Source organism: Amia ocellicauda, chromosome 5, assembly GCF_036373705.1.
Source record: "Amia ocellicauda isolate fAmiCal2 chromosome 5, fAmiCal2.hap1, whole genome shotgun sequence".
Lineage (NCBI taxonomy): Eukaryota > Metazoa > Chordata > Actinopteri > Amiiformes > Amiidae > Amia > Amia ocellicauda.
The window spans coordinates 39,916,163-40,046,947 of record NC_089854.1 but is presented as its reverse complement, the minus strand read 5'-3'; the positions used below and the strand labels follow the sequence as shown (position 1 = coordinate 40,046,947).

Here is a 130,785-nt window from a genome sequence, read left to right as displayed (position 1 = left end):
ACAAAGGTACGACAGACTTGACAGAATGTAATATTGACAAGGAAGAAAGGAAAACATACTTTGTGGGAATGACTTAACTGTTAAGAATGGTTTATTACCAAAGAATACTTCTCAGGGGAAAGATACAATGACAGGAATGAATTGAGAACTGTACATATGAGTATCTTGTATAATATGCTTTTATTTAGTGGCTTGTAATATTTCAGCACTGAATATGTGTTAATATTGACTAAGATTGGACTGTTTAAATTGTTATGATTTTATACTCAATAGAATTTTAGCGCAAAATACAATGTCACTGTGGATACAGGCAGCCATAGACTTTAGTAACTGTGCAGTTGAAGCCCTGAGTAAGGGTGTCTACAGATACATACATACACTACTCCTACTCCTGTACCTCCCCAACACCACCATTACCACCAATCTGCCACATAATCAAAGTTGCTGGAGAGGTCCTACTCCTCCTTAGTCGGGGCTCTGTGCTCGAGTGGAGGCATGAGGACGGGATCTGTGGAGGGGCCCAGGACCTCAGGGTCTTTGGCGGGAGACACAAAGGGAGATGTCACCCTCTTCATCTGCAATCTACACCCTGAAACAATAGAGAAGAGAGGGAGAATAAGGTGGTGCCGCTTTCATGGGATAGAGCGACCGTGAAATGGTTGACTGTGCCACATACCTCGAAGAAGGAATGCCGCTTGAGCTCGCCTCGCTCCCAGGCCCCCAGGCGCCTCTCTGGATTTTTCTCCAGAAGCTGCAGATGATTCAAAACAAGAAGGAGAGGCACGTTATTCTCCATCGATGGACCTACAGTGACACGCAATCATCATGGCTGGTCAGCAGGATAGCCCTGGCACACACACCCCTGTGATGACAGACACAGCGTCTGTGGACAGGAACCGGGGGCATTTCACATCATCACGGACAATCTTATGAGCGATGTCATTGAAATCAACTCCATTGAATGGAACCTACAGGCACAAGGAGAAAGAGAGGACAGGACATTAAAAGGGTCACTCCAGACTGAACCTTTGAATATTCACAATATACTGCGCACAAAAATGCCTGGTGAACACTGTCCTGAAGGAGCTGCGATGGCAACCTGCCTATACAGGCGTGTGCTTTCAGCTCTGTGAGTATGAGAGAGCCGTGTGAGATTAAATAATAATTTGTGTGTCAGTTTTTGGAGCTATAAAACTAGATTTGCATTTGCAAAATCAAGAGGCTGTGTGAAGAACACCCACCTTGCCAACCAGCCAACCTGGTAAAGGAGGACTCCCACGGCCCACCAGTCTACGGGCCTGGTGTAGGACGTTTCGGTCAGCAGCTCTGGAGCCACAAACTGGGTCGTGCCACACATGGTATTAGTCCGTTCGTTGACTCCCATCCCTAGCAAAAAACAATGAAGAGGAGTAGGGTGAAAAAAAACATTGCATTAAAAATTTAAATTATACAGTGAGGGGAAAAAGTATTTGATCCCCTGCTGATTTTGTACGTTTGCCCACTGACAAAGAAATGATCAGTCTATAATTGTAATGGTAGGTGTATTTTAACAGTGAGAGACAGAATAACAACAAAAAAATCCAGAAAAACCCATTTCAAAAAAGTTATAAATTGATTTGCATGTTAATGAGGGAAATAAGTATTAGCAAGATTTCTGGCTCCCAGGTGTCTTTTATACAGGTAACGAGCTGAGATTAGGAGCACTCTCTTAAAGGGAGTGCTCCTAATCTCAGCTCGTTACTTGTATAAAAGACACCTGTCCACAGAAGCAATCAATCAATCAGATTCCAAACTCTCCACCATGGCCAAGACCAAAGAGCTGTCCAAGGATGTCAGGGACAAGATTGTAGACCTACACAAGGCTGGAATGGGCTACAAGACCATCGCCAAGCAGCTTGGTGAGAAGGTGACAACAGTTGGTGCGAATATTCGCAAATGGAAGAAACACAAAATAACTGTCAGTCTCCCTCGGTCTGGGGCTCCATGCAAGATCTCACCTCGTGGAGATTCAATGATCATGAGAACGGTGAGGAATCAGCCCAGAACTACACGGGAGGATCTTGTTAATGATCTCAAGGCAGCTGGGACCATAGTCACCAAGAAAACAATTGGTAACACACTACGCCGTGAAGGACTGAAATCCTGCAGTGCCCGCAAGGTCCCCCTGCTCAAGAAAGCACATGTACAGGCCCGTCTGAAGTTTGCCAATGAACATCTGAATGATTCAGAGGAGAACTGGGTGAAAGTGTTGTGGTCAGATGAGACCAAAATCGAGCTCTTTGGCATCAACTCAACTCGCCGTGTTTGGAGGAGGAGGAATGACCCCAAGAACACCATCCCCACCGTCAAACATGGAGGTGGAAACATTATGCGTTGGGTGTGTTTTTCTGCTAAGGGGACAGGAGAACTGCACCGCATCAAAGGGACGATAGACGGGGCCATGTACCGTCAACTCTTGGGTGAGAACCTCCTTCCCTCAGCCAGGGCATTGAAAATGGGTCATGGATGGGTATTCCAGCATGACAATGACCCAAAACACACAGCCAAGGCAACAAAGGAGTGGCTCAAGAAGAAGCACATTAAGGTCCTGGAGTGGCCTAGCCAGTCTCCAGACCTTAATCCCATAGGAAATCTGTGGAGGGAGCTGAAGGTTCGAGTTGCCAAACGTCAGCCTCGAAACCTTAATGACTTGGAGAGGATCTGCAAAGAGGACTGGGACAAAATCCCTCCTGAGATGTGTGCAAACCTGGTGGCCAACTACAAGAAACGTCTGACCTCTGTGATTGCCAACAAGGTTTTTGCCACCAAGTACTAAGTCGAAGGGGTCAAATACTTATTTCCCTCATTAACATGCAAATCAATTTATAACTTTTTTGAAATGCATTTTTCTGGATGGTTTTGTTGTTATTCTGTCTCTCACTGTTAAAATACACCTACCATTAAAATTATAGACTGATCATTTCTTTGTCAGTGGGCAAACGTACAAAATCAGCAGGGGATCAAATACTTTTTTCCCTCACTGTACATAAAGTGCTCAACTATGAAATCAACACTATTTTTTCATGTACCTTCTTTGCAAAGGCCAAAGTCACCAAGTGTCCATCCAGCAGAAAGTTCTGCAGCTTTAAACCCCTGAAATAAGAATACAGTCTAATCACTTGCTTGCAGAATAGAGAGAGGGCTTGCCAGGAACACAAGAACTATTCCTGTCATACATTAAAGGACACACACACACACACACACACACACTGTGTGCATTCAGGCACACGTCTACACTAATTTTAGGACACGACTTCTCTTACCAGGATTTGTGAGTGTAAAAAAAAACATTTAAATAATCTAAGATGATTAAAAGAAAAGGGTGACTAGTTTAGGTGGAGTTTGACCTCAGTGATACGGTGGATTTGTTTTCCTTTGTATTTTGTAAACATGGCTGATGAGTGATGACTTACCTGCGTGTGTTGTGGTTGTGTAGAGCCTCCAGCCTGAGCACCACACAAGCAGCATACAATCTGTTCAAGAAAAGAGACCAAAATTAACAACAAAATAACAAAAGCACAGTTAACATATCTGTCCTGTTTTTTAAGATCACATCAAGCAACTCGGAGTGTCACTCACACAGCCCGGGGCTCGGAGTACATGTCCGTGTAGTGCCCATCATCAGGTCTCCCCCTGGAGCAAACCCCATGACAAAACACACGTGATAGGCCGTCTGGAAGGAGCCGTAGCACTTAACCAGGAAGGGCTCGTTTCCCACCGTCTCCAGGACCCTCTTCTAACACATGATGCTGAGGCGAGACGACAGACAGACAGCATGTGAATGTATGTTTAGAGACAGCTGGGGTAAAAAAGATGCAGATGTGACAAACAGGCAGCGTCAACCTCAACTGCAGGATCTACATTCACAATCTCTCTTCTCCACATCCTCGATTCAATCACTGATCGATTGGAGCCCTACATTAAGGGTTATTGAGATCTACGCTGGAACAAAAATCAGCAGGGTTGGGGACCCTAGTGTTTCAGGACTTTTATTGCAATTTAACTTTAATTATTCAACTGCATTGCATTGCGTTGAGTTGCTTAAGAGTCAGCCTGGCAGTATTAGACGCATGTTGTAAAATGTTAAAAGTTTGTTTTCTGCAACTCCTTGTCGTTAAGGAGTTATAAGTAACATGCATTTCAGAAAACGGGATTTGGGTGCACGTAGATCACTGATCCTCACCTCTGGTACTAAAGAGCCACAGGTTATATATTCAAATCTGTAAATCATTTATCTAGAACTGTTCCTAAGACTGGTGTTTTTGTTCCAAATCAGTTTGTACTAAATCTGACATGTTTAACTATCTCCAATGTGTTTTGTTCCACTGAAATTCACTATTGTAAAACATTTTATTCCAATCTTTTCAAAGTCAAAGATTTCAAAAAGCAAGTATGGACGAATTTAATGTATAACATGCTCTCCTTACTAAATGTGTCATCCGATTATAAGCAGAAGGATTTCAAAACATTTTACATGATTCCATATTAACATTTTTAAGCATCTTGTCTGTAGTCTTTGAATACCTACAAAGATTGTGTTCAGTAAGCTTTTAATTGTTTTATTCAGACAATGACATGAATCCCAGTAATATGACTCTTGGGTGTCTGATCCCTGCCAAAATAAATGATCACACTTCAATCTCGTTGTGTACACTTCATTTGAAACTTGATGAAAATACTGTGATATTAAATCTGTGTCAGACACTGAGCAGGCTGGGTCACAGCGTGATGGACTTCCTTCTTGTTGAGGTTGTTGAGTTACAGGTTTGAACAGAATCTGTTCAACACAAAACACAATCCATAGTATCTGAAACAAAAGGTCAGAAATAGGCCGACTTCTGCATGGCTCTGTATACAAAGATTATACTGTTCATTTTCTGTACACTTTGATAAACATATAGATTAAAACTGCAGTTATACAAATCAAAACCGCACATAGAAACGTTATATTAACAATACTTATCGAATTATTAAAGTTTAATATGTAATATTTGATCATGTTAATTTAAAAACACTATCAATAGTATAGTAGGAGCTAGATACTAAGAGGGTAATAAGATAACTGTTGCAATGTCTGCTTCTGGTGTGCAATACTAGTTTATCAAGCAAGAGCTGCTATCCTTATTAGTTTTGTAACTGCAAACTGCATACCAGCAATACTCACTTCTCCTCCATTGTCGTTCAGTCGATGTACAAGTAGGGTGTGACGGTTGGTCGGTGTGGTATTTGTCCCGCCTCTCCTCCACTGTGATTGGACGGCTGGGTAGACGTCACGCTGCTGGCTTTTTAAATGCGCGGCGCTTCCATTGCAAACAATTGTGAAAATACGCTGGCCTCAGGAAAAACGCGTATGAGTACAAATAAAATAAAGATCTACTCATCTGAGTGAATTAACAGCTGTCAAAAACATGTCATCGTCGGCGTTTATTTTTGACTAGTTTATTCAAACTAGCTTATTTACCAATTTATTTTGCATCTTGTGTGAAAATTCACCGTAATTACATGTAGCCTTGGCAAAATGCTGCTAAAAAGCTAATCATCTACGTGTTAATGTATTTCATTATCTGTATTAGTGAATATAATTTGACAAAATAAAAAACATCACACATTACTCACATCTTCAAAGAACAGAAATATTACTCACCAATCACTCAGTACTTAAAGACACGTCCACTAGCCAATCAGCAGTGAAAGAGGACACTAGCCAATCGGCAGTGACATATACTTTCTCTAGCCAATCAGCAGTGAAAGAGGACACTAGCCAATCGGCAGTGACATATACTTTCTCTAGCCAATCAGCAGTGAGAGGACACTAGCTAATCGGCAGTGACATATACTTTCTCTAGCCAATAAGCAGTGAAAGAGGACACTAGCCAATCGGCAGTGACATATACTTTCTCTAGCCAATCAGCAGTGAAAGACGTCAGCTAGTCAATCAACAGTAAAATAGGCCGCTAGCCAATCAGCAATACGGATTTGCAACCGTTACACAGATGTCTTTCATGTAGAACAACGACCAAATATTTACAAAATAAAATAAAAAGTTAATTAACGACCAAGCAATCCTGTTCTATGTTATAGTTGCTACACCAAAAGTGACACGGTATTAACGGTTATTAATTGATATTAACATGAACCTAAGCGTCATTGCTGATACAGCAATCGTGTGCACAGTTGGCCTTTTTTACCTTTTCGTTTTTGCCATGTTGGCAGTTTTATTTGTATCATTTCTGGACTGTTTGAAGGATTTGATCAATCTCGTTCGGGAGGTTGTACACAGACCCTGAACGCAAAAACCCAAACACATCTCATCTCACTAAAGCTGGTAGGCATGGTAAGTATATTCAATCTACAATACATAAAAGCAAGCGGTCAAAATAGTACTTTCTTATTTAATAATAATGAATAGGCCTATCACACCGAACAACGATGACTTGACTATAGCAAGGCCCAAAACCTACAGAAAAAGTAGGCAATATATGAAATTGTTGAATTATTTGTGTTCTTGGTCGGTATACGTTGACACCTCTGCACCTGTTTGACGTCATCAAAAAATGTCGTCGCAGAGGAACTAAACATAACTAAATAAAAAAAAACCTATATCCGTTTTAATTACTTGGTTTTATTTTGTAACCAATCACTTTAGGTTTGTCCCATAACTTGCAGTTCGTCATTATTTGTCCTTTTCTTATTCCTATATGATTCACATGGATTGCAGCACGATTGAGTAAAGGATTTATTACTTCACAATTTGCGGTGTAATGATGCAATTCAGTTAAGCAAACACAATCGCCTTTGTTCTGCATCATGTGTTTCATGCTACACTCTAGTGCTATTTATCAGAAATGTCGTCAACATTTTCATATTATTATCATTTCAATACATTACAATTATTGCAGTTGAGCCAGTTCATATCAAAATACAGAAATTGTAGGTGATTTTCTTTTGTTTTTAATCTTTAATCAAGACGTGTTCTTAGCTATTTGATTGTTCTCTGAATATTGATAGAAAACTAAAAGGTATTTATTTAATGTTGAATTAGTCTTGATAATAAATGTGTTTGTCACAGGACATTGTTTGTGAACTAAACTCATGGGATTCTATTGATGAAGACCAAAAATACACCTATAAATCAGACCAGGTAATTTCATATTTATTCCTCATTCTTTGTGATTCCAGGTGGTTTATTTATGTATTTATAGTTGCTGTAATTAAAATACTTGGTTATGTTGTTTGCAAAATGTGTTGAACAATTAAAGCTTAAATTACTTAGCTTTAACCTAGCTTTGTGTTTAAGACGACACAGTTTTCTTTTTGTTTGTTTTTTGTTCTGTTGATATATTCCCCAAAGTCGTATGTCATTCACCTTTTCCTAACTATCCATTTGTGGTTACTGGCCAGATCTCGTTGTGGGATACACATCAGCATCTCTTCAAGGGATGTACCACAAGTCACCGGTCACTGCTATATTCCTACAATCCCCAAAGAGTACAGGTACTCTACCCACCCCTGGAAGTAAACATAGTTTTCTAACAAAATGCCATGTTAGTGCTCTGTTATTTTCAAGAAAGTGCTATTTTATGCTCAAAGTGTTGTTATTTTCCCTCCTCACTTTATTTATTTGTATTACCTAATATTAACTCCTTGTTCAGTTCTACGAAATCCCATTCATGTTTCATACATCAACAGTATATTCACCTCTTATCTGTCAGTGTCTTAGTATCTTAGTACTCATTGTATTAGTATATTTTAGTCTATATCTGACTCCTAATGTGTCCACCTACTCTTACATTAGTTTTTTTTCCATAGGCAAGCATCCTGGAAAACTAAAACAGACTTGATGCATCCTTGCACACTAACACCAGACCTACAAGAAAAGAAACATTTACACCACTTGAACAAGAACAAGGTAAGGAATTGCCTTTCTGTGTCAAATTAATAATCTTACTACAACTACTACTACCACTTGTAATTGTACTAATTATTTAGAATAGTGAACTGGTTATTATTCATAACAAGACTTCATTTTTTTAAGCAAAAAATAATATTTGGAGATGTGAATCAGTTAGTAGGTAATAGGCCATATTACAAATGTTAAATGTGAAATAGTAAAATGCCTTGACATATACACCGCACTACTGCAGAAAAAGCCAAGCATAAACAAAATTCAGCAGATATATACCGCAAGGGGAAGTGGGGAAAATCTTTGTTTCTGAAGGGTGGGGGGAGAGTAAATTACACCCTGTGTAATATATATATATATATATATATATATATTATATATATAATCATCTGACAGCTTTAATATAAAGATCAATATTAAAATCAATGATTGATGATTTGTTCCTGGGTAGTAACTAAGTGTAAGAAAACAGGCGAATTTGTGTCTTTTTGTTCTCAAAAAAGTCAGAAAAAAACAACATATGAATCCAAATTAACATGTATTTATACTAAAGTAATACAAAAAATTACTACAATAGATTTAGAGGTGAGTAGTTCTTCGAGACTTATGATTATACTGTATTTACTGTATGTTGTTTTTTTCTACTTATTACAGCTGTGATCTTAGAAGGCCGAAAGAAAGAAAAATAAACTAGTAAATTATGTAATATATTTTTATAGGCATAAGCCACTCAACAGCTCACAATCGTGTCCCCTCCACTTCAGAAATGGACGTTACACTACTGTATATTATTATATTCTGTTATAAATAATCTATATCCAGAATGCTGTATTATAAGGCTATAACAGTTATGTTTTGGTACAGAATATGCTGGTGCAAACATATATAGTGACAATAAATATTTGAATGAAACAAGTACTTTGGGGGAAGTGTAAAATACAGGAAGTGTGTCTATATAGAGATTTTATTTGTAGTTGAAGTCAGAAACAAACTGAGTTTTGAGAGTTATCCTTGAACACTCAGAGGATTAGGCTTCTCTTTTTTTCCCTCTTTCTTCCTCTGCCACGTTTGTACAGCTCTCTGTTCCGCTGTGTTGATTGTGGTCTGTCATCCATGCAGTTAGTTGCTTTCCCTTACAGTTTCCTTTACAGAGCACCTTCACTTATGAATGGTAACTGTGGATAAGTATAGGCTCTTACATCCTACTCTTTAGTTTTCAGTGAGTTCGACACCTCGGGCCATATTTTAAGTTATATAAGTTATTTATATTTAAGTTATAGAAGGTAACAGCTGGTTTTCTTAATGAGGGAAAAGCATAATGAAGGGGGGAATGTCATCTTTCTGAAGATTTAACAAAAGCAAATTAGGTGTTTCTCTTTTATTTTTGATCATTGAGTTTTCATTTTTACTCTTTAATAACAAAGGAATGGTAATCCTAACATGGCGTTGTTCTTTTTTAGGTTTGACTTAGTTTAAAGGGAAAACCACTGAATTTGTACTGAACTTGATTTTGTCTGATTTGAATTTATAGGGGCAAGTATGATCAGGCACAACATTCGAAGAAGCTTGGAAGTGACAAACCGCAATAGTCACATAGTCACAGCTCTGAGAAGAGCCACATGAGTAGTGACAGGAAATATGTTTCTTGTACACAGTCTGGTGGAGAAGAGGAAATGAAAGCAGTAACATTATTTTTGTCTATATTTTTAATTAGTAACATTCTGCATTTGTTTTCAAACCACAATATAGAACATTTCTAGTGGTGTGCAGATTTTTTAGACTCTGAAGTAAAACATTCTACTACCAAATGATTAGAAGTCTAATTTAAATAAAATGCTGGGGCATGCAAAATCTTCATACAATTAAATCAAATGAGATACAAAACTACTTTTTTTAGAAACAAATTGCAAATATACTGTGATTTTTATCAACCCAAAACCACAAATAAATTAAACAAAGAACAATGCTTTTCTTATATTCAAAATATTAATTTGAATATAAGCCTGTATTTTTAACAACCAATTATTTATCTTTACTCAAAAAAAAAGATCAAACTTGATGACAGTGGCTTCACACTTGGACAGAATAACAGAAAACCAGAGAATACGTGTAAAAGCACAGTTGAAGGTGGATTAATCACAAATGTTCTTAATGAACAGGATGATAGGTAAGCAACTGTAGTTTCAAAGCCCAAACATAACAACATTGACATTAGACTAGGTTTTTACAGTATGAACAAGCTTTGCAATTCACTTTGAACCCTTCTTATCTTCCCCTGTTCAACAATCATACTGTTAATGTCCACCAAGGTACTTAGACCAAACATGCTAGCACTGACTGGACAACGACATTTTAATATGTAAAGCTGCAATACAAACAAAAAATAAATTATTTTATCATTAAGAATTCTGTAGATGTGAAGGAAAAACAGAAATTCTTAACATTTGGCCTTAAATCTGGACAGGATTTGTAAATTGTTTAATATATTAAATGCTTCAGTAGTGTATTTCCTAATACAAAAAGTGAAATACAGATATGAACTATGAAAATGTATTTTCCTCATATTACAATGCACCTTGTTTAATCAATATCGAAGACTTCCAGGGCACAGAGACCACATTACACATACACTATACTCTATTTGTTTTCCTGAATATTTTTCCATTTACATAAACAAGTATGGTGAGTAGATGATGGAGTATTTTGTTTGTTGTGGTATTTGTTTTTCAAGTGTTAGTTGTAGGATTAATGACAGCCCATGGGGAACGTATTATGAAGCCCCTCCTGGTTGCTTTATTGCTCCATGCATTTCATCCATTGGTGATATTTCTACTCAATGAATCTTCAAGCCTCATGGACCTGTTCAGACCCTTTACAGATATGACGAGAGAGACTGCAATTGCCATAGCTTTAATTATTAAAGCCTTTAGAATAATCTAAATAAATAAGACACCCCCTCCACATCCCACACAGAAGTATGAAGTATAAAGTGAATAATTATAAATTATTATAATTAATTATTAAAAGTGCTTGAAACCTTCTATTGCTTTTTTGTGTGTTCCAAATGTTTGGGTAGGTTTTATTCAGTTCTTGAAATTGAAGTGTTTGGTATTTTTCAATAACATTCACAGTTTTATAATATAGCTTGTTTCACGTTATGAAACCCCAAAGCACCATAAGGAATAAAAAACAATTTAACAATTTAGAACTCTACACCCCTTCTTTTTCAACAAACGTTCAATCTTTAAATTGAACAAAGTCTGGAGAATTTATTATTTTTAATATCATATATACATTTCATGTAAGGAAATAAACTAGCAATTTTGCTAGGTGTGTGTAGTCTAATATCTGATCTTGTCCAGTGAAGGATAAACCAGCTCATAGTAGAATGATAACAGAACAGAAGTATTTATATTTATAATTTTAATTTGGTTTTCCATGTAAAATCAGTACTCTTGTATAAAGTGCATATCTGTGAGAAACACCAAATGCCTATGTGAAGAAACTATAAAAATGGTATTGAAATGATTGCTAATGGAAAGGTTAGGGTGGAAGAACAAAAGTGTCCAGGAATTGAAAGTGTGGGAAAATCGAGGTGGATGGAATACAGTTTTTTTGATAAACAGACTGAGAAACACATGGAGGAGGAGCTATCAGGGCTGGGTTGACCTTTCAGTTGCCCTACTCCCTTTGGGAAAACAGAGGAGTATGTAAATAATCTGGAAGCTGTATCTCAAACAAGCAGGAATCTAGTTTAAAGTTTAATTTCAGGCATATCAACATCCTTCCTAAATTGTAATGTGGGAATACATCTCCAGATCACAAATAACAGAATGAAGGTGCACATCAAAACAAGGCTCTCACAATCTACAATAAGAATCACGTTTCCCATGCTTGAAGGGGTAAGAGTGGAATTGTCACTATTTTGAGGTAGTTAAAAGAAGACACGGTTTGAGTAAATGCGGCCCCTCTTTCCTTCATACATTGAAACTTGCCAACGCCAAATGTGTTAGACGCCACCTGACTTGTTCACTGTACTATAACTGTACACTGTCATGACCACTAATCCAAAATATAACAGGTAGCAGTTGTAAAAAGAAAAAGCCTCATTAATGTCACAAAAACTATTTTAGTTACATAACACAATCACAGGATTTTAATTAAATAATTTATTGGAGGCAATCCTAGTGACATGACACAATTAACCATGAGTAGAAAACATTAGAAAGTGTGGTTGACTAAATGATAAATGATGACCCAGACTGCCAAAATAAACAACATGGGGGGATAAGAAACTTGTAACATAGGCTCTATCGTAGCACTGTGTATACTTCTGTTATCATTTCATTAAATGTCATTCTTCCAACATTGCAATAACAGTAGAAAATCTGCTGAGTTAAAATACATATTAAGGCTGTTAACATCTCAACATTTTTTTTAGAGAAGACACACGTTTCATTGTCCATAGTCAAATTTGGTTTTGTTTTAACTCGTTTCCTTAAAATGGCTGGTACACAATAATTAAACCATAATAGAAAGAGGTAATCATGTTCAAGCCAAATATTTCCTTTGGAGAATTAATGTTTACTGGAAAAAAAATAATGACAGTGTATTTTTGAAATGATTTTCCATAAACACAGTACTTTTGGCTTCATCTTAACAATCTCAGTTTCACAAAAACTAAAAAATTAAAATTCTATAGAATCCTCTACGAAAAACATAAGCCCCGTCTGTGCGGTGCTGTCACAGTCCTGATTCTGTGAGTTGTCGTCTTTCACCTTATCGTCGTCTGTTGATGATACCAGTTCGTTTTGAGCAGAAAGGTTCTCATATTGGAAAAGGTTTGCTGCCTCAGTTTCTGTTCTACTTGAATGCGGGCCTTCCAAGGGCAGGTCATCATTGGGATTGGTTCCAGCATTGTATTCATCTTTAATGTCAGCTTCCTTGTCACCTGTAACAGAAATCACAGAGCAGATGCTTTTGTAAGGGTTTTCCAGCACTTCCTCAGCACAAACTTGATTTCCCCCTACATCTTTGAGAAGACTGTCTCCCTCTTGTGGCTCAGAGGAGTCATGCCTTTCTGCTGAGATGCTCTCATCCATAGTTTTCTCCTTTTCGTGCAGCTCACCATATTGATCTTGTGATGAAGGGGTGACAACATCTATCTGGACATTTGTCTGCACCTCTTTTGGCTGAACTACTTCAGCTTGGACTTCTGCATTTTGGTTGGTGCTGGAATCATTTTCGTTTGGTATAGCTTCATCCTGAAACCAAACAGATTTATTGCTGGATCTTTCCACCGTTTTTCCATTGGACATAATCAATTGTGACACAGCTTCTGATTCTTGTTCAGGCCTTATCTGTGGCTGCACTGTATCACTGGAAATGTTCAGAATGGCGTTTTCTTTGGTATAGGCATTCACTTCTGTCTTTTCATCCTTCTTAATATAAAGCCCATGTTTTCTATGCGCATTGGAGGTGGCTTCATCTTCACCCAAGTCACTGTATCCTTCATTGTGATATGCGATTTCCTCCACCAGAGGCACAGATCTTCCAGGGTTAACCTGTTGATTAAAGCAAAAGGGGTATCATTTAGATTGGGCTGTGTGGTATACTTATAAGTCATCGGTCAGAAAGACAGACTGAGGTTCTCTATATAGATGTAATCGATTTCAAATGGAAATGTGTTAGTAAGGCAACAGCTTAACATGAGTAGGTTATAAAATAAGTTGTTCACAGCACAATAAACTACATTAACTACCAGAACTTCATACTGACCAGCTTTAATTGCATTCTACTCATGTCATTTTCTTGCTGTTTTATTTTCATATTACAAATAATCTTGGCTTCCTGAGTGCACATTTGCAGTGTTTGGTATGGATTTTAGAAATTACATTTTAAAAATAATGTATAAATGCATAAATGCACACCAGAGAGGGCAAGAGAAATGCTGAGTGCTAGACTGTCAGTACATGTGGTACGAAGAATAATATGGCATCACCAAACCACCATTCCAAGACTTCCAACCAGGATTTCCAACATAATATTCCATATTCTCAAGGCTGGAGTGAGTGAAGAGTGCCACACCTTCATTTTGATTCCCTAGCTAAACTCATAACCTAACACATATGGATGCGACACTTTTTAGGACCAAAATCTTCTGAAAATTGAGGATCTTCCGATTGAGAAAGTGCTTTAAGGACTGTATTGCCACTCTACTAACCATGTTTGCTTTTGAGATCTTCCGTCAATGGACTGCGGCTAAACCTTTGTTGAGTAATTCAGTTTCTAATTAAGCTTAAGGGAATTAAACACAATTACAACCATGTCCGAAGCATTAGTACAGTCTTGCCAATGTCTACTTAATGTGGAGAATTATTCAAGCTGGTCAAAACATTACGTATTGGAGATTACCCTTTGTAATGATGGAACTCCATTTTCTAGTGAAGAACAGCAGATCCTATGAGAGAGGTGTTAGCCGAAATAGTATTATTGGAGTTGATTGTCCTTCAATTCAAATGTGTAGTCACTGTGTTCATGTCTCGTATCTGCAATCATAATACGTCCTGTTTCCTATCTATTTCTCACAACCACAGTGTTACTCCACCAACACTGACATCTAACAATCGACACTCACCAGCTGGAACCACCTTAAGCTCTATTTGAGCAGCATTTTTAAAAGAAAAGGGCAGGAATGAAGAACAAATGAATAAGATTATTGGTGATATTGTGTATTTCAGTTACGCAGCATCAATCTACTACATTCAATTAGTAGTTTCAAAAGAGTATCACCTCCTCTGTACCCATGGTAACGTTTTTGCTTTGGTATGTTGTTAACATGGCGATTTCCAGCGCATAAAGTTTAGTTTTCAATGGATAAATGTTTGTAAAGTACTTGAGGTCACTATTGTGCAGAGCCCTGCTATATTGAAATGAGCAGCCTTCAGACAGAGAGTGTATTTGCGATGTAACATCAATCCCTGTATGGAGCAGGTGCCAACATAAGAAAATCATGGTCATTTGGCCTTTTGCATTATACAGGGTCAGCCTCAAGAGGAAGTCCCACAAGAGGCTCAGATTTATTATGTAACTGTGGATATATTTTGGGGAAAACTGAGCAATTACCCTGAATTTTGGAATTGGTTGTATTAACACAGCAGGGCTCCACAATGCAAAACAACAAGCTGTAAAGAACATGTTCTTACCACATTCGGGTGTTTTTCTCCTGCCACAGAGGCCCTGTCTGCAGTGTGTTGATGCTGCCTTCGTTTCTTTGCAATTCGAAGAAACACGAACAACGCGATAATCAGGAGAAGTAGGGCAACTCCCATGCTTCCTCCAAGCACGTTCATGTCCATTATGCCGTACAGCTTGTCTCTTCCACTGAAGGGGCTTGATGGAACTGCAGTGTAGAACAACACAGTATTACACGTGTGGTGCTTAGGATTCCTGTCCTCAAACTGTTATGTTTACCCTAAAATATATTATTGTTTCAGTGTCTGCCTTCTGAAATAGTAACTGTACATAGTGTTCTCGTTATTCTGTTTTCCTCTATCAAACTTCCGGACATATTCAGAATTTGAATAAGCGCCATAGGTAATGAATGATTTAAACCACACTGGTTTTAAAGTGCATCAAAGATTGTGGCCTCGTAATGTTTCATATAATGTACTTCTCTACGACATCTTTGCTAAGAAGGGCTATATGAAAAGCTACTTACAATCTAATGTATCTGATTATTTACTCAGTGCATATTTTAGATATGTCTGGAGTTCAGGGGACCAGCATTTAATGTTGAGAAAAAAAAAAAAAAACATAAATTGGCATAAATAACCCTCTCCCAACTTGTGAACCAGTCTAGTGATTAAGAAATCAATTTAGGCAATCCACTTTCTAAACAAGATTATTCCATATGAATGCAGGTTAAACATAGGATTTGAATCACTTATAATTGTGCATTTACTACAGAAGGCCTGTACCACAGCCTCACTGAGCTGGAATTTTTGAAAACAAAGCATTACAGTCCTAACAGTTATTCTATAAATCAAATCAAGCTTCAATATTTTATGCACAACAAAAGAGTGTTAAATTTTTATTATCAGCAACAGGCAGTGACGTGCCTTGCAGGGGGCAGTGGCTGAATGAAACAAAGGGGCACTTCGGTACGGGGGGGTGCTGACGAAGTGCGGTCCAATTACTCAGTTGTGGGGGAGGGGTGATCGGGACAAATAGGGCATAGGTACTATAATTGGTTTGTAATTGTTGGATTTTACCTTGTTGACCTTTCTGAAGAACTTCTATGTCAATAGAGGCTTTAACCATTTCTCCTGATTCTTGATCTATGGCATGTACCTGCAAGAGATTTTCATGACTACATTTTCTTATGAAGGTCCACAAATAGGCACACACACTTTTTTGCCAGATCAGTCCATCTATCCCTGTCCAGTGTGTAATAATCATTGTACATATTACCTGACATTAAAATACACACATTTATGTAATGGACTGGATACAAATCTAAGCTGTATAGATTCAGTTATCTTTCAAGTTGGAAGCACTGCTCAAGGGGGAGGGGTTTCTGTGCACTTCTGTAGGAACCCGATAAAAAACATACTCTATCAAAGCTGCCATTGGCCCCTGCGCTCATCACTCAGAACAGGTCCCTTCCCACTTCCTGTTCTATTAAACATGATGTCAGCACAGGTTCATCCTCTTTTGCCATTTCGCTGGACCCGAGAATGTGAGCTCTCTGTGTCTGTGTTTGTAATAAACATTCAAACTTCATATTTCGGCTGGCTGGCTTCACTTCTTAGTGTTGTTCACTACCGCTTTCGCTACACATGGTCTCTGTCTTGTGTGTGTTTAGTTATTTTGATAGCTAATAACGATTGTATTCCGTCCGCGCACCGGAGGCTGCGCTTTCGGTTTCAGTTTCTTTCACAAGAAGAGCCCCTTAAAAATATATATAGTGTCATTTATATTCTGACTGCTTGCTGAGCCTGAGCCTTGGTGTGTCATTAGAGATCTCGCCCGCGTGAGGTGCTCCTCCGCCGGATCAAATTGGCAACACTACAAACAAGACTCTTGGGTGCTCCAAATTATATCAGTTGGCTACTCCCTACAATGTCAAACATGTCCAACCCCCTTCTGAGGCGTGGTGTGGACGTGAGTGAGGGACCTGTTGCGGTGTGCGGCGCTTCGTGTCGAAATCGCCGCTCTCCTGGAGAAGCGAGCAATCTGCAAAGTCCCCCCACTGGGGCAACACGAGGGATTCTATTCCCCATACTTCCTTGTGCCCACAAAAGATGGTGGTTTCTGCCCCATCTTGGATCTGAGGTACCTGAACCGTCACCTCAAGGTGTTGTGCTTCAAGATGCTCAACCTGTGCACCATGTCCCAGGCCATCCTGCCCGGCGACTGGTTCACCACAGTGGATCTGAAAGATGCTTACTTTCACATCCCCATTGCGCAGGATCACAGGAAGCTTCTCTGCTTCGCCTTCAAGGGCCGAGTGTTCGAGTTTGCTGTTCTCCTCTTCGGCCTGTCGCTAGCCCCATGCACTTTTTCCAAGTGCATGGACGTCGTGACTAGATGACTGGCTGGTTTGTTTTCACTCGAGGGAGCAGGTTCAGAACCACACAAACCTGATTTTAGGCCACCTCTCCGAATTGGGCCTCCGGGTCAATCGAGAGAAGAGCCGCCTGACGCCAACTCAGCAAGCACAGTTCCTCGGACTGCACCTCAATTCCATTGCCATGCTCGCCACACTGGCGCCAGAGAGAGTTGCCTCCATACGCACGTGTCTGTCCCTCTTCCGACTGAGAGCTTGTGTCATCCTTTGCCAGAGGCTGCTGGGCCTCCTAGCGGCTGCATCACAGACCCTCTCCCTCGGTCTCCTCCAATTGAGGCCGCTGCAGTGGTGGTTCAAGTCTCTCAAGATGCACCCTCACCGCAATCAAGCATGCCAAGTCACAGTCACTCCGGCGTGCTGAAAGGCATTCCATTGGTTGCGGAGCCCTCACAATTTGACCCTCGGTGTGCCCCTGGGGGCAGTCTACCACTGAGCAGTCATGCCATGACAGACGCCTCCAAGAAAGGTTGGGGAGCAGTCTGCGATGGACATGGACGGAGCCCGAATGGGCCCTCCATATCAATGTCCAGGAGTTAAAAGCAGTACTCGTTGGACTGTCTCATTTCCTGCCAGTCCTACAGGACAGACATGTGCTGATTCGGATGGACAACACAGTGGTGGTTGCCTATATCAACAGGCAAGGAGGTCTCCGGTCGCGCAGACTGTTTTGTCTAGCATGCCATCTGCTTCTGTGGGCGCAGCCACGGTTCCGCTCCATCAGAGCAGTTCACCTCCCAGGTCTGTCCAACACGGCGGTGGACCTCCTCTTTCAAGGAGGACCTCCGATTTCAGAATGGTGTCTGCATCTGCTTGTGATACAGCAACTGTGGAGCCGGTTCGGCAGGGCGGACGTGGATCTCTTTGCCTTGGCAGAGTCCACACACTGCCCATTATGGTTCTCCGAGACCGCTCAGGAAGCCTAGGGATCGACGCACTACGCATCTCCTTTACACTTTCCCACCGTTCCCCCTTCTCCCAGTGGTCCTGCAGAAGGTCAGGAGAGAACGAGTGACAGTTCTGCTGATAGCCCCACGGTGGCCTCGCAGATTCTGGTTTGCAGACCTGATCGCCCTCCTCCGTGGAGAGCCTTGGCAGCTCCAAGTGAGAGCGGACTTGTTGTCCCAGGTGCAGGGTACGCAAGCTTTGGTACCCCACTCCGGGCCTCCTCCAGCTCTGGGCCTGGCCCGTGAGCAGGAGCGATTGATTGCCTGGGGTCTGTCAGACACGGTAGTAGCCACTATTCAGTCGGCGAGAGCTCCCTCTACGAAGTTGCAGTATTCCTACCACTGGCGGACATTTAGCACCTGGTGTCAAGACAGCGGTCAAGACCCAATTAATTGCCTCATTGGGGTCATATTACAATTTATACAGGAGCTGCTGGACCAGGGCAAGTCCCCGTCCACGCTCAAAGTGTATCTGGTGGCCGTCTCCGCATGTTATGTCCGGATTGATGGCGAGCCCCCTGGGTCTCATTTCTTGGCTGTGCAGTTTCTAAAGGGAGCTTGACGGCTGCGGCCTCCTCGCACCCCTTCACTGCCTGCATGGCGCCTTGATGTAGTGCTGGACGCCCAAGCCCCATTTGAGCCACTGACCTCAGCTGAGCTGAAGCTGGTGTCACTTAAGACTGCGTTTTTGCTGGCAATCACCTCTGCAAAACGCATGAGCGAGTTACATGCCCTGTCTGTACACCCATCGTGTGTTCGTTTTGCGGGAGATGGCTCCAGGGTCACGCTATGGCCTAACCCTGCGTTCATCCCGAAAGTGCTGTCTCCATTTCATGTCAGGCCTGTTGAGTTGATGGCTTTTCATCCTCATCCCTTCGCTTCAGAGCAAGAGAGTCAGCTTCACCTGCTCTGCCCCTGTGCCTTTTGTGTCTTATGGAGCATGGACACAGGGCCAGGCGCTTTCAAAGCAGCGCCTCTCTCATTGGTTTGTCGACACCATTACCATGGCCTACGAGCCCACAGGGACCCTGGTGCCTGATCACCTGGGCCCTTTTTCAAGGCACCCCCTTGGCAGACATTTGTGCGGCTGCAGCTTGGGCCTCGCCGCTTACATTTGCCCGGTTCTACAGGTTGGACGTGACGGGACCGGACCCTTCCATTGGAAACCCGGTGTTGGCTGCAGTTGAGACCCAGTAGCCTACGGACTCTGGCTCCTGCCTTTCCTCTCCCAGTCTGCTCCTGTTAAGTGCTTCCTGTTGGAGCTATTTGAACCGTTTCTTCCCTTCCACCGGACTATGCCTTCCAGTCGAGCACCCACGCAAGCTGCTCCTGGACTCGCTGACAGCCCTAACGATGTGTTCCCAGGGTCTGTCATGCGGCCTCCAGGTATGTTGCCTTATGAGGCCGCCCTGTATATAGTTAGTTCATTATGCATTGTGTTGCGGTGGTGCATGCGTCTGGCCTGTAGCCTTTTCTGTATATATAATGTGTTAAACAGCAGGACTGTAGCTCCGTTCTGGAAAGGTGTAGAATGGAGCTCACTGCCGCTGTTCTCAGCTGATGGTGCTCGAGTTTTGCTACCTTGCTGTACATAGTTCCTTCGTCAGCGGGTTTGTGGCCTGCTGTGGCTGTGTGCCATAGAGCAAGAGTCCGCTGCTGCTGCCCTCAGTGGTAAGCACGTGAGCAGGCTCTCGTGTTCCGCTGTGTATATTGTTCATTTGTCAACACATTAGAGCTCATGTTGCCCTGTGTTAGCTGGTCTAACTAGCAGGCGTCGACTGCTCCTGTGTTCCATGGGCGGCACATGAGTTCTTCCTGCGCTCCATGGTGTATATAGTTCGTTTGTACGAAATCTAAGTTGTCAGCTCATTCAGTAGGATGCTCCTTTGCTGCACGTCAGCAGCATGAAAGTCTTGCTGTCACGCGATATGTATATTGTATATTGTTCTTCAGCCCGGCTATTCTGTTGACTAGCCAGCTATGTATTATGTTGTGCCTTTCAGTGGGTCTGTGGCCCCATTCCTATTGGATCAGGGGTCCACTGCCATGATTTGTGAGGAGGCCGCACAAGTTGCTTGATTGCCCGCGACAGATACAGCCTCGCTCCTACCTGCACTAGTAGAGCAGCCGGCCTTGCTATTGTAAGCGGGGGGCGTGAGAGTTAACCTCTGTAGCCCCGCTTTATATATGCTGATTCTAGACAGTTCCCAGTAGAGCGTGACTGCAGTCATTGCCCTTTAGGGGGCTCAGGTGCAGCCCTACGGGGCCCCTGAGATTACTGTTTGGAGTTGTGTTGCCGAGGTCCCCTAGCAGTGCACCTCGGGGCAGGCTCCCTTATCAGCTCGCTGCCTCCTCCCTTGCGACAGTTTTGTTATACAGTAACCCCTCCCCCTTGGGCAGTGCTTCCGACTTGAAAGATAACAATAGGTTGCGAATGCAACCCCGGTTAACTGAAAAAGGAAGCACTGCCCAAGGTTTGCAAGGTCGCGCGGTAGTCCTGCTCCCGGCGAAAGAGTACAAACCTGCACTGACTTCAGGTTTTATAGTACAGGAAGTGGGAAGGGACATGTTCTGAGTGATGAGCGCAGGGGCCAATGACAGCTTTGATAGAGTACATTTTCGATCAGGTTCCTATGGAAGTGTGCAGAGACCCCTACCCCTTGGGCAGTGCTTCCTTTTTCAGATAACCAGGGTTGCATATGCAACCTATCGTTCTTTCTATGAAGCATTTTAGCATTAATCAGTATTGTGTCACACCAGCAATTCAGTACATTATCACTTACTATCAACTTCTTGATTCCTTCGTATGTGACTGTTTTGTTCTACCTTTACATTTTAAGCATGCCTCATTGTGCACATAATCCATTTACCTTCTGTTAAAGATACTAAAGAATGATTGTAATATCACTTCTGCCTGAGTCACTGCACTAGTTTTCTACTTTTGGCTTTTTTACTAACTCAACAGAATCTGAGAATTAAGGTAATGCAATGTGTTATCAGTGGTTTATTCTGAAATATTGCACACAGAAAACTGTAGATTTTAGCTGTACCAGAATGGGTTACTGCCCGGAAACCTCTGTTCTCCATACCTCCAAGAAGTGTTTCTCAAATGCCCGCAGTTGATTGGTTTTGGCAATTAGAAATCCCTCCTGTGTGATCTGATAGAGCCTAGTGTTGTTGGACTTTGGCTTCAGTGAGTAATAGATCTTGGGATTCACTCCCTGGAAAATATTAATAAAAAGAAATCCATATTGAAGCTGGAACTAATTCTGTTTGCCTTTGAGAAACCTAGATAAATAAGTACAAATTACTTGAGTGTGTAATTTAGTGTGAGTTGTATAACTTCACACAAACACACACCTGTTCCCTGCATGTACTACTATGTGGCTATTACAGCACCCATTATTGTAAATTTAAGGCTCAGACTGCATCATTTTAATCTTAGCTGGGATCAGGGCTGCTTTAAGATGCTTTTCTGTGTCAGACTTTAAGGGCAAATTAACTGTGGTGCTGCAGTTTTTAGGGGTACTATTTGAAGAGCCATGTCTCATCTTTCCATTTTGAACCATGTGAAGTTAAGATTCAACAAGGGGACATGTTCATTTAGATAGATTTTAAACCTCTTTATATACATTAAAAATACTAAACTAACTACTACAGTGGATAATTTTAAGAGCTTCTTTTCTGCAGTCCAATGAAATGATTCAGGCTACAAAAAGCACCATAGAAACATAGTGTTACTCTTACTGCTATAAATAAACTCACATCTCGAAAGTCCCGATCATAGGCTTGAACCACCAGAATGGCACTTCCGTAGGTGGCAACCAGTGCGACAGGGCTTGTGCCTTCCATTGTGAATCCTTTGTATGTTGTCCTGTTGAATTGTGGGGGGTAGTGATTCACAGACAGCACTCTGATCAGGGCTGTTGCCACTGTATACTTTTTTGGGTCATCCAATTGAAAAGCCTTTAACAAAGGAAAAAGTTTACTGTATGACATTAACTTTAAATCTTGCCTTTAAATCTTGTCTTGATTCGGTGGTAAATGCTTTTAGGAAAAATACGCCAAACCATTACTGTTACCAAGGAAAATAAACAAGCAAACAACTTGTATGAGAGTGTCAGATATTTCCATATCTAAGCATTTTAACTTTCTCAATTTAAGCAGTAATGCCGTAGTTTGTGTCTTGTTGAACACAAGGACTCAAAATGTATGAAGCTTTTGTATATGGTTCTGCTTGTATAATGTCAAGAACTAGGACAGATTTATATGACCCCTTTTCCCATAAAAAATCTGCTCCCCCAAGTGCATTAGAGGTAAATCTCAATCATAGCCTTGCTTTTACTTTACTTAGGGATTTACACATGTTTATGGCATTTTAATCTTATATAAATTTAAACAATTGATACCTTTCCATCTATTAATGATCTTACACTTTTAAATATATGCCTATTTTATAACTGGTATGTCAGCTTTTTCACTTATGGATCGAATTAAATCTCTATCCTTGTCCAGTACTCTTTAGAAACAAAATAATTCCGGTGTTTGCGTTCCAGCAGTAAAAGTGTTCTGTCACTCACCATTATGCGAAGCCTGAGGGTGGGTGTCAAAAACCTGTTCTCCACAGGCCTTGTCATAACAATTTCTCCTGTAACATTGTTGATTCGAAACCTGCCATTGTCAGCCCCTGTTGAAATAGTGATATAACATTTTTTCAAAAACTTGCACTAACAGATAAAAGTAGTCTCTGTAGAATCTGTCTACTATACATACACATTTTATATATTACATATATAATATGTGTGTACAGACAAAACACTACCAACAACGGGATGCCTCTAAAGACTTTAATTTCATAAGGTTATTTTTTTTCCATTCTTTGACTGGGAAAAAAAGTAAACCTTTATAACTAACAGAACAACTGTATTCCGAGTTCTGTACAACCTAGAGCTTTATAGTTTTCTTCTACAGATGTATTAGTCTCATTAAGCCCACAGTAACATTTGGGGATTCTAGGTAACTTTTGGAGAAAACCTACAGCAATGCTTAAATCTACCATTATATACTATTCTGTAACACCTGTTCACTAGGAGATTTACCTATAACATTTACTAGTATTATTTACCACTTCACCTACCATGCTTTTATAGTTCAGATTGTTTTTAACCCAGCACCCAGCGGAAGCATATATTCCATCATATTCTCTTATGAGGCTGCTGACTACATGATGCTACATGAGGCCATTGCAGAAAACAAAACCAAACAAAAAATCCAAAAGCTGTGTTGAATTGATAGAATCTTCCCTAGTGGTAATTTGTTTATACTAATGAGAAAAGAAAAGGTTTTACTCAACCTGATAAAATTGTGTACGATAACTGGGTCCTTATTCCTCTATCCCCATCCTCTGCGTGAATGGGACCCGGAGAAAAATGCAAGGTGATGCCCTGTGAATCAGAATCAGAAGCTTATTCTTATTGTATTTGGATAAAAAGGAATGCAATTAAGTGTATATGAATTCCACATGTTGAAACCTGTTAAACTGACAAGTTTGCGAGCACAAATCTATTTCTATATTGACCTTTAGGTAACACTGAGAGAATTGAACACTGCAGTCCAGTGAAGAAATGGAGCACAGTGAGTTGGGAAAGCCCCCAGGTTGTAACAAAAAGCACCAAGTGTCTTGGAAGACTAGGAACTGTAAGAACTCTTTAATTTAAAAGCCTGAATGGTGTTTATATTCAAGAAAGCTTTTTGGTTGGTTGGTTGGTTGTAATTTTACTTGATAGTGTCATCTACAGTATCTGATCATAGGACATTATATTGAATTCAATTCTGAACTATAGATACCAGAATACCATGAAATACTCAGTTACCTGCTGTTTTTCTGTGATGTTCACCATATAAACAGGGTTAGTGCAGACCGATCGGGTTTGGTCTTGGGATAGGAGGGTACATGGATGAAACTGTGGATACTGATCATCTCCATCCAGAATGTTGATTTTTATGGTGGCTGAAGTGTTAAACCTTTGCTCTGTGTTCATTTCCTGTGTCAAAAGGTCAAAGGTCAATTAATGAACACACTGTGAACAAATGTAAGCTGATAGCAATGAAACCACTGGCCCTTTTGTTATTACTGGGAAAGAAAATAACACACAACACATTGTGAATTACCCTACCACAGCAAAGATGACAAACTGCAGTTGAGTTTTTGTTTCATAGTCCAAAGGTTTGGTCAGCACCACTTTGCCACTGTTCGGTAAGTCTATCCTGAAATAGCTTGCATCAGACTGGGAAAAGAAAGACAAAATAATGAGCTCCATGTTCCGAGCACTGGGAATGACATTTTTATTTATTTATTAGGACACTTGAAAAGCTGAACGTATGATCATGAGGCTGCTTTGATTTTGATTTAGATTTTTTTATTATTATGCTACATTGCTATATTTCATTGCTGCTGAAATGACAAACAAATTATCTTTCCATGTAGAAAGAATTAAGCAATTCAGTTATTGTCATTATTTGCCATATTAGAAATGTATTTTTAAATTGCTCTTATATTTTCAGTTAACATACATCAGACTGTGTTTGATCATGTATTACTTCTGTATTCCTATACATCCCTGTGTGTTCAGACACAAAGTATTAACAGCTTACATACCGTTGTTTGGTCAATAATATATATGATATAATCATCATCTGCATCTCTAGCTTGCACTGTGAATACAACAGTATTCACTGCAGTCAGCTGTAAAGAAAATACACACATTATTATAGCATACTTATTGTTCCATGTGTAGCCATGCAAATGTATTTATCTGAGGAACAATGTGTCTGAATGCTACTTTTGTAACCGCTTACATCTTATGTTTCTTAGTTGTTATGCACCATAAACTGTTAATGCAGAAAATGCCTTTTTAGTTCAAGATATCAAAACATATTAAAAAAAAAAGTTGAAATGTATTATTTGTGAAAATAATTGGGCTGCATTTTTAAACAAATTAAAATGAATGTTTTTTTTTTTTAAGGAAATGAGTCTTACCTCGCTTATGTTAAATGTTGTAATTGAATGTTCAAGGAACCTTGGTCTGTTGTCATTTTCATTTAGGATCTCCACCATGAGTCTGTATACACTCTGAAAAAAAAACATTTTGTTAATAGGTACTTCAGGCTTTTTAAAGAGGTTTTTGTTATTGCTGTTTTGTGTTTTTAGAAGATTACATTGGCAACTACAATTACTGTGCCAACTAAGACATCTTAGAAAACTACACTATGATACACACTTTAAAGAGTGACAAGATGTTTTTTTCAATGTAGGGTCATCAACCAAAATGTAACTTAATATTTAAACAAGATTACATTTCAGTGTGACAAAACCTTACTAAATGTACCTGTATTGTGTCATCTTCATAGCAAGTCATGGATGCTATCAAAATAGATCCTTGAACCTATGATGAAAGGGGGGAAAAGACAAAGCCAGATAGAGCTTGGCAGAACTGACAATGCCTTTCTGTCTTAATTACAGCAAATGGTCTTGTTGCATAACATGAAACCCATTGATTCTTTGCTGAATAATTGTAGCATTCATGTAAGAATATTTGGCTGTAACTGCTGTTTTGTAGATCAATGTTTGCTAATGTGCTATTACATTTCCTTAGGGTAACTTACAATATATCACATTAGACATTGTCCCCCACCTGGGACTGAACCCACAACCCTAAACTAATGTATCCAGAGCCCTAACCACTACTCCACATAGTATCTGACAGATATCAATAAGCTCATGTCAGAACCAAGTCAAAAACAGAACTCAACCTTAATACATTAGTCTTACTAAACCCACTCATAGAAAAACATTCTTCACAACAGATAATGCTGTCACATTCAGACATATAGTACTGGGCAGATAGCACAACTACCTGAAACATTGAATTCACTGGTCAAACCAAATGTTTGTATTGAGTGAATATGAGGACATAAGTAAATATGAGATTAAACAATGGCATTTATAGATCCAAAGGATACAATTAGATTGTTCTCACAAGCACTGGAAGAACAAAGATTCTTCAACAAGAAGTATGAATTAAATAATCAACCAAAGCCACTTTCAATTTCTGGAAGCTATTTCTTTTCACTGGAGCAATCCAGGTAAAGTACCGTGCTCAAGAGTCTAGCAGCAGTGAGATGCCAAGACTTTGAAGTCACACATCCCAAGCCCTGACCAGTACTCGGGACTGTTTCCTATTATAAGGCCCTCTTGGTGTAACAAATCACTACAAGCCTCTGGTAGAAAATCAATGTATTTTCTACTGGAAGTTCCCTTACCTCCCGATCCAGTACTCTTGTTGATGATGTGTTCAACCTGATGGTTTTGCCCTCTAAGAAAAACCAGTCAGCGTATTCCCCCGTTAGGCACAAACGAATGCTATTGGCTCCAGGATCCCCAATAATGCTGAGGTTTGCAATGAATGCTCCATTGGGACTGTTTTCTTTGACTGCAGCATAGACATCTTTACCCCCAAGGCATAGGTTGGCTGTCACAAAAATATGAATATAGATCTTGATTGTTTTTTAATACTAATTCATTGTAACAGTCAATCTGGGATTTATGTTTTCAAAAATACACTACATATATAAATTAGGTAGTTTATTTTCCTTGACATGCGTCTCAGTATCTTGATTCTGAACCCACAAAAATGAAATTATATATAATGCATAAGATGATTTGTCTACATTAAGCAATACATTGAATCACACATTACACAATTGAGACATAGACAGTAAGTTTGTATGACAGAAATATAGTACGTTTCTATGACAGAAATGTAGCAAAACAATTTAGAATACATCCCAGTGTCTGAATAATAAACTAGAATTGCAGAATGTGAGAATGTGAGAAATGCATGTGGATGCATTGGGTGAGAACAGCGGGCAGAATCACAAAGGCACTACTAGTGGTGACCAGTTTAAGTTGACACAAAACAGCATTATATATTGTATGATAAAAAACTGAAACAAAATCTAAATAGACAATACCTTTGACCAAATGATAGGAGATATTAATTGCCACCTGGCATAGAAATATCCTCCAAACTGTCAGCATCCTTTATAGATGAGAGTACTCAACTTGTATTTTGAAGGCAGTTCCAGGATGTCAGCTACCCTTCAAAACAAAAGTGAATTACAAAAGTAGATTAATATATATACATAAATATTTGGACAGCAACACAGTTGTCATAATTTTGGCTCTGTACGCCACCAGAATGGATTTGTAATGAAACAAATGCTTCAAAACTCATTGGACGGCGCTTCACAGTGTAGATGGACAATGACCCAAATCATATTGCAAGAACAACCCAAGACTGTTTTAAGGCAAAGAAGTGAAATATTCTGCACTGGCCAAGTCATTCACCTGACCTGAATCCAATTGAGCAGCATTTCACTTGCTGAAAGCAAAACTGAAGGCAAAACACCCCAAGAACAAGCAGGAACTAAAGACAGCTGCAGTACAGGCCTGGCAGAGCATCAGCAGGGAAGAAACCCAGCATCTGGTGATGTCTATGGGTTCCAGACTTCAGGCAGTCATTGACTGCAAAGGATTTGCAACCAAGTATTGAAACTCACAATTTAATTAATGATTATGTTAGTTTGCCAATTACTTTTGAGCCCCTATAACTTGGGGGGACCACATCAAAAAATTAGTGTAATTCCTACACTGTTCACCCAGTTTGGATGTAACTACCCTCAAATTAAAGATGAAAGTCTACAGTTAAAGCACATCTTGATTGTTTCCATTCAAATCCATTGTGGTGGCATACAGGGCCAAAATGATGACCTAACTGTATAGATGTCTTGTTGAAAAAGTTTAAACTTTCAGTCCTTCCTCAATTATTAACCTGATGTCACTCCTAATACTTTAAGCCAATTAGGATTGGTTAAGGCACTGCTTAGGGCCCTCTCCCCAGGTGCCAATCTTGTAAAACAGCTTTCACTGAAATAGTAAGTATATACAATCCACTCCCCCAAACCCAAGTGCCGTTGATCTTTTTTTGGACACTTATCTCATTTAATTCTCTTGAATCGGCCTAAGGACTTTTTTCGTTCACCACAGATATATCAGCCTGTGAGTGCTGTATACTCAGTTAAAGGCAATGAATGTAATTTTGTTGTAACGGATAAGACATTCCAGCATAGTGCACTGAAATCACTGATATCCACGAGCCACAGAAAAGGTCCCCTGTGATCGATTTTCAAGGCACAGGTGTAGTTTTCATGTACATTGCAGTCAGGTGCCTAGCTAATTTAAAGCACATAAATAAAAACATTCTGATTGTCAGTGACTTTACCTTTTTATGCATTCACTCTGCTTCCATTTTGACAAACTTAAATGTGCACAGTAATTTGTTTTCTCAGGGTTTTACCATGTAAGTACCTTGTATATTGGTTTATTGTATCTTATATCTCCCTATGCTGTGCCTTGATTTCAGGTAGCTTCCCTTCATTTTACAGTGATTTACCATTATATACTACAGTATTTTTATTTAGATGAAAGCTTGGACCCAGGCCATATATCACCGAATACCAATATTCCTTAAAGGAGAGGTTGCCATTTTTACCATTTTGATATTAGAGTTGTATATTCAGTGATGTATTATTACAAGAGAAGGCATACTGAAAACAAAAAGATTTAAACAATAGTATACCAAGCTAAATCTATGATGCAGTCACTTTGAAACTATATCTATGGAAACTTATTGTGATATGACAAATGTAAAGACTTGAAAAACAAGTACCACTATATTATTTCACTATCACAAGCCTTCTATTTTATTCCAATAGTAGCATCAATGTTTTGTGAACAACATCCTGAAACGCTCATGCTAAAATGAAAGGCCTGGTTTAACACAGTATCTCAGAAAGCGAGGTAGCAAGGTGCTGTTGTGTCTGTCCCAAAATGTCTTCACCCTCTCATGTTCTGACGTTTCACTCTCTAGGTCTACCTTATTTTTGTCTCTAGATTGAACTTCTGATGACTCTTGTACTGACTGCAGGAGCTGATGCTGTGCATCCAGGCAATCTCCTGGTCCATTTATTTTCACTGAATCAAAAATGCACGGGCTCTTAGTTACTAAATGACTGAACACTGCTTTTATAAACAATGACCCCTCCAGAATCAAAAGTCAGGTAGCTTAGCTGTGCACTTGGTATTTATTCTTGGCAGTTTAGTCACTTGACACTTGGCCAAAAATCATAAGAGGATCATGGGACAAACAACATGTGGCAGAATGTTAGAAGGATTGTTGTTTACAGAAGGAACAATTTGGTTCCCCACATCCACATTCTCATCATTGTCTCCAAACATTATGTGATAATGTATTGATATATTTTTTTAAATGTTTGATCATTATTTACTTTGTGACTGAAAGTATACTTTTGCATAATCATTTGTTTGGCACTTATTTTATGATTCATGATCATGAATGCAAGGATAGTCCTCTGATTCAAATTTGACATTTATATATGCCAAGCCATCAATCTATATTGATCCACTGCTGGATGAAGGCCTCCCCAATATGTTTCCAGTTGCTTCGATCTTTGATGTACAGCTTTATTTTTCCATGTCACGCCTGCAAAGTATATGATTTCATCTTACCATCTTTGACTTAATCATCTTCTAGGTATTTTTTCAACTCTTGGTATCCATTCAATAGCTTCCTTTGTGCATCTTTGATCTGTTCTTCATGTGTTGTGTCCAGCTCATTTCCATTTTAATATTTTCACTCTTTAACATATTCTGGTTTGTTCTCAGATCCATTCATTTATTTTTCTCTTGTTAATACAAGTATACATCTTTCCCTGCTTCTTTGAGTCGTCCGCAGTTTCTGTATAATTTTTGCATTAAGTGACCAGGTTTCACAGCCGTAAGTGAGCACTTGTAGTGGGCGTTAATTGAATATTTGTTATGTGTTGTTATTATATATTTTTTACTTTTTAAGGATAAATTGAATCAACAAATAATCATGGGAAAATTCATTAACATATTTCCCACTGGTAGGTATCCTCAGAACTGGTTGCTTTTCACCAAAATTACATATTTGTCAAATTTAGAATTAATAACTCCTGCAATTGACTGTTTAAGATGTCAATGGTGAAATTGACAATAGCGCTTTGACAGTAGTGTGTATCTGTCTGACAATGTGAAACGTCTAGTTGTTAGATGGCATAATTTGATTACAGGGAGAACATGACATGTGAAAGCATTTCTGAGCTGTGTAGACTTGTCAACTATCCCAGCAAAAGTCCATGCTGCATAAATACATGACATGATTTTCAGATACATTGGGCTTTTTCATCGTAATCTGTAATACCATGCACAGAAGGACATTAGAGAAGATACAAAAGTGAAGTTATTCAGTCTATCTATAAATAAATATGTACATAAATATATTATTATATTATTTTATAATAATATATGAAAATATATATTAGAGGAAAGACTAGCTAACGATTGATTTAGTCTGTTAGGGTAAAACAGCAACACTCTCAAGCTCTATTTAAAGTTTATATTACCATTATTATTTTAGTCATGCATACATAAGCAGTAAAAATTGATTTTGTTGTTACTACTGAGAACTCAGAAAAAGGGCACATCTTACTATAGAGAAATAAAGATTTTATGTGTACTCTATGAATACATTAAACTGCTAAAAGCTGTTCATTTGTGAAAATGTTGTACAAAGCAGAGTGTAAATTCATTCATAAAGGTTACCACTTCCACTTTAGATTAAAAAGATTAGTGACATAATTAGCGTTTAATATGAAACAAGAATATGAAGTAGGTCCCTGGCCCACAGTGGTAATCAGATGGATTATGGGATTATGACAGAATATTGTTCAATCTCTCCTCTCGTTACTCCTAGGCTTTGTTGTACACATATTACAAACACCAAACAAATCACTACCTATATAGAAAATAACAGCATTTTTGTGGGTCTGTGTATCTGTGAGGGTGGTCTGAGAAGCTACAGTATAAATAGCTGTTCATGTTTCAGACTGACACGTCTTTCAAACTCTTTTTGCAGTATGCGATGTATATATAGTGAATACACATTTGGTCTCAGAATTGAAAATGTAATAAACGTTTTGAATCCTGGATGTCCTATTTAACTAGCCTGACCGCATACAGAAGTTAAGTTCGCTTTGTCTTTTCACCACAAACAATTGGAAATCACAGACACTTGAGCTGAATGAGCATATTGACAGCACACTATGCTGGCCAGACATTTCTTTTTTTTGTAAATATTTTTTGCCAAAACTCACTGCAAAAACAACTCATTAAATCACTTTGGGTGAATAGGAAATGTGTTGCATAAAAACAAACCTAGTGTTGCAATGTGCAATTAGTCTTAATTGGTAATGCATAACTGATTAAACTATGTACCAGTATTATTGATGACCCGATTCATATTTAACACTCTTTACTCCAAGGGTTAGACCGAATCAAAACGTTGACCTACCTATGAATCACAAAGTACAAATCTGTAGCCTATCACAGTTTAATTTATTGTTAGAAGCCACTAGTATTTATAAATCTAAATGCAATATGGTAATTTTATGGGTGGGTTAAGATTTTGATTTGGTTTAGCTCTATGTGTGGCAACACATTGTGAATTGATCAAAATAATCTATTATAAACACTACTTTTATTATTATTTCTACTGCTACTATTAGTAGTAGTAGTAATAGTAGTATACATATTATTATTACTGTAGTTTTTGGTGTATCAACCATTTGGTGTATTACCCTGCATGGAGTATCACCTTCACACAGGTTGCCAACACACACTGCTTCACTTCTGTGTTTTACAAACTTGAAGCTTACATTCACGACAGCTTAGTCCCTAGCAGTCTAATCCTGCTGTACCTGTGACCTTTCCTCCCCAGCCACCCCCACATCACCAAAAATATATACAGATATATAATACAGAATAACACCCCCAGAAGACTGCAGATATCACTGAAATGATTGAAGAAATTAATGTCTACTCAGCATGGAGCCAATGCTCAACTGTTAAATATAAATATGAAATCTGTTTTGTAACGTGCACAGACTCATAAAAGAGCATTTTGGATCATCTTTGCTAATACATTACACTGACCTGCAACTAAAAGTAACAGCCATATAACTGTCACCTCTTTAGTCATATACTTTGAACAGATATTGCGCCAAACATGAGTCCATAATGGTACCCTCTTTAATCCATTCAATTAAACCTGTAAATCTTCATCTTATACGTTTACTTATTTAAACACATTGTAAATGTTGTACCTTTATCTGAGAATTAAGTATGTTTTTATGAAGGGGAAGAAAGTGTTAATTTAACTCCAGAAGTCAAGGGTTCACTGCAGCATATATATTGAAAAGAGTATTCGGTACAGCTTTATGTTGATAATGTGAAAGCATAAAGCCTGGTAGTAAATTGCTTTCTGTTCCCGCCATTTGAGTGCTGCCCCTGTTATCCCGATGCCACAAAGCATTTTGTTTTCTGCAACAAAACACATGACCCAGAAGATGACATAATTACTTTTTTTTTTGCCTGAAGTTTTCATAGTAAGCTTAAAGTAAAGACAGTACATTTGACAGCATGGAAGGAAGGACAAAAAGAAAGAAAGAAAGAATACTCAACTAGCAATAAATAAACAGAAGAGAAGTACAAAGAATTGTAAATGTATAGTCTTACAGTGGTTTTCTGATCAGATGCCCAGAAAAAGATGCTCAGATTCTGTTGAGAATTCCCAGATTGCTCCGTATAGCCTTCCAATGCAAAGTGCTTGTCATGCCTGATGTTTAGAGTAATAAATTGAGAAACGTTTTTTCAGATCCACTGTCAGAGCTGTGTGTATTCAGAGAATTAAGATTCTCCAGAGCAGACAGGGCTTAGAGAGCATTTCCAGGACAGGATAAGTGGCAGCTGAGAGCGAGGTTAAACCGAGAAGCCCAGCTAAGCATTAACTCACTGAAGAACAGTGAAGCCATTAAGAAAACCTGAATGGCCCAGCTGCTGCTCACTGAGAAAGTCCTACCAGTTATCATGTCAAAGCTGAGCAGTTCAGACTTCCCTATTGACAGAATACTGAAAATTAAATAAATACAGTAGATAATTTATCATTTATGTGTATACATTGTACTGCTTTAATAAACCTAATACATTCTGGAGTTCTTCACATTGTTTCATTATAATTATAGCAGTGGATTAGGAAGGACTAAAATATAAATTTTCAAGTCATACAAACATTTTCCTGACAATATCTGAATGCCAGTGCAGAGAAATGACTCCTAAATCACAAGGGCCAGAACATTAAAGACCTATTCTTTGTTTTAGGTTATTGATATTATGTTTCATGGAAGTATAATTATAATACAATAATAATAATAATAATAATAATAATAATAATAATTTGATTAAAAAAAAAATTGGACACGTGTCAAACTGAATGTAAACCACTTTTAAATCCACACAAGAATACCCGTACTCTTCTTGTGTAGGTCGCTTACATGAAAAGGTCTGCCATACACTGCAGTCAAGCATTTTATTGTGTTTTTTGTTCGGCACCTGGGAGGCATTACAACATCACAAAATGGACTTGGTTTCTTGTTTCTTCAAATCCTCTGGTCAGCACATTTCCGCCTACATTTCCAAGGGCATCTTCTTTAAAAGAATTAGAGAAATATGAACGCAGCTGCTCAATAATTACCATTGACAAGGGATTAAGCACCCTGCAGTGTGTTTTCAATGGAAAAAGATTAGAGACCTCTTACAATCAATTAATTTAATATTTATAATCAGCTCTATTCTATAAAAACAGATTTGTATTGGTGTCTATTTAAAGTCTACAGACTTTTCTGTATTTCTGAATCCAACTTGTAAATAAAAACAACACACCTATCATATGTTTAAGACATATCAAATGCTACGTGTGGATTTTTGTTATACTTCTCTTGTGTCAAGTCATTTGGGTTTCTTATGTCATACTGACATTGGGTTGTTTAATTTATTTTACAGCCCCAAACAACAAATCTGTGTATTATAATTATTATTGTTGCTGATGTCTTTGGTCTTAAAATAAGAGAATACTATAAAGGAGTTGTAAATGAAGGAAAAAGACATATACAAATTACTTCAATTAACCGGCTATTGGATTAAATAGTCCTGATTAATGACTAATCTACTTTTCAGTTTCTCCCTTGTGATTTTTTCTTTTTTTGGTTCTTACTATTATGTTGCATTCATGTTATCTCTTTTAAGGCAACTAATATTTATATGGCAAGGCTTACAGTGCATTTATACATGTTTGTGTGTGTGAATATTTGTATATATTCTTATATATGGTATTAGGGATGAGAACAATGAACTGTAAATTTAAAGTATCAGTTGATTTCACTTCACCACTAGAGACCGACGGAGTGCTTTTTTGCGACAAATAAAATACATACAGGCATACTGACATATATAAATAATGTTTCATTGTATCTTGGTATGTCCCTTTACATTAAATCCCTGCATGTACAATATAACTATTTACTAAATAACTACATTTAAAGAAACATGTAGATCATTTATAAAAGGTTAGGAATGTATACGTGATAAGAGGAAATAACTTTAAAATAATGTTTTTCTTGGACGTTTCAGCTTAAATTAGGGTTAAGTGACACTAACCTACTATGCTGTGCCAATATTATTCTATTCAACAAACAATTAAATTAGTTAGTGAAACTCAGCACAGGAGGAGAAAAAAATCACATACCTTGGCACCTCAAATTGTACACACACACCTCCTCCCCCAGTCTTCTCCTTGCACGAAGAGTATCCACTTTCTAAACAACTCTTTTCTCTCCGAAGAATTTTAATTGCACTCTTGGTGAGATGTGGGATTATGTAATCATAACAAATCCAAGGGTAATATTTAATTCCCTGTTATTATATCTACTAAGATGGCTCATTATTCTAATAAATAATCACACCTCCCCCCAACAAAATTGTTACAATGAATGAAAATGTCAGTGGCATACTGTGCAAAAGTATATCAGATTTTAGAGGCTATTTTACTTCCCTCATAATCTTCCATCTGATTACAAACATTGTGATGTTGTACCTACTTTCAGTAAGAGAAAGAAAGTGTGTATGTTGTATGCATTTATTACATAGGTGTTTGTATGTATGTGAATGTGCTTGACTTGCAGTCTGACTTGCCATTTCCAAATATCTTGAACTGACATGCTCACAGGATTTCTCACGGAAGTGTTGCACTTAACAGCAGAAAACAGGACAAAAACATTAAGAACAGCCTTCCATATCAGCGGTTTGATGTTTGGGTCATTGTTTGGTGTTAGATTTAACCAAGGGATATCAGAAAACGCTTTAAAAATGCATTGTCAGTGTAGCTGCTAGGGTGGGAAAACAAACAAACCCTTTTAATTAGCATTAAAACTAAAATGCTAATGGTATGATTTTGTGTGTTTCTTCTTTTTAAATTACACTGATTCAACATTACTCAATGTGCACACACTCAATTCTGACTATGGGAACCATATCACACCTAAGCTCACAGTTCAAATAATAAAATAAAATACATAAGATTGATTTAGAATAAAATGTAGTGTCATTCATCCATTTATTTAGGCAGGATGAAATTGCAGTGCTCTGCTCCTATGGTGATACAGTATGTCCTGTTTTCTCACCTGCTAAGAAATCAGAGAATCCAGGCTGGCCAAAAACAGAAAAAGACTTAACAATGGTACTACTCATTTTCCTTTTAACTAAGGCCTGGACCATATAAAAACTGTAACCCCCCTTTCAAAATACAGTTCTAATACTTGATGGCATGTTTTTGGTGGATTTTTCCTTCTACCTAACCTAAATCCCCCATCAGTAACTGGAGTTTTGATTTGGTTCTGTAAAGAAAATTAAATATTGTAGAAGTTAACTGTGTGTTTAAATCCTTTGCAGCCCATGACATGCCACAATTTGATCACAATCCAAAGACTACAGGAACAGTAATGCAGATATGTTTTATAACTGACACTCAAAGGGAGTAAGAAGAACCATTGACATATTTGGTCTTAATGTGATTTTGATTTAAAAATATTAGCTTTTAAAAGGGGAGTTATATTTTCAGTGTTTTTCTTCAGTACAATTGAACTCCCCACCAAAATGTTATGTTTTAATGAAAAAATAAAACTTAATTTCAAACTTCATAAACATATAGTCATCTCTGAGCAAGCAGAATTGAGCCGTGTAAACTTGAGATCTTATTATTTGAATTAATGTAACATGTATCTGTCCTTTAATCTAGAGGACAGTGGAGATTATTGTGTTGAATACATCATTTTACAAGAATGGGCACAAATTCGCAATGAACTGATGTATGAATAACACAGGAATAACACATTAATACTTTATGCACTTCATCTTAGTGCTGTTAGTCACAAGGGTAACCGAATAATCTGATACAAATCTGTTTTTTAAAGGAGCTGATGATCTTCAGAAATGCAGCTTTATCTTTGACTTGATTACAAGACTATGAATACACGTATTATTACAGTTATTATTATTATTATTATTATTATTATTATTATTATTATTACAGAATTGTCCATGGGGGTGGGGGTAAAATATAAGAACCTAATTACACTTAACATACATTTCCCCCATTTCAATCTGAATCCCCCGAGATGTCCCTCCATACAAATGTTGCCTCCACATTTCCCCCATGGAATCTTACAAATCCCACAATTTGGGGGGGGGGGGGGGGGACGGGACACACAATCTGGCAACACTGATTGATTACCCCTCTCTTGGGCGCATTCCCGTCCATAATTCCCAGCCGGGTTTTATTGCGGATCAGTGAGAGGTGGATCCCGAGGAATCCGTGCTCTGTCCCGAGGGAGGACATTCCCCCCCCCATCCACACAAAACAAAACCTCACAGGGGCTGCGAGAACTGTGTGAGTTTGCACAGAGGACACTTAGCGGAAGACATTTGTATCTTCTAGACAATAAACAGGACTTAAGCCCTTTCATTTCCTCACGTTAACATTGTCCGGGCAGCTGCCAGTTGTTACTGTAGTTAGTGCGGCTCAGCCTCCAGATGTGTAGAGCTCCACTGATGCACCAGCCTCATAACGCATACGTTCAGAAGTGTGTACATAAGTGTGCTTATTTATTTATAAATATGTGTATGATGAATAGTGTCAATAAATACAGTTAAATGTCTCATGCAGGTTTTGTAACGCAGCTACAGCCGCAGGAAAGTGCATTTCAATGTGAATGAAGGTGACTGCAGGGCTGTATCTGAGTTTGTTTCCCGGAGCTGCACCCCGAAGGCTGAGGACGTGAAGAGCATGTCTTCCTTCAGGATGGCTCTCCTTGTCCAGGTGTGCGCCCTGATCGCATTTTGGGACTTTTTGGAGACGCCAAGCGCACAAACCGACAGCCCCCTCCAGTATTACGACGACGAGAACAGTGAGTACCGTTTCATTTCTTGAGTTTTGTGTTTATTTGCATGGCTTTTAATGCTTTCTCGGCTGATGATGCAAACCATACTCCCGTTGAAAGTTGCCGGTGGGAAAAAACCCTTTTTCGAAGTAGCAAGTAGAAAGCGTTTACACAAGATCAGAAAAGGGGAGAAATATATGTTTACAATTCATGGGGTTACACATTGTCTTTTGCTATATACGCATAGGCTACTTGAAGATCATACCTCGGTTTTTCAATACCAAGTTCCAAAGCCTAACTAAGGATATCTTCAAATTGGGAGAAAAATACATGTATTTAGGCTATTTATTCAAAAACGTAACTCTTGCCATAATCCTTTCATATTTTTAGAATGAATTCGTGATTTGATCAAAATCACCCCACAGGGTCTTCACAATTTCCTTTATGGTTTCCTCTTATTAGATAGTTGGTTTGCTGCCAGACCCGCTGTCTTTCAACTTCAAGGAGTTGTGGAAAAAGCTTTGTACTGTAACTTTTCCCATACAGGAGTTATTCCACCTTTAAACCAAGTAAACTACAGTATACCTAAAACAATGCACTTTAAGAAGTATAATCAGACATTTTAGTAAGTTGCAGGAAGCAATCATTTAATAGGCTAGATGAAAATCTAATTATTGTAAAAAAAGAAAAACCGAAAAAAAAAACAATGTTGATGGGTGTTCATGTTCATTATACACTTAAAATATACAAGTTTAGCATAGACTACACTATCTTAATATTTGTTGGTTTAGTTTGCACTGTTATTTGATTCATTTAAATTGATATTGTTAATTAAATTAAAGTAATACATCCATGGTATATTTTCAGATGAGGTTGATAGCTCCCATTTCATTAATATGTGTGATTACTCCACTGTAGAAATCAATAGTGAAATCAAATAGTTTACACACCCTTAACTCAATTCAATCAACTGGATGATATGTGGTTTTCTCTAGTATAATATAGGATATATAACATCATGCATGGCAAGTTTTACTCTGTATTTGAAGCTCAGTCAGAGGTTAGGTGGTATGCTCAGTACAAATGAGCTTTTAGCATACTTCTGTTGTAGTCTGTACATCTCAATACGAACCCTTAAATGAGTGAACAATGACTAAATTACATACAGCAGCTTTAACATAAACAGTATGTGTTGTGACTTGTTCAATTTGATCTTTACTTTGAGTCTGGTCACATGTTGTACATTATACATGCATTGGTCAGTCTGATATTGCAGACTGAGAAGGGTTAAATCATTAGTTCTAGTTTTATGCAGTTTAACGGGAGAGCAGCTGTGTGAATTTGGATTGACTGCCAGGTGTGCTAAGCTAAGCAGTGAAGGAAAACCATCACCTATCAGGAGTCAAATGATGCAAATCTTTTGACCTGTTACCTGACCTCAGACATGCTTTGTGGACATGAATTTCACTTAAGATATTCACCACCCAGTTAAGCTGATTATCATTATCTGTTGGTGTAACTGACCCAAATATTAACATTATTATTCCCTTTTAAAGCACTAACTGTTAGAGGGACAGTAAATTAAACCCAGCGATTCTCTACTGACTGTCAAAACAAGAATGACAGCATTCAAAATGTAATGTCTACCATAATCCTATCAAACTAAGTGTATGGTTCAATTTAGTAAAGATTCTTTTATCCTTACTTTAATAACTGAATGTGTGTAGGATTTGGAGTCCTCAAACAGGAAGTGTTGGTCTTACGGCTCCCCCTTAAACAGAATGGCAAACTAATAAACAGATAGCGTTGTGTGTTTGAGAATGGAAGACGCATAAGGAAGTGGAAAATGGGATTTCAAGATGTTTCAGGCTGTGTGGGGCTCAGACCATCGGTTGTTCTTTTGGGGAATCTGTGTTCCTGTGCACCCTTAATATGTACAGCAGGCCTGTTGCCTTCTAGTCTGAAGTTTCCTATCCTGTTTACGCTCTTCTTCTTGAATGTTACTGAGGATACCTGGTCTCTGGGGTACCCCTAATGAGCTAAGCTTGTGTGTCAGAACAAGGAAAACTATTCTGCCCCTTTGCCATTTATGGGACCAACTCCAACCTAATGCTTCTTACATCTATATTGTACCTTTTTTAAGCAAACCACTTTACAGAAAGAGTTGATTTTTATACAGAGATATACCCATGTAATCTGTGTGCTCTGTATTGAATTTTGTATTAATGTTTAAAAAAATAATATTTAATAATGCATTACTTGGATGAGTTGCCTTTTAATTTAAGGCTATAACCCAGAACTTTAAAGGAGCACATTTCAGATCTGATGCATTGTTCTGTGATGTAGTCATCCCTATTTTGCTGTGGTACACAGCTGCTTCCATGAGATATGAGACTGTAAAAAAACGAATTCTAACAGTAATTATAGTTTACATGCAGAATGAAACTGAGACCTCACTGAGCATTGTGATCTACAAAGAACATCTGGCGGAGAAAGAAAGCAATAAAGTGCATTGGGTAACACTGGCCTACTCCAAAGTTTAGGACTAATTCTCTCATATATTACCACTGGTTTTGCTAACTATTCGATTTCAATCTGTGCCCCTCCCAATATTAGTTTCTTATTCAAAGGTTTTAAAGACGTGTCAGAGATATCTAACACTATACAATACTGAAAACTATTTGAGGCGTTTTGACTTGAAAATAATCCCACTTTATATACATTAACTGTGAACTAGTAGCCTACTTCCTGTTTGTTTGCTGTAATTACATCCCTTATGGCATGGCTCAGTCTGAATATCCAGGGATGCCATTTAAGCATGTTGGGATTTTAAGTCTATTTTTTAGGGAAAAAAAGTCTTTAAACAATTTCATTCATTCTAAGATTATTGGGCGATATGGATTCCACAATTCACCAGCTCAGACATGTTAGAATATAAGAATCTTTCCTCTTTATTGTATGAAATATACTGCATTTAATATAGTTGTTTTCATAACAAATTTGATATCGTTTTAGGGCAGACTGGGTTGAGATCAAGGATAATCCATGCAGTATCATACATCACTGTTTAGACTATATTCTCTATTTATTTTTTCACCACTGGCATAATGCCAGACTGCAGCATTTCCAAATTAAGTTCCTGCGTACTGATATCTTTCAGACATACAGCATCTGGTGATCTGGTGAGCATGAAATCCATGTAAATGTTCCTGCAGACCCTAACAATTGTCCGTTCTACAATAATTATATATATGCGAAGTGTTCATGTCACATAAAACAGTAAATGTTTGCACACTGCATCTGTATCTTTGACTTCATCTGTATCTTTGACTTATGAGCAAATAATTAAACCTGTTCAGTACCTGTCTGACTTTTCACACACTGCCACTACAGGGCTGATCAACTCATTGGTTTGGGATGTCAGGTTGTTCATTGTACCGGTCACAGATGGTCTGCTACAGAACTGCCAGTGCTATGCCTCTTTATTTCATTTTGTCTTGCTGTGTAAACTTGTAATGTTTTATTGTATGTACCACTATGGGAGGTTACATGCAGCTTTGATTGTGTGCTGGCCCCTTGACCGCTCTCCTTTGTGATTCCAGCACAATCAGTAAATGTTTAAATAGTAGCTGGGTTTACTACTGTTAGTGTAGACATTGACAAACATCTGTAAACGTGAAAACCTAAGTTCTCCCAGAGGTCCTAAAAAGTTATTTACCATCTGCTGAGGCATTGGACACAACCTTTAAACACAGAGGCAATCTGCGAAGAATGGAGCCTCATTGATCTGAAGATGAATGGACAGATTAGGAGCACAGCTGAAGATCATGCTATACACAACCTTTTAAGAATTAAAGAACAAAATGTGTAGACCACTAAAAAGAAAACTTTGATTTATAAATGTACCTTACTTGCAAGTAATTGTTGCAAATTACTGTGAAGTCTGGAAAATACTGTATGTTACGAGAGAAAGATTATTACATTTGTTACAGCAGACATTCGTACAATATTTCTTAAATGCAACAAACCTCACTGTGAAACATTATTGCAAACTGTTTTATAAACTATTAGCATAGACACAGCCTACTCATATGGAATAAATAAATGACTTGAAGTATTCAATATACCATAGAATGGAGTTTAGTGTTCTTCGGAGAATCAAAGATATGTCTTTCTAATAACGGTTGGGTTGAAGATTTATGTATTCAAGAAAAGCACATGATAGAATTCAAACAGATTGCGTAATAACTGGTAAAACACTCAAACCCTAGTGCAGCAGACTTCATATTGTCCTAGTGAGAAAAGTAAATTGATATACATTTATTTTTGGTGCAAACGTGTTAGATTTCTGTTATATCAATTACACATGACACAAGTCCTTGTACTATAACTAAAGTTGACAGCTGTCCAGATGCTTTGTGAAGAGAATGGATTTTGTTGTTGTTGTTGTTGTTGTTGTTATTGGTTCCATCTGTAAAGACAAAAACGTGTCTTTCTATACAAAATGAATGTAACTTTTGTGTCAATGTGCAGTTTGCAATTCAAAGCATAGTCAGAAAAACATTTTTATAAATGACAAGTTATTTTACATATAAAATACCACATCCACTTCAGTGTTCACACATATTGAGAAATACATGGACTGAAATCAAAAGAAATCTAATGAGCAGGTATTGCTTTGCTTCATGATGCAGTGTTCTATTATGTAAGACTTAATATGTGTAAAACCCCTTACATAGCTGGTGGCATGTATCACAGAGAGACCTATTACATACAGACCTTAAGTTTTCTGCTTATTCCATTAAAATGTTTTTTTCTGGACAGCGTTCTATGAATCTGCTTCCTTAAACAGTTTTCCGAGCAACAATATGCAGCTCTCAAATCACTTTGCTTTAATCTTCTTTTGGTGTGTTTGAAAGAGTTCAGTAAGCCTGCTTTGTCATGCAGCTGCACCGTTCTCTTGACACAGCTGGGACCCAGTTGGTCTGTTTCTATGGTGTGTCCTTACAGATGTTACTACACAGAGACATTGTTCGTGGGGCACTTAAGCCAAGAACGTGTCACTAAAGCTCACATACACAAACCAAAGTATCAGAATAAAACAAATTCAGAGCTTTTTATGTAGTACATTTCATTTCAAGTTAAATGCGAACGTCCAATTTCAGCCATGTATTTTGAGCTTTGAGGCACGTTGCAGGAAAGTGTAAACAAATTGAATTATTTAGAATTTATAGCACTGGAATATTCAGTGAATGATGGCTGTCTAAATACTGGGGGTATGGGCCCTGTACTAAACTTCATTCTACCCCTGAAAGGATTCCTTATGTGCGTCAGTCAAACTGTCATCACTACTCTCTTTGTAGGGCTACTTTCTTTTTACCTCATTAATCATTTCAGACCCTTCTAAATCTGGGTCATTTACATCTCATCTGTTGCCCTTAGATGTCCAAACACCAGGGAATGTATCTTTATGATTTCCAGATGAAAATGTATCAATTTGATAGTATGATATTTGATTCAGTGTACGTTACATATGCGCTTCAAATGAATAATTTAACATAAACACAAGACATTATGAAAAACATTTTACCTTACTTACTTAGAACTAGCTTGGAGTTAAATTACTTTTTCCATTTACTTTGTTTTTGTAATGGCTTTGTTACAAAGCAAACTAACAACAACAAGAATACCAGACATAAAGTGGGTTGTAATTTGCCAGTTCTTATGTGGGTCAAAGTCATTATTTAATGTAGTTTCCTAAATGGACATGCATATCAGAACAGAAACAAGATTAACATTAATTTATTTAATTGCAGTAATTGATCTGCTGGAAGCCTTGAACATCACCCGGTCAATCAAAGGAGTGACCAAAGCGAAAGGTCTGGAGCCTGGAATTCCGGCCTGGAAGTTCCGTCAGAGAGTTCCACACCTGACCCTTCCACGGGATTTTTCGATCTATTTCCTCAGCACCTTGCAGGGATCCATAGGCTTCCATTTTGTGGCTCAGCAGTCAAAGAACTCCGACGGGACGCTCATCTCCTTTATCTCCCCCACTGCCATGAAAAAGGACGGCCACCCTCTGCTCCAGTTGGTGTCCAGCACCAGATCTAACCAGCTACGGTTGGACTACAGGGCTGTGCACAGTATGGAGCCAGCCAGCATCCTCTTCCCCGGTGGCACACCTTTCTCCAACACCAAATGGGCCCGCGTGGCTCTGAACCTGGAGTCCCACAAGATCTCTCTCTTCATCGACTGCGAGGAGTCTATTGTATTCGAGAAGAACCAAGGGGAAGACGTTCTCAGCCTCATGCTGCCTATAGACCTAGAGATCACGTTCGCAAGCATGCCAGGCAACAAGGCCAGCAAGTTCTTGGTGAGTATTTAAAATGTGTCATTTCCTCTAAAAGATTGTTAGAAAGTTGTTTCTGTATAACCCTCGTAGAGACCAGTGCAGGGTAACCCAGGTCCTGCAGGGTTTGGAATTTCTCCACATTCCTGTCTATGGACAATGTGGAAACAATGCTTACTGAGTTCACTTCAGTTCAGTAAATGAGGTGGAACTAAAACCAGAAGACATTAGCTGCACCCTATGACCAGGCTTTCCCACTGCTGTTGAATTGAGATTCTATGACATGGACATAGAACATAACAATTGAAAAGTCTTGTCGATGCGTTCCAATAGAGCGCTTGGTTTTCCACCTTCATTGTCCTACCTACCTTTAAAAACACTGTCATCCAATACGGTTTCCTATGTCAACTCAGAAAAGGTAGCCTAGTTGCAGTCATGCTCAGTTTCCTTTTATGGATGGTGACACACAGATCAACCACATCCAGATTAAGGGAGGTATTTAAACAAAACTTCCACTCACCCCCTAATGGCTAACTACACACCTGGCCTACTCGGCGCCTGTGTAATTTATTTGATTTAATATGGCCTCGAGTCTTGTGATGCTCCAACGACTCTGAGACGTTTTTTCTTTCTTTCCATTAACTTATCAAAGTTAATCATTGTAAAATGTATCAGACTTGTTTGAGCTCTGAATTGGACGACAGTGTCTTTTATGTGAGTCTGGGGCATCATCCCTTCCACAACAAATCATCAGATGTGCTTGAATAATTCACGTTATGCTGAAACACAATGAAGAAAAGGTTGTTGAAAAGATTAACGACATATGAAACCACTCGTGTTAGTGGTATCAAGCCCAGCCTTTCCCGTTCGCCTGCTTTCATGTGGTGTTTGCTGCTTTCTTTGAACACACTGGGGTCCTTCGGTCCTTGTGCTGCGGAGTGCTGTTAAATTTGTTATTCTAATCTCTTTGTGGAGAGGGGGGCTGGAACAACATCAGGGGAGGGGGTGTAAGAAACGCTAGAAAGCTTCTGAAGTTATGCACGTAGGGCCTGCTCAATCTAAAGAGAAATGGAAACAAATAATGGATGGCAATGCAGAGTATTTGAAATGTGGACATACAGAAAGACATGACTAAGTTTAATTAGATGCTCAGAACTAAGTATTTAATTTTGGAGGTCGAGAGGTATTTAGAAAAGTAATGATTTATATGTGAAGGGAGTGCATGTTGTGTAATCACTATGTGCTTATATCATGAAAGCTTGAATTTTGTTATCATTCCTTACATTTTTCCTTTTTTCTTTAGTGACTTCCCTTCAGGGCAGCTAAATATTTAGGCATATATTCTCTCAATCTCTCTATCTCTTGATATCTATATCTCTCTGTCTATCTATATAGCTATCTATCTACAAATATACATGTAGATATGAGTATTGGAAATAGTTTGGGCTCTAATCTTAGTTGGGTGTTCACTTCTATTGAAACAGCACTGCACATTCGCCTTGCGTTTTCAGCTCCAGAATCCAGTGCAGGGAGCTGCAGAGGTGCACAGACAGATTTTTGCGCTAAAAGGGGATCTGCAAATATGAGTCAGCCTCCTTCTGTGACCTTTGCGACACCGGCCCATGTCAGCACACTTATTTGAAGCATAGCCATACTAATTTATAGAATGCAGCATTTCGGACAACCTCTGACACCTCGGTCCACATGGTGTAACTTATTCCATGTTTCCAGTGCCTTGTTTTGTGTACACCAGTGCCATTGGGCTGCGGCAAACACCCAGATAGATAGTGAAGACTTAGGAATGCATTTGAAAGAATTACAAACATGTCTGTTGCTAAAAACAGCAATCCCTGCTGTGTGTGCGCGCCTGCAGGTCAGATGACGGCAGTAGAGCACAAATGAAAGGACGCATGAGAAACTTCAGTATACTGTTGAGCATGCAGTGCTCCATTTTAAAACTGCCTCTTCAAAGTTCTCATTTGTCTCTTGGACAAGTACTTCATAAATGGTGTATTTTAACTAGATTTTATTAATTTAAATTCTAGGTATGCCACATTCACCTGAAATTCAGATGGCATATGTGCATGACTTAAAAAACCCTATCAAAACCTTTTACAAAAACACATACAAGTAATATCCTTAGCAGCATATTGCATTATACTGAAGTACATATTGATTCCATTTATGTAATGTTATGAATGTTTTAAGTATGTTCTGTGTTTCTTTAATGTACTCCCTGTTGTTCATGGTAAACACAATAGAAAACAAACTTTTATGCAAATGTAACCTTGGCATAGTACCATTGCTAATACCGCTCCCTATCTTGTACAGATTCTCCCTAACCAAACTACAGTACTGTGGTCAACTGTGCACATTCAGAAACTCTTTGAAAATGCCCAAGTTTCCCCACCACATATGTATTTCTGCACATGAAGGAGTTGTCTACTTGCGACAGCTGAAATGGAACATGTTTTCTGTTTCCAGGGTTATTGGCAAACTGCAGAGGTGTCTACCAGTGGATTCCTTAGACGACCATGGCACTGTGAAAACCTATCAGGTACTGAATGTGGCATTCAGCTTCCAATACCAATATCAGCTTGGGAAACAGTGTCACCCAGTTCTGGCTGCTGCTACCATGTAATCCAGGACCTTCCCCACCCCGAATAAACTGTTAAAGAGCTGAATGTTTCATAATCTGTGCATCAGGGAGGGATATATGTTTCACTTTCTGGTCTGTTCTTTCTCTAAACATAAAACATTCTCTAAGTACTGCAAACCAAGTTAGTATAGATCCCATGTATTTCCACAGTCCCGATTGTAGCTAGTTTGTAAATTGTCTTATGACAGTTTGAACTCCTTGACAGATGTGAGCTTTATTTCCACATGGAGAGTTTATGGACTACTGAAAAAACATTACGCAGTACATAAATCATTGTGAGGACAAAATGTTGCATAAAAGCCCAAAATGGAATAAAAGCCCATCTTCAGATGCAGTAAATACTGTGAAATATAGTATGTGTTTTTCTATTGCCCAACATTAACATTTGATCGGTTATACCTCATGTGAGCACAGCTGAGCAATTGAATGGCTTCTTTAAATGCCAGACTCAGCGCCATTTTGCTCTTATTTGTTCACAATATTTGTTCCACAATTCACAAAGTATTCCCTAGCAAAAAGTAATTGTTTTTTATTCACTCGAAACTAGTCTCAACAATCATGACTCTGCCTGCACTTATCAGTGTCTCTAAAGGGCACAAGTACATCCCTCAGCTGGTGCATCTTTAAGGGCAGGGTCAATCACTTTCTCACATTTAAAATAGCTTCAAAATTCCAGGTAAACTGGAGCATGAATTGCACTTGGGTTTCACCAAGTTTTAGCAGCACACATGACCATTTACCTGCTGTAACTTTACTCACTTTACTTCACTTTATTCCCCAGCTCAAAAGGTGTACCAATACCTGAATCTTTGCATATGTATAGAGTCGTTCTTTCTGACATTAAGAGAGGGACACCGACATGTCAAAGTCCCCTCTCGTACATATTACTGTGACAGTCTCTCTTCCTGAATCTGAACTCCGGAGCCACACATATGCTGAAAATGCCTAAATGTTATGAGAATAAATGCTCTTGATGTTTCTTTTGGCTCTATACACTGCCACAGCATCATGCAGAGGGTCTTAACACTTGGCTGATATATTGCAACAGTGTACAGCTACGCTGAGTGGATCTTTTAAGAAATAAGATGGAAGTGGTTTTCAAGTGTGCTTTTGCTGTAAGAATATTTATTGTGACAAATTTGTTTTATATTAGCTTCCTGATTTTGATTGTGTTTGTAGTGGTTCAATTTACATTATGTTTGTGTTGGTATGCATTACAGTATGACTGTGTGGCATGCCTTGTTTCAAATTGATCTGATATTGTTTATGAAATGTAGACGGCCCCCCATACAGTAAACAGGAAGACACTTTACAATGTCTGTCTGTACATTGCCTGTATTCAATCCGAATAAACTCATTTAAATCACAACTGGCGACAAGGATATTTAGACAAGTACTTGGATTTCATGTGGATTCATTTAGTTTTTTTTTTTACAGTGATTATAGCTGCATTTGGCTCTAACTGAAGTTGAATAGTGATATTAAGGACTGGGCTGAGTACACGGAACAACTGCATTGCTCATGACATGTAGGATTAAGCAAAGCAACGTACTGGTTTACCAATCACGTGTGGTCTCGAGGGCTACAGACCCGTGAGAAGTTTGCAGTCTCGAGACAAACCCGCTGGTGAAGTTTTTGAAATAGTTTAGTGATCTTATTCAGCAATACCACCACCCAAAACCATGGTCAATGGTGCAGGGTTTCAGATGTGTTTTTCATTTTGGAACCCCTGGTCACAGCATTTGGAGCTGCTTGGGATTAACAAGTGTACTAACATTACTCCAAGCAAGTGGGTTAAACCTGCTTAATCCACTAATTAGATGCATTAAGTGGACTTACTTTGGTATACTGCAGTGAAGGGAATACATCACACTTGTGAAAAAAAGTACTGCAGATGGCTGGATTCCTATATTTTTCTTTCTTCTGTGGGACTTTAATTTCTAAGCGACTTTCCTTTTGCATAAAATAGCACATTTACCGTGATCATTTTCACTGTGGTTGCATCGTATGCTTGGTTCAGTCGTCAAGATATTGATGTCCCTGCAAACTGCTATTTGAAACATGCATGCCATACTGCCTGTGTCCAGAACTAACTGTGTTACAGAAATAACTTCCTGATAAACCTTGCTTCATATGTACAGTTAGTTGGTGGGTTAAGGATCCAAGAAAAAAAAAAAAAAATGTAATGGCCACAATTAGAACACAATCAGCTGCTATGGTTGCTATCCATTTTTATCTAGTCGCCACCTGCACAACAATGAATAGTGTAGCTTCATCTAATACATGAGCTTACTTTTATATTCATGTTCATGGAGCAACTCGAAAAATAAAGGAGGTAAGGGGAAGTGCAGAGATCTATAAATTAGAGACTCTCCGATGCATGTTTCTTTCAGATGTCACCTTCAAATGTTCTCTCATACAAATGAGGGCATGGCCTTTGTCCCTTTGTCTTTCATCTATGCCGGCTTTCCCTAAGTGTGACAGATTGTTGCTGGTTGCTAAGGGACCACCAGCTCTCTTCTTCCACTCAGCAGCTTTTAAGGTCTGCCTCCTTTGTGGGAGGTCTAACATGCATAACATTGCTGTATTTTTTCATGTCCACTACACGCAGAAATACATGTCTACTATTTGACCTCATAACCTAGGCTGTTTGTCTCCTACTATCTGCACTGTTGATAGCTCTGTATGTACATTTTTATTTCCTTTTGGGAGCTTTGTACCATTCACAGGACCAAGATGCATTGCTTTTTCTTCCTGTTGCTTTGATTGGTTTTCAAAGACAATTAATTATTTAAAAATCCAGAGCGAAACTTTATTATCGGCCAGTGGTCACCACAGCTATTAATGACTTACTTCATGTAATTTCATATGAGGAGCCAACTTAAGTCAAATCTTGTACTATGCAATTCCTTCTCTCATACGTAATTTAATAAATATGTTTTAAGAAACAAACTACATACATAAGAGGTTGCTTTGTGTCTGTAAACAATACCAATTATTATTTGAGTATTAGCACAAGATGTTTTTTGAAACCCAGAATTCTTACTATCATATCAAGTTGCTTTAAACTGTGGAGTACAGTATTTTGGCATTTTACTTTGAGCAAGAAGTTACAAAAGAGCCACACCAAAAACATTCTGGCAGCTCCACATGAAACGAATCTAAAGCTAAACACCAGACTTATCAAAATGTCTATGCCAACCAAGCTCATGGAAATGCAATTTAAGACTTATATTTAACTGCCGGCACATGTGCATCAAATATTATCGGCTTTATTAAATGATGTACATTTATAGGTTCTTTCATTATTACTTCCTTGTTTCATTAGGTGCTTTCCTTCACGCTGAGATTATAATTCAAGCAATATGAGGTAGAGGGAAAGGGAATGTGAAATCTATGTGCGATTGTTAGAGTTAGATTTACACTAGACTTAAACTGTTAAGAACATTGCCAAAATGTAGTTTCCTTCTATTTTTAGGTTTATTTATTTAAGGACCTGATAAGAATATATAGTGTATTTAAGATTCTATAGTGACTAGCAATGCAGTCTCAGAAGAGCATTGTGGTTGTTTCTACATTGGTGACAATAAAACAAGTGAATTGTTGTTATAATTATCTTTCTTTTGGTTCCAAACCTGCTTACAGAATCCCGTAGAAATCCTGTTGGGAAAATAATTGTATGTGATCGTAAAATTTACGACACAGACTGAAAGTGAAGCAGAAAACATTGGTTGTTTTCTGAACAGGCTTTATAAAATAAGAACATTTTGTAGGATAACTTCCTTGTACATGTTGAAGCATTCATGTGCTAGATCAGCAGCTGAAATTCACATTCAATGTGGCTTAAAAATAATTTCCCTTTGGGAAAAAAAATTGGGTCAGACATTGTGTCTGAACAGTAACTGTATCCGTTTGAAGTGGGTGAAATGGAAATTGTGACAAGGTGAGTTTAAGGTTTTGACATCGTACTGCAATCCCTCCTCAACCCTCAAACAGTGGAAAGATGTCTTAGGGCAGATCAGTCCTATCCTCAAATGATTTGCTTATTTTAATTTTCTCAAGACATTCATCTTGATGGTTACAGTGCACACATGCTCTTGGTAGGCCTGTTTGTACATTGCCGAGTTCTTTTTAAATATGTTTTATTTGTTTGTCCATGCAAGTGTTGGTACTACAGGAAATACATATTCACATAGCCGTGGAATGTGAAGAACCTTTGCTGCACTTTTTGCAGGGGCTCAATCGATCCTTTAAAATGTCAGCTTAGTCTCTGAGGGCTGTAAGCTGTGCCAAGAGGTGCAGGAGTCCTACTGCCATCTGAGAGGAACAGCCCTTTATTCCTGGAATGTTTAACCTTCGTGGCATTTCAAGTTTTCCTTTTTTCCTTGAACATTTCTTCCACCCTGATTGTGGATTTGGTGGGGTCTAAAGGGGTTGTGCAAATAAAGTAACATGAGGTAATAGGATTGAACTTGGTTAGGAAAGAGAGGACCAAGTTGGAAAAATGCAAGTGTGATAAGTAAAATTAGGAAACTGAAAAGCATTTAGAAAGAGCGGGAGCTCCACAATTTTGCTGTGTTTTTGGTTGTTATTTAAAATCCTGCTTTGCAAAAGAGACTGATAATTGTGAAGTGGTGCTGTATTGACAGTTCAGAAGATCCACAAAGTCTGATGATATGTAAAGTATGACTGTATAATTAATTCAAGTTGCTAAAACTTCTGCATTCTGAATAACTGTTTATATGGACTTTTTAAGAGAGTTGGGCAACACGTGATAATATGTGATGAATTGATAATGTGGGATTTGTTATATTCATTTTCTGCTACAGAAATGCCATTCTGATAGTAGGACCCACAGTGCATGAATCTATTTATAACGTATACCTTTAAATTAAAAAAAAAAAAAAAAAATATATATATATATATATATATATATATATATATATATACACTCACCTAAAGGATTATTAGGAACACCTGTTCAATTTCTCATTAATGCAATTATCTAACCAACCAATCACATGGCAGTTGCTTCAATGCATTTAGGGGTGTGGTCCTGGTCAAGACAATCTCCTGAACTCCAAACTGAATGTCTGAATGGGAAAGAAAGGTGATTTAAGCAATTTTGAGCGTGGCATGGTTGTTGGTGCCAGACGGGCCGGTCTGAGTATTTCACAATCTGCTCAGTTACTGGGATTTTCACGCACAACCATTTCTAGGGTTTACAAAGAATGGTGTGAAAAGGGAAAAACATCCAGTATGCGGCAGTCCTGTGGGCGAAAATGCCTTGTTGATGCTAGAGGTCAGAGGAGAATGGGCCGACTGATTCAAGCTGATAGAAGAGCAACTTTGACTGAAATAACCACTCGTTACAACCGAGGTATGCAGCAAAGCATTTGTGAAGCCACAACACGTACAACCTTGAGGCGGATGGGCTACAATAGCAGAAGACCCCACCGGGTACCACTCATCTCCACTACAAATAGGAAAAAGAGGCTACAATTTGCACAAGCTCACCAAATTTGGACAGTTGAAGACTGGAAAAATGTTGCCTGGTCTGATGAGTCTCGATTTCTGTTGAGACATTCAGATGGTAGAGTCAGAATTTGGCGTAAACAGAATGAGAACATGGATCCATCATGCCTTGTTACCACTGTGCAGGCTGGTGGTGGTGGTGTAATGGTGTGGGGGATGTTTTCTTGGCACACTTTAGGCCCCTTAGTGCCAGTTGGGCATCGTTTAAATGCCACGGCCTACCTGAGCATTGTTTCTGACCATGTCCATCCCTTTATGACCACCATGTACCCATCCTCTGATGGCTACTTCCAGCAGGATAAAGCACCATGTCACAAAGGTCGAATCATTTCAAATTGGTTTCTTGAACATGACAATGAGTTCACTGTACTAAACTGGCCCCCACAGTCACCAGATCTCAACCCAATAGAGCATCTTTGGGATGTGGTGGAACGGGAGCTTCGTGCCCTGGATGTGCATCCCACAAATCTCCATCAACCGCAAGATGCTATCCTATCAATATGGGCCAACATTTCTAAAGAATGCTTTCAGCACCTTGTTGAATCAATGCCACGTAGAATTAAGGCAGTTCTGAAGGCGAAAGGGGGTCAAACACAGTATTAGTATGGTGTTCCTAATAATCCTTTAGGTGAGTGTATATATATATATATATATATATATATATATTTAGATGCTTATTACATTGTATTTTTAATGCAGAGCTGGTGTAGATTGGATTGAAATGTAATTATCCATCATAATACACATAATAAGAAAAACATTGTACTATTTTTTCATAGCTCAGGGTTTGTACAGTCAACCAACAGATACATGATAGCCTAGATAGTACTGAAGTTATGAGATATAAACTCAATACTTCTCAGAAGGTGGGAACATCTGAAATGTTAAAACGATTTCAGGATTAGGTGTTTCTTTTGATAGCCATGGAATCTGTCTTTCTCGTCTTCGCATTCATCTTTGCAGCCGTTTTTTAGATCAACAAAGAACACAAAGAATGTGTCGGACTGTGAAGATCATCAGGGTTGGAAAAAACAGGAAATTAAACTACTCTCTACTTACATGTCTATTAAGGACTCTATTTATTTTGCTGAAAAAGGATACGGCTTTCATTACAAAGACCTCAGTTCATTTCTTCCCCCCTTTTGTCAGGAAACAAACCCCCAGGTTCCCAACTGACTAAGAGTTTAATTTAATGTTTGTTTTAAAGAAACCAACAGGGAGTTAAATCAGTTTTTTTTTTGTGTAGATTTTTAAAAAATATTTTAATTTAATGTACCACTCATGTAAGCTGGTTATAAAGAGAAGGCATTCTCTTGTCTCTAGCACATATAATACTGAAGGAAAAGTACATCCCGGCAAAACAATTAAATAAACTTATTTCAAGGCTTATGTGTTCTTATTTAACCACTGCATAACTGAAATGTTTATGATTTTTGTGTTTCCAGAGAAAAGATGATTTTTGAATTATGTGCAATATTGGGGAAAAAATGATAATTTTAATAGGACTCAATCTAGCAATGTTTATCTGAAGAACAAACCAATATACCTGCATATGGGATGAATGAATGCTTCAGCCTTAGTATAAATCATGTAATTATAGTATTATAGCTTTTGTGCTTCCTATGATATGTAATGACAGCTTTGTACCATCCAATCAATGGTAAAAGCCTTGTGGTTCACACCTTCAAAACCTGTGGTTCTGAACCCTGGACTTGGGTGGGGAACCGATGCCCGAACCCTAAATTGCTTAATTGAAAAAATAATTTGCATAATCAGAGCTTATCAGAGTTTAATATCTTTAAACAGTTTGGAGATTCCCCAGTTTTATAACGTGAGCCAAACAATTTAAGTGTCAAATTAAGCTAAATCATATTTCAATGAAGCTTGGAGTTGAGAGCTCAGTTGGGACAAAAACCAGCAAGACCGTGTGCCTCAAGGACCAGTCCTAAACCAGATTAGATGGCTTCCCTTACTCTTCACTCTCCTGTGTTGCAGATTCATTGCCTTATTCCCTGGCAGAAGAGCGCTCTGTAGACCCCAGGCTAGAGAACCTCTATGTAAAGGATCACGGGGTACCTCCAGAGCCCCAGTCTGATGCCAACTACCAGCAGCAGCAGAGTGAACCCGCCCCTCCGGCCGCCCTGCAGTCCCCCAGGCCAGTCCAAGGCAACCAGGAGGACAGGTTGAGAAGACTGGAGGAGACTGTGGAGAACCTCAACATGATGCTCGATATGGTCAAAGTTCAGGTGTGCATTGGTACACTACCATACACCTCGGGAGACCGAGACCTTGTCAACAGCGAGTGTCAGTGAGGGTCCTTTAAAAAAGCTGCCATTTTTAATGTCCCCTTGTATGTGCATTTGTTTTTGTCACTTGTGTCACAGAACGGTGACCTGCTATCTCGAGTCAAGTACCTGGAGTCCTGTGAGTGTCGGCGTCTGACTTGTTCCTGGGAGGGAAGAGAGATTGAGGAGGGGATCACCTGGCAGATAGATCAGCGCTCCTGTGTTTGTGTGAAGGGGAGGGTGCAGTGTACAGATTTGGATGGTGAGTAGTAAATGGGATTTATACATTTTCTCTCTCATTTGCAGTTATTTGTGAGCAACAATTAATTTAGTGACAGTGTTATGGGGTTAACAAACTTTGAATTGTTTGTTACTAACAATATGGGTAGCGGTAGACAGATAAATAGATCGATAGACTGGCAAACAGACGGACAGATAGAGATAGCTATATAGAGCTGTGTATCTTTAGGTTCAATACAATAACATGGTTTACTTGGTACACATAATGCAATATTACATGTATCACTAAAGAAACAAGAATATGCGTTCATCTTTTTTATTGTTCTCTTCCAACAAAACTTACCAAATCATTTTTTTAATAAAATGAAGACACACCATCAAATATCCACACTAACTAGTGAAATCTTAAAACCATCATGACCACATTTCCTCTATTCATTATACCCTGAGAATCTATGAACCAATTTACAAATCAATTCAAAATAAATTGTGCATGGGAATTAACGTCTGTGTTTTAATCCAGCATGGAGGAATGCTATTTTCAATACATTTAATCTATAATAAACCATAATATAAGCCTGTAATTTGTACTGATATAATTTAAGTTCTAGTTTAATGTACATTATTTTACTATTTTAATTAGCTATTTCAGATATGCTCCTACAAAAATAAATTCCATAAATTGAGTGAATTGTCAAAGTATAATTTTGTGCAGGTACTACTGTTGGTTGAACCCAAAGTATAGAGTTCATACCACTTCATTATGTGTACTGCTGAGTTTCAAACATTCAAATTTGGTGGCTTTATTCATATGTCAGGTTTTTGTTTCTGTATTCGGGTGTGTATATATATATATATATATATATATATATATATATATATATATATATATATATAATTGTTCTTCATAAAAAATACATGTTTTGCAAAATTATATCCTAAGATAAAAAACAAGACAAATATGCATTGTTTAGCATGGCAGTGTCCCAACAATTAAGTGAACTTTTATAACCATGGCCTGATCTGGGTCAGTCTTACAGAGTCTGTCAAACTGCTGCCGAAAGCAATATGATGAAGAACATGTGGGTTCAGACGTTTAATAAAATACCCTAGTTCTAAATAGTGGGAGACTGTTTATCTTTTAAAACTGAACACACGTTTGCGTTCAGTTAGCATTTCATGGTGAATAGCTCAAACAGCAGTACATTTTGTTTGTCTGAAAAGGAGGTTATAAGGTGATAACTGTGAATCCTGTCCCGTAGCTGGGAAAATGGGTCGATTAACAGCCAGCTAATGTGATTTAATGTTGTTGGAATACATGCATTCATCTTGGTAGATGTTTGCAGTCCTTTTGTATGTCTGGTCTGGAACTGATACAGAAAGCTGACGAAAAGAGTGTAGTCACTCTTTATAGACCCAAACTGTCATCGTTTCTGGATCGTGGTTCAACCTGCCTACTCCAGATGCATTATGTTCTGAACAGTCTGGTCTTCTTCTAGATCCCTGTGTTTCCAGTCCTTGCCTTAATGGGGGCGTGTGCCAGACTTTGACCTCTGACACTGGGCAGTTCCCCTCAGGATTTAGATGCAAGTGCCCACCTACTTCATTTGGGCGCTTATGTGAAAAGTCGCTGACTCAGGTACGGCAGTCTGGCCCTGCCTCAATGTTATATATTAGATTTCCTTGTAGTAGCCTGTAGTGCTGTAGATGTCTGTTAGACTTGTCTGTCTAGATCCGCTGGAAACGTACGCTGTATAGACCTTACTCACATATGGTTCGATTCTCCCATTGTAGCAGTGTTCAGTGTTAATATTCTTCAGTAAATTGTATTTGTACATTTTGCATGCCTTCTTAGCTCCTGTCCGCACAGTTCTTGAAATGGGATTGAATGTGGTTACTGAAACTGCATTTTAAATATATATCCAGTTGAATTTGAGGCTGCTCTATAACTATTTATTATACCCACGATCCCATTCTGTTGTGACAGAAGTTAAATGGTTTCTTGTGGTGTACTAAATATAGATCTTTTAGTGGGAACAAAGGAACTGTATTTCTCCTTCTGGCATGTGTTGAATCCTGCTGAGTAAGGTCTATAGACTTCATATTGTTTTCATTACATCATGCTGTTTTGGTGAGAAGCTTGTCTCATTAAAAATAAAAAATCACATTCATAACATTGACGGTTTACATGTTGGGTCATATTTAACAGGGTGTTGGCCTGCATATAAGACATTCGTATCTTGTTTCCAAACACACAAAAGCAAAGTGACTGAATTGTGATATGGCCCAATTTGTATCTGTGACGACTGCGCTTCTTTCTTTGTCTTCGCTTCTGTGTGTCTACTTGTTCTGTGTTCATCAATACTTGCCTTAGTTTAGTTTTTCATGAATCCTCATTATCACCAAACACGCTGATTCATCTTTAACCTGTTTGTGGACTATCTAGGTAACTAATAATGGCGTTCTTGTCCATATGATTTTTACAAAATCAACATAGAAGCTGTTCATCATTGACTTTCTTGCAGTCTGAATCTTTTACCCTCAGCCAAACCCATGTTTTTCTTTAGAGTGTTTGTATACCAACATTCACATATTTTCTTTTATATATAAATTGAATCAAAGGCAACCTGCATATTGTGTGCCTATCCTTTAGGCTTGTTCAATGCCAAAGATGGAAGGCCACTGTAGATGTAAACTGGAGCCGGTGAGGCGCTGGTTTTACAATGGCCTCTCGAGGGCATGTGAGGAGTTCTTTTACAGTGGCTGTGGTGGAAACGGCAACAATTTCGAGAGCCTGGAGGCTTGCATGCAGCGTTGCTTGCTGGGGGCCTGCTGTTTCCGCGAGCCCAAACTTTCAGGCTCGGCGATAGGATTCGACCAGGAGGGCTATGACAGATATGGGTACAACGCATCCAGTCTGGACCGTAATGGAAAAAAGAGAGAGGCTGCAAACCTGGATCGCTTTGGCCCTGCTTTGTTTGGCCTGAATGGACAAATCATTAGCGGGTTGAGTGACGGGAGGTTATTCGATAAATATGGGTTTGATTGCCAGGGGTATAACCGAGAGGGTTTCCATATGGGCGCTGGCTTTAATCTGACTGGATACAACAGCAAAGGGGAATACGACGGGCGTTCTGAGTTCAGCTCTGATGGGTTTGACCAGCAAGGATTCAACAGGGCTTCCTTTGACTGCAAAGGCCTGGACACACATGGGTTTAACTACCTGGGTTTGTTCGTTGGCTTTACCTACCACTGTGAGTACCTGCCTCTCTCTCAGTGCCAGCATCGCAGTCAGGACGGTCTCAGCAGGGAAATGGTCAGCTTCTCCCCTGGTAAGCATTGCGCGGACGTGGCCTGCGGAGACGGATGCGGTTGCTCCTTTGAAGGACGCACCTATCGGTTTGGGGAGTCGTTCGAATCTGGCTGTGAAGTCTGTCTGTGTAGCTACACCGGTGCCGTGGAATGTAGTTGCCGGCATCTGACACAGCGCAAGGAAGTGAGAGACATGACCCTGGCAGAGAGGGAGACTTACCAGCAGGCCGTGAAGATGCTTTACTCCAAACGAGGTATTTCTCAGATGTTGTATAAAATAATCCCTTTTGTGTACTCTTCCGAAGAAGTGGGTGGGTAGCCTAACTCTTAGGGATAAAGATTTTGTGTAAAGGAAATATCACAACATTAATCAGATAATCACTTTTGTGTCTTCCTAACAAATACTCCAACAAATTGCATGCATTTTGTTTGTTTTTTATTTATTAATGTATGTATTTATATTTATTTTTGTGTAATGTATCACACATTATTACCATTTGTTAGATTTTTGATTTTTACATTTAAGTGGGATAAATAACAATCTGTTTTCACAACACACGTTAGAAATAATTTATTGTAGCTATTCTATGACATCAGAATGATGCTGTTGATAATCTATTCCAATACATTATAATTCCCCTATAGTAAGAGTGAGCCTATCTATATGACTGAAAATCTAGTTATTAAATGACTGAAAAATCTAGTTTTTAAATGAGTGTAGCTGCAGATGTTACATAATTATACCTCTGCAATGAGTTATTTGCTGTCATATACAAATGTCAGTATTATTGGGTTATGGCGGTACCTTCTAACACCATGTATATCAACATGTTACATGTCTGACTACCACTAACATTATAGCAACAGCTAGACTAACATATCTTCTGTTCTCTAATTAAACTAGGGTGTTTTGCAGGGGCCCGATTTGCTGTTCCAGGCAACGTAAATCCTATTGGGACACATTTTAGTTTCCAATATTGTACACACAGACAGCAGCCAATATTTAACAGCATGAAAATGAAATGAAATAACTCAACTAAATCTTGGTGAAGGAATGTAAACAATTCTTGACTCGCATGAGACCTGTATTTTCTTACCTCTCAATTAACATTTTTCTTGCACCCCCCTGCTCCCCCACTGACTTTTCTTTTCTAACTTTGCTGTGATATGTTCAGGTGTTTGGGAAGACTTTGCTAGAATACGGGCCGAATACGTACCCCAGGCCAATGGACAGTATACCTTTCTCCCTTGGCACCGCTACTTCCTTAAAACGCTAGAGAGAGAGTTGCAGAGAGTGTCCTCCTGCGAAGTTTCCATCCCATACTTCGAATGGACTGTGGATGCGGGTTCTCTGGCGACCTCTGCCATTTGGCAAGCCAATGTCTTTGGCGGCAACGGGGAGCACAAGACAGACTGCGTTTCGCATCACCCTTTTCAGCACAAAACCGGGTGGTCACCTTGCCTCCGCAGGAAGTTCAACACATCAGTGGCTTTGCCTGACGCCATCAACATACAACTCATTCTGGCTGAGGAGGACTTCCATCAGTTCTCCCTTCGCATACAGGCCATCTCAGGGCTCTTCCACCTTTGGGTAGGCGGAAACATGGCATCTTTGTTCAGTGCCTATGATCCTATATTTTGGTCTCATTATGCCTTCATGGATAATCTCTGGATGCAATGGCAGGAGCTCAGACTAGATGGGCTTTCCAGCTACCCGGTGGAATTGAGGTACGTGAAAATGAAACCTTTCGACATTGCTCCAGATGACATAATGCTCTCCCAGCAGCAGCTCTGTACCATGTATGTGCCAGTTACACTTGGCACCCCTTGCAACCTCACCACGTCCCACAAGCTGTCGGGCTTTAACAAAGAAAGGTACAACGGCTTTCGCCCCCCGGGTTACCAGAGAAATGGCGACAACAGAGACTGCCTTAATTGGAGAGCAAGGAATGACCATCGGGGAATGTATGACAAAAAGGGCTTCAACATGCAGGGGTATGACCGCTCTGGATTCGATCAGATGGGCTGGGACCAGTACGGTTTTGGAAGGGATAACTATGACCGGGACTATTTCGATCACGATGGCTATGACATTTCTGGCTACAACCGCTATGGGTTTAACCGATTGAACATTACGTCATTTGGGGTAAGACCGGATGGGACTTTTACTGCTTCTGTACATGGAGAAGATGTAGAAAAACTCTTTGAGAATGGATATAACAAGTATGGCTATGATATGTTTGGTTTCGATCACAATGGATTCGATGTGTTTGGATTCCGCACTGATGGTTATGATAAGGATGGCTGTAACTTTTATTTCCAGGGTCCTCATTACATGAGATTTTATTTCTTCATACAGCTGCAGATAAAAATGCTTGGACCAGAAATATTATCCAGAATTAAGCGCATTTGTCCTAGTATAACTCCTTTGCCAGAAGACTGGCTGGTGCAGAACTGGATGGCTTTAGATGCTCATGAAAGCCTATCACTGATACGCCTTATTGAGCAGAACTGGGCAATGCAACATCCCTTTGATGGGGATTTCATACCAAACATCTCCTCAGTGAAGGAAGATGGAATTTGGCTTCCAGTCACTCCAGACCTCAGGTAATACAGCTGCTTTTAAGTTAGGACCAGTGATTATAATCAATACGTTTATTAGGAAATGTGTGACATTTCATATAAGATAAAGACTAATCTATATTGCTTTTAAAACAGAAGAAAAAGTTACAACCTTAATTAAAACAGAGCTTTCACAGTAGACTGCTTTTGAAAGATTCTTAATTCTTCAACTCTGAGAAGGATTTCTTGTACTGTATCATTGTGCCCAATATTATGTATATGTATAGACTTGTGGGTAGCCAGCTGTTGAAGTTTAGTTTTTATATCTGTGTTTCATTACCTTCAATGTTCATTTGACTTATTTATTTTAGATGTGTTTTAATATTCAATACATGTTACCAATTCATATATGTTTATATAAATACAACCTGGGATTGCAACTGCAGTTTTCTCAGCCTTCAAAATAGTGACATAGTTCACTGTGACCCAGTTTAAATACCTAGACCTATTTCCTTCAGAGCTTTGACAATCTCTCTTTTGTTACTTTGTTTTTGTTGTTGTGTTTTTTTTTTGTTTTTTGTTTTTTAGATTTTGCTTTGAGTTGCACTGGTTTTCAGGGTGCCCAATAGGTACAGCTCCCCTGGCTTGTCCAGACCTTTGCAAGACTGCCCAGTGTGCAGGCTACCCAGAGGCAGAGTGTCGTGTCCATAACTGCGGATCCTGCTTTACCGAGTGGTATGAGAGAGAGACTGACAGCCATGTCATGTGTCAGGGTTGGTGACCAGGGAGAAATGCTGACTTTGCCTGAGGGTTCATGCTTTAAGGCTAGTGCGTGTGCCATTCTGCGTCCTCTTCCTCAATATGGTATGGCTTCAGACTCCAGCCAGATTAGCACACACAACATCATTGCCTAAGTAGCCAGGTCATTTTGTTTTAATGTGTTTACCATTTTCCATTTCTGACTGAGAGAAGTGATGTTTATGTACATTTACAAGGAAATAACAACTATGCAGTCATATTCTGTTGATGAACTGTTAATGAACTGCATTCATCCCATTCTCTAAGAGAGGGGATTGTAGAATTACAGTGATTATGCTGTTTTTTTTATTGTTTCATTTGTTCCCACACTTTCCCCTTACGAAACTGTTCTTAATTGTTGCATCCCTCGACATTTTTATATTGTAGTTTTTTCTGTCATATTTATTTTATTTCAATTTTTTAGAAAATTGTTTTTATTGGTGTCATTAAGACACTTATCAGTTTGTTGTTTTTAATAGGATATTCAACCTGTTGACTATATATACTTCATGCTGTACTACAAATTGAGATTTCTAAACCATTATCATAACTTGATACGACCACAGTAACTTAGCCTGATTTTAGGGAAACATAGTATTGGCCATTTACAAACATTTCGGGCAATAAATATCTTTAATACGATGATATGCTCTCTGCATTATACAAGTTACAAGAGTCTAGAGACTTTGTGTTTTATTGAACGCCATATGGACACATGGATTCTGTCCAAAACCCAAGGAATGAAAATTACTTTTTTAATGGACTGCTTGCCTAAAAATGCGCAAAAGTAACACCACTTTGCATTTGCTTTCTTAATGTTTTTAAATGCATGGTCAGGGCTCTGCCTCTGTTGCCCCTGCAGCAACCAAGGACATATTTCTTATCCTTTTACATTGCTTTCACTATTGCATGAACAGCTGTTGCAAATTATTGCAAACCTGTTTCCTTTGGTGAACAATAAAGCAAAACGATAATGAGTTAAGTAGTTGTTTATTTTATTTATTATTATTATAATTATTTGTAATATTATTTCTGCATTATCTCCCTGCATGCCTGTTTGTTTATCTGTCTTGCTTCTCTGAGGGTTTTGTGCAAGTGCATGTTTGTCCTGTTTGACACTGACTAGTAAATGCTTAATTAACCCACTCTGTATTCTTTTGCAGATCATGAGCTCTATAACGTTGTCCCTCAATCAGCTAAACGTATTGGTCATAAAATGTCTTGCATCTAGTAACGTCTCTATAATAAGCCAAGACAATTTGACAGTTTTTATATTAACACCACTCTACAATATAGCCTAATATAATTTGAGATACAAAATAAGTGATGTATTAATGACATGCCGATCCTGTTGTGAGTATAGAATTGATGGGCTCACATTATCTGTCTGAACTGACTCTAATAGCTCTGCATCGTGGTAGACTATGGCCTATATCAAAACAAGTTACCACACCCCATTCGCTATGGCTTTTTACTGTGATTTAACTGATTAATCCCAGACCTTTATTTGGACTCAAGTTAATTTACTTGGTAGCCTTTTCAGTCTCTGATGCAAACATATTTTTGTTTGTTTGCAAATATATCTTGGACATTCAAAGATCATTTTGGTAAAATTATATGAATTGCCAAATTCTCTTTGGCACAGGAAATCCAAAAGATTTAAATATCAGTTGTTTGTGGTAGAAGCATTCTTTAAAAAGTGATTTTAAACCAATATCCTGTTGGCAGGGAGGACTTTAACATACTGGGACATCTTCTAGAGGAATAACTAGTGAATCGAGCAAGGGTGGCATATTAAACACTTACTTATAATGTGTCTGTTACTCTACTCATCTTTTGGGCATCTAGTCTGGTCAGAGATTGGTTGGATGTAGTGCTGCAGGGCAGTGCCTCAACAAAATATTTAGGTGAAAGATGCAGGATCCTGAATTACAAAAAAATGTCAAGTATATGTATATAAAAGTAATTCATTTTAGGATTTAGATTCTAGTCTGTTTTCTGTTTATCATTTGACGTTTGTTTTTAATTGACCGCAACATCTCCTGTTCTTCTCTGTATGCTGGTGGGCAGGTGTTTCTGTTTATAGTGTGAGTCTGTAAACAGTTGTGTTAGTACCTGCTATGCGCACACACATTACAGACCGGATTGATTTGAAGTGCATTTACAAAAGCAATAACTGGACTGAAACGTGCTGCCGTTCCTTAACATCCAAATGAAAAGCATGTGCTCGTATTGTTATTGGCAGTTGATTGTGGAGTATGGAGCCAGATGTTTTCCCTGATGACAAAGTGAAATATACATCCAATCCCTTAGGCCTGCAGTGCTGGCTGCAGCCCGTTGTATTATCGTTCAACTTCATCTGTTCTGACTTTGCTTTCAGACCTCTGACTAGTCTCAAGTACAAGGGACATTCTGAGAGGGGAACTGATAATGATGTTTTACTCTTTTGTTCTGAAACTTAAACTACATACAATAAGTTGCATATAACAACAGACAGAATAGAACTAAATGCTTTCCTACTCAAACCCTCTCTAGTTTTGTGTCTCATTATATTTGGCATGACTGAATATGGGGGCACACCCTTAGTGTGTGGCTGCCTAATCTGTAAACCAGCACCACACATACAGTATAGAGTCCAAAAGTAAATTCACAAATAGATATTCAGAGGTGTAGGATAAAGTGTTTGTAACCTGACTTTTGTGTAGTCCTTCATTCATATTCAATATTTTGAATTTCTACAAAACCTAAAAACTATTATTTGCAAAAAGTGCATTACAAAACAGTGCATCGCCCACCCCATGTTTTTTTTTTTTTTTCATTTCAAAACATGTTTTGTCAAGCCTGATACAACAGATACCTCACACAGAAAACCATCGGAATAAATTGATAACATATGAGGAAATAAACTGGCTCGGTTTTTATGCACGTGTTCCACTGAGTAATTGTATGATTGCTAAAATGAGCCCATATCTCTTTCAAGCTAATAACATCTGCACAGCCTTAAACAATGACTGATAAATGTGCTTACGTTTTTCCTGCATATTTATAGAAGTATTCAGAGATGAGAAGAGTTATGCTAAAGGTTTTATGCTGTGTGTTCCTGTTTGATTGTGGTATGTAAACAGTAGTGCATACATAATAGTAGTGTTATATATGTCTGTGAAAGTATCAGATCGTTTTATTTATATTTGAAGCACTGGAAATGTAGTGTTTAATCCATTTTGAAGAGCTCCAAGAACTTTTGAAAGTTTTCCACAGTAAATTTGTATAGTAATCTGGCAGCTTTCCTAAGGTTTTACTGTGGTGATATTGTTTCTTTCTGTGTGCTTTGCCTTATAAAACTATGGTTTTATAAGGGATCATGGACATTTTAGTTTTCTTTTTGCTTTGTTTTTCCAAATGGTTTAATTTTCTTGAAAAATTTCAATGTGAACAATTATTTTATAATTTTGTAAATATTGTTTATTAGCTATTCCTTTGAATTCCTACTGTATTCTACTATGCTCAGTTATAAGTAATGCAGCTCTTAACTCAAAACTAACAATCTTTTCCAATTTATAACGAACATACAACAATCTACTGATTTGTTACTTCTTAGTTTTTGCGGAAAAGTACAAATTATGATACGAGCACTGAAGCGTTTTTGTTATTTTCTTTAAGTTGACATTTGTGTTAGAACTGAACGAAAGTCGCCTGACCTGGGAGTGACAGACTCTAAATCTTATACATTTTATCGGCCTTGATCTGTGGACCTCCAGAGATTTAGTCTTTCATCCTTTAAGAGTTTTTTTTTTTTCTTTCTCTCCTCCATGATTAATGCTTTACTTTATTTTTTGTATTAATAACACAAGTTTTTGTTGATTTCAAAGTGTTCTGTTACAACTCTATGAAGGGCACTATACAAAATACAGATGGATTGATCGATTGATTTATATACAGTGTACAATGCGCTGCTCCGGAGCAGGTTGAAAGCTACCAGAATTTAAGGTGAAATTAATTATGAGAGAGCGATAAGAAGCACACCACTGTTCCTATTTTGTAGGTATCTAGCAGAGGATGAAAGGGGTTGGGGTCGGTGGTTTGAAGAAGTAGGCTGCATTGTGTGAGTCCATGTCACCTATCACCTCATCATTTAAGATCAAAAAGCCAGCTTTCTCATGAGAGACAGTGCATGTTTGTAAAGAAGTATGGCCTGCGCTAAAAACGAGTGCTAAGGATTTGTCTTTCCTCCAAGGTCAGTCTGTTGCTTATTTGATTTTTACCTCTTGGATGCATAGATGCCTCTATACAGACTGAGGTTGCATTACATTAGGGTACGTAAATGAAGACTGAAGTGAAATATTCAATACACAAAAGTAAAGTTTTTCTGCGGTATGTTGGGGGACTTTTGGTGTTTTGCTTATGATGCTGCTTTTCCAGATATTTATTTGTACCCCAATAGAGTAGTCAAGCAGTAACTGAAGTTTGTAACAAAAGGCAGTGCTTCTTCTGTGCCTTTACCCCCTGAAATAATGCAGCTTAATTCTAGTTTCCCACTGTCTCCAAAATCTTTATTTATATTTTGTTGTTTTTCTTTGTTTTATCTTTATTTTGATCTCCATAGGAAAATGTCAAATATTTGTACTAAGTTTTAATTTGTTTATTTGTCCTTTTTGTGGGGCTTATACACTTCGGGAAGTAGTTAAAGCAACAACAACAACAAAAATCTAACTAAACATTTTGTACATAAATAATTTGGCTCATTTTGTTAACTCATAAAATGACAGGGAATTCTGCTTGTTTTTTCTGAAGAACTTTTGTTTGCATCAGTAACCCATAGAACAAATATCTTTGCAAATACCAGTCAATTAAATACTGACATGCTTTCTGTATGTCTAATCAAATCAATTCTGCAAACTAAAAAGAGGGGGTGGTGGGGTGTAAAAATGAATAACAAGAACATCAGTGAAGTGAGGGAATGCTTATGCATATTTTGTTGAACTGCTAACACCCTGCTGAGTACCTATCAGCACTGAGCTCCAGATATCATAGTTTGTTCCACCCTCAGGGTTGCTCTGGTGGAATTAGCTCATTGTTCCCACGTGGCTTATATTAAAAGGTCGAGAGAATTTGGAGATGAGAACCCTGTGAAATAATATCTGTTTAAGAAAAAGACTAGCTGTTTTTGAAGCTGTTTCCAAAGACATACCCAGATATATCAACCCTGTTGTACTATATTCTATGTGTGTTCTGGATCATAATAAACAAACAGAACAACAAGTGCCCTAAACTACCAAAAAGCAAATTAAAGAACCTGTGAACATCTGACAGTGTTTCACACAAGGAGAGTTATGCGAGCCATAGATTTTCAGATAGGAGGGAGGAAGTAGGAGACAATAAAGGGATTCCCAAAATGATAAGGACCTGGTCTGGCAAACAGCTGTGTGATTGAAGTGGGGCTTTTCTGGTATGTATTTCAACAGTGAGTTGAATTTCTCATGACCATTTCTTAAGCAGTATAATCAGTATCCCTTGCTCATGTATTAGTATTTTTTCAGGTTCAAATCCACTGTAGCCTCATTACCACCAAGACAAATGGTATTTCTTTAGCCAATAAATAATTAATTTGTATTACTATTATTTTTAAGCTTAAAAAATGAGCTTAAAATCATGATTGTAACAATGTTGAATTCATAATCTATTTTACTTTCCTAGTCTAGTTAAAATGCAATAAAATCGAATGGCTAATCCCATTACTTTACCATGATATTTGTATATTTCAATGTATGTTTGGGGTTATGGAGATAAGATGCATATATAAATAAAAGGTTGCTGGCCTTATTATTTTAATTAATTTGATGTATGATATATGTCATAAACAACAGAAGAGAGACAACTGTCATAAACCTAGAAGAACATTAGTATTACTGTTTAAATACTCATTTACTGGGTATTTCCTCACGTAACATCCTTGTAAATAAGAAGGTGTATTTGTGTTTTTCACTATAGTAATGAAAGGTACAGTATAAGTGTTTCTAATGCATTACCCAAACACCCAAAACTAAAAATCCTTGTAATCCATACTAAATAACCACATAATGTGCTCCATATAGGGTATATTACAAAGGTTTCAGAAGGCCTATGTAGCCTAACTAATGTTTACTATTGGTAATAAAAGACCCATGAGACAGTTGTTTATCCAAATGATAAATAGGTTCATTCTGACATTTGTTTCTCTAATGCCTCCTGGTTTCAAGTCCGTATAATTCTGTAATTTTAAGGTTGCAGCTACAATGGAAAGAAGTACATCAATGGAGAGTCTTTCACAACTGACCGATGTTTGTGTGTGTGTACGGTAAGCAGATCTTTCTATACTCTTCCATGTTAAAATCTTGTTACACCGCACAGATTTTTTCATTTTTTAACATGTACTCTTCATTTTACCATGGTTTACTATTGTAATCATAAATATCCTGCAAAGGAATATTGCATTTTCTCACATTCAGAATAATACTAAATAATACTAGAAGCATAAAAGTATATTTAGCGGTTATATTCAGGGGTCTCGGGTACACATACTCACCTGTATTCATGAAGTTTTAAAACAAATGTGCATTTTCCTACAACATTAACAAATGTTCAATTAACAATAAACTACTCAATCATGTGCAGCATATTGGCATTAACCTGTGTGTGTATGTGATGTGTATCAAACATCATTCTTATTGGTTTCACACTTTAAAAAGTGTGCAAAATTGTTATTGACCCCTGTATGAATACAGTCCATGACCTAATTCATATCAGGGTTTAAGCTACATATGTGATCTTAGTTTCACCTAAACATAAAAGCGTCACACCATCTATGAAGTGCATTTTTTCCAGTTTTCCAGATTTCTAAAATGCTGGACAAACTAAGGTTTTCTCTGTCTTCTGAAATGTTCATCAGACTATTGTGAGCAGATGTATAAGAAGCAATAATGTATTGCCAACAGGTGAGTTTAATAAGAGCCCAATTTTTTGCACGTGCTAGCAATATAACCTGGAAATGAGATTTATACTCTGACAGAGGGTTTGTTTTGTAATAACGAGCTCTGAGAGTTTGTCCATGAAACACATTCCAGAAGCTATAAAGTGCAATGGGACTGCACAAGTACTATCACATAACCAGAGACATGGATCTCTGAAAGGGACATAGCCGCTCTGCTTAGGAGCAGAAAAGGAATATTAAAGAATAAGCCAGTTCCCCTGAGGAACAAAATTAGTCCTCAAGAAAAAAATCATGTTGTTTTTGGAAAGCAGAAAATTACAGATGACTACAGCTGTAATGACTGCTCTATGTTTTGTTTCTGTTAAAACAGGGAGAAAAAAAGATAATGACTTTCAACATTTTTTTGAGAATGCAATATTTTAACTATAATTAGTGCAACAAATACTTTGTGAAGTAATCATGCATTGTGCATTTAAACACAGCATTTAACTACCCCCCCCCCCCCACACACACACACACACACTGTATTTTGTACATTCATATAATTCTATGGTTTACCAAGCTCTTTGAAGTGTTCATTATATTTATTTCAGCGAAAGGGGATGTGCCATGCCGAATGCATTGTGTATCCAATAACTTAAAATAAGTGAAACTTAACCAACGCACTTAGCTACAATAAAAGAAACTTTACCATGGGGCTTCTGTTCGACTTCATAATGGCTATGACAGCACCTTTGATTTTGGGTAACGTGCGCCCTGCTGCGTTTTTCTTTCCTGACAGCATGTGGTCATGTGGTAATGGGAGAAGAATGCTGTTCCAGGCTTCATGTTTTTCACCCTAAAAAGAAGCTAAAGTGAGCTGTTGATAATTGCTTCAAGTCCCCATTTGAGGAAAATATTTATTGCTTTGGTTTACATGCACTTGAAAATCTGATTAACATGCACACATCACGCACGGTTTTGATAAAGCAAGAGCATGTCCCTCCGATGGCATGTCTGTAAGGGAATGGTCAGTTGCTTTTACCCCTTTAAAACCTATTTTAAACTCCATGGAAAGCAGAACAGCCATAGTGTCTGTGTCACACAGGATTTCAAGTGTTAAGATCCCATTTATCAGGTGACATTTCACCTTACTCAGCTTGAAACACACTCACTCACGCACACACACACTCACTCACTCACGCACGCACGCACACACTCGCGCACACACGCACACACACACACACACTCACTCACTCAGATATTAAGTCATTCTTTCCTAAAGTCGGCAGACAGACATATATATATTACTAAGGAATGGTATGTAATAAATTGCATGTGCATGACCCGTCTCTTTTACATAGAGTGAACTGCATTGTGACGCAGTTCCTGAACCATAAAGCCAAATATATTTTCAAGAAAACCTAAACTGACTTTTCTTTTTTCAGTGACACTGCTGTTTTAGATTTCTTTAAATATTTACTGACTTAGAAAATGCAGGTTGTAAGAGACCTTTAATTCTGCCTCACCTTGCATCCCTCAGAATGGGAATATGGACTGCCACCCTCTCAGATGTCCAACTCTCTCGTGCTCCCATACATATGTCCCTCCTGGGGAATGCTGCTCTGTTTGCCATCCAGGTATGACGATCTTGTTGTTTTGAAGTTCAATAACTGTAAGTTCATTTCTAGGTTTTTGACAAGAACGGGTGAGTTATGATGATCCCTTTGTGATTTTGTATACTAAAGCAATGGTGTAGTGCCTTATTTGTACAGAAGTACATTAGTACTACATTCCCTATGTTTACTTCAGATATTCAATTTTTATATTGTTTCTTATGCTATGATTCATGTTAAATCTTGGCAACACATTATTAAAATAAATACGTTTTACAATCATGAGTTTATGCTTTTCTACAAATAAGTACATGAAACTGAAGGAATGGAGCAAAGAAGGAGAATAAGACTTTTAAACCAGATTGTGAGAGATGACTACATATATTTAGTAATTCTGTCTTCAATTATATCTAGCTGTTTTGCCATGGATGTAATAGGAGTATGGTGACTTAGCTACACAGTACTGTATGAAGGTTCAAAGCCAAAGTATCTCAGTTTCGTGGCCCAGATCTGAAAGGGATACATCCAGAGTTCCAGAAGAACAATCTTGCATTCTAAACGGAAGTTTGTGCTCCAAATAATTCTGCATTATAATATCTTTTAAAGGGCAGCTAAAATGAAGTTGGATGCAGAGATGCTAGCAGGCTTGATTTAGACTGGTTTTGATTCCATTAACCAACTTAATGATGCAGGGGGAGAAATACTGGCATTAAATCTCAAAGTGCCAAATACACAGACACTTTACTTCAGCTGTTAAAGCAATGTGTGATTATAATAACCCTATATTTTATGGAATTCTGTGTTTGTTTCTCCGTCTTTTATGTCAATCCAAATATCAGTAGATTCAGTTTAGTTTGAATTTAAAACCTGTTACCTGGTTATTCCAGACACTGGTTACAATGTAAACTACTACACTGGTTTGTTATTGTAGGTTTGCAGGTTACGATTTCATAACCAATAAAATCAATATGTGGTTTCCTTCATTTCACAATACAGAGAAACTCACAGCTCAGCCTCTACAAATAAAAAGGCAGGTTATTTGAAGGATTCTTAGAAAGGTGAGCGAGTGTGTTTAGAAACATTAGCAATAGTGATCAGATTACATTGTGAAATTGTAGTTGGGCATCAGACATCATGAATTGACATAGCTCTTTCTACTCCACACTGCAAGTAAGTGGGTTTGTGTCTTTTTCAAGGCTGTAAGTACGAAGACCAGGTGTATGAAAATGGAGATGTCTTTATTTCCCGAGCAAACCCGTGTATGAACTGCTCATGCATAGTAAGTCGCTTACCTTTTATTTTACCAAAGGATTTTTACTTATGCATGATAATTAATGATGTGGTTAAAGTTCTTTTATTCACTCACCCTTCCCTGAAATTGGCAGATTTTTTTAAAGCAAAATTAATAAATGTTTTGTTTTTGCAGTTTTGTGGACAAAAAGTCAGCTGTTAGAAACAGTATTTGAACTTTAAGAAGCATTGCCATTTTGCAATTTCCTCTGAAGTTATTGCACAAACGCATTGATGCTTTATGTCAAACGGCACATTAAAAAGGTTTTCTGTCTAAATTTAAGTACTGAACTGTCCTTGACTACATGATGATAAGAAATAGGCAGGAAGTTCCTTTCAACTTTTGCTGTAACAGGCTTCAGTAACATAACAGTTAGAAGACTGGGACTAGGGAAAATGACAGGCCTGATGCAGTTATAGACCTTTCTCAGAGTCATTTTGATCAATTACAGTCGGCAAAAAGTAACAGAATTCAAAAAGTGTTGGATATAAATGATTGCGCTTTGGCCTTTCAGAATAACATGGTGGAATGTAATCCAGTGCAATGCCCGATCATATCCTGCCCAAACAGGATACAGAGACCTGGCCAGTGCTGTGCTTCTTGCTCAGGTAAGCGGACGCTACGTAGTAAACTTAATCGCAAAATCTTTTCCAAAGATCTTACTTACTTAAAAAAAGCAAGGAATACTTAGAGGAAATAACACATTTCAAATGAAATCCTCACCCTTTTATATCACTATCAGGAATATTTGATCTATCTGCCCAAAACTAAATCCTCAGCAGTCGGCGTGGTTGTAAACTGCTTCTCCTCTCTCAGTTTGTGACCTAGATGGGAGACCAAACCCTCCTGACAATTCCTTCACTACTCAAGATGGCTGTCAAAGATGCACTTGCATGGTATGTAGATGTGAAATGTAATCTCTGGTGTCCCTGTGCTTGTGAAATCCCCCCCGAATGTTTCTTTTTTATACGACAGATATTATTGACAGTACGAGATCCCCCCAACAACCTGAACCCCAAGAAGAATTTCCTTGAACATCAAACCTGAGTTATTGAGACTCGCTTGAGACGTTCTTGCTAGCCATTTCAGTTTCCTTGGCAGCTATATTCCCAGGACAGTAATCTGAAGTATCGTTATTATAGTATCTTGTCTTGATAGAAATTCCAGACATTTCCTGGTTCTAAAGCCATTACACAGCATTATATTGATTTAAATGTTTATCTATTTGTAACAGTTCAGCATCAGAATAATGCTGGAAGAATTGGGGGGGAATAATAACCCTTTCACACTTAGCATACCTTCAAAACTGTACCCTGCTTAAAGCAAATTGTCTTTTCTGGAGTCAGATGGTCAACTATGCTATTATAGCTGTATGATCTTTTGTCTGTCTGTGCTCACCAAATGTTATTTCCTCCCAGAATGGTAGGCCATCCTGCATTGATATCCAGCAGTGCCCTCAGACCTGTACCCATGGGATAAAACCTCCCTTTGGCTCCTGCTGCAGAGACTGCTCCAAATGTGAATTAAACGGACAGGTCATCCTGGACGGTGTGTCTTTCGTGCCCAGCGGAGATAGATGTGAGCACTGTATTTGCACGGTCAGTCCTGCTCTCAAGCAGTTTTTAACACAAGGTGCTGATGCCTGCTTTATTAAACATATGGACATAAATTATTTCCCATGAATCAATGGAGTGCTGTTCTTCTATCACATACTTACGTACTCAAATAAGGCAAGCATGTTGTGCTTCAAAATTAAACTCAGAAATTCCAACCACCAGTCCAAACAAATCCAATTCAGTACCTGATGGAGGCCTCAGCGCAGGATTCCTCTTGTATCTAATCCAAAATCTGGTAGGTCTACGTTTTGATTTGGTCTGGGTTTGATTCCCCATACCCCTACAGTTCTTTATCATGTAATCAACCAAAATATGCTGGTCTTATTCTATGCAGGTGTTTTGTTCTTGACTGTGAAAATTCTCACTCGTATATATTCGACTTGAGCTGGATCACTAATTATGGGAAACATGTTGATATCAAATCTTTACCCAAAGTGTTTTTGTCTTTCTCCTCATCCCATCCTTCAGTGTTTTCCCAGTTGTTTGCACATCTGAGAAGACACACTGACTAACTCATTTATTCACCACCAGCCCTCTAAAACAATGAAAATAAATTTAACTTAATTGGCTCTATCACAGTGGTGATTACATTGTCATAATCAGGGCTCGTTTAACAGAAAATATATCAATATTAACGGCACTGACATTTATTTCAAATCTGTGCTTTGAGGATTTGTCTTTATTTCTAATAGATTCCTGAGGTTAAAGTTTATTATTTAAAAAAATGTATATTTAAGCTTCACTGGTCCAGAATTGTTGTTATTAATTTAGATCTAAATTCCTTTATCTGTATATGTAAAATTTAAAAAATATGTAAGAGCATAAAGAAAAGTTGCACCTATATACATTGATGGATCCTTTTCATGTAATGAACCCAGAAATAAAAGTTTATGTGCACAATTACATATATTCCCCTTTGTGCAGCATAGTTTTTGTTTTTTTAACCTGACATCTCTGTCATTCGAGGGGGTGACGTGTGCTGTCTGCTGTCTGAAGGCAGAGATGCAAGCGAACCTTAATGAAGATCATTTGGTGGCACAATTAAAGTTAACAGCCTGTCAGAGGGGTGCACAGTCGGCCCCCTTCTATTCACAAATCTGCTCCAGAGATTTCTGCTTCATCTGTTTTGCATTAAAGCGGAGCTGACAGGGCCTCTTTGCATAGAATGCACAAAAACAAAGGTAGAAGAAAGTGAGAGCAGCAGCTTCCAAAAACCCCTTTGTTTCTGAGAAGAAAGACCGATAATACAAAAAAGGTATAGTGGCAGATTTAGGAAATAGATTCTAGGAGGGAGGGAATTGGCCTTGGCATAATGACTGGTCTTTTCTTCTTTCTTCTTTTTTGCCTTTCCACTTTTTTAACAGAATGGAAATGTGGCCTGCTCCAGGAACCCCTGCCCCCCTCTTGACTGCAGTGTTTTTGATTCTGAGCCTCATGAATGCTGCCCTAAATGCAGAGGTAAGTTATCAATTAGCTAATTGCAGACCGTGCACTGCTTCCAGAGCGTTTGTATTAACTGTGTGGCACACACTGATCTCCTCCCCTAAACATCCCCCGGCATCAGACTTTACACTTCCCCTCAGTGGTTTGCAAGTAAAAGATCCAAGGTCACACAACAGCTCTTTGAAATCAAACACAGCCAAGTAATTACAGCCCAGTCTCTCTCTTTTAATGAAATTCGTTCCACTTTAATGCTACATCTAGAGATTTCGCATTAACAGTCAATGATTTGATTGTTTCTTATCCAGGACTCTTAAAATTTAAGAGTAAATTTAAACTTTACAAACACAATTGCTACTTGCATAAAGGTGACTGAATGTCATTAAATTGCTTTTAAAAATATGTGGTTACAATGTAATCTCAACTGTATTTTGCAGTTTTGTTAAGTGAACGTAATGGTCTTTTTTCAATATAAAATTTTGAATCTAAAAGCTTGTCAGATAACTTTCTAAGGAGTTAAAATCTCTAACTGAAAATCAAGTTATAGTTTGATCATAATTTAAATTATTGTGTTTGGAGACTGGCGAGTTTTACCAAAGTAGTTTGGGGTTCTCTGTGTTTGCTCTGATAATCGCCTTTTTTCTGCATATGTGAATCTCAAACCTTGTAAGATAACCTTCTAGAGAGTTAAAATATCTAATCTAGTTCTCAGTATCTTATATTATAAGTCTTATAATTTTCTAAGTATAAATAACTCATATTGAAAAAGCATTTAATAAATCTGACATTTCTTCTGAGCTATAGCTTAAACATATCATTATCTGAACAAGGTGCTTGGATGTATAGAAATCCTACTGTTTGATGCTCATAATCTCAAATTGTTTAGAATGTAATGATGTAAAGAATATTCCAGTAAAATAATTTTTTCCCTGTATTTTAGGCTGCACATATTTTGGCATCCATTATGAACATATGTCAATGTGGAGACTCCCAGAAGACCCCTGTACTATCTGCACATGTTTGGTATGGCACAGTTTATATTTAGACATTTTGCTAGCTTGAAAAGTCTATCTAAGCAAAGACCAAATCCAGACTTCAACCTACCTCCAACTTGCAAATGTACCCTTTGGGTTTTATAATTTATCATGTGTAAGAAGCGACTTCTGGCGGTAAATATAACCCGTGATAGGGAACAAGTGTGGAACTTTCAAATTGGTCTGGTCAATTTGTAGAAATCAATGTTGTTTTACTGTTTTGGTTAAATGAATAAACGGCTTCAGAAAATACATGAAAAGAGGGACATCTCACTCTGAAATCTGATTTACTTGAAACCACTTACTTGGTGTCTAAACAAAGTGCTAAATAAACACATTTTCTTAGGGATCCATTTAGCTCATTAACATGCAAATCAATTTATAACTTTTTTGAAATGCGTTTTTCTGGATTTTTCTGTTGTTATTCTGTGTCTCACTGTTAAAATACACCTACCATTAAAATTATAGACTGATCATTTCTTTGTCAGTGGGCAAACGTACAAAATCAGCAGGGGATCAAATACTTTTTTCCCTCACGGTATGTGTTGGTTCTTTGAGAGATTATTATATCAAGCAGTTTGTTTGTAATTCGTTGTCATGTTTTCTTCTTCTGTGGGTCAGGAGGGCGAGCCTCGATGTGAAAAGGAGAGGTGTAATGTCCCATGCATGCATCCTCCCAGTCCCAGACCTGGGTCTTGCTGTCCAGTGTGTGATGGTCAGTGTCAACACTTCTCAGGGCCTTATAGATACATGGCCTGTGTTTTGTAAACATGGGGAAATCACCCCAACAGCCTAACTCATAAATCAAGTTATCTTATGTATAGAATAAGATAAACTTTCTTGCACATTGTAATTAATAAGTCATTCTGGTTCTTGCCTTAATGTCTGAATATTCCAGGTTGCAATGTTAACGGACAAGAATACCTTAATGGAGACCGAGTACCAAGTGGAGAGCGCTGTACTGAGTGCATCTGTGCAGTAAGTTACCTGCTTCTGAATCACTATGTAAGGATAATAGTATTCCCATTTCTTCATGCAGATCTATAAATAAAGAGCTTCTCTGTTGATGTAATTCTCCCTTTTTTATTGACGGACACTATTTTAGCACTTATGCACCGACAAAGAGATAGTGTAGTGTATTGACCATCGCACTGAAGGGCAGTGGAAGTGTTCGAAAGGCTATGATCTTGTTTTCTTGATGTATTTTCAGGACACACCTACCTTACCCTTGACATTTCAAATTATTTTTCTCTTAATTTCCCACAGAATGGCAACCAGCATTGTAACCCTATCCCCTGCCCTGTAGCCCCATGCAGGAATCCTGTGAAGAAACCAGGAGAGTGTTGTCCACGGTGAGAGTTCACTGTCGACACAAAGTGCATCTCAAAATGAAGTGCTACACGCAGTCCTCAACTCCAGCCATCTTAGGCCTAGACCAAATCACAACTTTGAACTACCATCTCCATTCGTAACCCAAATAGATGTTAAAGTTCAAAACCTTAATCCTAGCCCTGAATCTGAATGTGAGTGAAAGCAGAGGGCCAATAATCAAAAGATGCTTTTCCTTATTGCAGCTGTGAGGAGTGCGAGTATGAATCTCAGACATTTGTTGATGGACAGACGTTCATCTCACCTCTTAACCCCTGCCTGAGCTGCACGTGTTCAGTAAGTCATGAAGCCTATAATTGAGGCTTTGGAGAGTTAGAAATAATCTTTATTTCACTGCTTAATATCACAGCAACCACAGTACTAGGTGGATATGGAACTGACTTAGATGGGAGTTGCTGTCTGACATTCCAGCCAGCATTTACATTTTCATTTGTATATGTATTTATTTCATTTGATATGATGATGTATGATATGATATGCACACTTTACAGGATGGTCGCGTGTCATGTGAGCGCCTGGACTTAAATTGCCATCCTGTTCGATGCAGTCATCCGGCCACACCAAGTGGGCAATGCTGCCCCATCTGTGACAGTAAGTACTCAGCATGCACAGCACATATTAAGACCTTCTGAATGATGGTAATTAATATTTTTCCAGATTAAATCCAAACTTTGTCCCACCTTCTAATATCAAACTACAAACCTGTCATATCATAATGGTTACATTTTGTTTGTTTTTTACGCGATTTGGTTGTTTTAATACGGACATAATCACAAATTGGACTCTCTTGTGTTTACACAGAAAACAAGGCAAGTCAAATCAGGCTCTGCACCTTAACAGAGCCCATGCAAATACGAATGTGAGGGTAAAGCAGCGTTCAGCCATACAGACTTTCATGTCAGCTCTGTGTTGGGTTTATTGCCCTCCTCAAAATGGATGTGGTCACTTTTGAATGTCTCAGACATAAAGGACCAAGCATATGAGACACAACATGTTAATTCATTATAAACCAAAAACAGAAATAAGAAAAAAAGTCTTAAACAGGCTGAGAAAAGTTTAAAAACTATATTATTGACCTAATTTGAAAAAACAGTTCATGGTTGGTGGTCGTTTGGGTGGCAGACATGATGGTCTCTGACAGGAACAGCAGACCCACATATGGCAGGTAGACCCTTACTGAGGATGAGGGAAGAAACATTTCATAGTATTTCACAAAACAAGAGCTGGACTGAAGAGCATTCAATCTTAAACTTGAAAAAAAAAAAAAAAAAAAGCATTCCTTAACGGTTTAGACTGCATTCCCCTTAAATGTGTATATACAGTATTTACATTTTCTGAAATCTGCACTGCGTGTCTCTGAGCCGAGATACACAACTGTCTGCTTCCTGCTGAATTATTTCCAGATGATTCCAGCACTGCAGACTGATTTTGCTTCTCAGTCCGAATCCTTCTAATTACTGTACTGCAGGATTTGCCACAGCAGCATTTTGGTTATTACCACTACTAGGAAATAAATAAAGACCATGTTAGGTAGTGACTACAACATGTTGAACAATTAGACCGTTGTAAAAAACACAACCAAAATCTCCTGTCAGTGGGTTGGAATATGTATCATTCTGACTTTTTGTATTACCCATACAAGTTTTTAAGAAATCCTTCGCATGTGTCTGTCTCCTTTCAGTGTGCGAGTATGAAAGACGGATCTATACTAATGGGAAAGTATTCACCCCCCCTGGAAGCAGCCCGTGTCTTAAGTGTACCTGCATAGTGAGTAAACACATCTTCTCCCTAAAGCCTTTTGTATTTCTGAACCCAAAGAACACAGCTGGAACCAAATCATTGACCTATTAACTCACCCTTGATGTCCAGAAATATTCATTCCCCTGATGCAGTATAACTGAACATTGTGTTTGGTGCACATCCAGTATTTGTTGCATAAATTATTGAGAAACGTTTACAGTGTTTTACAGGGTATGAATATTAATAGCGGCTGCACTAGCCAATGGGTTTAATCAATTGTAAACAATTACTACGTGGCCTTAAAAGTAATGAGGGACCAAAAGAGTGTTTTTCTTACTAATGGTACAATACAGCCATGTTGTTTAGCCTGACATTTCCCATTTCAGGGAGGGGACGTGCGATGCCAGCAGGAGCGCTGCCCACCCATCGAGTGCTCCAACCCAGTTATAGACCCCCAGCAGTGCTGCCCAGTTTGTAAAGGTATATTATGATCATCTTATGAAAAGCTTTAATTTTTTCTTTGGTTCAACACTTCCCTTTACCCAGAATACCTTACAAGTTGTGACCAAATCTACACATTCCAAGAAACATAACAGAATAAGAGCAAGGAGAAACTGTACAGTAACTACAATTTGAGTCCCGACTGGAGAAAAATGGTTCGTGAGGCTCAATAAAGTTTGTGGTTTAGGGCCAGTTTTGTCTGAGAGCACAAAACAGCCCTTTCGGAGGTGAATCCCCTGTTGTCTGGTGTCTTGTGCTCTAGTTTGTGTGCTGGAGGGAGTGGAGTTCGAAGAGGGGACCGAGTGGGCGCCAGATAACGATCCCTGCAGCAGCTGCGTCTGTCTCAATGGAGAGGCGAGGTGCCGGGCAACACAGTGTCCCCCTGTCTCTTGCTTGCACCCCGCCAAAGTCAACAGTGAGTGAAATTTGATGCTTCTCCCCTCAGATGTATCATCTACATTGGCTGCCCACACTGCATGACTGACTCTTTAATTGTGTCACGTAACTAGGAGACTGCTGCCCCATGTGTGACAAGTGTACATACAACCAGTGCGTGTACAACAACGGGCAAGAGTTTGTCGACCCAGACAACCCCTGTCAGAACTGCAGGTGTCAGGTGAGCGTGTGCAAAAACCATCTCCAACTATCCATATTGTCCCATTTTTTTTTTTTTTCTGCCATTCTTGTCTACAGCCCTCTCAAATGTTTTAAGTGCACTGGCATTAACAGAGTAATGCAAATGTAGATTATTTACAAGTGATGAAGTTATGGTTTTTAAAATAATTAATATTTTAAACAGTTTAGCCAGATTTTTTTTTCCCTATCCGGCACTATCCCCTATTGTTATGTGTTGATGAAGTGCTCCCTCTTCTGGCGTTAGATGGTAAATTATTATTGTTCTGGACAACAAACTTCTTAACTAGCATGTAAATGTGTTGTGTCCTCTTCTCACCGGCTGCAGGATGGAACGGTTACATGTGTGCCCAAAGCCTGCCCGCCTGTGACCTGCTCCGAGCCTCAAGTTCAGCCAGGACAGTGTTGCCCAAAGTGCCCAGGTACCTGACACTTCACTCCCACTCATGCTTTAATACACAAGAGAAGCAAAGCTGCTGTGGTTGCCAGGGTCTGACACTATAGAGCAAAGCAGGGGACTCAATAAATACATCACTTGATACTCTGGGTGGAAACTGGCTCATCAGCCCACTTGAGAAACAAGCTCATCAGTCAAAATGAAGAGCCTGCATATTTTACTGAAATCCTGCTAAGGAAAGAGCAAATATATCGGTGGATATTCTGTTGCTGGCATTTTTGTGTCCGTAACTTCCATGTAATCATTCACAGTCAAGAACTGTCTGGTGAGATAGCATGGCTTAAAGGTAGTAGCTAAAATATTTTGTCTATTCTCCCAGCAGATGTCACTATAAAGCAATTGTGTTACAGAAAGTATTGTGTGGTATTTGCATTCATGGGGTGAATCAAACCAGAGGAACCTGCTGTTTGCACTGTCAAACCTTTAATTAGGGGTTAAGTGTTACTGATGAAGCAATCTGTACTACAGTGTGAGAGGCTCCTATGGATGGCATTGCAGGGGTCTCTCTGCTGCTTCTCCTCATTGCACAGTAGCCTAATTGAGGTTAAATAAAACTGTGCTGTTTTGTGATCATCTTACAAACAAATGCCAATTTGAAAATCTCATCTTGATATTTGTATATGTGCACTCAAATAAAGGAAGCATCTAACAGCATCTGCTTGTATTCCTATAATTGCAGTCTCAATAATGAAGTGTGAAGCTCCACAATAGGAAGTATGGTGTTGAAGCAAATTACCATTGTCTGTAGCATTGTGTGCTTTAACCTTCGCAGTGCAGAAATATGTGCTGAACAGTGAGTCACATTTGTCACATTTATTCTTTAATTTCCCCTTTTAACAGATTTTTGAGTCTTTAAAGAGCGACTTCTATGGTGTTTCTGCCTGCATTTCTGTTTTGATTTGCCAACAGGAGAAACTTCTTAATACTGATCACATTGAATATCATTCGGCCTTGGAAACCCTATAAAGAAATACCTGTCAATATAACTAGTAAGCACAGTGCATGAATTTTGGAAGCAGGATACAAAATAACTGAAAATACACTATGCATAACAAAAGTAAAAAATAAAGAAACATAAGGTAACTTAAGATAATTACTCACTTAAATGTCAGATAATTCCAGGTGAAACCGGGCATAAGATTTACTGTAAATTACCTCTACTGTTATATGTGCTGTTACTGTGCTTTACTATGCTAAAGGTTTCTATGGCATGTTTGCTACAGACGACCATGGTTTAGTCATGGTACAGTCACAGTGTAGTAAAAACATAGTGAATGTATGGTGAACCCAACAGAAATCACTGCAAAATGATGGTAAAACCACATTAAAACTATTTTTAGTGTTCAGCATGTTTAGCATAAAGCAGTTTAGTGTGGAATATGGCTTTCCATCATGCATGCCCTTCAATGGATCCTATAGCTTTTGTGTGTGGGAGGCAGTCCCCGTTAAAGAGCATGTAGGTGAATTAACAGGCGTGTGCAAATGTAAAGGCAGTGTGTGGCAGTCAGCTTGGCTTCCTGCAGGGCCTTGTTGGCCGTGTGTTTCAACGTGAGCTGAATGACTTCAAAGGGTGCACAGTGGTAGCTGTCTGATGGAGCTGCTGAACACCAGATTGAAGTATTAATTGCTCTTAATCATTTTATAGCTGTTCTGAGTTGAATCTGCTAGAGGTCGGTGCCGGAAAGCTCTTAGGTTAAGTGATCAGACCAGAATTGTATATTATAAATGGTATACAATGCATTTGGAGTTTCCTACAGTGGTAAAGGTTTTCAGTGAGGTGGAAGCAAAAGCACAAAACACAATCGCTGGTACTCTGGGGGAGCGCAAAGGGGGACAAATCTAAAGTAATGAAATTAAATCCATTTTAATGGTAAACTCTTACAGTGGCTACATTATTAAGAAAAGCCATTCTCCACCATTAATAAGGGCAATGTGGCTGAATGGAGGAGTACAGTCAAAACACAGCTGTTTAGTGTTTAGAGTATCTAAAAAGAGCTGTCAGAGAGTTGAAGGAATCAAAGACTCCTGTGGGCCTAATATGGAAAGAAGAGAAAGGCAGCACTTTTGAAAAGAGAACTGTGATGAGTCAGTAATAATATTGCCAGTCATTTTATTCATAGTTGTAAAGTGAAAGTTGAATAGAAGTTCAGTAGAAGTGCAATTCAATACAAACAATGACAACTAAGACTGAGTTAGAAGTTCCTACTCCTGTCATATATACTCTAAATGCTGGTGAAGATTGGCACTAGTCTTGGAGTACCCAGTGTTATTTTACATAGATTAGTGCAAGACTAGTGAAAGGTCTGTGAAACATAATGTATTAATTGTATTAAGTTATGTTTATGCAACATATGTAGATTAATTCATCAAAAAACCTACTAAGTGGAAAAGATGTTGTGGGTCCCAACCTTGACTGTCTGAAAACGGCAAGGCGTGCAGCTCTTTCTCTTTAAAAGGGCAATTTCTTCACTTCATTTGATTTCCGTTACTGACGACTTTACCATTGTTCTCAGCCATTGACCTTTATCCCAGCTTGAGTCAGAGAATTAGACACGGCTTTCAAAAATAAGTTCTACATAAGTTTTTTTAATGAAATTGGCCAATTCTAATCTAGAGTCCTGAAAATGTCTGCTGTGTCGAATAATGGTCAGTCGTGGCATGATCGTCTGTAATGTAGCTGTTTATACTGTCTCTCCCAGACGTCATTTTGCTTCATTCACAGACGCACGTTACTAATGTTTATGGCTTTTCTCTCTCTTCCTCTGTGTGTGTGTGTGTGTGTGTATATATATATATATATATATATATATATATATATTTAATATGAGAGAGAGAGAGAGACGGTTTAAATTGCTAAATTAAATGTATTGTATTAAAGTACTCAATTGAAAATGTAAAATGAGTCAAAATAATTTCTCTAAAACAAGAAACTGATTTCTTAAAAGTGTAAATGTGTTTTAAAATTTCTATTTTATTTTTTATTTTTTGTAAGTTCTGCAAATGTGTTTCATAAGGAATATCCTGCTGGAACAAAGCCTTTGATTAAACAACTCATGTCATAGTTTCTTCAGTAATAACCAGTTATCAAATGTGCCGTGATTACCTGAAGGAAGCACATAAGCTTTAGAAAGCTGATGTAGTTGTCTTTGTATCAGTGTTTTTAAATGGCGACACATACCTGAAAACTTTACTGATGATAAAATTCAGGCCACAGAGCTTATTTAATGTTAGGTAGGAATGTGAAATTCTGTGACACAAAGCATAAATGCAATTTGGAGCGCCATTATTATCATACTATACCACAACAAAAAAATAAAAACATGCATATAATAGCACTTAAATACAAATCTTCCGCTGTTCACACATTTTAGGAAATTTAAATCACCGTCTTGCCAATGTAAATAAGCACGCAATTAAAATAATAATAATAATAATAATAATAAAGAGTTACAACAGTGCCAGTTACAGTATGATGTTTGGTTCCTTTTGTCTTATTAGATTTGTCCGGTATACTTTTTAAAAACGTTTATTTTTTTTCCACCTCAGACTGTAGTTTTGAAAACCGGATCTTTGTGAACGGAGAGGCGTTCCCCAGCCCCGTGCACCACTGCCAGGTTTGTGTGTGCTCTGGAGGTCAGGTGACCTGCAAGGACCATGACTGCCCAAGACCGGCCTGTAACTACCCACTGCCTGGCACCTGCTGCCAGAACAACTGCAACGGTAGGAGACGCAATGGGCTTTCGATTCCAAAACTGGAAGACTGTCATCTTTAGTCTATCAGAGCCAAAGAGAACGATTTACTATCTAGAGAACTATTACTATTTGCTGAACATCTTGATTAGAAAGTGATGTTTAAGTAGGAGTCCTTGTTAGTAAATCCATTACTGTACACTGTGCTTCAGGTGTTATTGTTGATTGTGTTTTTGATGGTTTGTTTTTAAGTAGCAAACCAATTTTAAATTAATAATAAATGCATACACGCATGCATACTTACATACACAGTCTTTAAAACAGCACTACACTGTCATAATGTTCAAGTTACAAAAATATTGTCAATAAATATACATAAATGAATAAATAAAGAAATAATACATACTCTGTAATTAAACTGTCTGGGTTACTATGTAGGTGAACCAAAAATACAGAAGATATTTTAATAACAATGCTTGAAGTCAGGCATAAGGCATTCAATACTAAATTTGATTTCTGTTTCCTTTATTTGAGTTGCAGGTTGCAATTATGCTGGGAAGGAATATGTGAATGGGATGGAGTTTCCACATCCCACAGATAAATGCAGAACTTGCCACTGCATTGTGAGTATTGCCAAAAACGGCAAATGTTGAAAGTGGGATACCTCCATATTTCCAGTGCAGAATTCAAAATCAAAATAATGTATTCAGAATGCAGCCTTTTACACCTCTGCCATATTACACTTTGAGGTTTTTTCTAAATTATTATTATATTTCTGATTTAGTGCTTTCAAGAAAATAATTCCCGTGTTCTTCAGTAGGAATACCAAGGATACCAAACAATTCTTCATTCTGTTCACACTTATTATCTGAAGATTAATTGCACTATTAGTTTTTTTCCTTGATTTTCACATTTACTGACACATTCCTAATTTTTATTCTAACACTGTGCCATGCAAAATCAAACATATGTTTTATTTGCTGCTGTGAAGGTTGGGATGTCATTCACAGTGTCTGTTCATCAATATGCTCATGAGATATTTATAGTGTACCTTTTTTTCAAGTATAATTTCTTGTCGTGCATTTTTATATAGAAAGAAGTGAATTGAATTTTAAGTGAATCTAGCTTCTGTAATGTAATGGTTCTGCATATTTTCCATATATTGTTAATCAGGTGTTAAAAAACAAATGCGTTTTACAATATTGTGGCTTGTATAAAAAGTAATGTAACAGTCATATTTATTAAGAAAATACACACACACACACATCAGTCATCTGCTGTTTTATTTTGTTTGACAGCTTTTACATTTTCAGACACGAATAGTTGTTACTCAGAGACGATTAGTCTTTAATCAGACATGAAAAGACATTACTCCAGACAAGGGCTACTCCGGGCCATGCGCAGATATTGGATATTGGTACTAACGCAAATCTTGTGGTTTGTTTTAATGTCATATTGTATTGTTTTTTATTTCTAGATGTTACTTCACACTGGAAGAATATGTATACAAATAACCTGTTTCATTTCTATTATATTTCCTTTGCCATTTCCACATAATCTGTGCACACACTGTCAATCAATCTCAGGGACCCACATTCCATCACCTTATTGGATAAAACATAGAAGAATAATGGTCAAGAAATTAGCCCTTGTAATTCCTGTTCAGTATATATTTCAGTAATTTGTTGATTGCTGGAAATCCATTTTTTCTGCGAGGATTTGTACATTTCTTTTGTGTTTTGTGCAGAATGGCAATGTTCAGTGTCTGTCTAAGAGATGTCCTCCACTGCTATGTAGCAATCCATACCTGGAGCCAGGGGAATGCTGCCCCCAGTGTCCAGGTAAGGAAACATAAAAACAAAAAGTATACCACAGTAAAAATGTACATACCTCTTAAATGATGTCAGTCTGCGTAACCTTTTATTTTTAGTACTCAATAAATCAAATACTCCTCAGTTTGTGATAACGGACATTGTAAACAATTATGATTTTGATCCACATAATTAATTACTTTTACATGTTTTGCTTTATTCTTCCATGAAAGCACATATGCACTATTTAACTGTAATTCATGCCATGGGTAGCTGAAGGCTAGTGATTTGTGTCTGGCTTTTTTCATGGCTTGAGGTTTCAGGACTTAGAAGCAGAAGCCTATCTGTTTAAGTCTGTGGTGTTTTTAGTATATGTCTAAGCTTGCTCTATTGCATCGTCAAAATGGAAAAGAAGGAAAGATGTTCATCCATGGAAAAAAATATATATATACACTTTCCAATCTAAAAGAATTTCCTACAGCACAACATCTGTAGTCTCACGTTGAACAAAACAAATGTTTAAACTCTCTAAATGTGTCAGTTAACCCAAACTGGTAGTGCTGGGGTCATAATTTGTTTGGGGATCGTAAAATTGTATTTGTTTGTTTGTTTGTTTGTTTGTTTATTCTTTATTGGCAATTTCATTAGTGTCCTTCTGCATTACAGTTTGGAAAGTCACCCAATAAATAATATATTCTTAAATCTCATCTGAATGGCTGATTGGGTTTATAGGAAATTAAGAACACATGACTGTGTCACAACATCAGAGACGTGTCTTCTCAGCTCTTTATTGTGATCTCTTTTTATTAACATGCTATAAAAGATAAGAAGGTAACATTATCCTTTTTATATTTCCTTCATGTTTAAGAAATATATATATTTTTTACAATCTAGATGACAGTTTAATGCCCCTTCGGATGAGAAGAGCTGCAGATGTTTTTTCTCTGTTTCACAGTCATTTCAAGAGTTTAAATGCTTTTAATAGAGCAGACCTACAAGACTGCCAGACTGGCACTTCATAAATTATCACTGTACATCTGCTTATGCTCTCATTACCAGCATGAAGTCTCTGATACTGTTTCTGCTTCTGTGAGCAATGCATGTATTAATCCAAGTTCTGCTCTGCTTAGATTGATATAAATAAAAATAAACTTTATAATAGTCTGACTTTTAAAAGCCAACTTTTTGAAAATTGTAAATGTCTTCCTGCAATAAACACTTCAAGAAGAAGGCAATAAAAGGCCAATAAATATCTATAAAATCTTGACCTTTACTGCAAACAATCCTGTTAGTCTATAAATCTACTATACCATATTTGTGTATTGCCTTAATCAGAACTCCAAAGCAGTGCATTCCTTGTTATGTTCAGCAAAAATATTTTTCCATTGAAAGGCTGACAATTTTATTCAGTTTTGAGTGCACTGTGTTCATATCCAACTAAGTTTCTGTTTCTGCTCACTTGCAGCCCCCCCAGCTGATTGCCTGTATGGTGGGCAGCCCTATAGGCACACTGAGCGGTTCTACGATCCTGTGGATAGGTGCCGCTCCTGTATCTGCACGAATGGGACCATCAACTGTCAACACAAGCCATGCGCCCCTGCCCTGTGTGCTAACCCAATACTGCAAGACTGCTGTCGGACCTGTGATGGTAAGTCATAGATGGTAAGGTATAATACAGTGAAGCTTAACTTCTGGTGCTAAAGAGCCACAGGCAGCCCTGCAGGTTTTAGACACCACTTCATATCCATATCCATAACTTACAGATGTAAATCTAACTGAATATATTTTCTACCTAGAGAATAGAAAAAGATCAACATTTTTGCATTTTTCTCCCTTAGGTTGTCTGTATAACAGGAAAGAGTTTGCTAACGGAGAGCAGTTTCCCGATGTGTCAGACCCCTGTGGGATGTGTGTGTGCCGGGAGGGGACCGTCTCCTGTGAGAGAAGGCCATGCTCGGTTGTGGATTGTCCATTTCCTGTACAGACACAGTGCTGTCAGGCGTGCGATGGTGAGGCCCAATCTATAGTTCAGGACTGGGGTGAAGGGGGTGAGAAAATTACGTGAATGTTTCAATCAATCAATCAATCAATCAATCAATCAGTACTGTAATGTGTACCGAAGGAGTCTGTAAGTCTGCAGTCTGCGGGAATGCATTGCATTGTGACTGATTGTTAATGACTTGTCTCAAGACAAATGCAATACCCGTTTGATCCTAATAATCAAAGCTGTCCAAGCTCAGCAAGTTGGCCCCCGTGATTTCAATTAGACAACAGCCTGCAGGGACGCAGAGGTAGACGTTTCCTGAACTACTGTCTGACCCAAGATAGCTATGAGTGTCAGGTGTGTAAAATAAGACAAATGTATGTTGCTAGTGCAGCTTGCTGGCAGGGTGGATTATCTGAGCTTTTACACCAAAGAAAGGGCTTGTGAGTCATGTTATGAAGCCTTTCATTCACATTCTTTCTGATTGAGAGATTCAGGCTTCTCCCAAACTGCACATTTTATCAGAAACATGAAACAGAAAATGGAACCAATCACTGTGGAACACAAAATATATGGCAGTGATGATGTATCCTGTAGAGTATCATGAGATTGGATTTTAAGTGTACCAGTTTTGAGTTTTGTGAAAGGTATTGAAACTATGAGATTTATGGCAAGCCAAATTACCATTTAAAGATATCTTCACATATTTTGAGATATCTGCAAACCATTTAGAAATATCTAAATAAGGTACTTTATAAAGATATCTCTAAATGATTTGAAGATATCTTTTAAATCATTTAGAGAGATCTGCATATCATTTAGAGATATTTTTAAAAAGTACCTTATTTAGATATCTCTAAATGGTTTTGAGATATCTTCAAATAACTTCCTGTTCATTTAGAGATATCTGCAAATCATTTCAAGATATCTTCAAATAACTTCCTGTATTTTGGCTGAGAATATCACTTCCTGTTTCCTCATTCAGTTACATAGAAATTAATTAACAACTTAACAGGAAGTGATAATATTTGGCTGAATACAGGAAGTGATTTGAAGATATCTTGAAATGATTTAGAGATATCTCTAAATAAACAGGACAACATTTGCAGATATCTCATAAATGTAAGTTAAAAATGCAATAAATATAAAATGCAATTTACTACAGTCTGTGGTAAGCTTCCACAAGGGCTGTCGCTACTTAAAATATCATAAGATTTTATTTGAAATATTTGTATCACAGGTTCAGATTTCCTGATTTCTGAGTTTTCCTAAGAGGATTAAGTTGGTTGAATGAAGTCAATAATGTGTTCAAATATGTAATGAAGAACTCAGATGGAATGAATAATAGAAGACAATCAGTCCTTCAGGGCTGGAGTTGTTTCTAACTGCTAGGGACTGTGCAGTAATTAACAATGCATAAATTGTATTCATCCATAATTAAAGAAGCTTAGTCAAAAACTCAGAAGCACCCAATATAATTAGTTTTTAATCAAAGGTGTTAACGAATGTCTTTGTGCCTGGCACTAAAATTCAGTGTACAGCTATAGTCCTGTATTTCAGGTGCAGTTCATGGATGTGAATGACAGGATGTGAATAGGAGTGAAGAGACATGTGAATGAACAATTTAATTAACTGAAACCAGCTAGCTCCCCACAAATTATTTGCCTACCCCTTGAATTCAAATGCTCACCAGTATCTGTCATTTCTGATAAATTCATGTGATTAAGGAGTGTTTGTTGATTGATTCATGTCAATATTTGTAAGTATTGTACATTCTGAATTTGTTGACTGTGCCCCACTCACATTCCTTTGTTACTTCTTTTTTTTAAATGCAGTTAAAAGCAAGAAGTCTAAAGCCCCAGGAGTCAAACACATGCGTGAATAAATCAAATTGGTCTAATTGAATTATATACAAGTATACACTTGCTTAGTATGATCCTGTTAGACATAACAACTGCATCATTTATCCCAGTGACCTTTTGTAAATTATTTAAAAATGGAATTAGAGAGGAAGCATTCAAATATTTAAAATGTATATGCTTGAGCAAATTTAAATAATTTATGGACCACCACAAATGTTTAATACAGTCCATCAGTGACCCATAAGAGTTTTGATCAATCTCAATAAAATCAAAGAAAAATCACTTATTAGAATCAGAATTGTTGACAAGAAAAATGTATCATCGTGCCGTTTTGTATTGCTTCCATTTCAATGGAACATCAAATTAAGCAAGCATAAAACATTCTCTGAAAGAGGAACTAGCTTTAGCAGATTACACAGGTTAGTCATCGACAATGGCACCAATGCTTAATTCAATCCAATACTTGTGCTCTCTTTTCCTTCCTATAGGCTGCAATTACATCGGGGAAGAGTATCTGAATGGCCAAGAGTTCACAGATCCCCGAAATCAGTGTAACCGCTGCACCTGTATGAATGGATTTGTGACTTGTAGCCCCAAGCCCTGCTACAATCCAGGTTGCGCCCACCCTGTAACTCTCCCGGGAAAGTGTTGTCCCGTCTGTGAAGGTAAAACACATGGTACCTAGTGTGTTTAGATCAGTCCAATCAAAAGGGTGTTTTGGTCCATTTCAGCAGTCATAGAAAACCATCCTCCAGATCGCTGCAATGCACTAGTTTCCTTCTTTCGGTGTAAAATCAAAGACTGACTTTTTATTTTAATGCATTCACCTTTTTTTTATTCACTGTGGCTTTACCCTGCTTTGGTTGATTAATTTTAATCCTACTGTGAAGTAAAATGATTAACATAACAAACAAGAAAAACCTCTCCATAACGAAAGGAATGTTACAGCTATTTGCGGTATTAAAGTGTTGCGGAACACCACAATATGAAATATACAGCCAACATACATTTCTGCATTTAACACAGGCACACATGCACTCATGCAAAGGTGGAAAATAAATTATACCTATAAAACTGCAATACCAAAATAGAACACAATTATTTTCTTGACATTTTGAAGGATTTTTAATGTGGTCTTCAGATGCATTGTGATAGCATGCTATGGACCTTTGGGAACCACTGTGCTACAATACCGTTTTGGAAAATTCCCAGGACCTTAGACAGAACAGTTATATATTTGTTTTGTATTATGCTGAACACTTTAAAGTACATTTTACAGAGCAGGTTAGTTGATTGTGACTGGGCATTGATTTAGAAAATCTTATCTTATGGCCCAAAAACACTTCAATTCCCTTTGGCTTAAGCTGATTTTGTAAATATGACTTCCTAACCTTCAAAACTGGACTCGGAACTAATACATTTAATAGCAGTTTTTCTATTTCTGCACATACAGGGTGCTAGTGTCAATACTGCTGTTTAATGCAACTGTTGGAAACAGTGAAGATGTCACGCACACTGTGAGGATGTTCTGATAAAAAGAGAGACACTGTTTTCTGTCAATTGTAATAGCTTAGAAGTTTGAGACACACTGGCCCAGACAAGATTTTAACCTAAGAGTCCAGAAACACCATATTTCCATTTGGCCTGGAGAGATACAAGATATGCAGGTTATTTATTTTTATTTTTTTCATTTGATTTCCCCAACATTTTCATCCTCATAACTTAACATTCAGTACAGATGTCCGCTCAGAGAATTAGCAAAAATGTTTTCCTTTTTCTTTTCACCAGCCTTTTTAAGCAAATATACTAAATACATTAACCTCTGTGTCCCCCTCCCATTCCGTCCAGGGTGCTTTTATAAGAACATTGTCATTACCAATGGGCAGACATTCCAGGACCCGGGCGATTCCTGCTCCCAGTGTACCTGTAGGGTAAGAAACGTATCTGTTACACAGACTTGTGGCAACTGAAAATGATACCATGTCAGCGTTTGAAATGTCTATTTATGAATTATGTCATTTGGCACAACACTGGCCTTACACATGGTGGAGAAAAGTAAATGAATGTAATTCCCTTTCAGGCCGGATCCGTGCAGTGCATAAAGAAATTGTGTCCCCCCGCTTTCTGTGCACACCCAGTCATTGGATCATGTGATTGTCCCACCTGTGAAGGTAGATTCACATGCTGTTTTGAAATGTATTGGTATTAGTCTTGTTGTAGTAGTATTTAACAGACAGTAAGTTTGATGTAAAGATGACTGAGTCTTTTTTCTGTAGGTTGCTTTTTTCAAGGAGGAGAATATATTGATGGGCAAACCTTCCCAGCACTCAGTGGTGGTTGTGAAGAATGTACATGTTTTGTAAGTCTTGCATATTATCTCTGTACAACTTATTGGATCTAAGCTTGTTTAATCTGCCAAAATACAAAACAATACATATGTTGAAATAGAAAAATTATCGGTGTATTGCTTTACAGGATGTTGTGAATTTGTTGTGCCATACAATACTAGCTTATTTTTGTGTTTTATCCCTGCTGAATTGCTTTATAGCAATTGCAATTGCATTTTTCCCCCGCTTTATGGCTGGATTTTGTTCAAATGATAATGTATTTGTGAAAACAGAAACAGAACAGCACCCCTCTGTATTTAAAATACATGCCATAGCTCTGACGCCATTTTCTGGACAAAATGGAAATGAAAATGTAAAATGCTATTGTAAATTCATAGTCAAAGACTGCTATTACAGATGCATGATCAACCCCACTTCAAGATGGACTTTATTAAATTCATAATAAAATTGTGAAATGAGAGAAACAGCACCCCTCTTTGCAAATGCATGTCTTACCTCTTACGCCGCTTTTGTAAATACATGATTGTGCTCTACCGACCTCTGATCTTCAACCTCTGAACCTCTGAACACGCCCACAGGACTGGAAGCGCTGCTATTGGTCAGCCGCCTCTGTTCGCTGTTCTCTGCTCTTTCGTTTCTGTTCATGAGAGAAGCTCTTGATTTCTTTGAATGTTTCTCATTACGTTGCATTTGGAAATGGTTCAGCTTTGCATTCAACCCCGGCAGCTATATGATAACCAAGCGAGCGCATATGTTTTCAAAATAAGAACATAAGAAAGTTTACAAACGAGAGGAGGCCATTCGACCCATCGTGCTCATTTGGTGTCCATTAATAACCGAGTGATCCAAGGATACTATCCAGTATCCAGTTTAAATGTTCACAAATTTTTTGCTTCAACCACATTGCTGGGGAGTTTGTTCCAGATTGTTACAACTCTCTGTGTGAATAGCTCCAAAATTTGTTAAAATTACTTAAATTATTTCCAGGCAACCCATGCTGATATTGAGTGAGGCTTATCTAAAACCCAAAGTACAGATGCCCTGAAAATCTTATTTTGATGGTTTTGTGAGAGTGCTGGAATTACAGGGTCAACCATGCCTATAATCCCACCCCCGTATGTTAATCGCATCCAATCTCCACCCCTATATTGTATTTAATTTTGGCACTCTTCACACAGAGCCATCAGGTAAAACAAAACACTAACGCACTGCAATGCAATGTGTATATTAAATTTACTACCATTGCACAGCTTTAAGCAATTTAAACATTAGTATTACATTTAATTGTGGCATTAAAATAGTACGATGCTATAAAGCAATTCAGCAGGGATAAACACAAAAATAAGCTTGTATTGTTTAACGTGTATTGCATTTCATTATGGCATGATAAATTCGCCACATCCTGTAAAGCGATACGCCAATAATTTTTCTATTTCAACATTGTTTTGTATTTTAGCACTAGCACTTCATAGCTAATAGGACTTTCCAACCCAGTGACACAAAATGTCAAACTCAAGCTATAATCACCTTAGTTCTACTGTATTATTAAACAGAAAACTTAAATAATAACTCAGTATTTGGCAGGTTGTGTGCGTGGGAGGTAGGATGAGGGTGCTGGTTAATAAGGACTTTGTGTTGTGCTAAAAGACAATGTGAATGATCAGGAGAATACATCTGCACTTCCCTTAACGAATGCAGCACCTGTTTTATTGTCTATAGCTATCCTCTGCCTCTGGGTATTCTCTCTTTTTTTATGAGACTTTGGGTAAAAATGTTTTGTTAATGGCTAATAACAGGTGTTTCTACATGAGCTCCACACTTCTAGCCCAGGGAAAGGAATTTTGTGAAACTGAGGCGAATGTTGAGAAGCACCAAATGCTCCTGTTTTGCTGAGAAGCTAGAAAGTTTGGGATAAGTACTAATGTGACTACTTTTTCCCCTGTCGTTTTAACTGTCTTTCTGTTTTTTAATATTCCAGAGAGGTGATGTGACTTGTGGCAGGAAGAAGTGTGAGAAGACCACTTGCCCTCACCCGGGACTAGACGCCTGCTCTTGCCCTGTTTGTGATGGCTGTCGTTTCAACAACAGAGACTGTAAGAATGGAGAGAGGTTCACAGATCCTAAAAACAAGTGTCAGCGTTGTACATGTCTGGTAAGGTGTCCCAGTATAAGTACTATATATCTAAAGCAATTTGAGCCATTTTTCTGAACCACACATTGTACACACACATTATTGTGTTGTTTCTCAATAAGCAGTGTCAACCTTCTTTTTATTTTATTTTACATGTTAAAAGGTGTTCTTATGACTGCTTCATAAACTCAAAGTCATAAGTATGCTGGGCAAATGCAAAATAATTAGCTCCTAGCACTGACTTTTATTAGCATCTATTTGAAAGCTGAGCCTTTGTATGTAAATATACACTGGTTTTGAACATGAAAAATTGGAATTTCACATCTGCTTGGGGATTGATTTTAAAGTAGCCCTTTGTCACTGGGAACTGTTTAATTGCCTCAGTGCTTTCAGTGCTGCATTCTTACATACTAGACCATTTTGTGCACATATTACTCTTCAGTCGATAAACCGTGGAGCTATTGTGACATTGAAGCCTACTCCAATCCTTCCTACATTTAAAGTGAAAGAGGACCGTGTTAACCCTCATAGAGGAAGTATTCCAAAAACATTATGCTAATTAAAGGTCAAATTTGTATTTTGTTAAATTACATTTCAAATATAAATACACAAACATAACAGGTGTGCCCTCCTTACTGAATGCTTTTTTGTAGCTGTCCTTTTTTTATGTCTTTTAGATCCACCAATAGCCTTTCAAACATTCAGGTCAAGTGATTATGCAACCTTTTTTTTATAGAGGTAAAACTATGCCACTCTGAATCACATTGTCCTTGTTTACTATTAATTTTTGCAGAGTATGTTTATTAAATATATATATAGTAAGTGACAGAATTGTATATAACAATGTGATCTTCATTAATTTGTATAGCTGCGGAAAATGTATTTTATATATGATCTACAATAAATGAAGCACCAATTAGACAAGTTATTCCACTTGTGTATATCTATTTCAGGTATCCCAGCATACAGTGAGGGAAAAAAAGTATTTGATCCCCTGCTGATTTTGTACGTTTGCCCACTGACAAAGAAATGATCAGTCTATAATTTTAATGGTAGGTGTATTTTAACAGTGAGAGACAGAATAACAACAAAAAAATCCAGAAAAACGCATTTCAAAAAAGGTATGAATTGATTTGCATGTTAATGAGGGAAATAAGTATTTGATCCCCTGTCAATCAGCAAGATTTCTGGCTCCCAGGTGTCTTTTATACAGGTAACGATCTGAGATTAGGAGCACTCTCTTAAAGGGAGTGCTCCTAATCTCAGCTCGTTACCTGTATAAAAGACACCTGTCCACAGAAGCAATCAATCAATCAGATTCCAAACTCTCCACCATGGCCAAGACCAAAGAGCTGTCCAAGGATGTCAGGGACAAGATTGTAGACCTACACAAGGCTGGAATGGGCTACAAGACCATCGCCAAGCAGCTTGGTGAGAAGGTGACAACAGTTGGTGCGAATATTCGCAAATGGAAGAAACACAAAATAACTGTCAGTCTCCCTCGGTCTGGGGCTCCATGCAAGATCTCACCTCGTGGAGATTCAATGATCATGAGAACGGTGAGGAATCATCCCAGAACTACACGGGAGGATCTTGTTAATGATCTCAAGGCAGCTGAGACCATAGTCACCAAGAAAACAATTGGTAACACACTACTCCGTGAAGGACTGAAATCCTGCAGCGCCCGCAAGGTCCCCCTGCTCAAGAAAGCACATGGCCCGTACAGGCAGGTACAGGCCCGTCTGAAGTTTGCCAACATCTGAATGATTCAGAGGAGAACTGGGTGAAAGTGTTGTGGTCAGATGAGACCAAAATCGAGCTCTTTGGCATCAACTCAACTCGCCGTGTTTGGAGGAGGAGGAATGACCCCAAGAACACCATCCCCACCGTCAAACATGGAGGTGGAAACATTATGCTTTGGGGGTGTTTTTCTGCTAAGGGGACAGGACAACTGCACCGCATCAAAGGGACGATGGACGGGGCCATGTACCGTCAAATCTTGGGTGAGAACCTCCTTCCCTCAGCCAGGGCATTGAAAATGGGTCATGGATGGGTATTCCAGCATGACAATGACCCAAAACACACAGCCAAGGCAACAAAGGAGTGGCACAAGAAGAAGCACATTAAGGTCCTGGAGTGGCCTAGCCAGTCTCCAGACCTTAATCCCATAGAAAATCTGTGGAGGGAGCAGAAGGTTCGAGTTGCCAAACGTCAGCCTCGAAACCTTAATGACTTGGAGAGGATCTGCATAGAGGAGTGGGACAAAATCCCTCCTGAGATGTGTGCAAACCTGGTGGCCAACTACAAGAAACGTCTGACCTCTGTGATTGCCAACACGGGTTTTGCCACCAAGTACTAAGTCGAAGGGGTCAAATACTTATTTCCCTCATTAACATGCAAATCAATTTATAACTTTTTTGAAATGCGTTTTTCTGGATTTTTTTGTTGTTATTCTGTCTCTCACTGTTAAAATACCATTAAAATTATAGACTGATCATTTCTTTGTCAGTGGGCAAACGTACAAAATCAGCAGGGGATCAAATACTTTTTTCCCCCACCTGTATTTAGCACATTACTAATGTACTAACTTTATTGGCAGTAATTAAAATTCTTGGCAGAATGCAATTTTATTGTTACGGCCTTTATGATCTGCTGTTTATTCATGGATGAGAAGAAACATTTCAAATATTCACAGTTTTAGGGCTGAAATGAACTTAAGAGTCATGCCATTCTTGTATTATTTTATCAATATGAACATTTCAAGTGGCACTGAATTCATTATAGTGAGTTTGATCACTATAACTATAACTAGCTTAGTTCACTTAATAACAATCAGCATAATCTGTGTTTTCAGAACGGTGGCGTCAAGTGTGTGCCAGTGGCTTGTCCCCCGGTCTCCTGCCGTAACCCCGTAACCCCCCCAGGAGAATGCTGCCCGGTGTGCACTGGCATCTGCGATTTCGAGGGCCAGATCTACGAGCACAAGACCACTTTTGACTCGCCTGCTGACAGCTGCTCGAAGTGTACCTGCTTGGTGAGTGCATTGCAGACAAGAGGAATCAACAGCCTGGAGATGCAAAGGAATTGTGTGCAAAGAATAGGGCAGATACTAGACTCTGGTATAGGCCTGGGACTGACATCTCTTAAGCAACATTATGACATTTGCATTTGTAATTCTATGAATTGGTTAATAGAAGTTATATTTTCTCACACCCTTGACGCAGGTGGATTTTCTAGAGAACATAATTACCAAGCCATACAAACGATAAGGGAGTCTTCAGTGTAATCCATATTTATTCCCCCCTTTTTTGTTTCTGGAGTCCCCATTTACGTTAGAAAGAATCTCAACATGTACAACATGGCTGCCAAATTGTGGGGCTTCTGTGATTTGGCTTGTGGTATGTATGTCCATCAGAGCAGGACTCGCCTCACTGACTGCTTCCTTCCTTGGTCTTGCAGAATGAGATCGTGACGTGTCACAGAAAACCATGTCCTCAGCAGTGTTCTCACCCACTAACCTCCGCTGCTTGCTGCCCGGTCTGTGATGCATGCTTCTATGAGGGCTTCGAGTTCAACAACAGGCAGACCTTCCCATCTCCATCAAACCCCTGCCAACGCTGCAGCTGCCTCAATGGGAACGTGATCTGTAACATGGTGGTTTGTCCCCAGATCCAATGTGCCAGTCCCATTACCAAACCAGGGCAGTGCTGTCCAGAATGTGCAGGTAAACATATGCAATTGCAAGTACAAATAAATAATGGAATTTCATGAATGTAGGATATTTTTCTCTGTGTGTTTAAACTTTCGGTTTTCACAAACACATTTTCAATTTGAATGAATGTATGCGCATCGAAATCATACTGTAATAGGTGTCGTTAGCCTTGAATGTTCATTTGTGTTTGATATTCTCTTATATCAAGTACCTAATCAAATTTATAACAATACTCTTTTGACATGTTTCCCCTGTTGAAATACAATCACGAAGAGAAATGCATTATAGTGGACCGCGCTGAGTACCATACTGAATGACTCTCATGTCTCTTCCCAGCATTCATTGGGTATTCTTTTTTACAAGAAATCACAATCGCATAATAAATCACAATTGTAGTTAAGTTGAAACTATAATTCTGGAATTTGTTTACTTTAAGAAATCTTGTTCAAGCTGTTTATCAATGACATCTTTGATGGAGTGGCAGTCTGAAGTTCATACACCCCCCTGTCTTAACTTCTTAAATTCTTTACAGGTTTTCTGGAGGCTGAATTAGTGTTCAACAATCTTCTGGAAATATATATAAGTATCTGGGTTTTCTTACGTTTTACATCTGGTCTCTCGCAGTGTGTTCGTATTTCGGACAGGAATTCGCAGAAGGGACCCATTGGCTTTCTACTTCTGATAACTGCCAAGAGTGCAGATGTATTGTGAGTCACTTTGTCTTTCTATTACACACCGACATCCCTAGCAATAAAGTCTGTAAATATCCAGGATTTATTGATAGTCCCCCTCCCTGTTCACTTCACAATTGCTTTAATATGAAATGAAATGCACACTTTCCCAGCTTGCGAGAGGAAATCATCTCTCTATTCACCATGATTAAATCAAATAGTAATGAACAATAAATAACTACAAAGAAGGCTAATGACTGAAATGGCTGTAATGATCAGGCTCCTGGAAGAAAAGCTACTCATTTAAAGCTACTGATCTCAACTCCACAGACAGACAGACTTGAGAGTATGTGCTTGGTGTCTTTCAGAGAGGGGAGGTGCGATGCTCAGAGGTTGTCTGTGATGTGCCGTGCAGTAACCCCTCACCAAGTGTGGGCCAGTGCTGTCCCAGGTGTCAGGACTGCTTCTTTGAAGGCGTGATGTACAATAACGGAGAAGACTTTACTTTGGACAACTGTAGGGAGTGCTCCTGCAATGTAAGAAACACTGTTTAAAGACATGCACCATACATCACTAGAACAAAACAGTTCACTATTTATAGATAGAAGTGATTGTTTCACTGGAAGACTTTGATTTAATATTTTTTTCTTCAAATTTTTTTCCTTTAAGCTGCTAAATTAATAAGGCTACTGAACCTTGCTGGGCCTTACCGGATTTATTATAGTCAGTGGCTGTAGGGAATCTTTTTTTAAAAAGATTCATCAATAGTATGACGTGATTAATTAAATTAATTAAAATGTGGACATGAAAAAAATTAATCTGGCTATTGCAGATTTTCCTGAAATTTTAACAGGATTTGTTTCTTTTGGCCTTTTCAATGAAACTCAATTAAGCATATCCAATGAAACAATAATCCTTGGCTTTCAATACTAGAATGAATTTAAATTAATCAAAAAAATGTTTTAATAAACTATGAAAGACTCATTATTCCCTTTGATTACTGTGTAGATCTTGCCTTCTGATAAAAGCATGCAGGAAACTTAACAATAGTATTTTCTGTAAATCAAAGCTGTAAGTAAGCTCTGTGATCAGTATTTTTATACTTATATCAGTAATTCCAAATTCCCACATTCTGTGGCCCAAAATAAATGCACAAAAACCTCTGTTTCAGGAAGGCGATGTCCACTGTGTCAATACCCTGTGCCCGACTCTGAACTGCATGCACCAGGTTACGGATCCTGGGACATGCTGTCCTCGCTGCAGAGGTAGGGAGATGCTTAGTATAGAAACATTTCTGCCAGACAGTGAATGAAAATCAATGATCTACCTGGCTTTTAAAAGGGTATGATTTGGGAATCTTTATCAAAGTAAACATCTTTGTCTACTTGTTCAAGGGCACTGTCTTGTTATGAAACACTAAATCATACCCGGGAATCATTAAGGGACATACCTGCCACACAGATGAACTTTCAACCAGTAACAAGAGTCTGTGCAGAAAAGAACTCCTGGAAACGACAGACCTGTATTGGGTCGGGATCCTAATTTAGACGGACCCTCTGCATTAATCCATAATTAATTAATATTTCGGCAGAGGGCCTTGTGTGTTTGTACATGTATTGCATTGCTGCAAATGTGCTGGAGAGGTTTTACTTCGAAATGCAGGGAGAACTTTTAAATGTATGCAGTTTTTGAAAGCCTTTGTTTTTCTGCAGGCTGTGTTTACAATGGGAGAGAGTATGATGAAGGAAGAACCTGGTTCGCTGGCACAACCCCCTGTATGTCCTGCATGTGTGTGAATGGGGTCACCACCTGCTCTGAGATCCGCTGTGTCTCTCGCTGTATAAACGAGATCAATGTCCAAGGAGAGTGTTGTCCAGTGTGTGCAGGTCAGTGCAGAAATATGCTATGCATGTAATCCAATTATTTTTCAGTCCAAGGGTTGGATTATATCAAAACTTTGACCCACCCGCTAATAGAAAATTACAGAACTGTACTCAGTTGTGGCTTCATTTTTAGTTTAGATTTAGAAATGTAACCGCTATGATGTACAGTTTTTTAGTTTGCTATTAGCGGGTGGGTCAAAGTTTTGATTTAAGCTGGCCCCAAATTGAGTATTTCCAAAAGAGTATGTGAAAAGTAAGTTTTGATGACTAAATTCAGGTTTCATTCTTTGAGACAGTGCTTGAAGCTGACAGCAATACTATAACAAACTTTGCAGATGTCTCAAACCGTATTTTTGGGTTTCAGTTTAAGTTGCCAGTTTTTAGCACTTTTATAATTAATCTTTTTTCCTCTCAGAATTTCAATTTAAAATAGCACCTCCTAACCAAAGGAAGCAGTATACGATGTTGGCAGTATTAGAATGGATAAATGATTCCCATCTGACATGTGTACAGGGTTTTTCCTCCACTGAATCTATTTTTAAGTTTATGTATACATTCAGAGCCAGAGAAGCTGTAATGCACTGTACAATTGTTGAGATTAGCACTGGATATATGCTAATCTGAAGCTGGAGTCCTAATGCATGTGTTAATGTTGTGTTTCTCATTGCAGACTGTGTGTACAATAACAGAGTGTACGGTCCAGGAGACAGCTTTCAGCCTGCTAATGACCCTTGTGAGATTTGTACTTGTGAGGTAGGAAACAGAATAAAAATAAAAATGTAAACATCTGACTAACTACCATGGTTCCCATTTGCTGCCCTAATTAGCAAGTGTTTGAATGACTGTGTTAGTGCAGAGAAGGGGGCTGTACCATACCGTTGCTTTGTAATTACATAGTTGTTTTCAGTGTCATCGCCGTGTCATTGCTGAGTGCTTTTAATATAAAAGCATGAGCCGTGTGTGATAACATGTGCTGCTGCCTTTTAACTGATGTGTTCTTATACACTGCTAAATCATAGAGTAATATTAATTTAAAGCATTTCTATCTTTTTGTGAGGCACATTCTTAATGCAGAGACAACCATGCTTTATAGAACAGGTAAAGGAATTAGCGCGGATAATGAAATGCACCATTTAGGCTGACATTTAATATAATCTCCTTAACTTATTTACTTACTTAAAAAAACGGAAATGATCTCGTCACAGGTCTGAACAGAGTTAGTGCTGTGCTTGGAAATAGCTGTCACACTGTAATTCAGAATGACACGAGCTGCACAGGAGACATGTAAATGTGGCAGAATAAACCATTTTTGTTAATCATCATCTACATGAAAAAATAGAATGGTTCTTCAAAGTCAATCACTGTGTAAAGCAGCTGTAATGAAGAATGTAGTGTCTGATGAAGGTCTTGATTAAACTGTATCTTGTGGTCAAAGAACAGAATTATGTCACTAGCTACAAAACCAAAACAGATAGATGAAGCCACTGATTGATTTTTTTAAATGTTTATATAACAACTTTCTATTTTACACGATTTGTTGTTTGTTGTAGGTGATGCCGGATGGAGAGCAGCACTTACGCTGTTACCGTAAGCAGTGCCCAAGTCTGGTGGACTGCCCAAAGAACCACATTCAGTTCTCCGGTCCTGACCCTTGCTGTCCTGTTTGTGCCCGTCAGTATTCTTACTCCCTCTGTGTAATTCAATAATGAAAAGACAATTGCATTCTTTGGACGTGTGTAGTTTAATCAAACTGGCTAAATTATTTGACAAATGGGCTTTATTGTAGTCCTTTCTGATAAAGGTTCATTTCTAGGAACATTTACATCCTAGGTTCTCATTATGTACCCAATATTGGCTCATCGGATTCCAGTGTTATCTCTTCTTTTTTACGGTCGTCTCTAATTTATTATTAGGAGCTCAAATACACATGCACGATGCATACGTTCTGAAAAAGACTTGGCTTCAACCCCAAATCTACGTGCTGAAGCTCCCCAACCTGGATAATAGAACATCACAGTGCTAAAATCTACCTTTAAGATGTCATCCCATTTCATCTTTGCACTGACCTTTTTTTTTTTTTTTTTAAAGTAAAACCACAAGCAGAGTTTAGATTTCAGAGATATAATGCCTGTGGTTTCATAGTACTAACCAATAAACAGATGGCCACGATCTTGAGCATCTTTGGAATTAGGCTATATATTGAAATCATGGCCATTAGATAACTGAGAAGTACTGCCATTTGGGTATAAAAGGCAACTCGGCAGAAAGCCTGATAAATTATCCTTACATTGCAGTGCTGAATGGTGTCTTTACTTTCTTTTATTCCGGAGAACAATCAGTGATGGAAATGAGGCCAACATCTGGAGAATGGAGTCCTTTGTTATTGTAATCAGCCTAGAAGGAGACTATCATAGGAGATATGGAGTTCATAACAGTGTATTAAACTGTGCATAAGTTAGGGCCCTTCTTCGGTTTTGTTTAATCCAAGTAAAATATGTGATAATAGCATAGACATATTTGTTTGGTTTTAATAAAGGTTCTGCTTCATTATTCAGCTGTAAAACAAAGAAATACTGCAGTACTCCTCACCCCAGCTGTTAGACAAAGCGGTTGCATTTGAGTCCTGTGATATGAGGCAGTTCTGTAGTTCTTTTCGGTTTTCCTCATATGTATTTCGGTAGTATTATCTCAGACTTTTGAATCTGCATTACAGGCTGAGGGCCAGACCCAATCAAATCTTTGGCCTGCCCACAAATTGCATATTACAAACTTGTATCATATCATGTGTTTATTTAGCACTGTAGAGTAAAATAAATTAAATCGTGATAGGGTACACGATTGTACTTTGCAATTCACGGGGCACTCAAAGTTTTGATTTGGTGTGTCTCTTAATCTTAAAAGTCAGTACAAAACTAATGCAGTAGTTAATGGTGATAATTAATGCATATGATGAAATTCTTTAGGGGTGACAATGCTGCAGCTGATCTGTACAGATTTACTTGATGGCAAAAGACAGTTAACTGATCAAACTTTGTATCTCTTTAAGAGCCCCTGAGCAACTGCACGGCAGACCTTGTGGGCAATGAAGTCCATGCTACTGATGACCCATGCTACACCTGTCAGTGCAAGGTATGAGAAATTAGTGCTCAGTAGGCGTGTCATTTTTTTGACCCCTAGAATTTGTATTTATCAGGTGACATACTAAACAACAACCAAATAGTATTATGCTGATCTATATAGGTCATATGATTATTGGTCATATTTAATTATCCATGAAGAATAATTACTGTAGCTGTCATCTGTCTTCCACAACATTCAATTTCTACAAAAAATAAATAAAAGTGAATCAAAAAACATTCCTGATTTTTTTTTTTTTTCCACCCCAGGATCTGACTTGGGTTTGTGTGCATCAAGGGTGTCTTCCTCTAAGCTGTCCAGTTTCAGAGCAGTTTATGACTGATGACACCTGTTGTCCCATTTGTGATGGTAAATACCTGACTGTTTAAATTTGATTCATTTCAGTATTGTGTGGTATTTTTCAGTATATGTGTTAATTTATAATTTCACTGCAACAAGCTGCATTTCCCATAGTAACATTGCATTAAAACTGCATGTAAACTATCTCTACCATATATCTACCATCACATATTGGGTTTTGGATTTGCAGTTTGTGGTTATGTTGAAGTTTTCATATTAATCAGGGCCTAAGCCATGTCTCACAGTACATGCAAGTTATTTTTATATTAATGAACAATAAGTAAAGTGAATATGTGTATTTATTTCTAGAGTGTGTGATTGAAGCTGAAAATCGGCGTGTTTCTAATGGAGAGAGCTGGACAGACAGTGTGGACGAATGCATCACATGTACCTGCAATGTAAGGACAATTAACTACTAACTTCAATTTTGATATTTTTAAGTCAAACACTTGATTCTAGCAGCCTACTTTAAGTCTGTTGTTCTCTTGAGGTATTTTAACAATGTGTCTTCTGCTGTTAGATGATTTATTTTGGCTGTCTGGAATTTATGTTCCTTGCAAATTCACAGTTGTCAAAAAGAGGTTACAAGAGGGAAATTAGAAAAGCAGTTTTGTTCAGCTGAGATAAGCTATTTGTTCCTTGTTGCCAATTTTATCCCCTAAACATTTACAGTCATCTAATTACAACCTGTTTCTGTAGTTTGAAAAGTCAGTACTCCAGTGTGCATTTTTCCTCAGAACTTTGAATCATATGATATTTAATTGGATTTGTGTTTTTCTTTTCACTATAAAATCTCACAGTGAAGAGCAGCGAGCAGAGTGATAGATATACATTTTGCCTTCATTTAGAATGACTGAATTACATTTGTGATCTTCTTTAAAGAAAATAAAAGTATTTTGAAACATCCAGAATGCTGGAATCAGAACTTCACTTTGTAATTTAATGGGATGTCATTATGATATACACTCACCTAAAGGATTATTAGGAACACCTGTTCAATTTCTCATTAATGCAATTATCTAACCAACCAATCACATGGCAGTTGCTTCAATGCATTTAGGGGTGTGGTCCTGGTCAAGACAATCTCCTGAACTCCAAACTGAATGTCTGAATGGGAAAGAAAGGTGATTTAAGCAATTTTGAGCGTGGCATGGTTGTTGGTGCCAGACGGGCCGGTCTGAGTATTTCACAATCTGCTCAGTTACTGGGATTTTCACGCACAACCATTTTTAGGGTTTACAAAGAATGGTGTGAAAAGGGAAAAACATCCAGTATGCGGCAGTCCTGTGGGCGAAAATGCCTTGTTGATGCTAGAGGTCAGAGGAGAATGGGCCGACTGATTCAAGCTGATAGAAGAGCAACTTTGACTGAAATAAGCACTCGTTACAACCGAGGTATGCAGCAAAGCATTTGTGAAGCCACAACACGTACAACCTTGAGGCGGATGGGCTACAACAGCAGAAGACCCCACCGGGTACCACTCATCTCCACTACAAATAGGAAAAAGAGGCTACAATTTGCACAAGCTCACCAAAATTGGACAGTTGAAGACTGGAAAAATGTTGCCTGGTCTGATGAGTCTCGATTTCTGTTGAGACATTCAGATGGTAGAGTCAGAATTTGGCGTAAACAGAATGAGAACATGGATCCATCATGCCTTGTTACCACTGTGCAGGCTGGTGGTGGTGGTGTAATGGTGTGGGGGATGTTTTCTTGGCACACTTTAGGCCCCTTAGTGCCAATTGGGCATCGTTTAAATGCCATGGCCTACCTGAGCATTGTTTCTGACCATGTCCATCCCTTTATGACCACCATGTACCCATCCTCTGATGGCTATTTCCAGCAGGATAATGCACCATGTCACAAAGGTCGAATCATTTCAAATTGGTTTCTTGAACATGACAATGAGTTCACTGTACTAAACTGGCCCCCACAGTCACCAGATCTCAACCCAATAGAGCATCTTTGGGATGTGGTGGAACGGGAGCTTCGTGCCCTGGATGTGCATCCCACAAATCTCCATCAACTGCAAGATGCTATCCTATCAATATGTGCCAACATTTCTAAAGAATGCTTTCAGCACCTTGTTGAATCAATGCCACGTAGAATTAAGGCAGTTCTGAAGGCGAAAGGGGGTCAAACACAGTATTAGTATGGTGTTCCTAATAATCCTTTAGATGAGTGTATAGATATAGAGTCTTGACCCTTAGGTGTAAAAGTTGTAGTGTATTTCCTGCAGTTGGACCCATCTGTTTGGGGAAAATACTGTTTCATCCATAAAAATGAATATAATAAAGTCCATGCAATATTAGCATTTGCTGCTATTAGCCTTTTTACCTTACTTGTTTGATTTAATGATGAAGATATCTATGACATGTCCCTCTGGAGGAGAAAAGTGTAACTGACGCACATCCTGTGTTAAATCCCTGCTCTCAGCTTGGCTACATTGAGTGTAACATCGAGGAGTGTATGCCTGTGATTTGCCAGGATGGTTTAGTGAAGATGAAGGCACAAGGAAAATGCTGCTATGAATGCCAAGGTAAATCCCAATTATTAAAGCTTCTTAGTCCAATGTCATTCATGTCCGGTGTCATGAATCTCCTCAAGTAGCAAAGAACTGGAATACATGAGTGTGGAGTGAACCTAATCTTTCCTATAGGAAAAGCCTTTTTAATGTTTTAGTGCAGTGTAACCACTGTATATCTCCATGTGCATGAATTCATTTGGTTTGAATATCATTGTGCCTGCTTTAATGTCCAATCACTGCAGGGTGGTCTATTTTTATTTAGACACCAAAACCACCGAAAGGGATGTGGCAATTATATTCAGGCGAGTGGCAAATTATGAATGGAGGAACATAATGAATGCAGATGCCTCCAAAGAGGTGTACTGCGTGATACAATTAAGCAATTAACATCCTATCATGCTCTGTGGCATGTATACAAATGCTGAGCAGGCCCAGTAGACCTTGATTTTGGATCAAGATGGTAGTGCATAAACCCCTACAAAGACAAATGCACATTTGAGAGTTCAGTTGTGCAACAAATAAGTGGGCGAGTGCTTGTGTGGTGTACAAGGGAACGGTACAGGCCTGACTGCTTGACCCCTACAGTGAGGGGGTCCGGAGGCTCTGTTATGCTGTAGGGGCAATTTCCTGGCATGGTTTGGGTCCACTTGTCCCCTTAGAGAGAAGGGTCATTGCAAATCATTACACATTAAAGATCACCTTTATCCTATGGTGACACATTTCTATCCTGATGGTAGTGGTCTCTTCCAGGATGACAATGCCCCCATCCACAGGGCACGAGGGGTCACTGAATGGTTTGATGAGTAAGAAAATGATGTTAATCATATGCTGTGGCCTTCGCAGTCAACAGATTGAACACCTTTTTCCCTCCCGAGATTTTGGACCAACGTGTTAAACAGCGCTCTCCACCACCATCATCATAACACCAAATGAGGGAATATCTTTTGGAAGAATGGTGTTTCATCCCTCCAGTAGAGTTCCTGAGACTGTAGAATCTGTGCCAATGAGCATTGATGCTGTTCTGGTGGCTCATGGTGGCCCAACACCTTATTGAGATACTTATTATTTTCCTTTAATTTGTGACCCGTCTGTATATAATCTACAAAATGCATTGTATAAGCCAACTTCCTACTGCTGTCCTATGGTAGTAGAGATTTGTTTATTGTTACCATAGGATATTTGCACTTTAAACGTACTGTGGTTTTACCATAGTTTTTCAATGCTTTCCTATGAGTCCGACAGTTCTTCACTGTTCTTTATTGTACTGGGCCAGGAATAAAGGTCCAGTGCAGTAGAGTAGAATGACACATGTTGAACCCATAGGAAACCATGGCTGACCTACAGAAAAGTCACATCGAAACAATATAAATAGCTCAGACATCCAGTGGTAAAGTTACCACGGTCGACGTGCCTCAGGGTTTGTCCCATATCACTTTGTTTTTTGATTTTCAGACCCGAACATCTCCTGCACCTACCAGGGCAACGTGTACCAGTCCAACGAGCACTGGGAGGTGGACGAATGTACCACCTGCACGTGTGTCTCAGGGGAGGTGCACTGCCAGACGGAACGCTGCCCTCAGGTCTCCTGTGCGTCGGTATGGAAAGCGGAAAAGCACCATTGCAAATTTGTGGATCATTCCCAAACTCCGATTTCAAGATTGCTTTTACTCCACGTGTACCAGGGGGGCCTATGATTTAGTTCTCGGATGGCCACATGGTTTTCTGATATTTTTACCCAGTGACTATTAATTTAACTAATTTATCCGCTTATTTCATTATTATTATTATTATTTTTTTACAGTTAATAGCTTATAATACATTGTTATACACTGCCCACAGATACCCACCTCTTCATACAGCCTAAAACATCCACAACCCCAACACCAAAATGTGAAGCTACATCAGATCTACTCTCTGACATACTGAGGATTAGACCAAATCTAAACTGTGACCTACCTGCGAATCGCAAAGTACAAACCTGTATCCTAAAGCATTTTAATTTATTTTAAGCCACTTTCTACTACCTGTAAATACAAACGCTGATAGGCTACAGGTTTAGATTTGGGCTACAACTGAGTTTTTAAGATCTCCAGACATTAAAGAGCTTTTTCAAAGGTGTTGCAGAGGAGGTTGAAAAAAATCAGCTGGCACGGTTATCATCACTATGTTGTTATCAATTTTAGATGCTATTTTCAAAGGTTCTAAAGGTAAAAGGTGTTCTATTAACACCCCCCCCACCACCACCTCTCCACCACTTCCCCCTTATTGCAAGCTTAATTAAATCAAATGTATCTCATCTAATGTCCTGATTAGGTGTGTGGTGCTGTGGCGAATAGCTTAGTGTTGATTAAAAGCAGGTCTGTGATTCATTACTGATTGCACTGTGGTTTAAAGGATGAGACCCCAGCGCTGATCCCGGGAATGTGCTGCCCACACTGCATTCCACGACCGGCCACCTGCATCGCCTTCGGAGACCCGCATTACCGCACCTTCGATGGGAAAATGATCCACTTCCAAGGGGCCTGTACCTACGTGCTGGCAGAGGACTGTGAAGAGGGAGATTTCAGGTATGTCACCCTAGACCAACGCTTCCTTGATGGTCGGGAATCTTCTTTAGGATACTTTAGGATGGCGATTACTTTTCTTAGTACGTATACAATTGAAATATTTGCTTACTGAGGTGTAAGAGGGAAAATTACATTTTCATTAAATTTAGTTGAGGTTTAAATAAAGAGATTGCTCTTTCTTTTGAAAGCAGTGCCAAAACAGCTCTACCCTTTACTGCACCTTATTTAATCATCCTGATAAGAGGATTTGCCATAAGCCAGTGGGTTACCTCACTAAGGACAGTCCTCTATTTGACCCACTAAATAAATGCAGCGTATTATTTTCCATTTGAGGTCTCAATTTATCAACCAAAGAAGTGCAAAGCTAGACTGAAAAGCTATGTCTGGGCACGTACAAAATGCTCAGTCCAAATGTACACACTTGAGAAAGCGCTGAGCCTCTTCTGCTGATCTGCAGTATTCATGCTACTAACGATGACCGAGGCCGTAAAGGAGTTTCCTGGACGAAGGAAGTGACCATGTACGTCGGCGACGTTGTGGTTCAGTTGCTGCAGGACTGGGTGGTCTTGGTAGGTTAAATTTCCCTGTGATGAAACATTTAAAAAGACTTGTTTCAAGTTTTCATTGTTTTTGCATCTTGTCCAGATATCTAAAGATTTACAGTTTTAACCCACAAACACCACTATGCTTTTTTATGTGTGAAAGTCACACTTTTGTTTTGTGAAGATCTAACATATGTTTTACTTCCCAGGTTGATTATCAGACCGTGACTTTGCCTTTCCTAAAGGAGCCTTACATTTATGTGGAACGTAAGACAAACACCATATTACTGAACACAAACATTGGAGTAAAGGTAAGTTGTAAATCATTTTTGATTAACCCAATAACATTAAAAAACACCAGAAATGTATTTTGTCTTGGTTGACTGCTATATGAAGTATAGTTAAACACCAATTTTTTTGTTTTAGTATGAATTTCTGAAAAGGCTGTTTTCTACCTCTGTACACACACACTTTCAGACTCTCAGTTGTTTTATGTATTGCACACTTTTTGGATCCTAATTATAAGCAATGAAGCAATGTATGTGTTGGCATTTTGCAGGTACTGTGGAATGGGAAATCCCATCTAGAAGTGAGTGTTCCTGGGACTTATAAAGGTACTATGTGTGGTATCTGTGGAAATTTCAATAATTATCCCCAAGATGATATGAGGATTCGAAGTGGCCAGATTGTGCTGTCAGAAGCTGCATTTGGAAACAGCTGGAAGGTTTGTGGAAACCATATCCATAATTATTTACTCTGGGGTGCAAATGTTACGTTCAAGCTTAACTGAAAAAGTCCACTTGCATTTGTAAGTTAATCAAAGCTTAAATATTCCAAACTGTGCAAAAACAGATTGAATAATTTTCTACTTTCACAATAAGCATACTTAGTTCTGAATGAGGCGAGATACGCTTGTTGGCCTGATGAAGATTTGCAATTACTTTTCTAATTAAACCTGACAATGTTCTAGACACGTGTTCCCTTTACACCTTAATTGGGCTATGCTGACTCATACACCTTGAGAAAGTTTTTCGATCTTAAGAGAAGACTATATAAAAATGAAATTAAAAACTAATAATTTATCCTTGCTCCTACTTTTTTTCACTTATGGTAATGAGTACAGTTTGCCTTACAGGACATTAATGGCCACAATGGATAAAATACCCAATAAGTGTACATAAACAACACTATGGTTATAATTATATAATTTCATATGGGAACATAAATCATCCATTCCTAAAGCAGGTCACCCAAGTCTTACATGTAAGGTTATTTCTCTAGGTGCAGAATGAGAATCACACCAGTGTCCACTGTAACGACGGGGTGGACATTGACTCTTGTAAAGAAGCTGGATACTACGCGCGGAAGACGAGCAACGCCAAGTGTGGCATCCTGAAATCAGAGGTGTTTGAACCCTGCCACAGAGTGGTCCCTCCCGAGATGTTCTTTGCCTCCTGCGTGTATGACCTGTGTGCCTGTGGCTCCAACGTGGACGACTGCCTTTGCGATGCCCTGGAGGCCTACGCGTCCGAGTGTCGCGAGGCTGGGGTCGTCCTGCAGTGGAGGTCTCCGGCGCTCTGTGGTAAGCTTGTACTTCCCCGGAGAGGTCAGCACCAATATTCGGGCAGGGTGGTGGGTGCTTCCCTGCTGGAAAATTAGATGAATTGCTACTGTATTATTTCAGAAGATACTTAACTGTGGAATTGCAGCCTTATTCATTATCAGGTTCAGCCTTGATAGCTGATTTGATTTGTTCAGACTTTGCTGAAATGATCTTCTTTGGCCTCACAATGCACCTAATTGTCCTGCAAGATGTGAAGTTGGCAGAAGATAAGCCCAAGTATACGTTTGTTCATAGAAGTGTGTCCATGAATACTGTTTGTGCACCTGGTCCTCTAAAATGTGACCAGACCAGGTCGATATTGTGTGAATACTATCTGTTTAATCAATGACAAACAAAGTGTGTCCATGAGTTCCCTGAATAGTTTTTTTCCTCCAGGGATATTTGAATTCCAGAAATGAAAAGAAGAGAAAATAGTCAATTTGGGGGAAATTACAATACTTTTTTATTTTATTTTATTTTCCTGTGTAGCTGTGGGCTGTCCTCAAGACCGTGGTTTTATCTTCGATGAGTGTGGCCCCCCCTGCCCCAAGACCTGCTTCAACAAAGATGTGCCTCTGGGTGTGATTGAGGCCCACTGCTTCAAACCCTGCGTTCCCGGATGCCAGTGCCCGGCCGGTCTGGTGGAGCACGAGTCTCACTGCATCGCCCCAGAATCCTGTCCCAGGATCATTTACGGCAACATAAAAGGAACGGGTTAGACAGAGGACTGGGAAGCCTATTGCACTTTTAACCCTTCACAGTGATGGTGCTATACGTTGAGAGATCTTGCACAGGAGAAAAACAAAGGTGCTTTATTTTACTTTGTGTTATTTATTGTATCATGTTCAAGTCAATGCTATACATTTTACAAGGCTTGCTACTTTTCGATGTTCAGCAGCAAAGATTGTTAAAGATTAAAAAAAAAAAATATATATATATATATATATATATATATATATATATATATATGAAATAATTTACCTAGGATACAGTTGGTTAACAACAAAACTCACTATTTTCTTAGTACCAAAAATTAATAATGAAGAAATGTTCTGTAGTTAGTATAACATTTATAAGTACTGTTGTGTCCCTGTTCTGCTCTAAATGACTGGGGTCTCTGTCTGAGTGGTCCTTTTGTACACTGTCATTTTATCCTATTCTGACTGATATGGGAAGCATAACAAGGTTAGAAAAGCGACACAGAGACTTGCAAAATATCAAATTAAAGGTAAATTCTACTAAAACACCATGTCTTCACAGATTATGCCAAGCTGGATGGTAAATAGTTGGACAGAATGCAGTTGGGGGTGAGGTTAAGAGTGAACTGGTGGAATCCAATCCAATACATATTCTCTCTTAAATAGGGCACAGGAAAATTGTTTGAGTAACGGTAACTTCTCCATTAAGCATGGATTAAAAGAGATAAAAATAAATAGTGGCAAGCCTGCTTATAACCTACATACACCACTTTGAGATGTATTGTGCCTATGACTGTCACTGTTAAACAGGCACCAGCTGAATAAATGTGGGGTGATAAATGCAACCCCCTAGGTGCTTTTTCAATTTAGAGAATTTTAAGTAAATGACAGAAATGTATTGGTACCACATAAAGGGGACAAATTGGGTAATTGTATTATTATATTAATATATGAATCCAATAAAACACACACACACACACGTTCTGTCTGGTATTAAAATATTGCGCAAAAACACAAGTGTTTGCTTTAATTCTCAAGAACATCTCATTAAATCACACACCTTTACTCCCATTTTCACTAGATCCTGATTTCATTATCATAAAATAAATTAAGTACGTGTGTATCCTTCTAATGATATACTTGTCTCATACAAACTGAAGTGATTGCTGACAGAAGTGATTGGCATTATCTTTGGGTTATTATATAGTTACAATGATATACTTGCCCATTGTTTTATCTTATTTTCATTTGGTTTATTTTACTTTTTGTGGCACCAATAAGTTTCTAAATTTCAAAGATCTGCTTTTAATGCTGTTGTTGGAGCAGAGTTTATTGAACAGGTACACACTCCAGCTGCAGAGTAATGTGTGTGTATATATATATACTTTATCTCCTGGCAATGTCTTTTTATGTTTTCTGCCTTAAGACAGAATTTACTGTAATTAATGATTCACTGGATGACTTAAACGTTTTGTATTTTATAGCACATAATGTGATCTCTATTTTCAGAAAGTTTTGTTTCTGCATTTTAATAAAAATGCACAAGGAAAGAAACATTGTCCTTTAATTATCTATCTATATATCTATGTAGTGTCTGTTCAAACTGTAAGAAAAGCTTTTTTTGTATTTTAAGCATGTCTACTTACATTTGTCATACTATGCATAAAATAACCATGAGCATTATAAAGTATTATACATTTAGTAGGGTTATTCTGATATTTTTGTTTTGTTTTAGTAAGGGATTTCTTCGTTGGCTCCGTGTTAATTTAGATAATGAATACAATCTGGTTTTAAAACAATTAAGCATATCAGATTTCACAGATTTTTTGTGAATATGTATTTATGGACACATTCATTATAAATAATAAACACTGTACACCGAATAAAAACACTGAAAAAAACAGTATTCCACAGAAATTGGAGTGATTAACTGCAGTTCCCTGTTCCACATAAAGTTCCTGCTTTATGTGATTGACCTCTGCTTTTGACTTTGGTAGCCCAGTTTTTATACATTGGTCATGTTTTGATCAGAATATGTTTAAAAATTCACTAGATGATTATTATTATTATTATTATTATTATTATTATTATTATTATTATTATTATTATTATTATTATTATTGTTGTTGTTGTTGTTGTTGTTTTGTTGTCAGTCTATAATCTAATAATAATAATAATGAATGTGTGCTTGCATTTATTAACAAAGTATTTTGTTCCCTACAATTTAATATTAAAAGCTGAGAAAAAAGAGCCTAGTTTTATTATAAAATTATAAATTGCTTAGTTTAAAATTAAGCACTATTTTAATTATGTAATCTTTGCTTTCAAAATAATCTAAAGAATATACTGTAATGTAAAGACAAAATGAAAAGATCCATATTCCTGCAAACACTTTCATTTCCAAACAATACACATTTTAAATACTAGGCAGAAATTAGGTCAAATAAGGAGAGATATTTGACAGGATGAAACAAATGGTTAGTACAGCAGTTTCAGAAATAGAATAAAAACTATTATTTTTAATTTTCTCATGGTAAATAAAGTTGTTGTTTTTAATTGAGAGAAAAGTGTCAATATGACCATAACTGTCAAATAATGAGACTCTACTTGAATAACAGTTTTTTTTGTTGTTTGTTTTTTCTTTTTACATCACCTAGAGTGATTGTCATTGAGTAGACTTTTAATAGCATTGTCTCAGTGGTACCATAAAATGTAAGTGCAGTGTACAAAATTAAATGTTACGAGTCTGCAATTCAGTGACCTTCTCAATAAGATGCCATTCCAAATTATTTATTGTTTTACATATTTAGGTTATAGCTGTCATCAGCAAAGATAAATGTTTAAAAGGTGTGAAAACATAGCTTCATATCTGAAATAAAACAACAACAACCACTTGATATCTTTAAGTCTATTTCAAATGATGTTGTTGACCTGATTTATACTTGTTACTGGGTGTAACTGTGATTGTTTGTATTATTATTATTATTATTATTATTATTATTGTTCGTAAATATATTACTTTTTTCATTTGTGTATTTATTTTTTTATACTTTGTATATTTTTTGTACCTCACTAGATAAATAAAGTTTAAAATACATAAACAGTCTCAATTCCTTTTCCTACACTTTTTTTCCTCTCCTGAAAATGTAAAGCAACAGATTTTCCAAGTGATTATTTACCATAAAGTACTTGCATTCACTGTATAGTAACTTAAGAGTCTTATGAATTAGAGTCTTAAGACTTAAGAAATAAAAATACTTGCATCTCAGTATCCTTGTTTGGTTTCCATTCCCACAGCATACAATGTATTATATCAACATCATATTTTGGAGCTCAGGGTTTAATGATTTAGAAATATGCAAATAATTGTGTCTGAAGTGTCATCTATCATTTACTCTAGAAGCTGTGTGTATTAATTGAGTTCATGATGTCTCCTCTGTTTTTGTGTGTGGTTGATCTGGTGCAAATGATGCATTTATAAAGAACAAAATATGAACCTTGAATAACACAGTTTTATTGATTCACTGTTCACAACATGGACATTAATATAGTTGTTATTTTCATTTCCAGTGATACAAAACATAAAAAATAAAATGTGTGTGCAGAGAGAAAAATACAACCCAGTTTATTTTAGATTGTTGAATGGTTTGTGCTTCCTTTTACATTTCCTCTAGTGTTTCTAGTTTTTACATCATAATATTGATTTTACACCGCAGCAGAGGAAATCTTGTTAATTACCTAATGGAAATTGGTCCTCAAATCCCATTAACAAAATGCTTAAAGGATACTCAAATTTGTATCTCCTGGTTGTCATTAATACACACTACAGGAAATGCATGATCAAACTAATGTAACTTATCCGGTAAAGACATTTACAAAAGTATATTTCCATCTATAAATTTCCGCAATGCCAAAATATTTTGATTTAAAACCATATTGTATGTTTGACACTTTATGCAAGTCTAGCTGAGGCCTGGACAGTATACAGAATACAGCTGAGACGGCAAAACAAGTACACCGAACGTAAGTGTCCACTGAAATTTATTTTAATAAGCGCTTGGAGAATTAAAATGTGAGATACAGTAATGAAATATCACTTTTGAGAGAATTCAAATGTTGGGATTGGAACATAGTATCCAGATGTATCTACTTTGAAGCTATACATCTCAGTGTACCTCAGACCCAGGTTTTGATATTTTGATCAACCTTTTATGATGTTCGAGTTCTTATTACTAATATGCACCTGTTTTCTATTAATCATAAGTTGTCTTCTACCCATGTAAATTATTTTTTAGTTTTTTTCAATATATGCCAGTCTTCAAAGCTGCCACTGTAGCCAGTTGTTTCTGAATTAGGCATGGTACTTTCAGCAAATTCTCGTTCACATTTTGTTTGGCCGTTGGCAAAAGCAGGACTGGTTGGCAAAAAATAAATCACTTACATGTGTTTTTAAGATGTGTGTGAAATACAACCGAAGAGCTTTCTCTAAAATATTCTTACAAAAACATGCACATTTAGTTTGAAAAGGTAATATCACACAGTAGGATGATAAAAGACATACTTTTATAATTGCACATTTGTCACTTATTTTATGTCTCTGGGCTAGGATTTCAGCATGGTTTATAAACTACTGTATTCAAGCCATATTTTCCCCACAAAGGAGCTTGATATATTTAGAACATCACCATATAACTGAAAGTGGGGTTGGTTGTCATCTTTGATTTCACAAGTATGTTAACTAAGGCATTGAAGGTAATAGATAATTGATTCTAGAACGTTTGAAAAATAATGTCGCTCCCGGAACTATTGAACACACTAACAAAATAAAAATCTTTATGCGTTGTGTACCGCTTTCTGTTCATGGCGCGGAGACTTCATGTTTGACAGCATAACAGTTTCTGAAAGACATTCCTAAATTCTGTGTTGAAGGCTGTGTAGATGATAGGATTTACAGCGCTGTTCACATACCCCAACCATGTCACGATACTGATTAACGTCGGCCCGATGTCACAGGATACACACAGGACCTTGGTAACATGGACTACAAAGAATGGTGTCCAGCAGGCCAGAAACACCCCTGTTAAAGAAGACAAAACAAAAACCAAAAGTTCACTTTCACATGTATTTCCTTGTTTACAAAGTGAAGTTGATTTCACAGTGACTAGGATGTACAAAAATCATGTTTTCCACATTAATACAATCTGCTGAAAGTGTTTATAGAGCTTTCTGTTCCCCATCTGACTTTCTAGATCTACAGTGAGGGGAAAAAAGTATTTGATCCCCTGCTGATTTTGTAAGTTTGCCACTGACAAAGAAATGATCAGTCTATAATTTTAATGGTAGGTGTATTTTAACAGTGAGAGACAGAATAACAACAGAATAATCCAGAAAAACGCATTTCAAAAAAGTTATACATTGATTTGCATGTTAATGAGGGAAATAAGTATTTGATCCCCTGTCAATCAGCAAGATTTCTGGCTCCCAGGTGTCTTTTATACAGGTAACGAGCTGAGATTAGGAGCACTCTCTGTCCACAGAAGCAATCAATCAGATTCCAAACTCTCCACCATGGCAAAGACCAAAGAGCTGTCCAAGGATGTCAGGGACAAGATTGTAGACCTACACAAGGCTGGAATGGGCTACAAGACCATCGCCAAGCAGCTTGGTGAGAAGGTGACAACAGTTGGTGCGATTATTCGCAAATGGAAGAAACGCAAAATAACTGTCAGTCTCCCTCGGTCTGGGGCTCCATGCAAGATCTCACCTCGTGGAGTTTCAATGATCATGAGAACGGTGAGGAATCAGCCCAGAACTACACGAGAGGATCTTGTTAATGATCTCAAGGCAGCTGGGACCATAGTCACCAAGAAAACAATTGGTAACACACTACGCCATGAAGGACTGGAGGAGGAGGAATGACCCCAAGAACACCATCCCCAACATCAAACATGGAGGTGGAAACATTATGCTTTGGGGGTGTTTTTCTGCTAAGGGGACAGGACAACTGCACCGCATCAAAGGGATGATGGACGGGGCCATGTACCGTCAAATCTTGGGTGAGAACCTCCTTCCCTCAGCCAGGGCATTGAAAATGGGTCATGGATGGGTATTCCAGCATGACAATGACCCAAAACACACAGCCAAGGCAACAAAGGAGTGGCTCAAGAAGAAGTACATTAAGGTCCTGGAGTGGCCTAGCCAGTCTCCAGACCTTAATCCCATAGAAAATCTGTGGAGGGAGCTGAAGGTTCGAGTTGCCAAACGTCAGCCTCGAAACCTTAATGACTTGGAGAGGATCTGCAAAGAGGAGTGGGACAAAATCCCTCCTGAGATGTGTGCAAACCTGGTGGCCAACTACAAGAAACGTCTGACCTCTGTGATTGCCAACAAGGGTTTTGCCACCAAGTACTAAGTCGAAGGGGTCAAATACTTATTTCCCTCATTAACATGCAAATCAATTTATAACTTTTTTGAAATGCGTTTTTCTGGATTTTTTTGTTGTTATTCTGTCTCTCACTGTTAAAATACACCTACCATTAAAATTATAGACTGATCATTTCTTTGTCAGTGGGCAAACGTACAAAATCAGCAGGGGATCAAATACTTTTTTCCCCCACTGTATAAGCTTGCTGACATAAGTATCAGCACCTACTGTCTTAAGTGGAGTTGTAGTTGCTGGGATGATTAGATATTTTGATTTCACTGTGAAATAAGAATATAAATTAATAAATAATATGCATTCAACAAATAAATGACATTGGGAACAACTGTTTCCAATGAAGGGTAGCCACAATTTTGTGTCTACGTTTCAAAAAATAGGAAACCATCAGAAGTCTTCAAACTGTGTTCATTCGACAGCCATTCTAAGCCTCTAAATTACAAGGTTTATAGGACTTAATTGAATGCAGCTTTTTAAAATGCAGCTGCTAGGGATCAAAGACAAATGATAATGAGGGTCAAGCAGACTATTTTAAGATGAAGTAAATCCTATTCACCTTGGAAACCACCTGAAATGTAAAGATGAATCATGTATCCAACCTGAATGTGTATTCATGTAACAGTGTAAATAATGTATTATAAAACATCGTTATTTTATGATCACATGTAACCTGTAACAATGGGAACCTCCACATAGAAACCAATGCCGTGGCAGGTAAAACCTCGACTCGGTTCAATGAAGTGGAAATTGGTATTTCATCAATACATCTATTTCAGTCACGACAAGTCTAAGGCATTACCCAATCACTGAGACTGGTTTCAATGTAATGGAAACCCCACTAGAATCTCTTAACATACTAATTTTGCTTAATGCAGGTGATCCGTTGTGTCATGGATGGAGAGTGGGCAGGCTGCAATAAAATCTCTTCCTCAAAGCTGAGCCATTTTTAGAGTAATGTTATTATTATATTTTTTTTCTTCAGACATGCAGCGTACCTACGACGATGGGCAGGACTTTCATGGCTTTCCGTTCCCTGCCGCTGACTCGGTGGCTCTTGCTCTGGAATCCTTTTCCCGAGCCGTTGTTTCGCAGGCCATTCTCCTTGAGACTGCCTTCCTTCGGCCTTTCTTGTGCCTCGGCGTCCGAAGTGCTGTCCAGCTGGGTGGTTATCAGTTCGTTCTCCTGCAGGGTGCTCTGATTGGCAGCGGTGGGGCTGAGGCCGGGCATCAGGTATTTCACCTTCTCTCTCCGCTCCCGCCGAAGGCCCTTCAAGCTGAGCGAAAACCGCCGCTCCCCCCTCATCAAGTTCGACTTCCGGTTGGCGCTCCACTTCTTCAAGCCGCGGAACATCCAGTAGTAAAGCAGCAGCATGACGGGGCAAGGCACAAAGAAAGAGCACACAGAGGAGTACACCACGAAGTTGTCGTCCTCCAGCTTGCAGACGTGCTCATCTCGGTTGGGGACCTGGTTGAGGCCAAATATGACCGGGCTGGCAACCCCAAAGGACAGGACCCAGGTGGCTGTGATTAAGATCAGTTGGCGCATACTGAACTGATTCCTGTTGTACTTCAGAGGGACCACAACCGCAATGTACCTGCGATAGTAATAAATAAAACATTGTAAATGGGAATTCCTCAGATTTGACCCCACTCAGATCTGAGCCAACATTTCAGGTGCATTTTCAACTTTCTGATCCACAGAGCCCCACACAAGCAACAAAGCCTCTACACCAAACAACCATTCCCATGTCTCATTGTTTTTTCTTTCACATTGACCCAGACTTCCATAAAAGTAGTGACACATACTATTATCTAACTGGTGTTCAATGTGTCTCCTAATGTGATTTTTTTTAAAGTAGCTGAACTCATGCATTGTGTTACAAAAAACAGCATTAATTTAGAGAACACTTAAACAGTAAAATGTAAAACTCAAAATAATGTAAGATGTTTAAAATTAGAGGCCAATATGAATATTAATAAATATGCTAATAGATATACTAATAAGCTGCACTAATATCTAATAAGCTAAATGTGTGGCATTAGAAAATATAAACTAATTTCAATATTTTAAAAATTGATGTCAATGATATAGAATCGGACAGGCATACTTTTTTAACCAATCAGAAAAACCCATTGTCATGAGGTTCTGCATTTTTGTGATGTAATGGAGGCTCCACCCAGGCTTGGGTATATAAATCAGTTTCTCTGTTGTTTAAATGATTTTGAAACGTGCAAATACATTCTTTTAGTGCCATTTTTTAAAGCTTGGCAGATTCATTTTAAAAGATGAGTTGGGATTAGTTGTCACACAGTAACAGTGAGACACTGTTAAGTTTCGCTTCATGGACTTCCACACAGAAAACCACAGCTTCTGAAGTAATGCTGGTTTAATACACTTGACTTGTGTAGGAAAGATGAACTGGCTAAAAGTTCCCACACCATTTTCCGGACACTTGCTTTCAAGTAGATTTGTTTACACTAAGTATTACGGTGTGCCAGCTGGGGCAAAGCTGAGGCGTCTCCAGGATGTAATATACAATGTAATATAATTACAGTGAAAAATAATTAAAATCCTTTTTTAAATCATTATCTTCGTTATATATGACTGACTTGACATTTGGCTTCAGCAAAGAGAAGTCTTCACTTTAAAATAGATTCACAATGTATGTAGTATTATTATTACTGTGCATGATTTATCTTTAAAATACCTATAAATGGATGCAAATAATGTACCTTTTTATGTAAAAAAAGCATGCACAGTTGGCCAAAAAGTCATAATGTGTCAGTCAGATTCAGATTTTCATGACTTTTCTGATTTTCTCCATTGACTTCCAGCAAAGCAGCTCCAGAATTAGCACCCCCGTCACAACATGGCATATTTATCGATCTCTGATTTCTGGTACATAGAAGGAGCTGCACATGCCAAACTCACTCCACAGAATCCCAGCTAACACACAATGTCGTGACAATGTAAATTATGTTGCTACAACATTGTGGCAACATTGTGTGTTAGCAGTCATGTTTCTACTTATAGAATCATCTGAGAAAATATGTATTTGTGTTCCTCTTTAAAATGCACAGCTGGACAAAAAAAAAGAAAGTGGAGCACAGATAAGAGACAATTTCAAGAAAAATAGGGTTAAAGGTATTTTTGTACTGAAGTTAAAGAAAAAGCTGTATGCTTAATATGAGAAGAAGCCTTCGCTGTAATGAAGGAGTACAATATGAGAAAACATGAAATGAAACACACTTCCACACGCTCCCAAATATACAGGCCTTTGGTTACCCCATGTTAGTGAGCTGGAAATGAGTTTGGCCCTTCTGCTTGAGTCTAACCTGATAATTAGACCTCCAGGTATAAACGTTTGTGCAGCCCTCCTTAGAGTGGAGCCCCTTTGATGTTTCCTACTAACAACATGGCATGCATCCTTTGCTACCTCATTAAATGTGATTTTTAAAGACCACCCAGCACATCCCCAGAATGCTAATGCTTTATTATATTATGATACTTTGAACAGCATTTAAGATTCCTTTAAAGTGAATATTAAACAAGTACACCGATCAGCCATAACATTATGACCACTGACAGGTGAAGTGAATAACACTGATAATCTCGTTATCATGGCACCTGTCAGTGGGTGGGATATATAAGGCAGCAAGTGAACATTTTGTCCTCAAAGTTGATGTGTTAGAAGCAGGAAAAATGGGCAAGTGTAAGGATCTGAGCGACTTTGACAAGGGCCAAATTGTGATGGCTAGACATCTGAGTCAGAGCAGTGGTCAATACCTATTCAGAGGTCTAGTGGAGTCCATGCCTCGACGGGTCAGGGCTGTTTTGATGGCAAAAGGGGGACCTACACAATATTAGGCAGGTAGTCATAATGTTATGGCTGACCTGTGTATAAACCAATATAAATAAAACTAGTCGCAATGTTGATTTTTTTTGCATCATCTATCTCGGAAATGCTGCCAGAGTGCTTAGGGGGATTTACAATCATTCAGTTGTTCTTATTCCTGACCTGCAAAAAGGGTAAGCTTTCCACATGTATATTACAAAAGACAAAAAAATATTACAAAAGACTTCACAGAGGTCTGGCACAAAACCGCACTCCTCCACATAGGTTAGAATAAAATACAAATCCTGTTAGCGTTGTTATTTAGTCATTGAGGTACAATAATAGGTAGTAGGACTCTACCCAAGTTCATATCTTCTGTCATATTTTTCCATTATTCTCTTTTTCTTCTGTCTGAAACATCATGGAACCTCATCTGTTCCCAATAACTTTCCACTTGGAGCAATGCTGAAAAGTGCATGTCCAAATGAAAAGTACTGTATTTAACTCCACGAGACATCAGTGTCAGAGGATGTGAGGGGAAAGGAGTGCATGACCCTCGGGAATAAGAATACAGATTTAAGAAGCACAGCAGTGGATGAAACCTAACAGGACTCTTGCACGCTGCCCTTTCTTACCTGTTTCATTACAGATTGTACTTAGAGACAGAGGTTGCTGCGGTTTAATGGATCATTTGGAGGATAAATTGAATCGGCACAACGTCGACACCTACTACTCTGTAAAGCATTGTCTCACAGGTTTGAGACATTCACAGGATATCAGAATGGCATTATAGGCTGTGCTCTTTCTTTATCGCAAGGGTTTCTGTCTTTTTATTTTTAAACCCATTATTTTGATTTCCTAGCAACTAGCTGGTAGATTGGTACATTTTGTTTGTACACTAAGAAGCACAGCATGTTTAAATGGATGTGTGTGGGTATCGCACTGAATGTAGATGCGTCAGAAGAGTAAACGGTTCCTTTGCTTGAAAACTTCAAAGTATTTAAATGCTGTGAGTTTATGTCCCAGAAGCTCTTTACATCCTGGTTAAATAGTAAGTAGTAATCTGGTGCACTGCAGAAATCCAAATTCCCCGAGTCCTAATATCAGCTGTCTCATGATGCTGAATTAATCTAAGCCTTTCTTTTGTTCTTACTTACAGCTTTGAAATGCAAGTGTACAAGTATAAATACTGTGTCCTAAATGCTCAGGAATGTGAGAACTGATCAACATTTAATGCATTAAACGTATTTCTGTAACAGAAAATGTATTAAATCGAAACAAATGATACAAACTAATGATACAACTTTGTTCGTTAACTATAGAAAAGGCATTACTTCCCTTAAAGGTGAAAGAGAATAAAATATAGATTGAAACAAGTCTGGATTCAGTTTCAAATCTAAATGACCTCTCATTAGTTTCATTCTGATCTATAAAATCTGAAGATCGATACACTATTTCTAGAGGTTTCTCTAATTCTGTAGTACACGTTTCCAGTTTCCACAGACTTCCAGTTAATAATAATAATAATAATAATAATAATATTTATTTATTGCCCTATAAGCATCTGAGCTCATTGTTGTGTTATGCGTACCCCATTTAAACCGTTCTTTAGGTGAAATATATCAAAATAAGTGAAAGGCTTCAGTTGTGTAGCTCATTTATGTAGCAGAGTGTCCAACATGAAAGCTTATCACATGTATTAACATTATTATGTTTTGGTTGATTTGAAAAGTAAAATAAAGCCCTAATTGAAACTTCACTGTGCAAAATTAACATATTGTCCTGGCTTACCATAAGCACCATATTTTCTGGATTTGGTATCTTACTAACATCATGCTAAATGTTTTTAGGTTTGGAACCATGGGTGCAGCACAGCATACCAGGGAGGATGAGAGCGCCTGGCAGATCGGTCAGTTCAGCTACTGTCCCTGAAACAACATCGTTCACGATTCCCTACACATTTCTGGGTTCAAACTCTCAATAAGTTTATTATATCACAGCAGAAAATCCTACAGGATCATCATAATAATAAAAAATAGCAATAACAGAAATACTCACCTATCAACACTGATTGCACATAGGTTCAGAATGGAGGCAGTACATAGCATTACATCCATGGTCATCAGTGCGTCACAGATATAGGTGTTTAGAGTCCATACACCCCCCAGAAACTAAACAATACAACGGGTAAATATGCATTTACCATGCATTCAAACCATTGAGATTTCAATTAATTGTCACCTGGCATCATAGGGCATAGGCCATGGAGACATAATTGCATAATTAACCTATTATTTTATCAAGCTTTTTTATTAAGGGGTAGGGATTACAGTATTTAACCCTATACCTCTAAATTGTGTAGAGTAGATTTTAAATTGATTTACACTAAATAGTTACCTTAGCTGGATTGAACTGCAGACCACTAATGTATGTCTGCTGGTGACATTGATTACTAATTTTGCATATTATATAATATTTAATGGTATGGCATGTTAGTATAATGTTTTACAAAGCAAGACAGTGCCTTGATTAATATATATGAATCCCAGCTGTTTCTGTGAATTGCAGTTGATTCTATACTGATTAATGATGTGGCGACTAAACACCTTCTGGGACAGACTACTGTGTTTCTGGTAACAGAGAATTCCACAGCGTCACTTCTCATCATTTTCAGTGGTAATGGGATGCAGAGCTATGTGTCCTGGATGTGTCTGCCAATGCTTGATGCATCTGCTTCTGCAAATCCGTAGTTTAATCATAGTTCAGATTTGTCTTTTTTGGTTGTTAGTTGCTGGTTTAAATATATACAGGTAAATATATACTCATACACATATATTGACATTTACAAAAACAGTTGTCATGGATGAGGAGAAAAAATGACAAGAAATACATTTCTGAAATGTATTTTAACATATGTAAAAGTGCAAAAGTAATATGAAATAAATTGCTAATTGTATCCTCTATAGGAAGAATACATTATAAGAATACTTCTCAAAACTTTTGCTACAAAAATATTGTTTTACTATTGTTTTCAAGAAATGTAGTTTAAAGGCAACTGTACATATACACGTATATTCTAACAGCTATTCAAACATCCTGAAGTTTAACATATAATACAAATAAAATATATATATATACTTTAAAATATACAATATATAAACAATATATCCACACACTTAACTTCTTAAATTAAATACTTGTTCCTATCTTTACTGTATTATTAGATCAATTAACCCAAAGCTTAGTCAATTGCTGAAGACCCTCCATTGACACCCTTCATGCACAGGCTGACTTAATACAGCCTGTTGAATTTCATTTTATCTAAAGCAGAATGCTGGCTGATAAAGGTAGGCTTACCTCTGAATACACATACAGTGGGAGGACCAGAACTGCCAGGAGCAGGTCTGCCACAGCCAAGCTAACAATGAAGTAGTTGGTGGCTGTTTTCAGAGACCGTTCTGTTAGGACACTCAGGCAAACCAGAACGTTTCCTAAGATGATTATCAGGATGAGTGTAATTCCAAACACGAGGGCCAGATAGTTGTACTCAACATCTTCCTTCTCCACGGTTACATTTGGTGTCACGTTGACCATGATGGTGCCACCAAGCTATTGAGGGTCTCCTGGTCTGGCATCAACATCTGGAATACAATGTTGGCAAAAAGAAAATAATACTATTTCAGAAGGATTTTCTTGATTTTCTTTAAACAGTAACAGCTTCCAGTAATGGCTGCAAATTCATAAATGAATGTATCAAAACCATGGGCATTGCACCTGAATAGTTTGTGCATGTCCACTGAACCCTAACTTTGATAATTTATTTAATCATATAGGCTAAATTATTCTCTTACAGAAATCACAATATAGTCAAGTTAGAAAGCTTGATCACCCACACAAATAGTCAAACCATAGCAATAGTTGTCTATTAAGTCTCAACATGTTTTACAAAAGTATTTTGTATTCCCCAAAAAAACACATGTATATGATCATAAAAACTCATGGATTAGCTGTGTCTGGAATGTCTCTTAACTTCTGTGATTCTGTCCTAGAAAAAGCTTTAGTAAAATGCATCCTGATGAAAATTAAGTAACTGGAATGTGACTTAACATCTTGTCTGCACTTATCAGCTTTTACAGTGTAGGATGTAAGACTTATATATTGTTTACTGTATATCTCCTATACATTTGTGAAAATTGGAATTTGTAAAATGTATTATGACTGTATTATTGCACTTTGTATTGCGCTTATATTTTGTAAGTCACCCTGGACAAGCGTGTCTGCTAATAAATAAATAAATAAATAAATAAATAAATAATAATAATAATAATAATAATTAATCACATTGAACCTGTGTAAGCAACTCTATATGGCTCTGAAATGGTTATTACACAAACGTCTTTTATAGATGGGGAAATTATCTTCCAAGCACGGCAGACATGTTCTAACAGTCTGAGATACTGCATTGCAGGGAGGATGCTTAATATATTGTCATTTGTTACAACAAAATCAATTGGACTACATCTGGGGAAATGCGCACATTTCTTGTAATGCTACAGTAATAGTTTCGCTGCTTGATAATTATAAAGGGTAGTTTAAATGATAGTCATTGGGGAACAAGTATTGTATCCATTTAAGCTGTAGGCTGTTGAATTATTAATTTGTTTGTTTTCTTTTTTTAATCGTGCACACACCTTGAAAAAGTCTGGATGGACAACAAAGAGGGTATATCTATGCAAGCCTTGCATAGTCTTCCAGTTTTGGAGAATAAAGGCTCCCTGCTGCTTCCCCAAGACATGTCTAAGGAAGGGGTGCTTCAATCATTGTCTTCCTCTCAGAACCCCTAGCAAACCTATTAAGAGAAAAAGAAAAATAAGGGTTTCATCATTCAGTCACTATTCCATTGCTCAGTGATTCACTTGTAACTGTGGTGAGTACAGCACACATCTCCTTAGGAGCAAGTGTAACGCTCTTCTACGGTTGTGTGAGGGTGGGTAGGCCTAATCCCTAAACTGAGGCTGAGCCTACCACCCATCTTTACAAATGACAATAATGTGTTTTTCGCTCATACATGAATTTATCTTTTTTATTTTTTCTGAAAGTTGTTCAAAACCTAAAACAAAAACCTTTTATCATAACCTATTTATATAACCTATGTCGCATGTAGTTATCTTATCATCTTTATTATCAAAGATGTATTCAAAACCTAAAAAAAGGGTTTCTCTCCATCCCATGCCATGTAATGACAGTGGAAGACATTTTTGAAGCTCTTTTCAGATCTGCAACTTCAAATGTGTAAATGAGACCGCTGAGTGTTATATATAACAATTTTAAATGATCCATTCCACAGGAATCAGGTTCATGTTACCATGCCATCTGTGTATTTATCTTGGTGAAAATAAATACCCTTTACCCAGCTGTAATACTTCACCCTTTCACTCTCATTAAACTATCTATTAGTTTGCATTGGAATATATTGACCTCTTTTCAAAAACAATTATAATATGATGTCTGATGTCTTTAATTTCACCTGCAAACAATAACTATTTACTCCTTTCAATTCCTCTTTTAAACTATATTCCCATATAATTAACATACTAGATCCTACTAGCCTTGTATATTAGTGTGTACAGTAAAGTAATTAAAAGTCTGTGGCAGTTATTTTTATTATTTTATTTTTTTCTCTTTTGCAATGTTATGCTGTCCTTTAATTCATATGTATAATCATCAGGTTTGTTTTTGGGCCACAATGGTTAAAACAAACAAAACATTTGTATTGTACAGTGGTGCTGAAATCTCAATGATAAAGCAGCAGCTTGGATGACAGAATAGGATTCATTTGATGGATAACACAAATAAGATTACAGATATGGTGTCAATAGTGACATTAATGGATTTGGTGAAAGTCTGTAGAGAAACAGTAAATATAGAAAATGCTGATAGCAGAAAATAATGATTCTAGGAAGAAAAGCAACATCTAACTCCTACACAAAAGTAGAGCAGGTCTTCATATGCAGTATCCAGTTAATATGATACCCTTAAATATAGTTAATTCAGTTTAGTCATCAAACCTTTGAAACTGTTCTGTAAACTCAGACGCTACTCATCAAAGTAAAAAATAAAATAAAAACATATTTCACAATATGGTAATTCTCACATGCCAGTGACTTCACTATCATGAAAGAAACACTACATATTGGTAAAATAAAGATAAGTGCCAATATCTCATAAGCATTGTTCATCCATAAGTAAGGATCCCAAATCCTTTCACGATAATGCCCAAGATTAACCAATGTCAATCTACTTCCAAGATCAAGTCTATGGTATGTCCAATTATTTATAAGATCATATCTTAAAAATAGACATCTAGAATAGATATCTAGAAATTAATTTGAGATATTTTTAAATGTTCAGGAAGTTATTTCAAGATAACTTCAGATGAATTTGAGATCTCATAAATGGAGTGAAATATCTGGAAATAGCATTTAGAGATCCAAGTTTTCTCTATTTGGGAACAGTTTATTTTTTAGATATTTGAAAATTAGATATATTAATGTTAGATATCTGAAATACATTTTGAGATATCTGAAACTGAGTAAAACTATCATGAAATGGAAATTGATAACCCTAAAATGTAGATTTTATTTTCCAAGAACAGTGGAGGATTGCTGACTGGCAAGTCAAATGACCGTTTAGAGTCTAAATGATCATTTGGCTTGCCAGTCAGCAATCCTCCACTGTTCTTGGAAAAATAATTGTGGTAAAATGCACAACTCAGATGTATAGCTGAGTCAAGGGCAATCATTTCCTGTAGAAGGGGATCCGGAGGCCTCCATCAAGATAAATACAAATTCAGAGTTTAGTATTATAGTCTATTTTTCAGGAACAGGAGCTTGAGTGCTGTAACTGAATAAAATATACTTTTAATGCTACAATGCACACACTTCACCAGTTTTAAAATCTTGAGCCATAGAAAACACTTCATCCAAATTAAAATTTTAGGAACTCTTTTAAGTACGTACTAACTGTTAAATAAAAAATAAATGGTTTTACCTCCACCGAGTATTTTTTAAATAGCCTACAATATTTCCCAGCAGTGACTCCACAATAGCTTTATTTACACTTACTGTTTCTTTGAAAGATATAAATCCACCTAAATAAATTCAGCAAAACAAGAGGGCATCGATACCCTGATGTCAATATGACATGTTTTATAAATCCTAGCAAGCATAATCTTCCAGGCAGATCAAAAAAATGAGCTTCATACCAGGCGCTTTCCGTTAAGATGTATTTGGGATTGACGGCAATTTAAATGTGTCATTGAAATTCTCTCAATTAAAGTACAATAGAAGATAAATTGAGATGTTAAAAGGCAGTAAATGTCTTTATAAAATTGCTCTTACATTATAAATTTGTTGGAAATATGATAAGTTAAGTTAAGAAGACAGTAATTTGCCAATGCACAAGACATATAATCAAACTGGGCCGACACTACTATCTGGGTCTGCTTGGAAGATCTAAAGTAGTAGGAAGACTCTTGTCCATTACTAATTGACGTCTCCTACATAAAGTGCCTATATGGTAGCCTATATGGTGATTTTCCAGACTAAAATACACTAAGCAGATACTAAAAACATGATTAGAAAAGTAAGCCCAAATTAAGCTACCTAAGGGAGTACAAGAAAAGATTGAAAAGCAAATCATACAGTATGACTAGCTCAAAGGCTACAAAATAAAAGAGCAGGATGAAGAAAATTGTGCGAAGGAGTGATTGTTCTTTATTGAAAAACAGAAAAAAGCAAATTGTACCACATGTGGATTGAGACCTACTTCCCTCCTAGTGTGAAATAAATGTGCATGATTATGAAAACCCAGCTGTACAGGATGATCAAGACAAAGTCAAGATGACAATTTTTCTTTTTTTACATGGACAGAGAAATAACATGCACAAATATTAATTCAGATTTATATATACTGAGAAGTTAACAGATACAGTCATCAGAATACCATTAATTAACATTAGCTAATAACCGATGAATAAATAAATGAAGAATGTATCAGTTACGGTTTTAGTTTGGGAAAAAAATATGTTTGTCATATTGTTTCATGATGTGATAACAGTATGGTTCAAAGCTCATTGTAAACACAATGTTTTATGTTAATATGTTTTGTTAAATAAGCTCACAAAATCATTGTTCATCTTCCCTGGAATAGAAATACATACAGTAACTCAATACAAATTGTCTTCACAATGTCTTGAACAGCTTCAGAACAAATTACCCACAGTCTACAAATCTCCTGTCTAATTTGACATGAATTGCCTTCCATTTACACTGCGAGACCAGCACATATGAATACCATCAACTAGATTGTATTTCCTAGCCACCTATGGGTAAGGCATTGATGTAGGGCATTATCATTTTCTTTTAGACATTATTAAAAGCTTTCTTTTTCTTTTTGGCTGATTAAGTTAATTTTAAGTTAATTTGTTTCCCTCTAGGTGTCAAGACCATTCATTACGGTTTCAAAATTATTAAAGAGAACTGCCATTGCCATAAAACTGCAAGTAGATCAAAACAGTATCCTGACATGACAAT

At 38.0% G+C, this 130,785-nt stretch overlaps 4 protein-coding genes across 7 annotated transcripts; 2 read left to right on the top strand and 2 right to left on the bottom strand.

The window, feature by feature from the left end:
* Positions 1-12,096: 12,096 nt before the first annotated feature.
* LOC136750262 (cadherin-related family member 5-like) lies at positions 12,097-33,447 on the bottom strand. 4 transcript variants are annotated; one of them, XM_066705181.1, is made up of 17 exons: positions 33,255-33,447; positions 27,551-27,677; positions 26,840-27,048; positions 25,906-25,962; positions 25,557-25,649; positions 25,176-25,262; positions 24,694-24,804; positions 24,391-24,561; positions 23,871-23,961; positions 23,098-23,204; positions 22,283-22,483; positions 21,607-21,738; positions 16,216-16,294; positions 15,148-15,344; positions 14,580-14,600; positions 13,071-13,506; positions 12,097-12,893 (listed from the first exon to the last, which is right to left on the bottom strand). In XM_066705181.1, exons 2-17 carry the CDS (start codon positions 27,615-27,617, stop codon positions 12,631-12,633), a joined length of 2,322 nt encoding a protein of 773 aa, XP_066561278.1. In that variant the 5' UTR covers positions 27,618-27,677; positions 33,255-33,447; the 3' UTR covers positions 12,097-12,630. The 4 variants fall into 4 exon arrangements, with proteins under 4 accessions (XP_066561278.1, XP_066561274.1, XP_066561275.1 ...); XM_066705177.1 differs by having other exon boundaries at positions 12,097-13,506; XM_066705178.1 differs by having other exon boundaries at positions 12,097-13,506; positions 27,551-27,672.
* A 4,055-nt stretch (positions 33,448-37,502) lies between these two features.
* On the top strand, positions 37,503-112,162 carry kcp (kielin cysteine rich BMP regulator). Its single transcript, XM_066705175.1, has 53 exons — positions 37,503-37,711; positions 37,795-38,035; positions 43,825-44,381; positions 46,842-46,914; positions 54,547-54,797; positions 54,936-55,098; positions 68,009-68,082; positions 70,238-70,334; positions 71,507-71,589; positions 72,116-72,209; positions 72,418-72,497; positions 73,020-73,199; positions 74,582-74,675; positions 75,598-75,680; positions 76,313-76,406; positions 76,590-76,669; positions 76,958-77,043; positions 77,266-77,356; positions 77,572-77,671; positions 78,762-78,847; positions 79,207-79,300; positions 79,584-79,736; positions 79,831-79,937; positions 80,283-80,376; positions 83,958-84,131; positions 84,642-84,724; positions 85,849-85,942; positions 87,378-87,560; positions 87,751-87,921; positions 90,247-90,423; positions 91,607-91,689; positions 91,839-91,929; positions 92,035-92,117; positions 94,085-94,258; positions 97,092-97,271; positions 97,697-97,961; positions 98,574-98,656; positions 98,989-99,156; positions 99,792-99,885; positions 100,333-100,506; positions 101,174-101,256; positions 102,054-102,174; positions 103,550-103,632; positions 103,890-103,989; positions 104,290-104,378; positions 106,417-106,519; positions 107,960-108,102; positions 108,902-109,074; positions 109,532-109,643; positions 109,826-109,927; positions 110,176-110,340; positions 110,898-111,198; positions 111,709-112,162. The coding sequence occupies exons 2-53, from the start codon at positions 37,915-37,917 to the stop codon at positions 111,936-111,938; spliced, it is 7,017 nt and encodes a 2,338-aa protein (XP_066561272.1). The 5' UTR covers positions 37,503-37,711; positions 37,795-37,914; the 3' UTR covers positions 111,939-112,162.
* On the top strand, positions 58,104-63,253 carry LOC136750261 (uncharacterized). Its single transcript, XM_066705176.1, has 3 exons — positions 58,104-58,642; positions 59,564-60,995; positions 61,539-63,253. Exons 1-3 carry the CDS (start codon positions 58,153-58,155, stop codon positions 61,729-61,731), a joined length of 2,115 nt encoding a protein of 704 aa, XP_066561273.1. The 5' UTR covers positions 58,104-58,152; the 3' UTR covers positions 61,732-63,253.
* A 3,280-nt stretch (positions 112,163-115,442) lies between the features above and the next one.
* Positions 115,443-125,818, bottom strand: drd4-rs (dopamine receptor D4 related sequence). Its single transcript, XM_066705724.1, has 4 exons — positions 125,549-125,818; positions 124,250-124,362; positions 119,352-119,950; positions 115,443-116,994 (listed from the first exon to the last, which is right to left on the bottom strand). The coding sequence occupies exons 1-4, from the start codon at positions 125,783-125,785 to the stop codon at positions 116,792-116,794; spliced, it is 1,152 nt and encodes a 383-aa protein (XP_066561821.1). The 5' UTR covers positions 125,786-125,818; the 3' UTR covers positions 115,443-116,791.
* Between the last annotated feature and the right edge of the window lie 4,967 nt (positions 125,819-130,785).

What these genes read in the sequence shown, in the direction of transcription:
- kcp (XM_066705175.1), top strand. Translation starts at nt 37,915, where the DNA reads ATGTCTTCCTTCAGGATGGCTCTCCTTGTCCAGGTGTGCGCCCTGATC. An exon ending in GCACCCCGCCAAAGTCAACA is followed by an intron (nt 79,737 to 79,830) that starts GTGAGTGAAATT and finishes TCACGTAACTAG; the next exon opens with GAGACTGCTGCCCCATGTGT. An exon ending in TGCAGGACTGGGTGGTCTTG is followed by an intron (nt 109,644 to 109,825) that starts GTAGGTTAAATT and finishes TTTACTTCCCAG; the next exon opens with GTTGATTATCAGACCGTGAC.
- LOC136750262 (XM_066705177.1), bottom strand. Translation starts at nt 27,617, where the DNA reads ATGCTGACAGTTTGGAGGATATTTCTATGCCAGGTGGCAATTAATATC. An exon ending in ATGAAGATGACACAATACAG is followed by an intron (nt 25,650 to 25,905) that starts GTACATTTAGTA and finishes TTTTTTTTTCAG; the next exon opens with AGTGTATACAGACTCATGGT. An exon ending in GAGAAAAACACCCGAATGTG is followed by an intron (nt 14,601 to 15,147) that starts GTAAGAACATGT and finishes CTGCTCAAATAG; the next exon opens with AGCTTAAGGTGGTTCCAGCT.
- LOC136750261 (XM_066705176.1), top strand. Translation starts at nt 58,153, where the DNA reads ATGGGCGCTGGCTTTAATCTGACTGGATACAACAGCAAAGGGGAATAC. An exon ending in GATGCTTTACTCCAAACGAG is followed by an intron (nt 58,643 to 59,563) that starts GTATTTCTCAGA and finishes TGATATGTTCAG; the next exon opens with GTGTTTGGGAAGACTTTGCT. An exon ending in CCAGTCACTCCAGACCTCAG is followed by an intron (nt 60,996 to 61,538) that starts GTAATACAGCTG and finishes TTTGTTTTTTAG; the next exon opens with ATTTTGCTTTGAGTTGCACT.
- drd4-rs (XM_066705724.1), bottom strand. Translation starts at nt 125,785, where the DNA reads ATGGTCAACGTGACACCAAATGTAACCGTGGAGAAGGAAGATGTTGAG. An exon ending in CACTGTATGTGTATTCAGAG is followed by an intron (nt 124,363 to 125,548) that starts GTAAGCCTACCT and finishes TGTATTGTTTAG; the next exon opens with TTTCTGGGGGGTGTATGGAC. An exon ending in AGTCCTGCCCATCGTCGTAG is followed by an intron (nt 116,995 to 119,351) that starts GTACGCTGCATG and finishes CTTCTTTAACAG; the next exon opens with GGGTGTTTCTGGCCTGCTGG.